The following is a 144,179-nucleotide window of genomic DNA, read 5'->3' as shown; positions in this document are numbered from 1 at the left end:
ACAAGCATTTTACCAGATGCCCCAAACAATCTGAAAGGGGAATCATCAGAAAAAAATGACTTTGCCCCAGTCCACAGCAGTCCAATCCCTGTACCTTTTGCAGAATATCAGTCTGTCCCTGAAGTTATTCCAGGAGAGAAGTGGCTTCTTTGCTGTCCTTCTTGACACCAAGCCATCCAACAAAAGTCTGCAACTCACTGTGCATGCAGATGCGCTCACACCTGCCTGCTGCCATTCCTGAGCAAGCTCTGCACTGGTGGTACCCAGATCCCACAGCTGAATCAACTTTAGGAGACAGTCCTGGCGCATGCTGGATGTTCTTGGGCGCCCTGAAGCCTTCTTCACAACTATTGAACCTCTCTCCTTGAAGTTCTTGATGATCCGATAAATGCTTGATTCAGTTGCAATCGTACTAGCGGCAGTATCCTTGCCTGTAAAGCCATTTTTTGTGCAAAGCAATGATGACTCCACATGTTTCCTTGCAGCAAACCATGTTTTAACAGAGGAAGAACAATGATTTCAAGCACCACCCACCTTTTAAAGCTTCCAGTCTGTTATTCTAACTCAATCAGCATGACAGAGTGATCTCCAGCCTTGTCATCGTCAACACTCTCACCTGTGTTAACGAGAGAATCACTGACCTGATGTCAAGTGGTCCTTTTGTGGCAGGGCTGAAATGCAGTGGAAATGTTGTTTTGGAGATAAAGTTCATTGTCATGGCAAAGAGGGACTTTGAAATGAATTGCAATTCATCTGATCACTCTTCATGACATTCTGGAGTAAATGCAAATTGTCATCATAAAAACTGAGGCAGCAGACTTTGTGAAAAATAATATTTGTGTCATTCTCAAAATTTTTGGCTATGACTGTAAACTGGTCTTGGTCCTATTTAGAAATGATTATCGCTAACAAACCCTAAACTTGTTCAAAGAGGCTGCCTGTTACAATAGAATTGAAAAACTATTTTTGAAATCCACATGTTGTGGAAAATTTTAAGGTCAAATAAAGACTGGAGAAAGGTTATACATGCCCCAAAATATTTTATAAATTATCAAGACTAGGACAGAAAAACATTATAATCTCACCCAGCACTGGATATCTGTGTCCCACAAACCTCACATATGGGGCGCATGGGTGGAGAACTACAATAGGTGTTATACAAGTTGGTGAAAGTATACCATGAACACCATTTTTGATATTCATTGTTTATTTGAAATAAACTGATAAAAGGATTTTGTCAAGTTACTGAAGCAATTCTGTTTCAGCATATGAGAGTATCATTGATGACTTATAGGCATGGTGGGAACCAAATGTTGCTCGTGGTATCTTTTTTGACTTGCTGTACATCAGTAGCTATGCCCTGTGTATGTGTAAAAATCTCCAGAGTGCTTTTGTTAATTCCATTTCACTGAGGGATTCGATCAGAGACTGCAAATATTTTTGCGCAGCTACACTTCTCTGGTCACCCAAATTTAATAATCCCTGCTATTTTAATTAGACATATGCCAACATATTTTTTTTTTATTTTAGTAATTTAAAATATAAGAAGCTGGGTTGGTTATTGCTTACTGCACCTTATTATAAATGAAAGATTCTAAAGTGTGGAACGTACATGTATTGCTCATAAACTCCCATTGACTAGTGCTGGCTAATTCCTGTAGCTTCGATTACTGGGGAACTACAAAACGTGACAGCACAGCCTGGCAGTTGTAGTTCCACAACAAAGTCACAAGTTGCCCAAACCAGACAGACTAAGTTCCCTATCGTTCTCCAACCAGGTGATCCAAATTTAACATTTTAATATCTGACCTGTGATTTCGTTTCTTGATGCGACTGCTTATAAACAGCAAAGGCTGACACACGTGGGGCAGCCATGACCAGGTTACACGGGAATCGGCGGTAGTAAGGGCAAAGTCACGCACTTAGCGGCTTCAGTTGCCAGAAGCACGTCCATGACGTCACCAAGCGTCTTAAAGAATACGCGCAGGATACTTTAAAAGGACTATGGACTGCCCCACCTAGGCTTCGATATGTATCATCGCAGTCTTGAGTCCCCACAAACCTGCCAAATGTTTATTTATACTTTCTAGGCGTCATACAGTGTCTCGTTGGGCTCTAGATAGACGAGGCTAAAGGCTAAAGTTCTTATTCGGCCAGCTTCTTATTCAGAAAAGGCTATTTTTCAAGGATTAAATCAAGTTGGATCACTGATTTCACATCACATTAACACTATAGGGTGTCCCTTAAACACACTGTAATAGTATTTAGCCTGACCCAACAAGGTTTTGGGCATGAGATAAAGGGGTCAAAGTCACAATATTTTGTCATTTTGAATAAGTAGCTGTAGTTTTAAAAAAAAGGTTAAATGCCGTTGGGTTGGGCCACCAATTTGATAGTGGGAATCAACATAGTGGTCAATTAAATGCAAGCCACTTGTCTTTTGCCTAGCCCAACACTATTTTGGGCATGAAATCAGGGGGCAAAGTGGACAAAATCACTATATTTTATCATTTTGACTAAGTAACTAGTTTTACAAAGGTTAAATGCCATTGGGCCACACATTTGATAGTGGGAATCAACAGATTATGGTCAGTTATATGCAAATTTTGAAACAGGTTTTAAACCAGATTTGGATCTATTATCAAAATTTGAGATAATGGCCTGATCTTTTTTAGCAAAATGTCTTTTAAGAGTTAATTTTCTCGTAAACTTATGAATGTCAATATATAGTTGAAATTTATTGGGTTTCTGTGTTGGAGCAAACGAGAGGCCTTTGCCAAGAATGGATATTTCTGCTTGTGAAAGAGTGTGGTCAGAGAGGTTGAAAATCCCTCTTTCTTTAATGTCCTTATTGTTTAATGTACGTATCTTCTTTTTTTGATATGATGTTCCCCCCTCGTTTTCCTTGTCTTCTGTGTACCTTCGTTTTAAGGGAGATGCTCGTCTTATATTTTCCCTTAAAGGGTGTTTTCTGTTTAACAATCTTTCTTTTGGTGTCGGGGCTGGGGATAAAAAAATCAGTGTCGGTACATTCATCATTATCTAATGCCGTGAATCTATATTTAGTTTGTATTTCGAAATGTCTGGGGGGTTTTGGACTATTTCTATACTGGAATGTATTGTTTCTCCAGGGTTGTGAAGGTGTAGCTTTAACAAATGGATGTGGGTGCATATATCTTTTTGTATTAGCTTTCTTCCAATTCCTAATATTGTCCTGTGCATAATCCTTTTTATCCCTAAAGAATTTCCTTTCTTTTGTTTTAATGACTTCAGATTCGATTTTATCAAGTTTCTTATTGAGTACAATCTCATTAGCCTTAAAGTCTTCTTTATCTTTATAGGGTTCTAGGAGAATTTCCTTATTTTTTATCTCGTTCTCTACTTCGTGAAACAAACGTCTTTTTTCATGTATAATGAGTTTGATTAGACTTTTTGAGCATTCATGTAGTGTATTGTCCCATTCTTTCATAAAGTTGGGGTTTTCTTGACCAAAAGTGGGTAGTTTATATAACCTTAGACCTCTTGGGATACGGTCAACTTTCTGATAGTTTTCTAAACTTTTTAAGTCCCACCATATTTTGGTTTCCTTAGTAAGTAATTTCTCAATATCCCAGAAGGGTCATCTAATGCGTTATTCTGCTCTGGAATATCAGTATTCTCATTAAATATCTTTTGGCAATTCTCAGACCTCTGAGCTATTCTATTGCCTGATTTCCACATTGTTCTTATATGTATATCAGACAACAATTCCACAAATAAACCAACACAGGTAAGCTGCCGATATCAAGGGGCAACCAAGTAGGTAGAAGTAATGGAATAGAACACAATATCAGATTGGCGCTTTACCCAATGTATGGATAATAAATACAATGAATCAAAAAGTGATATATTTGCATCTTGTCTCTGCGAGCAAAGGAAATCACCACCTGGGATGACTGAGGAGCCTATATACAGATAAGCTGTTATTTTACTTATTTCTGGTACGCACACTACTATACTATTAATCTGCACAGTGTCTCATCTGATTTGCTGATATATGCTGCTATATGCTGATATCCACCTGCATTACTACTTTTCTCAGGACTTTATGTTCTCTGGTCTCTCTGAGTTTACTGACTATATATACACAATTATCTGTCTTTACACCTGAAGGCGCCGTCCTTCCATAACTTATCATTTTGATACCTTTTTCGGTCTAACCATCCGATATGGCGGCAGCACAGTGGCCTAGTGGTTAGCACTTCTGCCTCACAGCACTGGGGTCATGAGTTCGATTCCCGATCATGGCCTTATCTGTGTGGAGTTTGCATGTTCTCCCTGTGTTTGCGTGGGTTTCCTCCGGGTGCTCCGGTTTCCTCCAACACACCAAAAACATACTAGTATGTTAATTGGTTGCTATCTAAATTGACCCTAGTCTCTGTCTGTCTGTGTGTGAGTGTGTGTGTGTCTATATTAGGGAATTTAGACTGTAAGCCCCAATGGGGCAGGGACTGATGTGAATGAGTTCTCTGTACAGCGCTGCGGAATTAGTGGCGCTATATAAATAAATGATGATGATGATGATATTGGAGACTTGGCTGCCACACATATTGTGGAGGTGTTTTGTTTATGTTTTATGTTTATTTATATCTCTGTTTAGTATCACTTTTTGATTATCATTGTATTTATTATCCATACATTGGGTAAATCGCCAATCTGATATTGTGTTCTATTCTATATATATATATATATATATATATATATATATATATATATATATATGTATATGTAAATGCACATATACATCACTGTATAAAAGTACACATACATATCTCCTAACTCTACAGGGATAAACCCAGAGTTGTACTCCCCAACACAATTTTGTGTTAACATGCATAACAGAATAATCCTCACAATAAAAAGGATCTCAACAGTAAGACTATCTATGTGGAGGAATTAGTAAAAGTATGTAAATATTCTACAGATATCTATTTGTACAGATATGTGTAAGACAAAAGTGATGTAAGGTCTCATCCCTCCAGAACCAGGTCTAGGGCAGAGGTTTTTGTTTTGTTTTTTGTTTTAAAGCAGTTGTCTGTGTAAAACTTCTCAGGAGGTTCTTTAACTGTCTCCAACTGTCACTTCTCCTGGACTGGCTCCAATGAAACAGCAATTTGTGAAGGGGGAATAGTCCTATATGAAAGTGACATGCTCCTCCTCAGTTTTTAACCACTATTTACGTGTAATAGTTCTTGTATCTGTCAAGTAAAAATTATGTGTTATTATTTAAAAGGAAAACAGACAGGCCATAAACAAGCACACCAGAGAGATAATAGATAGTATAATCACTTTTGTTTTGACCCTGGCTAATGTCTCAAAACAGTATGGAAATTAATCTCTGGATAATAAAATTAATGTCTCAGAAAAATTTAACTGAACACTCATGTAAAATACTGTCTCCATTGACTTTAGAGCATTCTATAATAAAACTCTAAACTGTAGTTAGATATATATATATATGTAGACCATACTTGCCAACTCTCCCGGAAAGTCCGGGAGACTCCCGAAATTCGGGTCAATCTCCCGGGCGAGCTGGCATTTCTCCCAGATCCCGGATATCACTGAGAATCGCATCAAACGCGATTCTCGGTGAATCACGCCATTTTGGAGGGTGGGAGGGGGCGTCATTTTGGCCCCGCCCCCCCGCGATGCAAATGACGGTTTCGCGGGGGGCGGGCCAAAATGACGCGATTGACCTCACCCCGCCCCCTCCCGCCCTCCAGTCACGCCCCCCCCGGGAGTTGGCATGTATGATGTAGACAGTTTTCTCTCTATTACAACAAGGAGGACTTAGCTGCTGAGGACCCAAGGCCTGTATGAAGATGAAGAGGAAAAGAGCCAGCCGTTGTAATTTAATAGCTGATGTCCCTGTCTTCTGTGAGGTGAGCAGTAAACTGTGCTTCTGTCATTTAGGCGCCACAAATTCCCGCTCCGGGGAATACCAAGTTGTGGGGGGAGCCTTTCTGCTCTCACTCCCTGCACTGGTTGCTCTCTCACTTTTCTGGCCGGCAAGATCCAAGTTCCCGCCTCAGCAGGGTACTTGGTATCTCCCTGTAACGGCGGCTCACCAATCAGGGCACAATGCTCCATGCCTGAGGCAGCGCAGACCTGTCAGGAGAAATCAGCCTTGTCAATGCGCGGCTGTCACTGCCTCTAACTGAATTTTTTTTCCAGCGTAACTGAAATGAATGGAGTGGTGCTCCATTTAGTCCTATGGGTGTAAGTGCTACTTACAGCACTTAATCCGTCCTAAGTAAAAATAAACAATAATAAGAATAAATAAATTAAAATCTAATTTAACTAATAGCAAGTACTGCAGAGCAGTACGGAAAACAGTCCAACTCCTTGGGCACTTAAATAACACTGGAAGGCTGCATGGATTGCAGATGGGAGGAGCTTCTGTCAATAAGTACATTAACAATTTAATTAAATAAGTGCCAACTCCATGTCCCCTTATACAACCCCATGGTAGCAGTATCCCCCAGATTGGATTAAAGAGAAACATGGTTTTGTTTCAATCTAATCCTCAGCCAAGACCTGGGTCTGGGATGTCTGCTCAGCTACAGAATGAGAAACCGAAGCCTAAGACAAGGTCAAAGATGGGTTTGGCCCAGCCTTTTACTAGTAGAGGAGGGGAGGATGGGAGAGAAGGTGGTAGCTGGAAGGTGGTAAAAAAGCGGAAATGGGGTAGGGCAGGTACGAGTTCTCCTGAACCAGTTGTTCTGGCCAACAGGTTTCTTTCACTGTCAAGTGATGAAGAGGATGAGGAAATTGTGTGTACTCCTAGTGCAGAGATGGTTCTGAGGCCCAAAGTTCAGAGGACTAGGGCAAAGGTAAGGGTAGGCAGGCTGATCCCTTTGTTCAAAAGGTGGTAAATGCTGAGGTCAGAGCAGGTGGTGTAGCCAGGGGGAGGGGAGTTGCGGGGGGATCAACATTGTGGATGTAAAATTTCCACGCAAGTCTGCAATTCAAGTAGGCTAGGAGCCCACTAAGGTTTCTGAGGATACTGAAACTATTACTGAGGTAGTTCATGGTTCAGTTGGAGGAAATCGGGGGGATAGGGAGGAGGATAGGAGGGAGGTGGGTGGGATAGAACCAGGGAGGGAGGAGGAGGGAATATATCCAGAAGGGCAGGACCCGGGGGGGACAATTCCTGGGATTGATAGCGCGGTTCGGTGAGCGAACTTTCTGACCGTAAGTGATGGTGTACAGGACACGGAGTTAGGGTATACGGTCTTATAGGGGTTAGGTAATATAAGCTCAGAGGAAATTAAGTGAATGCCCATGCCTATAATCCTTAATGATGGCTCCACAACCCATACAGTTTGCCACCATTAATGTAGCATCTGTGCATTCCGATCAAGCTCGTTATTTGGCCCTTGATTTTTTCAACACACCTGAGGTTGATTTTTTTATTTTGCAAGAGACTAGGGTTGGGCGCCTTGCGGCTGAGCCGTACGGTGGATGGCAGTCCTTTTTACTGATATGGTAACCATTCAGCGGATTATACAAATAAGAATGGGCAGATTTATGGTTATGGATGTTTCCCTAAGGGAACAGGTCCTGAGGCTGATAACTATTTATGGTCCACAGACACAACGGGGCAGGAAATGCCTTTTTGTGGAAACTAACTTACCTTTTTATGGGCTGGCAGATTGTCTTCAGGGATGATTTTAACATCATTATTGGGCCAGAGGATAGGGAAGGCTTGTGGACATCGCTGGGCTATGATGCATATTTTTAAGTTAGTATGGTAAGTCAGGCTGGGCTGGTTTATGTGCATATTTGTCACTCTCCAGACCTCACGGGATTCACCTTTTTTAGGGGTGGAAGTAGGATAAGAATAGATAGGTTTTTTTGTTAAACGGAACTCTGTCACATCAACTACAAAGTTAGTGGCGGTAGAGTTCTTTGATCACGTTTGTCACGTCTTTGAAAACTTCATACACCCCTCAGAAAGGCAGGGACCTGTGGCATCTGAACTCCGGCCTTTTGGAGGATGAGGAGGTTAGACAATCATTTAGGGATTTCCTTGAAAATCAAGAAACACTTTTGGACACAGGTTGGGGTAGTCCAGAGTGGTGGGAGGAATTCAAAGGAAGATGTTTTTTAAGGAACTGATAGTTCAGAGAAATTGGATTAAAAAGAACGTCTGCCATACCTTGAGACGGAAACTAGATCTCTGTGGGTGGAGATAGTGGGGAAATCTCCTGGGTAAAATCCCAAATAAAAGAATGCCAGTATGACCAATATGCCTCCTCGGTTTTGGAAAGGGACTACGGTAAGTACCGCTCTCCGGTTACCTACCTTAACTGTAAAAGGTCAGTAAATACGAAGGAGGTGAGGGAACTGTGCAATGACAGCGGAGTCCTCCAGAAAGACCAAGGAGATATCTTGTCAGTCGTTGCCTCCTTCTACTCCGGCCATTTGTCTGAGAAGGTACTTATCAGAGAAAGCATGGAGCGGTTTCTGAGGGGGGGTGTCTTGGCTTGGTGGCCATCGGGCTTCTCTTGATCCATTGGATTCTGAGATAACAGAGGATGAGGTCAAGAGGGCGATTGATAGTTTATCAAATAAGAAATCTCCAGGCCCAGATGATTTAACCTCCGAGTTTTATAAAGTCTTTGTGGACCTCCTGGCTCCGCCCCTGGTAGAAGTGTTTAACGAGAGCTTGGGTAGAGGGTTACTTTCTCCCTCTATGAGGCAGTCTGCCCTTATTTTGTTATCCAATGGGAGATTTGGCACCCCTTCACTCTTCTCAATTCAGATAGGAAGATTCTGGCAAAGGTAATTTTTAACAGCTTTATGGAAGTTTCAGGCCTGTTGCTTTCTCCTTCTCAGCACTGTACAGTGAAGGGTTGAAGCATCTTTGATGCTGTCCTTGGCGTCCGGGAGGCCATTGAATGGTGCAGGGCTGAGAAGTGGGGTAAGTACCTTTCGGCACTGGATCAATCTGAGGTATTTGATCGTGTCAATCATGAATACCTGTGAGCACTTCTTGAGAGGTATGGTTTTCCACTGAGGGTGGTTGATTGACTACAAACCTTTTATAGGCAGGCCGAGAGCTTCCCTCTTGTGAATGGTTGGGTGGGCCCTACTTTTGGGGTGTCATCTGGAGTCAGACAAGATTGTCCCTTGAGCCCCCTCCTCTATGGATTTGCGATTGACCCTTTTATCAGGAGGAATGAAAACAATACAGTGAGGGGTGTGCAGCTGGCTGTGGATCTTCCTTTAAAGGTAGCGGCCTACGCTGATAATGTCACGATCATCTTGTCAGACATGGCTGAGGCGCGTGGCATTGAAAACCTGATCTGCCAATATTCTGAGTCTTCAGGCTCAGAGATAAACCAGGAAAAGAGGAAGTTCTCTGGGGAGTAAGGACGGCAGTTTGTTCTTCCAGATGTGCTCCCTCAGGGCAGTAAAGAGGTTAAAATCTTAGGGATTCGATTTGGTTCGGGTGATTATGCTCAGCAAAATTGGGAATTGAAACTGACAGACGCTGCCTCTAAAGTGGAGAACTGAAAGAAGTGGAAGATGCGCTACAGAAAATGGATTTATTTAATCAAGACTTACTTGATCCCAGTTTTATTGTACGTCAATTACATATGTCTGTTGCCAGAATCATTAAGGGTTCTTTCAGTTGTATGGGGGAACAAGCTGAACTTCATCAAGAGAATTGTGACATACAAACCGAAGGATGAAGATGGCCTGGGAATGGTATTCCAAGTGCTGTTCTTTATTACAGCCTTCTTGAAGCTTCATCTTGGAAGTCTCTTTTTGGAGTCTCCCCATCGGTGGGTAGCTGTCTTTCGGGTTCGGGTGCACCCCTTTCTCAATGCATGGTTGGATAGGGGCCCCGTGAAAAATCTTTGAGTTAAGCATGAATACCTCCTGGCCTTTGTGGTTTAGGGTTTGAAGGCGACAAGGAAATGGCAGACCGGGGTGGGTGAGGCAAAAAACTCCTCTAGGATGGTGTTGGAGAGGATGATTTTGCATACTCACTTTGATATGCCCCTGTTACTAAAGGATTGCCCAGGTGAGATGTGCTCGAAGGGTCTGTCTTTGGGGAATTCCAAGCGGATTCCTCTAAAGTTTAGAGATCTCACTTGGCTTGTGTTTTATGGGAGGCTCTTCGTTAAGGGGAACCTGAAGCATAGGGATGTCATTGATCGTGGTTGTCCATGGGAGGAATGTTATGGGAAGGTGGAGACAATGGACCACTGGACCACTTTTTGCTTCAGTGTGTTACGACTCTGCCTATTCTTTGTATCTAGCAGCAGAGGTGCTGCTGTTCTGTTCCTGAACTCTTCAACATGCCTGAAGGAGTAAATCTCCTTGCCTGATGCCTAATTAGAACTGCACCTGTCGCACTGCTTCAAATACCTGCCTCAAGCTGTGCTCTGTGCAGTTCATCTGTTTATTCCTGGCTGCTGCTTGTTTCCCCCGTTCCTGTGTTTGCTACATTGCTGTTTGATCTTCTGTTGTGACACTCGGCTTGATTCTTGGACCCTGCTCGTTTGCCTGTTGCCTCGACCTTTGACTTGACTTCTGGACTTTGCTTATTTGCTTGTGACCCTGATCTCTGCCTGGCTATATGGATTCTGTTAACCTGATCTTTGCTTTATCCCTGGACTCTGTCTGCTTCCATGGACAGCCTCGTGCCTCCTGGACTGGAGTAACTTATATTACCGGTTCCTGCCATTTAACTCTACAGTCACTATTTGGAACCTGTTCTTATCCGTAGATTTGAGTTATCCTTGTTTATGTATTTGCCTAAATAAAGACATTTTGCTTTATACTTCTGTTTCTGCTTCATGTATGCACTAGGAATCATAACACAGTGTCCTTTTATTATAGAGGTTTATAAAGGAGTGTCCCATGCCTTAGGCCTTCTATGTCTTTCGGTGCTTAAGTGGGTGTATGGTGTCAAAGATATTTTATGTTGGATGAAGACAATTTATTAATATGCAAATATTTATATTGTTCTGTCTTATTTTGGTATTCATCATTCATTCTACTCATAACTAATAACACATACAATAATGACACATATAAGATAGAATTAAAAGATAAGTAATTGGAGATAAACCTGAAGATTGTAATGAGAGACTATCAACTGAAATATGTATATGTCAATATTGTAATAACCTCCTAAAAATGTGTACAATGGTATAATAGGACGAGCAATTAAACTAACCTTTGGATATGTACACATACACTACATGAACACCAATATGTTGAATTGTTGCCAATACCTTTAAATTTTACAGAGTTTCTTAATTTGCCAGAGGAAAAACCAGTTGTTGGGAAATATAATGAAACACGACCTCTTTATTTAAAATTGTTGCCAAATGTATTGACTGAAAGTGTTATGTATAAATTTTACTAATAGACGGATAGATGAGAAAAATGAACATCTAGGTAAAAAAAAAAATGGGAAAAGTCCTGCATTTTAAAAAAAATAAATCTAAAATTTAGATATGTTGGATCAAAGAGATATTTGGGAACAGTAGCATGGAAATAAAGTATTGTAATATAACTTTACAAGATGGTGATTGTAAAGAGCAATTAGAAAATAATAAGTATGGAAAATTTATAGACATTCTTTGCACAGATATATTACATGTAGCATTACCATATATTCTACCAGATAATATATATTACATATATGGAAGTAAGGCATATAAGTGGTTACCACTGAATACAGGAGAATATGTTATTTGGGTAAAGTAATTCCAGCTGTTAATGTATTCACGCATAATGTTTTAAAGGAAATTGTACAACAAAAATATTTAAAAGATAATTCAGTAATAAGAAAGGAAATAAGTGATGAAAAGAGTGAATCAACTGGTGTACAAGTAAGGATTATATTAAAAGTTATAGGCACTGCACATAGAAATATGAATTTGGTTTTGTATCCAAGGTTTAGCTAGATTGATTGATAAAATATCAAATGTGTATGATGAAACCTTTTGTTATGTTGCAAAAGAACTTCAAGTTTTTAAAAATATAGTTAATAGAACATAGATTGATCTTGAATTATTTTAATGCACAAACAAGAAGTTATTGTGTAACATTACAGATGAAGTAATAAAAGTAAAGATATTTTGCAAAGATATATATAACATGACATTATCTGCAGTGGATACAAGGTTTTCATTGTTAGATTAAAAAAACAATATATAATAATAATTTCTCATGTTTTTGTACATGGTTTCAATCGTTGATGCATTCATTAGGAAGATTTTTTTTTATATTAGGAATATTGTTAGTTATCTGTTTTGTATTAAAATGTATTCTACTGTTGAAATTTTGTAAGAAAACATTGAGTAGAGAAATTAAGAGAGTGAATAATATAGGGGAAGAAATTATAGAACTGTATGAACAAATTAAACCTTGTAATCATAATATTGTGTGATAGTTTAGAGAACTATCAAATGTGGGACTGTCAAAGATATTTTATGTTGGATGAAGACAATTTATTAATATGCAAATATTTATATTGTTCTGTCTTATTTTGGTATATCATTGATAATTGATGTGGTGTTGTTGTGTCGGTTGGAGCCTTTCGTGTGAGCTGATGAAAAAGGATATGAACAGGAATGAAGGAGTTATTCAAAGAACATATGTGTCCAATCAAGAGATTTTTGAACAAAGACTTAAACAGAATTTCTTCAGAGTCTCCATTGCATCCTGTAGAGCCTGGATCAGAATATGCCTATATACCTTCTCAGCCAATTGTAATATGATATTTGTAAATTATAGTACAGCCTACTTTGAAACAAAAACTACATGTCTGGTCTGTTGGGGACCAGTTTTCAGTTTGAAAATGAGCTGATAATGTTATCACAGCGCTGGCTTATTCTTTTGTAAATAAACAATGATATAATTTTATTCTTAAAGTTTCTTTTGCTGAATGAATTATTTTATTACTTTATTAATGGGATGCTTAAAAGCTGTGGGGATTTTGATTTAAGCACTCGTTTTTTAGTTAGCGCATTTGTTAGATTGTACACATGGAGTGCACGGTGTTTAGTGTCCATTAAGGGCAAAATCCTTCCTTGTAGTGAGGTGGTGGATAGTATTCTGCACGAAGTTTGGAAAAGAAGGGAAATGGAGAGGGGCCGGTTTAATGCTGCGAGCGGGGGTTGAGACCTCACTAGGTGGTAGCTAACATCTGGCAGTCTCTTGATTCTTGGCTATCTATCCTGTTCTCTCACTATTAGATTTTATGGAAATCCCTTTTTTTATAGTAAGGTTTACATACATTTAAAGTTTGCTTTAATTTCCTGACAGTAAAGGGTGTGTGGATGGTGATGTCATGTTTCTTTAGTGTATATAGTTATTTTATTTTTGAAGTGGTGTATTTGTTTTTTTTTGTGGTGGGATTGTAGTAGAATTGGGTGTGTGAAGTTTTACCCTTTGACAGTGTATATAGTCTATATTATTTTGGACAAAGTGCTATTGGATTTATTTTGTTGTATTTATGTAACTTTCCACCCTGTGTTGATTCCCACTATTAAAATTGGTGCCCCAACAGCATTGAGGCGTGCTTGTGAGCTCCTGACTTCTATACCATTGTTTGCTGTCTACCCAGATTTGATGGAGCCTCCTGGGGATCCTCCCTGGGAGAGTCCCCTGGCTGTTGGGCCTAGTCTAGGCCTACTCACAGAAACACCAGTAAGTACCAGCAGCCAGGGAGTAAGGCCTGGTGATGAACCTGATCGTGGTTACCCCACCCGGGGTAGGAAAAAGGGAGCTGAAAGTGTTTCAGGGATTTCCAAGAAGCCCCCCAAATCTAGGGAAGGAAAAACCTGGAGGAAGAACTTAGCCTGTGCAAGCAAAGAAAAAGGGGTTAAGGCCCCAGAAGGCTAAAGATACTGGTGTAATACTGGGGGAGACGGTGCAGTGTAAAGAGAAAGATAACATCCCAACAGAGTCCACAATTTCAGCAGAGGGTGCCTCTGTAATGGACACTGACTGTGAAAATAATAAGGAGGAGAATGGTGCTTCTGGTGACTGGGTTGATACCATGGAATTGGAAGAAGTAAAAGGTAAATTAGAAGTAGCCAAAAGTGAGGTGGAGAAGTTAAAGGAGCAGATATTGTTGCTTAAAAAGAAAAGAAACAAAGCATTTAGCTCAAATAGAGCAGTTTTTTCTCAAGAAATAAAAGAACTGGAGAGTGTGCAAAAAGATTAAGAAGCAGGAGTGCGTTTACTAAGTGCCTGGATAAATGCGGAGGAAGCTGAATCTACAAGTGCAGAGGAAGAATCAGTGACAAGCATGCAAAGCTCTCAGAGTACACAGAAATCACAAATTCCACCTAATTTGCCTGTTTATTCAGACTATGTACAAAATACAGACAATGTGACTTTAGAACAAATTAAATTACTGGAAAACAGTATACAAACGGTTGTGCAGTCAGGGGTAGCTGTGGAAGATTCTGGCAGCATGGAAACTGGATCTGGCAACATGGATGCAGCAGGGAGAGCACTTCCAGGTTGTGACCTCATCCTGTCTGGAATGTCAGCATGTGATTCACAGAACATCCAGCAGAGGGAGAGAGAGAAAATCCCTGCAGTAATTTCATCCCAAGAAGTTTCAGAGACCAGAGTCCAGCTGCCATTGAATAAAGGGATTCCCAGGCTGATAACATCCACAGAGAAATCTGCAAGTGGTGATCTACCGCCGCAGTACAGAAAGATTCAGGGGTGTCTGCAGAAATGTCGCTGGCTGTGGTAGACTTTCCTGCAGCTGTTGCAAATATCTGTGAGAAGGCTGGCATCCCCCTTCCTGGACATGACAGACATGAGGCAGATGCACTAGGCATAGGTGTGCAAGCAGCAGGGGCCTCAGGCAGTCTTGTGCAAATAAAGACTGCTTCGGGTGAGAATGTTGCAAAAAGTAATATCGTGCCTGGTGCAAGTGATGCTAATTTGTCCAAGTTCAGCATAAGAAGTAATTTAATTCTTATGGTGACCAAGGACTGCCTAGCAGCCAGAGACAAGTTAAAAGCAGACTGGGATGTGCCAACAAGAGTAAAAAAAGTGACTGATAGCCTGTTGGAAATGGGTGTTTCTGTTAAGGAACCTGAAATTACTTATTGGCTTTTTTCTTTAGAAAATGAGCAGGAAAGAAAGGCTAGGGAAGGGAATAAGAGTATGAGTGGAGAAGTAAGGAGTGAAGGGGTTAATGATGGGGGTGGGGGAGGTCAGGAAAAGCAGCCATACATTTCAAATGCCATAATTCTGGTTGGGGGCAAAAATCAGTCCCAGCACAGCCAAATTTGGGAAGATCACCAAATAGAAGGGATGTAGTCCAACTGAAATGGAAAGGGGAGGGTTCCCCACGAGATAGGGGTACTTTTCTGGACCTGATATTTGGATTGGGATTTGTGGCCACGGATCTCTTTGCCTGTATTCACCCAGTGGGGACAGCTGAGTATGATCTAAGTTTTGAGACCTCCTATGTCCTCCAGAATTTCTGGGCACGGTGTCAATAATGTGTCCCCCTGGGTGGATTATGAGGCTTCAGCCATCACCAAGCAGAATAACATCAGAATGACTATATTAGTACGCAATGAATCCTTATTAGTGTACCTTTCCTATTGGGTAAAACGGTGTGAAGTAATGGAATCCCCTCTAGTTAAGGTTCCAGATTCGGAGAGACACGTCTAGGGTGGGGCCTGGATGGCTGTTATTAGCCTGAGGCAACTGGATTCTGGACCAGTCCACCTTCCATCTGCAGCCTATTTAGGCAGGGACAGAATACAGTGCTTCTATCCAGGCCAGCCCTGGATATGTGTTCGCTGCGGTTCTTTACGCCATTTCAGCAGGGATTGTGATTTTGTTAGCTGTGCGCATTGCCAAGAGCTTGGACATACGACAAAAGGTTGTAAAGTAATCAGATGTAACCTGTGTGAAGTGGGACATTCTTTCACCAACTGTCGCCGCGCACACCACAATAGGGAATCCGATGCTGAGATGGCGGAAAAGGCTGAGGAGGTGGAGAGAGAAGAGAGGAGGCCTCCTAACGCAAAACATAGGAAACAGGATTTATTTCAATCTAAGCCTTAGCCAAGACCTAGGTATGGGATGTCTGTTCAGCTACAGAATGAGAAACCGCAGCCTAAGCCAAGGTCAAAGGTGGGCTGAGCCCAGCCAAGTACTAGTAAGGAAGGTGGGGAGGAGGATATGGAAAAAGGTGGAAGCTGGAAGGTGGTAAGAAAGCGGAAAGGGGGTAGGGCGAGTCCAAGTTCTCCTGAACCAGTTGTTTTGGCCAATAGATTTTTTTCCCTGTCAAGTGATGAAGAGGATGGGGAAATTGTGTGTACTGCTGGTGCAGTGATGGTCCTGAGGCCCAGAGTGCAGAGAACTAGGGCAAAGGTTAGGGTTAGGCAGGCTGATCCCTTTGTTCAAAAGGTGGTGGGTGCTGAGGTTGGAACAGGTGGTGTAGCAGCAGGTGAGAATTGTGGGGAGATCAATATTGTGGGTGTAAAATTTCCTCGCATGTCTGTAATTCAAGTAGGTTGGGGAGCCTACTAAGGTTTCTGAGGATACTGACACCATCTTTGAGGTAGTTCATAGTTCAGATGGAGGGAATGGGAGGGATAGGGAGGAGAATAGGAGGGAGGTGGGTGGGATGGAACCAGGGGGGGAGGGGGAGGAAATATATCCAGAAGGGGAGGACCCGGGGGAGACAATTCCTGGGATTGACGGTGTGGTTCAGTCAGAAGATTCTCTGGCCAGATATGATGGTGTACAAGATCCAGGATAGGGTTAAAGATCTTATAGGTGTTAGGTAATATAATGCTGAGAGGCAATGAAGGCAATGGTAATGATGGCTCCCCAACCCATACAGTTTGCCACCATTAATGTGGCATCTGTGCGTTCCGATCAAGCTCGTTATTTGGCCTTTGATTTTTTCAACACGCCTGAGGTTGATTTTTTTCTTTTTGCAAGAGACTAGGGTTGGGCGCCTCGTGGACCTCCACAAATGCAAACGGGAGTGGAGGCGAGGTCCCTCCTATTCGTCTCTTGCAGCCGAGACGTACGGTGGAGTGGCAGTCCTTTTTACTGGCATGGTAACCATTCAGTGGATTATAGAAATAATCATGGACAGATGTATGGTTATGGATGTTTCCCTAAGGGGGCAGGTCCTGAGGTTGATAAATATTTATCATCCACAGACCCAATGGGGCAGGAAATGCCTTTTCAGGGAAATTAAACCTTACCTTTTTACAGGCTGGAAAATTGTCTTCGGGGATGATTTTAACACCATTGTTATGCCAGAGGATAGGGAAGGCTCGTGGACATCGCTGGGCTATGATGCAAGTTTTTTAGTTAATATGGTAAGTCAGGCTGGGCTGGTAGATGTGCATATTCCTCACTTTCCAGACCTCACGGTGTTCACCTTTTTTAGAGGTAGAAGTAGGTCAAGAGTAGATTGTTTTTTTGTTAAAGGGAGCTCTGTCACATCAACTCCAAAGTTGATGGCGGTAGAGTTCTCGGATCACGTTTGTCTTTGCGTGTCTTTGAACACTTCAGACACTCCTCAGAAAGGCAGAGGCCTGTGGCGTCTGAACTCTGGCCTTCTCCATGATGAGGAGGTTAAACAATCCTTTAGGGACTTCCTTGAAACTCAAGAAATACTTTTTGACACAGGTTGGGCTAGGCCACAGTGGTGGGAGGAATTCAAAGGAAGAACTCGGAGATTCTTTAGGGAAATGGTAGTTCAGAGGAATTGGATCATAAAGAACGTCTGCCATGCCTTGAGACGGAAACTCGATTTCCTGATTCCTGAGGGTGGAGATAGTGGGGAAATCTGCCGGGCAAAATCCCAGATAAAAGAGTGCCAGTATGACAGTTATGCCTCTTTGGTTTTGGAAAGGGACTACGGTAAGTACCACTCTCCGGATCCCTACATTAACTGTAAGAGTTCGGTTGATGCGAAGGAGGTGAGGGAACTGTGCGATGACCGAGGGATCCTCTGGAAAGACCAAGGAGGTATCTTGTCAGTCGTGCACTCCTTCTACTCTGGCCTTTTGTCTGGGAAGGTACTTATCAGAGGGAAGATTGAACGGTTTCTGAGAGGGGTGTCTGGGCTTGGTGGCCATCAGGCTTCTCTTGATCCCTTGGATTCTGAGATAACGATGGATGAGGTCAGGAGGGCAATTGATAGTTTATCATATAAGAAATCCCCAGGCCCGGATGGTTTAACCCTGAGTTTATAAAGCCTTTGTGGACCTCCTGGCCTCTACAGCTTCCCAACTATTCTGGTCCTCTTCCTTTTCTTCGGTAGTGGGCAATCGAGATAAGGCATCTGCATCGCCATTGGATTTTCCACTCTGGTATCTAATGGTGTACTGGAAGTTGGCCAGTCCAGAGGCCCACCTTTGTTCAAGAGCGCCCAATCTGGCTGTTTGCAGATGTGCCAGTGGATTGTTTTCGGTGAAAACAATGAACGGAGTGACTGCCAATTAGTCTTTGAACTTTTCTGTCATTGCCCGTACCAGGGCCAGGAATTCCAATTTAAAAAGCACTGTAGTTATCATCATTCGTTTCAGTCTTTCGCAGACCCCGGCTGGCGTAGGAAATTACCTTTTCTCTCCCATCCTGAACTTGCACTAAGACTGCGCCCAACCCTCTGGTACTGGAATTAGTATATACATAAAACAATTTTTTGTAGTCAGGATAGGCCAACAAGGAGGCATCAATTAATAGAGCTTTTAGCTGGTCGAATGCCTCTTGCTGATATTCAGTCCATTCAACAGGAATATTCCTCTGTTGCCCTTTTTAATTCTCCACACAATAATTCATGAAAAGGAGCTGATACTTTGGCAAAATTTCCCAGAAATCTCCTATAGTATCCTATAAATTCAAGGAACCTTCAGACAGCTTTCATGGTTCTGGGCACAGGCCAATCTCTCAATGCGCTTATCTTCTCTGCATCTGGCATCACTCCTTCTGAGCTGACAATGTGTCCCAGGTATTATACTTTCGACTTCAAGAGGTGGCACTTGGACGGTTTCACATTCAGGCCGTACCTGGCAAGCAGTTTGAACACTCTGCCCAGATGCTTCAGGTGTTCCTTATATGTTCTAGAGAAGATGATGATATCATTCAGATACAACAGCACCATTTCAAAATGTGACCCAGGCAGGATTCCATGACTCGTTGGAATGTAGCGGGTGCGTTGCATAGTCCGAACGGTATTCATTCAAATTCGAAGAGACCCATAGGAGTTATAAATTGCATTTTCTCTTGATCTTCAGGGGCCTTAGCAATCAGCCAGTATCCACTGGTCAGATCCAGCGTGGTGAAGCATGCTTCGGACTTCAATGCAGTCAATGATTCTTATATCCTTGGCAGAGGGTAGGTGTCTTTATGAGACATCTGATTCAACTTCCGGTAAACTGCACAGAAACGTATTCTACCATTCTTCTTTTTCACCAGCACCAGCAGTGTAGCCCAGGGGCTGTGACTGTCCCTGATTACTCCAATGGACTTCATTTCATTGATCATTTGCTTGAACGGTTCGTACATAGCTGGAGCCAAAGGCCATTGCCTCTCTCTGATGGGAGCATGTGATCCCGTAGGTATGCAGTGTTGTACACCTTCCACTTTCCCAAAGTCTGTGGGGTGTTTGCTAAAGGTCGCTTCATGCTACTTGAGCTCTTGCAAGACTCCTGATTTCTCTCTTCCTGGGGTGTTATTATCCCCTATTTGAATTCCTTCCAACCGTGAGGGACAGGTTCTACATCAGGATGGGTGTCGTCTGACTCTGTTCCGTCACTGTAAACTTAACGTCCACCACTTCCTGGAATGTCACTTTGATAAACCATGCCACAGGATGGTTTCGGTACAAACGCACAGGTGATCATGTTGGTTCAAAATCCTTACAGGCAATCTGCCTCTATCAATGTTCACCAGGGTACAGGCTATAGCAAAGTCACTTCGCCCCTCTGCTTTGTAGGGTTCAACAATTGCCTGGTAGTTCCGAACACCAGGCCCAATCCTGGCCTTGAACCAGATCATAGTTTCTGAATTTGGCTTCAGTACCACTGGCCTTTGGTCAGCAATTCTAGCCTTTCCCACTTCTCCATCTGCATTTACAAACTTCTGATGCACTTGTAGGAATCAAATTGCTTGTTGGAGGACACTCCGGTCTGGCGGTTCAATGGTCTGTAATTCTGCCTTCAAAGCCGTAACCAATTTATCAGGACATCTCTGCAGGACGTTCATTCCAATTATCATTGAAGATATCCTGTCATCCCGGACTTCTGTAACAATACACCCTTGTTTTTGCAAAACAGTCTATCCTATCTTCAGATCAGCTTCCCAATAACCCTGGCAGGCAATGCTAAGACCGTTGCCAGCTAGCAAGTTCAGCCAGGCAGGAGGTGGCACAGTCAGTTCTTCCTCCCTCCAATGTTGCTTGAATTTCACCAACTGGATTGTTGTGACTTGAGAGCCTGTATCCAAGAGAGCAGGAATGTTGATCTCATTAATTTAAATGGTGATAGTGGAGCAGTGGCCAACGTATCAGTGCCACCTATCCCCTTGAGGTGGACCTACTGGTGATGTTCTTCCCGAGGGTCTGTCCTCTTCCTTAGGGCTTTGCAGTTTTAAAAGCTCGTTTGATAGGCAGTTTCGTTCTCCGTGCCCACTCCTATTGCAGTGCTGGCAAATGGGTCTTCTTGTCCATCAAACTGGTCAGGGGACAGTCTTGCAGTATACCTGGGGCGATCCTGCCGATTTTCGTAGAGTTGGCGTTTCTCCGCGTGCCACTCACTCTTTTCTTTGTGTTGTGTCTGTTGACACTTAACATGTTGCAACTCCCTGCCTATTTTGCCGACTTCACAAAGAAGGTCAGCCATTTGTCCAGTTAGGGTGCAGACTGGATCTGGCATAACAGTTTGGGTCCTTTGGCTGGTAGCTTCTTCTATTAAGTCAAGGTTTTCCTCCCTCATTTGACTGGGTTCAGCCAGGTTGCTTTTTTCTTTATATCTGGGTTTTCCTACCAGAATACCTTCTTTACATGGATCAGAGCCCAAGGTTTGGATGGCGTTTTTCTTAAATTCTGAGAAAGTGTTAGCTGGACCTTGCCGCCTGAGTATAGCCAGTTGAACCTTCAGGGTTTCTCCACACGCACCTTCAATGAATTGGTTTGTTAAAGTCTCGTCCACCTGTCTAACTTCAGTGGGATTATAACTCTGAATGTCCCTCAGGATCTCTTGCAGACTGAGTGAAAACTCCTGCAGGGTTTCGCCTGGCTGTTGCCTTCTGGCATAACAATGCATCTTAAGTTAAGATACATTTCATGTATTAAAGATGGTGGCTAACTTTTTCAAAATTTGATCTACATTTTCTTTATTCTTGAGGGGCCACGTCTCAATTTCCCTCAAGGCAGATCCCTTCAATTGACCAACTAGGATCTCAATCTTCTGTTGTTTCAGTAGTGGATATAGACTGAACATCGAATACATTTTGCTCCGGAACTGGCCGAGTGAACTGGTACCAACTTGATGTGAGTCATCGGAAAAGCTGGGGAGCCATGGGGCCCCAAAGTAATATGGCATGATTATAGATTATAGATTATAGATTACATATTACAGTCATGGTTGGACTCTCTCTCACTCCCTGTGAGGGATCATCTATGGATGGTACAATTCTTTGTTCCTGTGGCACTACATGTTTAGCAACCATTTTAGGCAGTTTCACAAAAGATTTAAACTTCTGATGCAATATAGACAAACTCTTGCAGTAAATGATTGCTCTCTATGTACCAGTCAGTTTGCAGATAACTTTAAATACAACAGATTTAGCTGGAACAAACTCTTCCTTTAGATAGTGCTATAACACCGCTCAATAGCAATATTACAGTCCCGGTCAGAGGTTTTCATAACACAGTTTGATTTTTCACTTAAATAACTTGAACATAGCAAAGCAAAATACACTTATCTGTCTTCATATGAGTTCTGCTAACATCTCATGGGCAGTGGCAAGCTAGGTCTTTTCCTGTATTGCAAACAGCACTCAGGACATCAATTCAGCCATAGCAATCAATGGCTCTTTGTGTGAAGATCCTTTATTAGCTCAGCCAGCAGTCACATACAACACTTCTCACACTAGCCAGTCCATTTTTGGCTCCTCCCCTTTCCCCAAGAATCTTCTGAAACCTTCTAGTTCATTCACTGCAGTTTGCCCATCCCAAAAATTTACTTCCCAGAGGCACTGTGGGAAACTTTAGTTTTCTGAATGAGTGCATACAGTACTTTGATTTGCAGGGTATTACACTTGTAAACAATAACAACAACTGAACACATGATTTTCATTTCCAAATAGATAAAAAAATACTACCTTGAATGCACTATGAAAAAATGAATTGGAACTTAGACAATGCAGTCAATTTACTGCTTTGCATAGAAATTTGTCCTGTACTAGACATCAATATATTATAAATTGAGGATCTTAGTGACAATGCAATGCAATATACCAAATCAACTCCTACCTCCTTCAAAATCATCCTTCATAATCTTTGTTATTCTTCCTGTACCCATCAACTCATTCCCAAATCATTGTGCTGCTGGGGTAGGACATGTTTCTGTATGGACAGATGGTATTCATCGAAACCCCTGCACAGACAGGAGTTGGCTGACAGGATCTCAGCATCGACAGGAGGAGCTGAATGGGCCCTAAGCAAAGACAGTATGTGGCGTACAGAATCTCTGCATTAATGGAAGTTACAACCCAGAATCTCAATAAAAGTAGAAGGCAGCTACCAGAACCTCTGCACAGACAAGAGGTGGTACACGGAACCTCAGCATGAGAAGGGCAGTGCAAGGAACCTCTGCATGGACAGAAGTAGGCAAACAGAACCTCATTACCGACAGGAGGTGGCGCCCGCAACTGCAGCAAATGGAATCTGAGAATTCCTTGTTGCTGCATACAGCCTGATCAGAGTAAGATTGATTAATCTTTCTGGGGTTGATCTACTGAACAATTTCCCACGGGTTTATCTTCTAAGTAGCAATATAAAAAAAATAAAAATAAAGTACATTGCCTATATTTCTCATTTTCTAAAATTATATGATATCCCAGCCCAGTAGTTAGCACATTCTTGACCCCAAGAAGAGATTCCTCCCTCCTAATGCCCTCTGTACCTCTTCTTGAGGACAGGAGTGGCTGAAGCTGAGAAAACAAACAAACACATTGAAAAATAACTGTACTTGTAAACAATAACAACAATTCAGCACATGATTTTCGTTTCGAAATAAATAAAAATACTCCCTTGAATGCACTATGTAATATGTATTGTAAGACAATGCAGACATTTTACTGCTTTGCATACAAATCTGCCCTGTACTAGACATAGATATATAATAAAGTGAGGATCTTAGTAATATTACAATGCATTATCTCAAATAAACTCCTACATCCTCCATCATTATCCTTCAAAATCTTGATTCTTGTTCCAGCACCCATCAACTTGTTCCAAATTACTGTGCAGCTGGGGTGGGACAAGTTTCCGTATGTACAGGAGGTGGCAGAAAAAAACCCAGCATGGACACATGGTATTGATCTAAACTCCTTGTTATGGCCTGATGCTTTTCTGCACTAAGTCCCTACAGGTGCAGTTCTGAGTGTTACCCACTAGTGGCCGCTATGTGGATTCTGTGTCCTCACTCAGCTGTTAAATGTTATGCTGATCATCAGACCATAAAGACTAACCCGTGGCAATCATTCCCTGCTGGTTCATTGTTTGTGTTGCAGCTCTGGATATCTGTTTGTGTTGCAGCTCTTGACCATTGTGCTCTGGATTTGCTATTTATAATTACCTGGACTTTGGACTCTGATTTCACTCTGCTTCTCTGGACCCTGGCAAGTTTAAAAGACTTTGTTTTCAATATTATTTCTGGACATTTTGTTTCTTGCCTTGCCTGGCCCTTCAGCCACTGAGATCCACCCCTGCCTGTATTTACAATAAATATTTAAGTTTACCAGCATCATTGTTTCTGTACATTAATATTGTGGAATATACCTGAGAGCCATGACAGAATGAACCAGCCAAACTTCATGGATCTCGCTGGGGCCACACCTGTGTCAGCTTTTGCAGACTCATCTATGCTACAGGCATTACAAATGGACATAATCCTGCTACGCTCCCAGCTGGCTAAGTTTTCTACCTTGCTTATGGACCCACTCAGAAGGCTGTCAGACTCTGTCTCTTCTAATGCAGAAGCAAGTGTTTTGTCTCCACCAACCATCTCTGCTGTGGAATCTGCGCAAGCAGCACCTTGTAATTGTGCTCCTACAAATTTGCAGTTTACTAAGAACTATGCTTTAACTAATTCCCGGTTCACAGGTGGTCCACTCCCCCATCTCTCCGAAGAGGAGCGGCGGCGCAGAATAACAAACAAATTGTGTCTGTACTGTGCCAGCAAAGAGCACTTCTTACAAGACTGTCCTATCCGTAGACCACGTCAGCCTACTGATCCATCCCCTGTTGTTTCCTCTCTACATTCCAAATTTGTTTATGTTTCACCATTTATTCCTGCCTCCAGTGCCAAGCTTCCAGCTCTTGCATCCAGTGCTAAGCTTCCAGCTCTTGCCTCCAGTGCCAAGCTTCCAGCTCTTGCCTCCAGTGCCAAGCTTCCAGCTCTTGCCTCCAGTGCCAAGCTTCCAGCTCTTGCCTCCAGTGCAAAGCTTCCAGCTCCTGCCTCCAGTGCAAAGCTTCCAGCTCCTGCCTCCAGTGCAAAGCTTCCAGCTCCTGCCTCCAGTGCAAAGCTTCCAGCTCCTGCCTCCAGTGCAAAGCTTCCAGCTCCCGCCTCCTGTCCTGAGGTGCCAGCTCCCGCCTCCTGTCCTGAGGTGCCAGCTCCCGCCTCCTGTCCTGAGGTGCCAGCTCCCGCCTCCTGTCCTGAGGTACCAGACTCCGCCTCCTATCCTGAGGTGCCAGCCCCTGTTTCCAGTGCCAACCTTCCAGCTCCTGTGCCAAGCTTCCAGCCTCTGTTTCCAGTCCTGAGATACTATCTGCTTCAGAGAAGGCGCTACCCTTTCAGTCCGCTCAAGAGACATTATTGAAGGTCCAGCCCGAGTTGGTCAATACAGTCCAGCCCGAGTTGCCAGTCTATGCGGTCCAGCCCGAGTTGCCAGTCTATGCGGTCCAGCCAGAGTTGCCGGTCTATGCGGTCCAGCCCGAGTTGCCGGTCTATGCGGTCCAGCCCGAGTTGCCGGTCTATGCGGTCCAGCCCGAGTTGCCGGTCTATGCGGTCCAGCCCGAGTTGCCGGTCTATGCGGTCCAGCCCGAGTTGCCGGTCTATGCGGTCCAGCCCGAGTTGCCGGTCAGTGCGGTCCAGCCTGAGTTTTTACTCAGTGCTGCCGCGTCCGAGGCTTCTCACAGTGCTGCCGCGTCCGAGGCTCCTCACAGTGCTGCCGCGTCCGAGGCTCCTCACAGTGCTGCCGCGTCCGAGGCTCCTCACAGTGCTGCCGCGTCCGAGGCTCCTCACAGTGCTGCCGCGTCCGAGGCTCCTCCTACCGCTGTCCAGTTCAAGCTGTGTGCCCAGTCCGGGCCTTCGGATGTATGTACTCAATCTGAGCTTCCTGAGTTGTGTGCCCAGTCCGGGCCTTCAGATATATGTGCTCAATCCGAGTTCTCCAAGCTGTGTGCCAAGTCCGGGCCTTCTGATGTATGTGCTCAATCTGAGCTTCCTGAGTTGTGTGCCCAGTCCAGGCCTTCGGATGTATGTACTCAATCTGAGTTATCCAAGCTCTGTGCCCAGTCCGGGCCTTCTGAGTTGGGTGCCCAGTCCGAGGAAACAGCTGCTAACCCACATCCAAAGTTTTCAGAGTGCCCAGTCATAGATTCCTGTGCTATAATTGCCAACGCTACCGCCTGTAACCTTCCCATGTTTCAGCCTCTGCCTTTTGATGGGGACCTGGATCAATTTTGTGCTCTTACACGACAGTGTTTCAATAATTTCCGTTTCAATCCCACTTATTATGCTAATAGCTTTAATCAAGTAGCTACCATACTAATGGGTTTTAAAGGAAAGGCTCTGGAGTGGGCGCTGTCCTTGATAGAATCTGATCACCCCATTCTCTATCATACCAGTATCTTCATCGGTGCAGTGGCAAAGAAATTTGGACCACCCTCTCTTTTTGACACAGCCTCTGATATCATAGAAACTTCTATATCTTCACCGGAACCAACATTATCTCTAATGCAAGCTCCAGCATCTGCCGATATTCCAGCTCCTGAAGCAGCTATATGCTCCGCTCCGGTCAGGAGATCTGCATCTGAAAAGAAAAGTCATCGTTCCAAAGCCCGTAAGAAGAAAAAATCTGCTGTCTAGATTTTGGAGAGGAAAAGAAAAAAAAAAAGCGTCTGGAATCCGCTTTGTTTAGGGGGGCGTACTGTTATGGCCTGATGCTTTTCTGCACTAAGTCCCTACAAGTGCAGTTCTGAGTGTTACTCACTAGTGGCCGCTATGTGGATTCTGTGTCCTCACTCAGCTGTTAAATGTTATGCTGATCATCAGACCATAAAGACTGACCCGTGGCAATCATTCCCTGCTGTTTCATTGTTTGTGTTACAGCTCTGGATATCTGTTTGTGTTGCAGCTCTTGACCATTGTGCTCTGGATTTGCTATTTATAATTACCTGGACTTTGGACTCTGATTTCACTCTGCTTCTCTGGACCCTGGCAAGTTTAAAAGACTTTGTTTTCAATATTATTTCTGGACATTTTGTTTCTTGCCTTGCCTGGCCCTTCAGCCACCGAGATCCACCCCTGCCTGTATTCACAATAAATATTTAAGTTTACCAGCATCATTTTTTCTGTACATTAATATTGTGGAATATACCTGAGAGCCGTGACACTCCTGCACAGACAGGACTTGGCTGACGTGACATCAGCATGGACAGAAGAAGGCGACTTGGCCCTAAGCAAGGACAGTATGTGGCGCACAGAATCTTTGCATTAAGGAAAGTTGCAATCCAGAATCTCAATAAAACTAGAAGGTAGCTATCAGAACGTCTGCACGGACAAGAGATGGCACACGGAACCTCAGCATGAAAAGAGCAGTGCAAGGAACCTCAGCACGGACAGGAGTCGGCGAATGGAACCTCATTACCGACAGAAGGTGGCTCCCGCAACTGCTGAAAATGAATCTGAGATTTCCTTGTTGCTGCATAAAGCCTACGCAGAGTAAGATTGATTAATCCTTCTGGGGTTGCATTTATTTTCAATTTCCCACGGGTTTGTCTTCTACGTAGCAGTATAAAAGAAAAAAAAAGCACAATGCCTCTATCTTTCCCTAAAACTATATGACGTCCCAGCCCAGTAGTTAGCACACTCTTGACTCCAAGAAGTGGTTCCTCCCTCCCAATGCCCTCTGTACCTCTTCTTGGTGACAGGAGTGGTTGAAACTGAGAAAACATATAAATACATTGAAAAATATCTGTACTTTTAAACAATAACAACAACAACAATTCAACACATGATTTTCGGTTTGAATTAAATATAAATACTACCTTGAATGCGCTATGTAAAATGAATTGTTAGGAAGACAATGCAGACATTTTACTGCTTTGCATAAATTTATTCCCTGTTCTAGACATAGATATATAATAAATTGAGGCGCTTAGTGACATTACAATGCTATATTTTAAATATAGCCCTACCACCTCTGTCATCATCCCTCATCATCCTTGTTCTTCCTCCTGTATCCATTAACTTCTTCCAGAATCAATGTGCAGTTCTAATGCAATGATGCAAATATGCAATGTATGTTACCAAATTATTTCACATAAATGAAAAGCTCTTGATTGTATTTAGCAAGTACAAACACTTTTTTAATTAAATAAATAAAGTCCATGTTATCAGAATGCATACTCTAACACATCAGATCATTTCATATGTAACAAGAGTTGATGGATTAAACATACAAAAAATTAAAATGCACATTAGGAAGCTCTCATTTCGTTGACAGACGCTGTGCTACTTTTATTCAGGACCCTGTCTGGACAAGTATTGACCAGATGGAGAAAGTTCTGGTGTGGACTAATAAAAAACACATAAAAACATTAAAACATAAAAAACACATTGTAGGGTTGGTACACACCTACGAGTTTTGTAATTTCTGACTATGTAAATTTCTTTTAATTTATCCTATCGGAGCCGCAGTCCAGGCTTAATAATTTTAATAAGATTCATTGAGATAAGAAATTGTAATTAACATGAGCAATATGTGAAATATACCCCTTTGCCTTTTAAGTAAATGTAAAGGAGATTGAATGAGTGAGATAATAAATATATACTGGTACCATGACATTTCCCAGCAATGACAGTTACCTTTATTGTAAAAAAATTACCTCACTTCTTCTCTCTGTGATGTGTCTGCTCTATTAGCAACATTGACACAGTTCCATTTTTACTGGCTAGTTGGCAATCAAACACATTCAAAGATCTTCTGGTGTAGATTAATGGAAACACATTGTAGGGTCGGTACACTCCTATGAGTTTTGCACTTTTTGACTAAATGTATCTAAAACACCCTAATTGGATGGCAAAATTGCAGTATGTTTGGCCACCTGAACAAAGATGAGTACAGGATCTCCTGAGTAAAATAATTCTAATAATAAAATTATAAAAATAAAGTATGCCAACATTTTAACTGCAATGTAAAAATCTTAATTGCAGCCTTTAGATCTAACTGACATTAGTCTGCACCTAAAGCTTTAGCAATAAACTTTTTTTACAGTTAATAATGTAATATAATCTTACCTTAGACAGTGCAATGTAAAATCTAGTAGAGGCACCAACTGAAATACACAGTAAATAACAGTGCACACTTGTTCACAGGCAGCTTATAACTGACTATTCTGTGCCTTTCGCTAACTTTTATACCCAGGCTGAGTGACATCATAATAGCAGTTTATTATGTAGACCAGTCACATGATCAGCCTAGTCAATGATGTTCAATCTCAACCTGCCTGTATCTTGTAACTGGATGATGGGAAGTATTATTTTTGATTAGTTGATAATCACAATTTATGTTCCTAGCAAAAATTGCTGTGTAATCTAATATTTCAAAGGATTTTGTATACATGTATGTTTTTCAAAGAGAAAAGAACAATCGGTTAAACTTGTTCACACATTACATATTTAGCCTTTGCATTATATGTGAAGGACATTGAATGAGTGAGATAATAATATATACTGGTACCATAACATTTATCAGCAATGACACTTATACTCACTGGATCCATCAACAAGGCCATCAACAAAATAGCACCGACATACATTTCCTCACTTGTCTCGAAATATCTCCCTACTCGACACCTCCGTTCTGCACAAGATCTATGTCTCTCCTCCACTCTCATCACATCCTCCCATTCTCGGTTACAGGATTTTTTCCGGGCTGCACCTACTTTGTGGAATTCCCTCCCACGCACAGTAAGACTTTCCTCTAGTCTTCACACCTTCAAGCGTTCACTGAAAACCCACCTCTTCAGACAAGGTTATGATATTCCTCAACCATCATCTTAATTTCCCTAGATCACCCTATTACCATCCTCTACACTGCTAACGCAAGACAACAACCTTCTGACCAACATTGCAACACACATAGCCCACTCAGTACTTTTACCTTTGCAGTCTGGCTGGTTCATTGTGCAATATGATGTAGCACATGCCCTTGTGTTTCTAACTCCCATTGTCCTATAGATTGTAAGCTTTCAAGCAGGGTTCTCTTACCTCTCTGTCTGTATGTATTACCCAGTATTGTCTTATTAATGTTTGTTCCCAATTGTAAAGCACTACGGAATTTGCTGGCGCTATATAAATAAATGTTGATGATGATCCAGCAGCTGAATGGAGATGGTATGGCCTTGTCCTTGGAGTGATGATGACACTCCTTTGTACCCCCACAATAATTTCCCACTGTCTTCACAAGTTTTTAGATGTTTTATATTTGTGGGCAGATGATTGTGTGGGAGGAAGGACACAGAGCTGATATAACGTGCAGCCATCTCCAACTGCCGCCCGCATGCCACTAATAGCAATACAACAGGCCTGGCCAATCACTGGCTCTCCAAGTGTTGTGAAACTACAAGTTCCATCATGCCCTACCAACTATCCTATGGCTATCTACTGCCAAAGCATGCTGGGGCTTGTAGTTTCACCACACCTGGAGAACCACAGGTTGGCCAGGCCTGCAATAGAATAATAATATAGTGAGTAGGTATGGCTTATAAATAGATGTGTTGAGATAGAGAAGTATGTCCTGCTCCTGTAATGTATCAAAGTTGGGTGGTATATGCATGGTCATTTTGGTTGAGGTCACGCCTCTGTTGGTGCTGAAAGCCTGGAACTGACCTGGGATAATCAGGACTGGGTGCAGGTAATATAATTTAATGCTGATATCTCATTTTATCTTAGCAGAGCAAGCAGCACGGCCACTGCCACATGTGCTACAAATGTGCAGAATAAGTGTATAGCTTCCAATATTCCTGATTTTGACTATGGCTTTGTGGGAATCTGGGTGTACTTGGGTGGATCTGGTTGGGATTTGGGAAAATCATGGGCAGAGCTTATTTTGCTCTAACTTCGCTTATTAAAAAATTGTGAGGTATAAAATTGGCCTCTATACAGAAAATTGCATCCACAAATGTTTTAATGAACATATATAGAAGAATAAAATGCATGTATTCTTATGAATACAAAATAATTTCTTTTGAAGTGAATACACAAATAGAATTTCCTAATCACATCTGACTGTTAAGTTCCTCTATACTTCCCAAAACGAGTTGTTAATGTGAAAATATAATTCTGCATTTTTTCAGCATGTATAAAGGATAGACTTTTATCCTTTATACATGCTGAAAAATTTCAGAATTATATTTTCACATTAACAACTCGTTTTAGGAAGTATAAAGTAACTTAACAGTCAGATGTGATAAAATTGCAGAATAATTTGGCTAGATGGGCCAATCCAGTCGTCCGCATGCCCGAGCACCAGCACCTCCCTGCGCACTGCTCAGCGGACGGAGATTCAGTGACGTGCAGCCAATGCAGGTAATAACATGGGATGCGCACCACGTGACAGGTGCTGTCCCATGTGTGAAGTGAAGCAGACTGCTCGTGGATGTAACAAGGTATGTGTGTGTGTGTGTGTGTGTGTGTGTGTGTGTGTGTGTGTGTTATGTTAATATAGTGTGTGTGTGTGTGCAGTATGTTAATATAGTGTGTGTGTGTGTGTGTGTGTGTATGGGCACAGTATGTTAATATAGTGTGTGTGTGGGCGCAGCATTTTAATTAGAGATGCTCACTGACCCCCCTGAAGTGGTTTTGGTTTTGGATCTGGATTAGTTTCGTGTTTTCGTTTTGGCAAAACCGCCCTTGTGTGTTTTGGATTTGGTTTTGGATCTGTAATTTTTGGAAAAATTGCTAAAATATGCTAAAATCACATAATTTTGCTCTTTTTTTGTTCCTACATTATTATTAACCTCAATAACACTAATTTCAAGTCATTTGCAGTAAATTTTGACCACCTCACAGGTCACAATATTATTTTCATACACTTTAAAACAAAGACTGCAGCAGTTCTTGCCAGTGATAAGAAGAAGGCCATTGTCATGCCTGGGCATAAGACCAAAAATCCACCTCTTATGTGTGGAATAATTTTTACCCAAATCCTGACAACAGTTGTCTAGTCATTTGTAGCGTTTGTAAAGCCATAGTTAGCCATGTTACGCCATTTGAAGCAAGCTCATGGAAAGCTCTTGGGAAAATGCGAAAAAAATAACAACAAGCAGTCCAGCATCAGCTACCTCCCTTCTCTCATCTAGATCCCAGCACCTGCAATGTACACCCCCAACACCTTCAGCATCAATATCCTCACAAGTGCGATAACTCCGATGAGTTAGTCCTGCATCCAAGTTGCTAATGGGAGATGACTCCTCCCCAATCCAGTACTCCTCAGAAGAATCCTTGTGCGTTAGGCCCACTGCTGTTGCCCCTGCTGTTGGGGGTGGATCTTCAACCCAGAAGCAGACCAAGAAGAAGACTACTAGTAGTTTAAAACAATTGACTGGCGACTATGCTAGTATTAGATCTGCGTCCAATATCCACTATTAATGCAGCTGCTGTTAGACAATTACTTGAGGTCTTGTGTCCCCGTTACCAAATTCCATCATGACACAATTTTACTTGACAAGCTAGTCCTCACCTCTACCAGAAAGTTTGTACAAATTTAATTATTCGGCTACAAAATGCCATTCTACCCACTGTACACTTAACCACAGATATGTGGACAAGAGGAACTGGGCAAACTAAGGATTATATGACTGTGACAGCCAACTGGGTTGGTGATTCGCCTTCACCAGCAGGAACAGCAGCAGCATGTACCAAAGTATGTCACATTTGACAGAGGCAGGCTACTCTGTGTATCACCGGCTTTACTAAGAGGCATACAGCTGACAATCTGTTACAAAAACTAAGGGATGTCATTGCAACATGGCTTATCCCACTTGGAATCTCCTTAGGATATGTCATTTCTGATAACGCCACCAATATTGTGAGAGCAATACAGCTGGGTAAATTCCATCACATTCCGTTTTGCTCACACAATAAACTTGGTGGTGCAGAGCTTTTTAAAAAATGACAATGACATGCAGGAGATGCTGTCTGTGTCGGGAAATATTTAGGGTCATTTTCTGGATTGTGCAACAGCATGTAGGAGAATGCAACAGCTGCAAGAAGAATGAATTTGAGGGGGAAAGTACTTTAGTCCAGCGAAGTAGTCACCTGTTCACCTGTGAAAAGAGTGCAGACACAGTTAGCTTGAGTCAAGTGATTCCTGTTACTAGACTTTTGAGAAACAGCTACAAAAATTGAAGGAGGAAATAAAACAAAGCAAATCTGTTAACTATATTGTCATTGTAGATTAAGTACTTAATTTGCTTCACCAGGATCCAAGAGTTATCAACATCTTGAAATCGGATCACTACATTTTGCCAACTGTGTTTGACCCTAGGTTTAAGAGCTATGTCTTTATTTCCCATTGTCCCAGATCACAAGAGATGCAATGAGCTCCTCTCCTGGTCAGCAGGCTGACAGCTCAAGTGGTACATGACACAACAACGTCTCCTAATTCAGTTTCTCTGCCAACTGCTTCTATGAAAAAACTAAGCTTTCCCAAGACACCCAGTGGTGATGCAGGTGAGTCAGCACAACATTTTGACATTTGGGCTGGTGTAAAAGATTTGCCCAAAATTCGTGAAAGCTCTGCCATAAAATGAACTACAAATTCCATGTGAAAGGCCATTATCGGCAATTACATCAAAGTACACAGACTTCTGTGATGGTGGATTCCAGTGGGGATGAATTAGTATTGTTTGAGTAAGATGTACACAATGATGATTGTGAATATGATGACAGTGTAGATTGCAGGTGCTGAAATCTAGCTAAGAGAAGGAGCTACCTGATGCTGGTATGCTTGGTAATATTTTGGGTAGAATGGCATCTTGGCAATTTTATGTTTTTTCTACACTATACTTTCAACTTTATTAGAGAGGTTTTTTTCTTTAAAAAGGTACAAGCTTTTTATTTAAATTTTAGTTTCACTGACTTAAAACCACTATGCACTTGAACATAGGCTTTAGCACATGAGATAGAGAGATTAGTATCATCATGACTGAGACTGGAGAGTGACAACAACAATGTCACCCCTCCTGTTTCTGTATGAGCTATGGCACAGTAAAATGTAACTGCAGATTTAGACCAAGCCAGCCAGCCCTATAATTTTTATTTTAGCAATGACAATTAGCAATTTTGCAATGGAGCTCTCCTTTATGTGTGTAACCTATATAACACCGTACAATTTGACTGCAAATTTAGAAGACAAGCCTGTTAGCCCTAGTATTTGTATTTCAGCAATGAGAATTAGCAATGGAGCTCTCTTCTTTGTGTGTTACCTCTATAACACAGTAGAATGTGACTGCAGAATTACACCAAGCCTGCCAGCACTAGTTTTTGCATTTTTCATCAATGAGAATTAGCAATGGAGCTCTCCTGAATGTCACTGTAGACTTTGTTGAACACTGGTACTCCCTCCTCTTTCAATTCTATCTATGTTGCTGCCCAACTGCTCTACAGACTGTGCAACCCCTTCTGTGTCCCTCTTTCAAATGGTGCCAGAGAGCCTTGGAGGGCAGTATCTATAGATTTCAAAACTCGCGAGATCCGACAAAGTAACGATGACGTTTTGCCTCTTTTTCGATTCAGAAAAAACGAGAAAGTACTGAGCCGACTCGGCGCAGTATGTTAATATAATGTGTGTGTGGGTGCAGTATTTTAATATAATGTGTGTGGGCGCAGTATTTTAATATAGTGTGTGCGCAGGCGCAGTATTTTAATATAGTGTGTGTGGGTGCAGCATTTTAATATAGTGTGTGTGTGTGCGTGCAGTATGATAATATAGTGTGTGTGCGGGCGCAGTATGATAATATAGTGTGTGTGCGGGCGCAGTATGATAATATAGTGTGTGTGTGTGGGGGTGCAGTATGATAATATAGAGTGCGTGTGTGTGTATGGACACAGTATGTTAATATAGTGTGTGTGGGGGAGGCGCAGTAAGTTAATATAGTGTGTGTGGGGGGGGCGCAGTATGTTAATATAATATGTGAGGGAAGGGAAGATCTTAATATAGTGTGGGAGGTAGGCAGGGCCGGTGCTAGGGTCCACGGCGCCCTAGGCATTTTTAAAAAAGCGGTGCCCCCCCCCCCCGCAAAGATCGCCGCCCTCCGCTCTCCTCCCTCCTCCCCTTACCTTGTCTCACCACCGCCGCCTCTCTGCTCCGTCTCCTCCCCTCCACTCACTGACACTAGTAAGTGGAGGGGAGGAGACGGAGCAGAGAGGCGGCGGTGGTGACAAAATAGCCTCTTCCCCCCCTCCCCGTCCATCTGAATGCTGTGTGGCGGCCGTGACAGGAATGGTCAGCGGTCGCCGCACAGTTTTAAAGTATTTTAGAATTCTGTGGCGCCCTCCAGAGCCCGGTGCCCTAGGCAAGTGCCTAACCTTGCCTAATAGGAGCGCCGGGCCTGGAGGTAGGCTATTTAATTGTGGAGTGTAGATGGGGCTAATTATTTAAGGTGAGGTGACAGAACTTTTAATTTAATGCTGGGGTGGTTTAGGGCTATTAATTGAATATGGATCTGATTTTTGGGAGGAGGACTATATATTAAATGTGAATATGAATTATTTAATGGTTGTGGAAAATAGTAATATTTATTAAACATAAGTGCTATTTAATTTATTGCTGGGACAGTTCACTGTACCCCCACCCCAAATTTCTCTTGCCAGTCCTGTACATACCATTATCTGATACTGGTACGCCCTATGCTGCAAATAGAGAGTCAAGCTGCGTGTAATACATTTGTATATCACACGACACCGTATAACAATGACCTTTGCCTGTGTGCTTTAAATGCCAGGGCTGATCCAGCCCTGTGTAGATTAATGAAAACACACTAGGATTTGTACACTCCTATGAGTTTTGCACTTTTTGGCTAATTGTATCTAAAATATCCTAAATAGATTGCAAAATTGCAGTATGTATGGCCACCTGAACAAAGATGAGTACAGGATCTCCTGAGTAAAATAATTCTTATAATAAAATGATAAAAAGAAAGTATACCAGCATTTTAACTGCAATGTAAAAATCTTAATTGCAGCCTTTAGATCTAACTGACATTAGTCCGCACCTAAAGCTTTAGCAATAAACGTAACAATTTTTTACAGTTAATAATGTAATATAATCTTACCTTAGACAGTGCAATGTAAAATCTAGTAGAGGCACCAACTGAAATACACAGTAAATAACAGTGCACACTTGTTCACAGGCAGCTTATAACTGACTATTCTGTGCCTTTCGCTAACTTTTATACCCAGGCTAAGTGACATCATAATAGCAGTTTATTATGTAAACCAGTCACATGATCAGCCTAGTCAATGATGTTCAATCTCAACCTGCCTGTATCTTGTAACTGGATGATGTGAAGTTTTATTTCTTAGTGGATTAGTGATTAGTGGATAATCACAATTTATGTTCCTAGCAAAAACTGCTGTGCAGTATAATGTATTTTTCAAGGATTTTGTACACATGTATATTCTTCAAAGAGAAAGAAATATAAGTTACACTTGTTCACACATTACATATTTAGCCTTTGCATTATATTTAAAGAACATTGAATGAGTGAGATAAATAAAATATACTGGTACCATGACATTTGTCAGCAATGACAGTTAAACTCAGGCCCGTATCATGCTCACAGACACCATTTGAGGAGTCCACTAGAGCCCATACCTATTATAGAAGTCCTGTTTGACAGAATAGCCATGGTCCTTGTTGGAACCTTGTTAAAGTCTTCTTGGGGGTATCAATATATCCTAGTAGTAATGGATTATGCTACCCGCTATCCAGAAGCCCTTGCACAATATTTCAACCAAGACGATAGCCAGAGAATTTCAGCTGGTTAGGAATACCTAAAGAAATTCTGACTGACCAAGGCATCCCCTTCATATCTAGAATCTTGGAAGAAATGTATAAATTGGTTAAAGTCACTCAACTCAGGACCTCAGTTTATCATCCCCAGACTGATGATTTGGTGGAAAGATTTAACAAAACCTTAAAAATCATGCACAAAAAAGTTGTAGACAGAGATTCGAAAAACGGGAACTATTTGTTGCCATATTTGTTACTGAGCATTAGAGAAGTTCCTCAGTCCTCTACAGAGTTTTCTCAGTTTGATCTATTACATGGGAGGCACACTAGAGGATTGCTGGATGTGGCAAAATAAACATGGGGAGGGCAAGCCACTTGGTATAAAAGTGTCACGGAACATGTGTCTCAGATGCAGGACCGGATTGCTGAAGTAAAACCCATTGTCAGGGAGCACATGGAATAGGCCCAACATGCTCAACATGGGGTGTATAATAGGAATGCCCGTGTACAGACCATTATCCTGGGGGGCAGAGTTCTGAATCTGGTGCCCACACTTTTGGCGATATGGCAGGGCCGTTTGTGATCAGGGAAAAAGTAAAGGAGGAGTAAATGTTAACTATAAAGTGTATCAGCCAGGGAAAAGAAAACCTGAGCAAATCTACTATGTGAACTTAATAAAACCCTGGTAGGATAGGTGATACCTGGCAGCTGAACTGGGCCCACCAATGACTCAACGTCTTTTAATTCCTGAAGTAATGGTATCTGAGACACTATCAGCGGCCCAAAAGAGCAAGGCTAAGAAGTGCATCATAAAAAATAGGGATGTATTTTCTGAGCTACCGAGCCGAACTGCCATAGTAAAACATGACATAGTTACAGAACCAGGGGTCAAGATCAACTTACCATATAGGAAACCCGAAGCCCAGCGAGAGGCTATTTCCAAGATGGTAAAAAAAATGTTAGAAGTCGTTGTTATAGAAGAGTCTAAGAGTGGTCCAGCCGCATAGTACTAATCCTGAAATCAGATGGCAGCCTACACTTTTCTAACGACTTTCGTAGACGAAACGCAGTGTCCATGTTTGATGCCTACCCCATGCACCCGTGTGGATGAACAGATACAAAGGCTAGGAACACTATATTTGACAAAAGGCTATTGGCAGGTAACATTGACCAACAGGGCAAAGGAAAAAACAGCCTTCTCTGCTCCAGAAGGGCTCTTTCAATATAAAGCCTTGCCATTTGGAATACATGGGGAACCTTCCAGCTTGCAATGGATAAGTTGTAGAAGCCCCACAGACAGTAGGCAGTAGCCTATGTAAATGATGTTGTAATTCAGTCCTGATTGGAACCTTCATTTAGACAGAGCACAAGCAGTGTTGGACTCATTTAGAAGGGCAGGGTTTACTGCCAACCTGAAAAATGTTGCCTAGTGATGGAAGTGGTTAGGTACCTGGGATTTACCATAGGAAAAGGTTTGGTTAAGTCCAAGTTGAATAAAATTGAGGCTATCCAAAGCTGGCCCCATCCTCTGATAAAAAAACAAGTGAGAGCCTTTTGGAGATCACAGGCTGCTAGACCCTCTGCATCCAACTATCATCATTCTCCTGGACCTTGTCGTGTCAGAGCAGCAGAAACTGCCTACTCCATTATCCCCAGCCAGGGGGCAGTAAAGTATCTGTCAGGATTCACTAGGATGAGTGGGATCCTTTCTCTGCCTGGGATTGGTGGTACTACACCCATAGGCGCGGAATCTAACAAAGTGGAATGTTTTCACCAGAGGTTCCCACAAGGGAATTTGGGCTTGGCAGCTTCCACTCTGCAGGTTGTGGCCCTCAAGGGAAGTTCCCAGTGAGTGGTGATAGAGAACCTACTACAGAGAAAAATGTAGGCACTAGATAGCCACAAATGAGTAGGAGTACTGAGTGATGCTCAGTGATAGTCCACTCAGAGATAGTAGGTGATTTGCAGCAGTACACTTGGAGATATGGTAGCGATGATCTGCAGGAGTTATCACGAACGAGTGGAGCAGGTAATAGTTGATTTGCAGCAGCATATTTGGAAAGATGGTAGCGATGATCTGCAATAGTTACCACTAACGAGTGGAGCAGTTAATAGGTGAGTTGCAGCAATACACTTGAAGAGATGGTAGCGATGATCTGCAGTAGTTATCACTAACGAGTGGAGCAGGTAATAGGTGAGTTGCAGCAATACACTTGGAGAGATGGTAGCGATGATCTGCAGTAGTTACTACTAACGAGTGGAGCAGGTAGTAGGTGAGTTGCAGCAATACACTTGGAGAGATGGTAGCGATGATCTGCAGTAGTTACCACTAACGAGTGGAGCAGGTAGTAGGTGAGTTGCAGCAATACACTTGGAGAGATGGTAGCGATGATCTGCAGTAGTTATCACTAACGAGTGGAGCAGGTAATAGGTGAGTGCAGCAATACACTTGGAGAGATGGTAGCGATGATCTGCAGTAGTTATCTCTAACGAGTGGAGCAGGTAATAGGTGAGTGCAGCAATACACTTGGAGAGATGGTAGCGATGATCTGCAGTAGTTACCACTAACGAGTGGAGCAGGTAATAGGTGGGTGCAGCAATACACTTGGAGAGCCGGTAGCGATGATCTGCAGTAGTTATCACTAATGAGTGAAGCAGGTAATAGGTGAGTTGCAGCAATACACTTGGAGAGATGATCTGCAGTAGTTACTACTAACGAGTGGAGCAGGTAATAGGTGAGATGCAGCAATACACTTTGGAGAGACAGTAGCGATGATCTGCAGTAGTTACCACTAACGAGTGGAGCAAGTAATAGGTGAGTTGCAGCAGCACGCTTGGTGAGATGACAGTGATGAATTGCAGGAGTTGCCACTAATGAGTGGAGCAGGTAATAGGTGATTGCAGCAGCACACTTGGAGAGAGGACAGTGATGAATTGCAGGAGTTGCCACTAATGAGTGGAGCAGGTAATAGGTGATTGCAGCAGAGTACATGAGCTGCTTCCAGGCTAGAAGTCTGATGAGAAGAACCAGCACTGAGAGGTGCTGGGAGGAGCCTTATAAATGAGAGGTAACCAATGGATGAGCGGGACAGGCGAACACAGGTGAGATGATTACCTGTGCATGTGCAGAGCTGATTTGCTGACCTGACAGCCAGGGAAGAAGCAGGGAATGTGGAATGAGGACTTCTGCGCTCACCCACGAGAAGACACATCCATAAGCGGAGGAACTCGAGCCCGCCTAGAGGTTGGTCAGACACGCTTGTACAGGCTCATTGAGTTACTTATGCTGCTCTCATACGGAACTCCCAGGAGAGTGATTATATGTTTCTAAGCACGGGAAACATCTTATAAGCCCGCTAGAGGCTATCAGCATTGTGCAATTACCGCACATGGTTTCATGGAACCCAGATGGACTATACATTATAATGCGTCTAGACTGAAAGACTTCAAGTCCACCTATAAGTTGGCTCCATACGCTCAATTCATTGGAATATAACATCTGATGCTGGCTCAGACTTTCTGATTTTTATATCAATCTGTATTGAGTGATCACATTCATCTAGCGATGTGAAGTATCTTACTAGCTAGTCTGCTGCTATTGTTACCCATTTACCTCATGTGGTTTTTCTAAAACGTGGAGGGATTTGATATTGTGGCAATATATTTCTTCACACTCAATAATGCTGTTGGTATTACTGTGTTATTTGATTTGATCTGCTATGCAGTCTCCATTTATTACTATACATCAGTGTACACTGAAGTATGTATAATTTTTATATTGAATCTTTATGAGAGATCATTAAAAATATTGTGCCGATCTTAGTTTTGCGCTACCAGTACATTTTTTCTAGTTCTATCTATATTAGCAGGTCCAGATCCTGCTAGGTCAGCAGCATCTTGGTCGGACACTTATAGGTTAATTAGCGCCCCTTACATGTGTGTTTGTTGTATTGATATACAGTAGAAGAATTCAATGAAGCGAGAAACAAGATGATGGAAATTAAGAGAGACGAGATTTAATTAGAAATAAGAAAGATATTAGTAAAAAGAAATCCCATTATTGTGACAAAATGGAGCTAGCAATCACTACACAATATGGACAACAATATAAAGTCTTTGAAAAAAGTGTATATACACACTGGAATCTTTTACATAAAGATCCGGATTTACATGAGATACTCCCTGAAAAACCATCTTTTAGGTATAAAAGAGCACCGACCTTAAAAGATAAATTGATAAGAGAACCGTTAAAAGAAAATCCCCCCAAATACCCTATTAAAACTAAAAGGTTCTATAGATGTGGGGAATGTATGGGATGTAAAAGAATGAAGATGAAAGTGGGGGGGCGGGCTGCTATGCTCTGTGTGTGATTGATTAAAAGGGGGGGCTGCTATGCTCTGTGTGTGTGATTGATTAAAAGTGGGGGGGGGCTGCTATGCTCCGTGTGTGTGATTGATTGAAAGTGGGGGGCTGCTATGCTCTGTGTGTGTGATTGGTTGAAAGTGGGGGGGCTGCTATGCTCTGTGTGTGATTGATTGAAAGTGGGGGGCTGCTATGCTCTGTGTGTGTGATTGATTGAAAGTGGGGGGGGACTGCTATGCTCTGTGTGTGTGATTGATTGAAAGTGGGGTGGGGCTGCTATGCTCCGTGTGTGTGTGTGATTGATTGAAAGTGGGGGGCTGCTATGCTCTGTGTGTGTGATTGATTGAAAGTGGGGGGCTGCTATGCTTTGTGTGTGTGATTGATTGAAAGTGGTGGGGGGGCTATGCTTTGTGTGTGTGATTGATTGAAAGTGGGGGGCTGCTATGCTTTGTGTGTGTGATTGATTGTAAATGGGGGGGGCTGCTATGCTCCATGTGTGTGATTGATTGAAAGTGGGGGGGGCTGCTATGCTCTGTGTGTGATTGATTGAAAGTGGGGGGGCTGCTATGCTCTGTGTGATTGATTGAAAGTGGGGGGGGGGCTGCTATGCTCTGAGTGTGTGATTGATTGAAAGTGGGGGGGGGGCTGCTATGCTCTGTGTGTGATTGATTGAAAGTGGGGGGGCTTCTATGCTTTGTGCGTGTGATTGATTGAAAGTGGGGTGACTGCTATGCTCTGTGTGTGATTGATTGGAAGTGGGGGGCTGCTATGCTCTGTGTGTGTGATTGATTGAAAGTGGGGGGCTGTTATGTTCTGTGTGATTGATTGAAAGTGAGGGGCTGCTATGCTCTGTGTGTATGTGATTGATTGGAAGTGGGGGGACTGCTATGCTCTGTGTGTGATTGATTTAAAGTGGGGGGGCTGTTATGCTCTGTGTGTGATTGATTGAAAGTGGGGGGCTGCTATGCTTTGTGTGTGTGATTGATTGAAAGTGGGGTGACTGCTATGCTCTGTGTGTGATTGATTGAAAGTGGTGGGCTGCTATGCTCTGTGTGTGTGATTGATTGAAAGTGGGGGGGGGCTGCTATGCTCCGTGTGTGTGATTGATTGAAAGTGGGGGGCTGCTATGCTCTGTGTGTGTGATTGATTGAAAGTGGGGGGTGCTGCTATGCTCTGAGTGTGATTGATTGAAAGTGGGGGGCTGATATGCTTTGTGTGTGTGATTGATTGAAAGTGGGGGGGGCTGCTATGCTCCATGTGTGTGATTGATTGAAAGTGGGGGGGGCTGCTATGCTCTGTGTGTGATTGATTGAAAGTGGGGGGGGCTGCTATGCTCCATGTGTGTGATTGATTGAAAGTGGGGGGGGGCTGCTATGCTCTGTGTGTGATTGATTGAAAGTGGGGGGGGCTGCTATGCTCTGTGTGTGATTGATTGAAAGTGGGGGGGGGCTGCTATGCTCTGTGTGATTGATTGAAAGTGGGAGGGGGCTGCTATGCTCTGAGTGAGTGATTGATTGAAAGTGGGGGGGGCTGCTATGCTCTGTGTGTGATTGATTGAAAGTGGGGGGGGGCTGCTATGCTTTGTGTGTGTGATTGATTGAAAGTGGGGGGCTGCTATGCTCTGTGTGTGATTGATTGAAAGTGGGGGGGGCTGCTATGCTTTGTGTGTGTGATTGATTGAAAGTGGGGTGACTGCTATGCTCTGTGTGTGATTGATTGGAAGTGGGGGGCTGCTATGCTCTGTGTGTGTGATTGATTGAAAGTGGGGGGCTGCTATGATTTGTGTGTGATTGATTGAAAGTGGGGGGCTGCTATGCTCTGTGTGTATGTGATTGATTGGAAGTGGGGGGACTGCTATGCTCTGTGTGTGATTGATTTAAAGTGGGGGGCTGCTATACAGTGTGTGTGATTGATTGAAAGTGGGGGGGCTGCTATACAGTGTGTGTGATTGATTGAAAGTAGGGGGGGCTACTATGCTCTGTGTGTGTGATTGATTGAAAGTGGGGGGCATGCTATGCTCTGTGTTTGTGACTGAAAGTGGGGGGCCTGCTTTACTGTGTGTGTGTGTGATTGACAGTGGGGAGCCTGCTATACTGTGTGTGTGAGAGAAGGGGGCTGCTATACTGTGTGTGTGTGTGAGAGAGAAGGGGGGAAGCTTTACTGTGTGTGTGTGTGTGTGTGAGAGAGAGAGAAGGGGGGGGTCTATTATACTGAGTGTTTGATTGAAAGTGGGAGGCCTGCTATGCTGTGTGAGGGAATGGGGGGTTCTTAATATAATGTGTGATATAAGGGAAGGGAGGAGTACTGTCTTCAGGGGCAAACAGGTTTCCCCCCCCCCCAAAAAAAAAAATAAAGAGAGAGAGAGCTGCAGCAGCTCCATTTTTTAGCGATGCTGTACTGTACAGCAGCCGCGGCGCTGTCAAAGAAGTGTCCGCGGCAGTGCTGTATTGTAGTACAATACAGCACCGCCGCGGACGCTTCTGTGACAGCCACGTGTCTAATTATACGACTTCGACAGTTCCACCCTTTGATAGTATAATAAACTATCACCTTAAAGATTTTATATGCAGGATCTCAGTACCATGTTTCATTGCTATGTAATGCAAGTCCCCCTTGGTGTATGACCATGCTGTCTGTAGATCTAAACAAGTTATCATAAGAGAGAGTCTTAATCCTCAAAACGATTTCTTCTTTTACTATAGACCGTATACCTCTGGAGCTTGGAGATAACCTTTTGTATGCCCTTCAAGGGTGCAATAAAACATGTAATACATTATTTGGAAGGGTACAAAGTACAATAGAACATGTATCAGTTATACAGAATACTCTACTACAGTTCTTCAAGTTTAACAAGTTCATCCGTCCAACGCATGTCTTTAAGCTCAGAATACATTTAAACACTTCATGTTCATCAATAACATCATCCTATGTCTATCAATAATGTCATATACAATCTCCTTCAGCTTGAGTTAATATGCACACTTCTAATAATGTCATCAGTTCTTTTCATCAACACTTGTGGGTGGGCTGTTGTCTGTTCGTTCTTCCCAGTCTCCCAATACTCAGGTTTCTTTGTACGTGAAATAGCGGATGGCTTGCCAAACATTGGGAGACTCCAGATTAAGGAACCTAGGTGTCGTACTTTTCCCCTAGCGACCTCCCACCCATAATTCGAGTACCTCAGGAATATTTAGTGGAAAGAGAACTAGTCCTACTTGTTATAATCACTGAGGCACATGAGAGCACCCCCAGCACTTTTTGGTCTACAACCTTACCCACCCAAGAATGATAATCATTCTCAAGGATGCCTGCTTAAGTCCGAATATTACTGGACTTTCATCTCTGGGTGTACCTCTCTTCAACTATGGGGTCAACGTACTTACGGACGTAATGCTACTCAGACAATAGCCCCTCACACTTTCTCCAAGCTCCAGGGTTTCCAAATTTTCCTTTACCCTTGAATTGAATAGAATAATTGGCTGGACCGATTGTGCTACTAACTTCTCCTTCACCCCCAATATCATTACCCAAACTAGCCTCTGTCACCTGTCAATAATCAAAAGAATTAAACGTCCTGAAAAGAGAATGTGATGAGAGAAACACAGAACAGGAGAACTACAAATTCATGCTGGACAACTGTCTTAGCCTTTGGCTCAGGTGCTACTAACTGCATTCGAGGCCTCCCAGAACAGATTCATGAGTGCACTTGGACCCTTCTCTGAGTGTTGGCCCCTAAGCAGTGGGTGAAATGGGCACCAGTGTGTCTCTGCTACCCTTGAAGTCGTGATGCTGGTATCCTACACCTGGTACCTGTCTGTCAAATAACCTGAGCCTAGGAAATTACTGTTCCACAACTTATTCTCCTGGTCCAACATCCTGACAGTTAGTGTAACTTTTCAGGAAACAGTGTTTTGAACGTTCTGGGTTGCTGTCTCACTGTTTACCTTCCCTCTCAAGGTCTAAACTAGTCTCTCAGTTACAAACTCATCCCAAGAGGGGTGAAGAACATTTCAAAAGTCAACAGGTTAAGAGGCAGCCCAGGAGTGATCTTGATAGTGGGGAGGACTAGTGGCCAAAGCTATCAGCCCCTTCAATCAAGTTTCAACCTTTTTATTCAATTCGTTCTAACTAGTACCGTTACTTTATGTTCACACTGGTTTGTGGCTAATCAAAAGGTATGTAATTTGTTACCACTACTCATACATTATACATTTATTATCAATAACATGAATACCCCTATCACCTATTATAACTCTAGGGCTATCACATTGAATAACAAAAGCTTTGAGTATGACATAGTAATACTTTAGACACATTTCAATACACCTTTACCCAGACATATTTTATTGGTACATCAGTGTATAATTGAGGATCCTGCATGGTGGTAATTGGATGACGTGGATTTGTTTTACCTGGAAAAAAAACCATCTGCAGGAGGGATATGGGATGGCTCTATTGGTATCATCTTCCTGACATTCTCTCAATCAGACAGGACGTTGCCGTCCTACTAGCTTGAGAAGAAACTTCTGGTGCACCCCAATATGCTCTTACCAGCTTGTGCATACCTTCTGTACCCATCTGAGCCAGACCATGTGCTGCCTCCTCTAGGTCTGGAAGAAACACTCTGGGAGCTACTGGTCTACCTTGTCCATCTCTCCAGGGTCCGCCAAACTCCTAGCCACATCTCTTCACCTTCCAGACAATTTATTCTTCAGGTAACACAAATGTTCATATATTAAACAATATGTGTATGTGTGCATGTTTGTGTGTGTGTTCACATTTTAAAACAATACAATGAAAAACAAAACAAACATAGATTTGTCAGCTGTCACATACAACCCTGCTGTCTATTTGTATTTCCACACAAAAAACAACAACTTTCTGCTTAACATTAGCAGCTTTTATACACATAACACTAAGCCCCTAACTGTTTCTGTAACTCATGTCAATCTAGTGTGTATATCCCTGAGCTCGTCTTATGTAAAAAAAAGTCTTAGTCCCATTAATGAGACTGTGTCTGTGTCTTTTTTGTATCTCTATACAAGAGAAGAGAGAGAGAGAGAGAGAGAGAGAGAAAGATGGAGAGATACTAGCATAGATGTAAAGAATGAGAAATAAGAAAGCAATGAGTAATAAGAATACAAAGATTTGAATACAAGGGTTTCAAAACAAATAGACATGCATAAAAAAGAGATTTTTACAGTAAACATGACAGCTGGATTGGACACTATGGGACAATGGCTGTATTTATTTCACTAATCCCCTTTGCTATTCACCAAACTATGACCCCTCCCCATACTTGACTAGGGGGTCTTACATCAACCAAGCAATTCAGTGTCGGCCGTCATTTTTTCATTAAGAACTCGGTATCACATAACTATATACATTTGCAACGGACTTCCTGACTTATAACAGAGAAATGGAAAAAAAATGAACTCTTGGTGACTCATCTGAGATACATAAAACGATATTTTGGAGCAAAGTATGTACATACTTCATTTTTGGATAATGATTCTCAGCCAAACAAATTATCATGAGTCACTGCAGCCTAAAACAAAGAGTGTTCCAATGATCCATTGTTAATTTGTCTTCCAAGAGTAATTTTTCTATTTCTCTATTCCACCCCCTTAAGCACTAAGGGCCTGAGTCATTAAGGAGAACAAAGCAAGAATAAGGAGTAAGTTTTCTCATGGACAAACCATGTTACAATGTAAGGGGTGCAAATTAGTTTAATATTTTGCACATAAGTTAAATACTGGCTGTTTTTTTAATGTAGCACACACATACTTGATAACTGTATTTTTACACTGAAATGAAAAGTTGAAATAGATGATGATGATGATCTAGGACATGCCCTTCCCCAACTATAAATCTGTCACCACATTTTAAATGTACCTTCCCCTCCAATGTAACATGGTTTTGCCCAGGAACAAAGTTACTCCTTTTTTATGCTTTGCTCTCCTTAATGACTCAGACCCTAAGTCTATATTTCTTTTGTCTACCCTTATATGTGAGAAGAAAAGACAAGATAGTTATCTTTAAACAGCAAATGAAACAAACATTTTCAATCTTTACCATTGGCCAGCGATCAGGAAAGCAAACATGTGACAACATAAACAAACAAGCAAGATCAACTTTTTAAATCAGTTTCTTTCTAAACCTGCACACTGATACTTACCATTGATTATTATTTGCCTTGCCTGATCCTAATTTCCTAGCTTTCGCTCTCAGATCTTGTTTGCAATCTTTCCTCAAATGTCCCTTCTCAAAGCAGTTAAAACACTTCAAAGATTTCTGTTTCTTTCGTCCCTTTTAGTGGTTTTTATAATTCTGAGGTTGTGAATGTAATTTTCCTAAAGCCTGGATACCCACCATCATTAGCCTATCACTCTGCGCTTTTTCCTTCTTACATATATTTTTATCATGTTCTACAGCATGCTCTCTGATTTCATTTACCGTGAGACCTCTCCATTTAGGAAAAGAGGTTTGTATCCAGGTCCTTAGATCCTCCCGGAGACCGTCCATTAGTACTGCAACAGCTACCTCCCTATGATGTGGTATCCCTGTGTACTTAATCATGGCCGCTAGAGCAATGGCGAAATAGTCAGTTGTAATTTCACTACCTTTTTGTTTGATAGTGAAATTTTTTTCCCATTCCACTGTCACTGGAAAAATATATGGCCAACTGTGTGATTATACGTCTAATATTGTCCTGATTATCATCCTCGGTTAAGGATTTATCCTCCTCCAGCATACAATCCTTAATGAACTTTTGTATGTCAGTATTGAGAGAAAGACAGGCTCTCAACACCACTCACCAATCTTTATTAGTAGGTTCATGTGCATTACCTAAATGTCTAATAAATTTCTGACACTTGGCCAAATCTTTTCTAGGATCAGGGAAATCAGACATAATTGTAAACAGTTCAGACCTAGTCCATGGAAAATGCGTTACTACATGTTTCATGGGAACTACACCATCTCTGTCCGCTTTCCCATTGGGAACTGCTGTTGTGCGGACAGGATGTAAGCCTACCAAATCACTATGTTCTGAACTAGTTGCTGGAATTGCTGTTGCAGTACAATGAATGTCTCCGCCTTTTGTTAATCTTTACATTATTCTCACCAATTTCAGCCGCTGCCCCTGCTGGTGGGATCGTTCCTTCTCTTTGTCCTGAAACATTACTTTTAACATTACTTAAAACAACATACAAGTTACTAGTTACAGTTTTTACATTTTTGGTATTGGCTGTACTTACCGCCCCGACCACATTTGTCAGGGGGCGCGCTAACGCTCAGTTCTCCACGCTTTTCAACGGCTCTTTCCGCTATGCGCGCGCTTTTCGCCACACTTACTTCCGCTGTGCATTCGCTGCTCTGCCACGTGTTGCCTTCCATTTGCCACAACTTTAAACAATCATCATGTCTAGTTCTCACTTCTGTTGATCTAATCAACCACACCTTTTCTTTAACATTATCCAGTACCTCTGAATTAAAACTCCCTATTGTTGGGAAAGTCCTAACACAATCTTTGGTCATCTTGACCCACGTGTCGCAATACGACGTTGCGTATGCACCATATTTCTTACACATGAGAAATCTTGCTGAATCAATAAGGCCTTCCTTAGGCAGTACATTGGCCATCTCTAGCGTCTGCTTAGCACCCCTGTTGAACAATAGGGTTCCAGAAATATCACAATATCCTGCCTAAAAATAGGGTTCCAGAAATATCACAATATCCTGCCACTACTTTCAACACTCTGCCATCCGCGATCTACCGCTAGAGATATTTTACCGGCCCGTGGACGTATTTGCTACAAGCCGCGTCCACTCGCTTCCTCCCGTCTTAGACAAGGACCCCTAATACAGAAATATCAATGCGGACTAAAGGGTTATCAGCTCCTCGATTAACCCTGACTCTCCAACAAATCTGCTAAGTTTATTACAATTGGCAGCATCCGGTAAAGTCAATTACCGGCCTTGCCAACAGAATTCCTCCCCGTGCTCCCAAGTCGCAATCACGGCTTTCCTTGCCGCGCGGTCCGATCGCTTAAAGATACTAGTTATCAGTAAACGATGCGATTACTCTTGGGTGCTCGTCGCGAAAACTTGCTTTGTTTCCACCACCGGTATACCTGCTTTGTATACCGTACACCAGTTGGGCACCTGCCTTGTCAGACAGCAACTGACACTCTATTCCACACCCTCCAGTCCTTTGGCCTCTCCGGCTCAGTCTTGTCCTGGTTCACCTCTTACCTTGCTGACCGTTCCTTCTCCGTCACCACCTCTGGGTCTCTCTCCCCCCCATCCACCCTTCCAGTCGGGGTCCCTCAGGGCTCTGTTCTGGGACCCTTGCTCTTCTCTTTATACACCTCTTCCCTGGGTGAACTCATCAGCTCCTACGGCCTTAACTACCACCTCTACGCCGACGACACTCAACTTTACCTCTCCTCTCCTGATCTCTCTCCCTCCCTCCTCTCTAGGGTGTCCGCCTGCCTCTCTGCCATCTCCTCCTGGATGTCCTCTCGATTCCTCAAACTTAACCTCGCCAAAACTGAACTCATAGTGTTTCCTCCGTCTCACACCCCGCCCCCTTCTGATCTCTCTATCACTGTCGACAACACCTCTATCTCCCCTGTCCCCCAACTTCGCTGCCTTGGTGTCACCCTCGACTCCTCTCTCTCCTTTGGACCCCACATTCTCTCTCTTGCTAAATCCTGCCGCTTCCAGCTGCGTAACATCGCTCGCATCCGGCCCTTTCTCTCCCAAGATGCCACCAAATGTCTTATTCACTCTCTGATCATTTCCCGCTTGGACTACTGTAACCTCCTCCTCACTGGCCTCCCCCAATCTCATCTTGCTCCCCTTCGATCTGCTCTTAACGCAGCCGCTAGGCTCATCTTCCTTTCTCGCCGCTCCTCGTCGGTCTCCCCCCTCTACCAATCCCTTCACTGGCTCCCCTTCCCCTTCAGAATCCTCTTCAAGCTCCTCACTCTTACATACAAGGCCCTCGCCAACTCCACTGCACCCTACATCTCCTCCCTCCTCTCTATTCATGCTCCTTCCCGCCCTCTCCGATCTGCCAATGACCGTCGCCTCTCTTCTCCCCTGATCACCTCCTCCCATGCTCGTATCCAAGACTTCGCCCGCGCTGCCCCCCTCCACTGGAACAAGCTCCCTCCCTCCATCAGAACTTCCCCTAATCTGTCCAGTTTCAAACGGGCTTTAAAAACCCACCTTTTTCGTAAAGCCTTCCAGTCTCCCGCCTAATTACCTTCCTTTTCTTCTGCCTCTTCCCCTTCTTTCCCCTTCCCCTATCCTCCATTCCTCCCTCTCTCCCCCGTGTCTTTCTGTCTGTCTACCTTACCCCTTAGATTGTACGCTCCTTTGAGCAGGGTCACCCCTCCTCCTGTCTCACCACTGTTAACTCTGCTCTCCAGCAACCTGGTCGTCCTCCTCGAGGACCCTCTTCCCCCTGTCCCCTCCCTCCTCTCCCCCCCCGGGGGTCTCCCTATTATCCGTGCCCTCACTCTTGGGCTCCGTCGTACGAAGACCTTCCCCTCTCCCCTCCCCCGCCCTTGCTGTGCTTTGAGCTCACTGAGTTACTGTGCTTATTGTTTACTGTACTGTGCTGTCTCTCCTTGTATTGTAATTTCGTTTGTCGCTGTACGGCACTACGGACACCTAGTGGCGCCTTATAAATAAAAATTAATAATAATAATAATAATAATAATAATAATAATAATATTCAACAATAGATCAGACCTCAGTGTATTTAAAGTCACCAAATCACACGACATACACCTTTTCTGCGCAGAAAATCAAAGTTCCCAACAATAGTAATAACGTTTCAGAGGCCTTAACATGTGATCATACTATGCATGTATAACAACTATCAAAATGATTGTTTAACCTCGTGGAAATATTACAGGAAGTACACATATGCAAGGCAGGAAGTACACATACCCTATGCAATACAATACCCTTTAAAACGCAAAACGACAATAAAAAGAAACATTTTTCTTTCTTGTCCCTAGATTCAAGTTAGCGTTCCTTCAGATTATGCAACAACGGACATTCGGTTTCGCAACACAGATGAACAACAGGTTTTGAACACATTGCGTTCTTTCCCGTATTTGATGCGTCAATCCACCCTTTGTTGAGGAACCAAAAACCGTAAGCGTTGCATACCTGCCGATAACGTAACCTCCAACTCAGAGCCCCCAAATTATTAAAGCAATTCTATCGTTTTCAAATAAGCATTGCATAGGCGATTGTATTGTGTTTCCAAGGCACAAAGTAATTTATTTTAGCAGATGTAAAAAGTTAACAGTTCATTACATGATTATAATATAATATAGTACAGTACAGCACAGCCAATACCAAAAGATACATACATACCGCTGTATTCGCATGCGCTCGCTGAGCTCCCATGGGTACCAGTGAACAGTAGTTCACTCTAGAATACTGTGGTCAGAGAATGACTGAAGCTAGTGGGAGCAAAGCTATGATTATATACATTCAGTGTTACAGAGAGAACAATGCAGATGACGTGGCTTGCTTCTATAGGTCCAGACTTGAGGTGGGTCCAGTGTAAACAGGTCATAGGCTAGTTCAAACAACCCCCTCAAAGGCTGAGGGTCAACATTCCAGATGATTCTCCCACCCAGAAACCAGTTACAACTAGTCTATTAGCATTTTACAGTTTGGTATCACTCTGACTATTTATTCCCTAACATCAATAACTAGAGTATGCAATATGCGATTTCTTCGGCGAATGAACCGGACAGCTGCTGATGAATAGGGGATTGAAATAATATCAGACATGACACATTTCCTATAACCTGAACCTTAAATAACACTGAAGTGTACATATAATCATAATATATAAACTAATAATAAACTAAATACTATCTGCTCATAAATCACTGTATAACGGAACCAATATGAATATGAATTATATAAATAACTAAATGTTGTAATGCGAGTGTGTGTGTGCATATTTTACCCTGCGATCGCAGTATGCCAAGTGTAGCGTGGCATACTGAGTGCAATCGCACAATAAAACAATATTAACCAATATACTTTCGTTCATCCAATTATACGACTTCGACAGTTTTGATATTCCTTGACTAAAATATCATAAGCAGCATTACAGTTCTGTCCAGAGCTTGACCCATGTGTGTACTGTCCTCACGTTTCTCATAGAGAGCAAATTTACGTAGGATTACACCTGGTCACGTTGTATTCACCATTCTGTGAGCGCAGCCAAACACATCCACATAGCATCCATGCAGAGTTGCATTTCAAATTTGTTGTGTGTACACTTATACTACCCTGAAGCCTTCATTCTGTTCCCTCCCACATTACACTGGCACTCACACTATGTTCCCTACCACACTTACACCCAACCTGTCACAACAAACCTGGGATCTGGACCCCTGGGTCTGTCTAGTACTCAGCCCAAAGGTGCAGAGTCTAACGAGGCAGGGACCACTACAAGGAGGTATGAACTTTGTGGCCTCTGCCCCGCAGGTCGTGGCCTTCTGGGAGAGTGCTAGTTGAAGCTCATTTAGGAGAATGAGAGGATAACGATACTACTGGAATGGTGGAGAAGAGCACTGAGTAATGGGAACTAGTGGCCGGAGGAAGTCACAGGAGTAGCGAGCCGAGCACGAGAGGTGATAGTCTACAGAGAGGTACCACTGGACAGCAAGCTGTACACTAGGAGGTGATAGGTGGAGGTGATAGTCGGCAGACTGGAGATATCACTGGAGCAGCAAACTGAGCACAGGAGGTGCTCAGTCTGTGGACTGAACGAGCAAAAGGTAGTGCAGCAAGAGCCACGTCTGTGTAGGAGCCAGAAAACTGACACAAAGAACAGGCACCTGGCTGCAGGGATAGTTGCCTTAAATATCCTGTAGGGGGAGACAGAGCCAATGACAGGGAGAAAGGGATTATAAAAGAAATTAGGTCCACGCATCCAAGATGGCGGCCTCTGGTCCAAAGTGTGTCATTGTCATTCCAATTCATCCCAAACGTGTTCGATTAAGTTCAGGTCAGGACTCTGTGTAGGCTAGTCAAACCCTTCCGCATCAAACTTGGGAAACCATTTTCTGATGGACCTGGCTTTGTGCACAGTGGCATTGTCATGCTGAAACTAGAAAGAACTTTCTCTAAACGGTTGCCACAAAGTCGGACACATACAATTTACTAGAATGTCATTGTACCAAACTATGAGAAATAGCCCCAGAAAATTCTTCCTCCTCCACCAAACTTTACAGTTGACAGTATGCATTCACATAGGAAATGTTCTCCTGGCATCTTCCAAACCCCGATTCGTCTGTCAGGCTGCCAGATGGTGAGACGTGATTCATCCCTCCAGAAAACATGTTTCCATAGCTCCAGAGTCCAATGGCATTGTGCTTTACACCACCCAAGCCAATGTTTGGCATTGAGCATGGTGATCTGAGACTTGTGTGCATACTACTTCACAGCAAAGCTGTTGTTGCTCCTAGACATTTCCACTTTATAATAACAGTTCACTATTGAAGCTCTAGCAGGGCAGAAATTTTACTGACCTATGACAGTGCCACATTGAAAGTCACAGAGCTATTCAGTACTACCCATTCTACTGCTAATGTTTGACTATGGATGTTGCATGTCTGTGTGCCCTGCACACCGGACCCAGATGATTAAACTGGAGAGTCCAGTACGTGACAGCACCGCGATTCAGCCACCTCTGGATCACAAAGAGTATCCTGAAGCATCACATTGCCCTGGAGACACATAGCATATCTTAAGAGACACATTATACACACAGTATGCCATTCAGACTAACACCCAGGGAGAGATACCATTCATTCAAACATTGACAGTCCCATTAAAGCACATGATGACAGCAAGAGAATGAGGAACTCAACAGTGACAAAGCCTTTCGCTGTAGCATTAGGCTACTGGCGAAAGAGATAACAGCGGAGAACTGTCATGGAATGGATTTGTCATAGGAGCTGTCCTCATGGTACTTGTTTCAGAAATGGCTGCAAAACTAGATTCTTTATAGCTGCGACAGTCAAATACAATTTTGGGCTGGACTTTATAAATAGACCCCCTGCTCCTAAAATGGTAGTAGTTTGTTTACTGTTTCTATCATGTCAATTTTTAGGTGCATCAACAAATCCACAAAAGTAGACGCATCCCTCATTTTACAGTTGAAGTGGGCTAGAACCTTAGAATGTGTTTGGAGGAAGAATGGGCATACTTGCGCAAATAAAAAAGTTCTGTATTTTTAGCAGTTAACAAAATGTTACTTATTGAGTATTTCGTTTTTCTCCATACCATGTGTTATGCTAAGTACAGCATGTTAATCCTCTTTCATTTTGCCGGTATCCGCACCTTAAAAAGGAGAAAAAGAATCACAGGTGTTTGGGAGAATCAGACATGCAAAGAGTTAAAAAAAATTCTTCCAAATGTAGCAAATAATATAGACACTGATCACTGTGGACAATTGCCTGAGGCTCCTATTCTCACTCAGGGATCTGCTTCAGTCATACAATAAAGGTATGTGGTTGAATAGGCCTCTTTATGAATAGAGTGGGGAGGTGGTGAAGGGGGAGAGAGGTGTTACAGTCAAGTAATCAACATATCCAGTAGGTGGTGTAAATATGCTTCTAAAAAGACATTTGAAAACGTCACTTTTCCATACAAAAAAAGAGAGAGAGAAAGATGCTTATTGTACAACCAGGAAGTGAGGCATTCAGATCAGTTTGGAATATAACCCTGGCTGTTGTTAGAGACATTAAGGAATCCTGGGACAATACAAGCACATGGCTTCTGAGGAGCCTCACTCTGACAGTAAGGCTTATTCAATTCTTCTCTTCTTAAGTACAAGGTTATTAAAATGCATGCCTCGTTTGTATTTTTTATTATTTTATCACCAAAAAAATAGTGCTACCTCTTTCAACGCTTCTTTTAATAGCATGTTAAGGCAGAATCCTTCATGAAAGGTTTGCTGTTTATTTTGTGTGTTTTGAACTCACACAATCTGTCAGAACTTCTGAGGTCGTGGCTGTATTGTTAAGACGTAACCTTTGTTGTCAGCTTCCCCTTGAGTGAGAATAGCCTAGGATAGTGCAAGTGTCAGGATAAACACGGTGTTTGGAAAAATATATTTCTGCATTACTCCCCCTTTTAAATATACTCTTCAATCAATGAGATTATTGCAGTTGTAATGTCAGGTGCTTGAAACAAAACTACTAGTATGAAGGATGCCATTGTCTTACGTTGAAGATGAAGAAAATACTTTACTTGTATTGGTTCTGCTCTGCTCCAAGCAGCTTAATGGTATAATAATAAAATAACTGTATGTTTATACTTTTAAGTTTTTAGAAGCTTATAGGTTGGCTTGTGTTTGAATTCATTTTATTTGTTATAGTTTCTGTATATTCTTTTCTACCACCATAATCATTATTTAACTGGCATGTCCAAATGATTAAAAATTATTTTCTTTTGAGAACATACTTGCACTTAGTACATGAGAAGGAACTGAGTGCTCTACTGCTGCATTTTTGTGGCAAAACGTATATAGCGTTATATGTTTCACTATGATTGAAATCTGAAAAGGAGCAGTTCTGCATCATAAAGTTGATAAAATAAATTGTATCAAGCCCGGCCTGTTTGGACTATACATCAGATTAACAATTTTTGGTATACTATAGTGCTCTGCATTTTTAGTTGTGTCCTGTCAAAGATTAGAAATCTATTGCACTTGCATGTTACGCCTGTCTGTCTGTAAATACTTCATTTGTCAACATTTTAGTAGCACTGGCATATACATGTTGCTTAGTTATTTCTTGTATTTAAGACAAGCATTGTGTTTTTACTTGACTAATATTTTTGCAGTAATGCTTGTACACACTGGACACAATCTTATCCCAGTCAACGAACAACAAAATTATAAAAAGTTAAAAGTTATTTATTAGATGACACACGCGGGTGGCTAAACTGGACAGATTCAGCCAATCAGCACTTGTGCTAAGCAGCTAAAACACACAGGGCCTGTTAGCTTTGTGTTCTGATGACTGACCAACAGTGGTAAACTTTTGTAGCATTTTTCATAGGATAATTATCAAGCATGCCAGTTGATTAAGGACCACATACACACCTGTACCAAGGTCAATATCTGTTCCTGTGGCCACTTTTAGAGTTGTCACCTTTTGCATAGATTTAACAGACAAGGGACATCAAATATGTGTTGTATTACAAAGGAGATTATAGCTATCAATTTGTAGAATGTACTAAATAAATGATAGCTAGAATCTGATTGGTTTTTCAAACCCACCGGAAAACTCTCAGCTTGATACGTTTACCCCCAGAGCTTTCTCTCTAAAGATATGGTATATATTCTGATATATTTACAAATTACATGGGCTCTTTGATGCTGATAATTACATTCTGCAATTAGAAAAATTACGTACTAATGGGGGATTAAATAAAATTATTGAAGGTTAGCAATTGTTTATTGTTGTGTTCAGTGTAGTTAATGATTTCACTTCAGTTTTATCTTAAGGTGTCCGCTATTGAAAACTATGAACACGAACAGTGATCTGAAAATGGACAAAACATCCCGACACCTGATTGTGCAGATGAAAAGCTTGTTTGCATCCACACTAGCAACTTGCTGTTTATCTCATTGCTTAAACTGACAATAAAATGTATCTTTTTTTTTTTTGCACCCTTGGTACATTCAGTATGACCTGCTTTCACCACTTGATGACCAGCACTGTAGATAGAGGACATTGAAAGTGTCAACAGTACACATGAGCATCATAGTGAACAATGGATGGATCATGGATGGAGGCTTTTATCCTACCATGGCCACAGGGGAAGCACCCATGTGTAAGAATTGAAGGTGGTGTTGCTTGGCACCACGTGTGCATAATAGCTGAATTACTGTTGTGTTGATTTATGGAAAGTATTAAATGGAAGGAAGCAGTAAGTGAGGGCAAATTGTTTTAGATTAGGGTAAATTAACTCCAGATTGAAAAAAACAACCAAAACACATTTCTCCATTTACCAATATATATATATAAATAATATATATACCAATATATATTGCTGGTCAGCTCACTCAGTGGCTTAGTGGTTAGCACTCCAAAAACATACTAGTAGGTTAATTGGCTGCTATCGAATCGACCCTAATCTCTGTGTGTGTATGTTAGGGAATTTAGACTGTGAGCTCCAATGGGGCAGGGACTGATGTGAGAGAGTTCTCTGTACAGCACTGCAGAATTAATTAATGATGGTGATTGTCATAGGGTTAGCGGAACATGTGCCGTCTCCTGGAGTAGATGGTAGTGCAGAGCCGTAACGTAGAATTCTGGCGCCTGGGGCGAGAAAGGCAAATGCCGCCCCCCTAGCCCTCAATTTTAACCAAATGTACCTAAAATATTCCTAAATTGCGCCCCCCTTCAGCGTTGCGCCCTGGGCGGTCGCCCCTGTCGCACAGCCCTAGTTACGGCCCTGTGGTAGTGTACCGCAGCAGGGAAGTCACACAAATCTAAGGTTTTGGAGCAACTGGCCTAAGGTGAAAATGAAGAAAACTTAAAAATAAACATTTTGACTGTCCAGCACTAACTAAACACATCGGAACACCCTCTTTCCTGTGAAGGACCTTGTGTCCCACACACATATAAAATATACAACTTAAGGTCACCATTTGCAATGTCTCTCAGGAGCCATGCAACTGTTATGACTCGCAGGGCTCTCTGTCAGAGTTAGCTAGATAGATAGATAGGTAGATAGATAGTTAGTTAGGGATAGGTAGGTAGTTAGGTAGGTAGTTAGAAAGCTACCTTGGGTATTTAGATAGGTAGTTAGTTTAGTTCGTAAATAGATTAGATAGATAGTTTAGGTAGATCAGATAGGCAGATAGATTAGCTAGATAGATTAGATAGGTGTTAGATAGGGTCAGTTAGGTCTGTTCTCTGTCAGAATCTGCCCTCAATCATGCTGTCATTTCCTATGTAGTGCCTCACCTGGCCAGCCTGTCTCTCTTAGTCCACTCAGCTGGCTTCTTCATTATCACTTGCAGCCTATTGGTTCTGCTCTCCTTAAATAGCCGGCCAATCCTCTGCAGAATTGCCGGTAATACGTTTACCATAGTGTTCTGCTTCTTTGTGGTTTCCCTGTTACCTGTTCCTGTTGTTTCCTGCCGACTTGTTGTATCCCTGTGTACCAGACTGGTTCCGTTCCTGTCTACTCTTCATTGGATTTCCCTGTGTACCGACTCGGCTCTGCTTAGACTCTTCTCATGTGTCGATATCCCGTGTGCCAGACCTGATTTGGTTACTGACTGTCTCCGGACTATCACCGGTACTGTGGGTTGTAGTTACCCCTGGCAACCGCCTAGGAATTGTTTCCCTCCAATCTCCGGACTCCCACCGGTACTGTGGGTTGTAGTTACCCCTGGCAACTGCTTACGTTCGGATCCATCATCTTTGCCTATCACTGCAAGTTCTGTTCCTTTCCGGACTAGCACTGGTAAAGAAGCTGCTGTGTATCAGGAGACCTCTCCATCAACTGTTCCTTTATTTATTCCAGTGGCCACGAGTGATATATCAGTCTTGACACCATCTACTCGGTGTCTCTCCTAACTCCCGCCTGCACTTCCTACTCTATGTCCTCAGTAACTCTATTCCTGGGTTCTCCCCAGCCAGTGCACATCTCACGACCCTCTGTTTGTCTGCATCCAAGCCTGTCCCCACCACTAGGGACAACAGTGAACACCAGGCGTTCGGAACAGACTCCGGGTTTTGCTGAAAGACAGAGGAAATTGCCTAGCACTGTTTCTCAGTACCTTGCAGGTGCAACTCCTGATTACCAGCACTTGCTAGCTGGTTGTAAAATCCAAAATGGGTCTTATAAAAGTAGCCCACCCTTCTCTCTCCATTTATTTCACAGAGACCCTTATATCGGGCCTTCCTATAGCCGAACGTACACTTGGGGAGATTTTTTCCCACACACAGACAATGTCACTGGGGCTTAAAAGCATATAAGACCGAGAGCTTGGACATACTGTATATCTCTGTCATTCACCACTTGCCCAGTGCTTCTGTCACAATATATATATATATATATATATATATATATATATATATATATATATATATAAATCAGATACAACATTTAAATCACCTGCCTAATATTGTGTAGGTCCTCCTCATGCCACCAAAAGAGCTCTGACCTGTTGAGACATTGACTCCAGAAGCCCTCTGAAGGTTTCCTGTGATATCTGGCTCTAACACGTTAGCAGCAGATCCTTTAAGTCCTGTAAGTTGCAAGGTGGGGCTTCCATGGCATGGACTTGTTTTTCCAGCACATTCCACAGATGGTCGATTGGATTGAGATCTGGGAATATGGAGGCCTTAAACTCTTTGTCATGTTTCTCAAACCATTCCTGAACAATTTTTGCAGTGTGGCAGGGTGCATTATCCTGCTGAAAGAGGCCACGTCCATCAGGGAACACCGTTGATATGAAGGGGTGTACTTGGTGTGCAACAATGTTTAGGTGGGTGGTACATGTGAAAGTAACATCCACATAAATGCAGAAGATTATCACACTGCCTCCACCGGCTTGCCTTCGTCCCCTTGTGCATCCTGGTGCCATCTCTTCCCCAGGTAAACAATGCACACACACACTCGGACATCCAGATGATGTAATAAAACGTGATTCATCAGACCAGGCCACCTTTTTTCTTCATGGTGCAGTTCTGCCACTCACATGCCCATTTTAGGTGCTTTCTGTGGTGGATAGGGGTCAACACGGGCACTCTCACTGGTCTGCGGTTATGCAGACCCATATACAGCTAGCCGCGATGCACTGTGTGTTCTGACACCTTTCTATCATAGCTAACATTCACTTTTTCAGCAATTTGTGCTACAGTAGCTCTTCTGTGGTGTGAACCAGACGGGCTAGCCTTCACTACCCAAGCGTATCAATGACTCTGTCAGTGGTTCACCAGTTGTCCTTCCTTGGATCACTTTTGGTAGGTACCAGCAACTGCTTACTGGGAAACAGCCACAAGACCTGCCGTTTTGGAAATGCTCTGGCCCAGTCACCTAGCAGTCAAAATTTGGCCCAAAGTTGCTCAGATCCTTACACTTGCCCATTTTTATGCTTCCAATACATCAATTCTTAGAACTGACTGTTCACTTGCTGCCTAACATATCCCACCCCTTAACAGGTGCAATTGTAATGAGATAATCAATGTTATTCACTTCACTTGTCAGTAGTTTTAACGTTGTGGCAGATCAGTGTATATCTGAGGTTAAAATGGTGGCATTGTTATAGAATTGTTCGGCGCTGCGGAAACCTTGTGGTACCATATAAATAAATAATAATAATATAGAGGTTATTTATCATATTGCGAAGTTAATTTATCTCCTCTTTCTGCCTCCTCCGTTTTAATAGAATTCCACTGATTGAAGTGAATTGGAAACTCTCCTATGTCACCTGACATCACTCCTGTGTGACTAGAGGCGCATTTCTCCTTTCAGTTGCCATAGAGATTGATACCTATGGGTAAATGTATGAAGCTGAGAGTTTTCAGATTCTAGCATTTATTTAGGGCATTCTACAAAATTAAAGCTAGAATCTGATTGGTTGCTATAGGCAACATCTCCATTTTTCAAACCCGCAGGAAAACTTTCAGCTTGATACGTTTACCCCCTGGTCTCAGAAATGTAGTTATATAAATGTACTATTATATTACAGTGCATACATTTTATCAAATGAAATTAAATGAAGAGAAGAATGCCAAGGACAGTGTGGGGAGGATAGTGGGATTTTAAAAGCTTTTAAGCATAGTGGAAAAGTGTTGCATTGTGGCTGATTATGTGGTGATGCGGTGTATTTGGTTTTGAGTGAGAGAATACTATGTTATCTAAAACCTCACTGGCAAGCTGTTCACAAAGAAGATTTACCTTTCAAGCTTTATCAGCGCAATGTAAAAGTACAAGTTTAGGTTTATATCTCCTACTAAATCTACTGGTGTTGGCCATCCCTTTAGTAGTTAGTATAACCTTATGATAAAAACAGTCCCATCTCTCAGAAGCGACAGTAGGCAGTGTGTGGAGTGAGTAACAGCCACTGCCAATTTCCATCTATAGTAAGCATACACCAATGTGGAAGAACACTGCTGTGGAATGTTGGAAGCTGCGACCCACATTGTCTTTGGTTTGCTGTTGTTTATTATGGAAATGATGAGCGTATTGGGACTTGGGCAGAAATGTGTGGAACAGGAATGCAGTTGTTTTCCTTGATCATTTGTTCTACTTTGCATTCACAAGTCTTCTTTGTTTGGATTCAGTCAGGAGCTGTATTTGTTTCAGGTAAAGAACACTTGAGAACAACACACACTTTTCATCCGTGCTTCTGTTCATTATTGTATTAAAGTAGCAGGTTGTCATTCTGAGGCTTTTATTGCCATTTTAGAGGATTTTTGTACATATTTTATTTGGTACTTTTGTTTAGTAGGAGCTCTAGGGAGCTATTTTTATAATCAATGAGCCTAGTGGTGTAGCAATAGGGATAGCAGCCCAGGGTATCTGAGGCAACGTCGTGGCAGTTCTTAAGTGCTACACAGAACTAAAGTCACTTGATTCTTTCCCTCTTTTTGCCACCATGGAAGCTTGGGCAGTTTAACAGTTATAGGAGGCTCTCTAAGTCAGGAGCACTGTGTGATGACAACACTGTACAGCAATCCTGCGAGAATTCAGATTATGTAGGGCAGCATGGTGGCTCAGTGGTTAGCACTTCTGCCTCACAGCACTAGGTCATGAGTTCAATTTCCAACCATGGCCTTATATGTGTGGAGTTTGGATGTTCTCCCAGTGTTTGCGTGGGTTTCCTCCGGGTGCTCCGGTTTCCTCCCACACTCCAAAAACATACTGGTAGGTTAATTGGCTGCTATTAAATTGCCCTTAGTCTCTGTCTGTCTGTGTGTGTGTATGTTAGGGGATTTAGACTGTAAGCTCCAATGTGGCAGGAACTGATGTGAGTGAGTTCTCTGTACAGCACTGCGGAATTAGTGGCGCTATATAAATAAATGATGATGATGATGTATCCAAAAGCTACTAAACAGACTGGGCTGGTGATTCTATGTGTCTGAGGAGCCCTGGCGCAGATTTTGATCTGGGGCTCTGTGGCCTTTAGTTCTGCCACTGGATGAGGATCATGGCAGTAAGACAAACAATTTAATTAGAATAATGTTAAGGCAAAAATTATCTATGTAGTGCACTTGACATGCAAAGAATCCTTTACTAAAGCAGTATGATGCTTGTTATTTTACATCAGCGTGCTAGTAGAGCACATAGGACTCCATCAACAAGGTCATTTTAAAGACGGCATTCATTTTTTTCCCCGTTTATTAAGGCTGGCAGTGAAAAGCAAACTTTGGGTCACATCACAGTCCCTATAGAAGTCTATGGAGACTGCAGTTATCAGCGTTAGGAATCTCAGATTTCTCCTGCTGTAACCCCTTGGTAAGTTAAAAGAACAGCTGCAATGACCATTCTCTAGAGAAAACAGCTTTTTGTCTTATCGGAGCTTAGTAAATAGACCCCCAAATTCAAAAATAATACAGGCGCAGGGAGGGCTCTTTGATTTGATGCCAATGCTACATGAAAGTGATTGCTGTCTCCAGATACAAAACAAGAAGGAGGTTTAATTAACATAAATGGTGTTGGACCGTTTGGTTGCCAGACGATTGTTATTGTTAAGATGAATGACTAGATCCTATTGTCTCCACCTTCCACTGTGTCTTGTCAATACCAACCATACCACAACACAGAAATACCAGTCCCCGGTAGCTGATAATGCATCTGCCTAACACACACTTTCCCCACCAACAACTGCAATTGTTATTCTGCTACCTTATGTATCAGGTGTTCCCCAGACCTCTTAGAATGTCAGCTTATTTGGGCAGGGCCATGTTTACCTTCTGTTAGTGTATGTAGTGTATTGTATCATGATCCCCTCATTGTACAGCACTGTGTAATATCTTTTAAGTAAATAATAATCATTTACTGGAGTAAGACACAGTCAATATTAAAAAATTGTGGTTTCACATGCATATTATTATTTTAATTATCCTATATTTATATAGTGCGGAAGATCTGATATTATATTCTTTATATGCTATATTATTTACTGGTATTTTGATGTATGCTTCACAAACTCCTCTGTACTAACTGTAATCTTGTTCCAAATAAAGTAAATAAAGATTTATTAACCAGGCTGTCTGTGCCTCAAAGTCACAAGAATGTGGACATTTATTCTTATGATGGAGTCACATATACAGACACAATCAAGAACTCAGCAACATTGTAAAACAATCACTCATAGGGCCTGAATTATTAAGGAATGAAATTGCCGATATGTGCCGTATTTTCGTTAGATTGCTCTGCGAATGCCCAGAAACTAACTATACGCCAGAGAACACAAGTGTGTGCAATTCATAATCGAGCCCAAAGGACACTTACAACAGGCTACGATTTCATGGTTGGAACGGGGAGGGGAATTGGCGTATGTACGTAATCAGTGTACAGTAAGGATGTGCCGAACTCAAGCACACGCATCAGCGTCCGATTCAAACTTTGTGCGTCTCTAAGGTATGTGTTTCTCTCTCGTATCACTTGCACCAGCTACAGGGCAGACGTAAGTGCCGAGTGATAGTGGTGATTGTTGTGTATACATGCTAGAACATGTGCTTGCAATCAAGAACATCTGTAAAATGTTTTTTCAGTAATGACTTAATTATCAACAGGTGACGATAATTTAATACTTTTTTTTTTTTTCCTGTGCATTCTGCTGGGATTTTATATTCCACACGTGTAATGGACGCATCCTGCAGTGTATTGTGTCTGTTAGAGCAGAGCGTACCTAGACCCATAATCAACAAGAGATGTATCTTCAGATCCGCTTCTAGTTGAATACGGCCGTACGTATGCCCGAATTACGTGTGTTTGTAAAACAACGCACAATACGTTGGTTTTGCGTGCCTTAATTAATCAGACCCCCATAATGTTTTGAAAGACGACTTTCATCAAAAAGAAATATGTCAGTTTTTCTATCTCTTTAGAAAAGATTAACACATGAAAGTTCATTTACGAAAATACGAACATACAGAAGCACAGATTCTATTGGCGTACATGTGTCTAATTGCCCACAGGCACACATTCTGCTTTAAAGAACTGACCACAGAATATAAGTCTGCTCCAACTTTGGAAAAAAATAGAAACATTTTTAAACAATGTAAAAAATGGATGCATTTGCTAATAATAGGAACATGACGTCACAAAACGCTATTTACAATTTCGTAAATTATCATTACGAAGTCCAAAACTGTGTCCGTCAAGAGACAAAGATCATAGGATAGATTTACTAAAACTTTGAAAAAGAGAAAAGCATAGTTGTTGTCAATAGCAACTAAACAGATTTTAGAGGGCAGCACAGTGGCCTAGTGGTTAGCACTTGTGCGTCACAGCACTGGGGTCATGAGTTCAATTCCCGACCATGGCCTTATCTGTGAGGAGTTTGTATGTTCTCCCCATGTTTGCATGGGTTTCCTCTGGGTGCTCCGGTTTTCTCCCACACTCCAAAAACATACTGGTAGGTTAATTGGCTGCTATCAAAAAATGACCCCAGTCTCTACCTCTCTGTCTGTATGTATATGTCTGTGTGTGTGTGTCTATATTAGGGAATTTAGACTGTAAGCTCCAATGGGGCAGGAACTGATGTGAGTGAGTTCTCTGTACAGCGCTGCGGAATTAGTGGCGCTATATAAATAAATGATGATGATGATAGAATGTAACTCATAAATGATTGCCAGAGTCTGATTGGTTGTTTAGGCATCATCTCCACAATTCCTTTTTAGACATTTTAGTGACTGTACCCCCCATGTCTGTGAACACACTACATAAGAGGACCAATAAGATAAACAAGTGATTCAGACTGTTAAGAATGTGTTAAACGCACCGCTGTTTAGAGCGCGCACTTGTTTCCTTGCCTTGCAGCATTTCATACATTCGCTGTCTGATGGAAAAGGGGCATTTTTGAATGCTAAAATGAGTATTTATTGTATAAATTGTCCTCACTTGGTAGAATAGTATATTACAAGTTATAACACCCCTGAAGCTGCATAGTTTACCTATACATAAAATATGGGGTTTTCAAACTTGTCAGCAATGATTTTATCATTTATCTCTTTTTGACACCTGGAATTACATTGTAATTCTATACATCTCATTTATTGTAATTATAGACTGAGGGATACATGTTTGAATTTAAACACGGCCTCCGGTATTACATAAATAAATATATATATATGGCGGTATGGAAAATGTGAAAATATGTGACTGGAACTTGATAATTTTACAATTGTGGCATTCGGAGAAGTGGCGTTATGGCATATCACCGTATACCAGTCTGTTTCAGTCACTGTATGTATATCATACTTACCTACTTTCTTCAGCTCCCTTCCGGGAGCCAGCCAGTGGAGGGGGGCGTGAGGGGGCGGGGCCACGCAAATCGCCTCATTTCGGCCCCGCCCCCTGTGACGTCATGACGTAAATTGCGTCATTTGACAGCGGGGGGCTAAACGCCGCGATTCATCGGGAATCGCGGCGTTTGGGATCTAATTCTGCCCACTTCACTAGGAAGTGGGGCACTTCCTAGTGAAGTGGGCAGAATTCGGAGGATTGCCACAATCGCCCGGGAGTTCAGGAGACTCTCGCAAAATGCTGGAGTTTCCCGGACATTCCGGGAGAGTTGGCAAGTCTGATGTATATGTGTATATATAATATGTCATGCTGAGTGGAAATTCAGTTGTTGGTGTGCCACCTTGTTTGACATTAACTGGAACATACTCTATACAACCTGAAGTTCGCTAATCCAGCAACACTTTGATTTTGTTTGTCCTGGATAAGGAAGTTTTTCAGATTACAGTTTACAAATCAAAAGAAAAGCAAGAAAATCAGTGTCTAGCTTGGGCCATATAAGATTCAGCTACCCTCAGGCCCAGTGGTTTGTTCTTGTGTCACTAAAGCTGTTAGAAAAGTTGGAAGATGACACACAAGACAATAGCGGTCATTTGCAGTCATCGTCCAATCACATTTACTAATATTTCTGATAATGATTTTATATCCATGGGGTTGTTACAAGCCTTAGTGGTGATTTTCGGACCACACCTGCTGCAGTATCAAACTAATTAACCAAGATCAACTGTGAGATCACAGCATGTGATGTAGCCAGCATTAGACTCATTTCATGCTGTTTGTAATGCTGAATGAATTATTTCCTAGCTTAGCCCGTTCTAGCAAGCGCTTTGTCACAGCACAAGTGTTTCATTAGTATAATATTATACTACAATCATGGCAGATTAGACATTTTCTCCAAATACAGTTCCTGGGTTATAGTTATTTTTGTCTTAGTTTTTTCTAGAAATGTTAAGCAATTCCTATTGCTACAATGTATTATGTACAGGGAACCTCCTGATTTATTTAAAAAAAGGAATGAATCTATACTATACATTGTTTTTTAAATGTGATTTTTTTTTATTCTATTTAATGGCATTAACAAACAAATGTATACACAGCTGTTACATTACCTATAAACAGGGTTTAATGTATACACAGGATATTATAATTAACCAATATCCATATAGCAACAACATATTATGCCTTGCTGAACAGTGAATATCTAACCATTCACGTTAGACCCTGCCACATTAGTAGGACACACAGGCTATATTCTGTACCACACTAACACACACATTAGTACTAATCTATAAGTACGTTTTTGGACTGTGGGAAATATCTGATTAACTGTAGGAAAGGATAGTCAAACGTCATGCAGATAGTTCCCTGCTTGGAAAGTAAAGCCATAGTGCTATGAGGCAGCAATGCTAACCAGTGTGTCACAAATACTGTATTCTTTCTACTTGTTGAGTTGTTCGCTTCCATGATCTCTGATTCAGATAGGAATTATCACATACATTGCATGTTGAGGTTCCCCAGTGACATAGTGGCCTATGTATGATAGGAATAAAAGCCCTTTCTCAGGTGTAAATTGTTGTTGGAGGGAAAAATGTCCTATAGATGAAACCTGTTTTATCCCTTTCTGTTTTAGATTATACTATTTCATCCCCCACAGAAGTCACGTTATACCCCAAACATGTGCTAAGAAATATTGTAAATACAGGTCTGTGCATAAAAGTATATACGAGATTGAGGAGGTTTTCCAAAAATAAACAGTTGTAAAAAAGATAAGGAGGGCTGGTTATGTAAGTAAGTAATGGTTATCAGCAGTTTGTTCTTCAACATGTACACATGTCAGTCTAGATAAAAGGCTATTAGTTGCCTGTGTTCTACATGTGTGATTTAGTCATAAACAAGAACAGTAATTGATAACTTGTATATGTTGACAGGCTTTATGGACTGTTAGGTTTATTTATCAGAGTAGCAACTATGTTCTAAATATATAATATCTGTATCTCTGTTAAGTTGGTTAAGCTTCCTCACTACAGTAATACTAAATCAAGAGATTGTTTTATGTTGTTTCAGGTTTTTTTTTTTTACATGATCTCACACTTTTTATTTTTATTATTTGTTAATTTGCACTTTGCTATTGCTTCTGCATTTTGTCACATACATTCTAATTCTAGCAGTTTCATATAAATGTATGTTTTAGGCATAGTGTACTGGGGTGTGAGCACCCATTGTATTCACTTTTCTCCAAGCAACATCCGTATGTAAGAGACTTTGAACGGTCAGTTCTAGAACCAACCTGTTCACTGGTACATTCATAGGTCTAGACTGATCTAGATCCTAGTTAGTCAGAGTATTAAAACATTAGCAGGATTACATCAACCTATAGCTGTTTAGAGCATGAAATATTTACAGGGCTGGCAGCGGCGCACGGAGGATTGTCGGGGGGGGGGTTTCCCCCCCGCCGACCCAAAAAAAAACAAAACGCAGCAGCTCCGTTTCGCCAGCTCTGTCCTATACAGCAGCCGCGGCGCTGTCTAAGAAGCGTCTGCGGCGGTGCTGTATACAATACTGTATACAGTACAGTACCGCCGCGGACGCTTCTTTGACAGCACCGCGGCTGCTGTATAGGACAGTGGCCACTTAGTTAGCGCAGGGGGGGGGTTTCTAGAGACTCAGAAACCCCCCCTGCGTGCGCCACTGGCTGGACTGATCTGTTAGAGCACATTCACAACGTTGACCAACCTATTGTGGACTATAACGTTCACTAGAATGTTCAGTAAATTTTGCACCATATATTTGTTTCACAATAATGTGAGCTCCCTTTTCTTAAGAGACACTTCTCATATGCATGCAGTATATATGAAAAATAAGTCATAGGGGCAGATTCAATTCGGAGCGAGGTGATGCGATGGATTTCTGGAACATTCTGCAGAGATACATATTATTATTATTATTATTATTATTATCTTGGACTTATAAGGCGCCACAAAGGGTCCGCAGCGCAGTATATTACATATACAGAAAACAGAACCAAGACACAACATGATACAAAAATGTATACAAACACAGGTGACAGGGTAAAGCAAATCAGATTATATCTGGGACAGATAGTGAAAGGGATGGTAGAAATCAGCGAGAAGAAGGCCAAAGCTTAAGAAGACAGGGAAAACAGGGCTAGGGAAGCAGGCCAAGAGGTACAGAGGGTGAAGGAACAATAGAAGGAGCACACAAGGAAAGAGGGCTCTGCTCATGAGAGCTAACATTCTAAAGGCAAGGGGGGACACAAATAGGGTCTGAGTTTTTACTAAAATATAGGCTCCTCTTCCCTCACGTTCCATAGTCAGGCGATGGAAATTGAGCAGAGATTTCTGTACCGTTATTAGCCGGCAAAGTGCGCAGCCAGACATTGAGGTGATATCTGGCAGCACCTCGCTGCTACCTGAATGTGCCCATAATGTGGCAGTGACCCTGGAAATTGTAGACAGCTAACAACTATACCAAAGGCTGGTTTGCTGAATGTTAATGATGCTTTTACCGACACACCAGTGCTAAAGTGGTTTCTACCAGCGTTATATGCAGGTCTGTTTGCAGCATCCAGTCCCATTGCACGCTGTGTATCTTGCCAAATGTTAAGAGCAAGTACAACCATAACTCAATTCATGTTTCAACAAATACAGGATTAACATGCGTGTCTGCCATGCACCTCAAGTCTGTGCATGTAATATTTATTTGATGTGGAAGTCTCATGTCAGCAGACACTTCCAGGTTTCTTTTTTTTGTTTTCCTTGGTATATAGTGTTTGTAAGGCTGAATATAACAAGCATTAGATTTATGAGCTGGGTTAACCCTGTCACTTCTGGTGGCCAACACAGAGTAGTAGTGTCACAACATACTACATAGTATATTGCAATTGAAGAGTGGGGTCAGGTTAAGTGTTGTATCTGTAAATGGACTAAAGGTATGAGATCAATGATCAGGTATTATGCCCTTGCTGGGGAAAGTTGTTAGCAAGTTTATAATAGTCCGAGGATGATTTATTTTCACGCTGAGCAAATAACCAGAGAAAAATAAATAAACAGACAAAAATAATGTTTGCTTTTGTTCTGAAACAATTGTAAATAATGGAAGTTTGCAGATTATTTTGTTAGATAATGATTTAAAAATGATGACAAACTCTATAATGGTCTCTGAATTGTCCTGATGCTACTATTTGTACTAGAACATGTGAAATGCCTGATTACATAGAGAGTGTAGAGAAATGGAAGCACTTCTGCCAGTCCCTCACTGACTCCAGTATGTTTATATGTAGCATGTATGTAGCCGTGACTATACAGCCTGTGTGCTGTTCACAAATAGTTAATTTTCCCAAAAGGAAGATCAGCCACTCAGGCAACGTGAAAATAATCTATTACAATCTACACAGTCATTGTTTTCTCTCTCCAATGACTTTAGAACTCACTATTTAAGGAGGGATTAAAATGCCATAACAGAAATATGCTTCTGTCTCCCTCAGGGGCTTTTAAATTATACCACTTAATAACTCCATGGCATGGTTGAATATAAATCAGTTACAATTAAAATGTGGTTATGAGTATTGTATAATTAGCATGTCCTTAATGGATAATTGTATAGTTACTTGCTGGGAGATGTAGTGTTTTCAGTATGTTGTACATAATGGGCCTGATTCATTAAGGAAAGTAAAGCAAAAAAAAGGAGTAACTTAGCATCTTGGCAAAACCATGTTGCATTGGAGGGGGAGGTAAATTTGAAATGTGGGGACAGATTTATAGTTGGGCTAGAGCAGGGGTGGGCAAACCTGTCCTCAAGGGCATATCCAGTTCATGTTTTTAGGATTTCTGTCTGTAGAAACAGGTGGGATAATTACTGACCCAGCCAAATAGATTAACTCAGCTGTACATGATTAAAGAAATCCTAAAAACATGAACTGGATATGGCCCTTGAGGACAGGTTTGCCCACCCCTGGGCTAGAGCATGTCCTAGATCAACTTTAAATTTCAATGTAAACATAACGCTATCAAGTATTTGTGTGCTACATGAAAAAACAGCGAATTTTTAACTTATGTGCAAAATAGTAAATTCATTTGCACCCCTTGCATTGCAACATGGTTTGTCCAGGAGAAAACTTACTCCTTTTTTGCTTTACTTTCCTTAATAAATCATGGCCAATATGTATGATGTATTGAATTACTTGCTCAATGGAATCTATGGTTAAAGAGGCTTCTGTGCTATATTTTTGTGTGCATTTCTAAATATTTACACATTTTTGCTTAGGAGCATCAGGGAAAGCAAACAGGAGAATTGGATGCTTTAAACAGGGGATAACACATCATTTTAACTTCTGTCTACAAGTCCTGAGTCACAGAATAATTGTAGTATGACTGGACAAGACTAAATTATCAGGGAAACCTCAAAAACACAGGAAACTGGAGGGGAAGGAGACAGCTGTTTATTATAATGTTAGAAACATCAGCACTTTAGTAAGCAGGTCTACCAATTAATATGTTGTGTCTTAGTTTGTCTTCAAAACAGCCTGAACTAATCAGGGAATGGACATAATGAGGTGTTGAACATGTGACCCACAACTCTAATGTGTTCAATAGTTGATGCAAATTAACTTATAGTGAATATCTACTCATATAATTGCAGATAATTGGTTTAATAGGGAGACCACTGCATTAAGCTGAATTCACTGTCATGTTCCTAGAACTATTTCAACAACTTCCTAATTTTGTGATGGGTACACTGCTGCCATGAAGGAATTCACTATGTTCAAGTATCCTGTGGCATCCAAGTACCTCAAATAAAAAAATAATTTAGAAAGATCATTCACATGTCAGAAGATATGAGCGATACTACTCTGATCTACAGAATATCTAGAGACTTAAAAACTTTATTTTAAAACAATAGTAACTGTGCTTCGCTCTAATATAACACTTGGAGGAGCATCGTGGCCCGGATGTGAACGACAAACACGATTGGCAACTAGGCGGAAGGGGGGGGGCATGGCCCAGTGTGGTTAAACCCTTTGAGAAAGTCGTGAATAACGAAGCGCATCAGTGATTGGCGGACTATAGCCTCCACTTGTAAACAGTGCTGGGACGTGTCTCTTCACCTGGCCAGGACGTACATATCTTAAGAGGAATGTTCCTATTGGTGGACTAGAGATAAGCCTTCTTATATGATTCTAATGTATGGGAATTTAATTGCCTTTTATGCTTAATACATTTTTGGATGATTAATTACTTATTTTGATCATACTGTGACATCTGTTTTGGAACATATTACACTATCTGCTCCTTTTTGTTTGAGCCATAGCTTCGTGTGTACTTTTATCCCTGGAAGTTTGAGGATCTAATACCATCATATACATCAGATAAGCATACTATCTGTATCGTTTTGGTACGAGTCACATTGGCACTTTTTGCACTTATTTATTGGTTTTTAAAGTTTTACACTATGTGTTGGCGCTATCTCTTTATCTTCTGATATATATATATATATATATATATATATATTTATATATAATACTGTGTCACACGATCAGTTTGTAATGTTTGAATTCCCATGGTATTCCCTTTCCTGCCTCTTTTGCTCCTCCTTATTACCAATCAAAATACTTCGAAAACTATCCCCCCTCACCCACCCCACCAAAAAACGCCTTTTTCAAAAATGTTTACTGTAGGATGAAAATGAGCAGAGATGTTCAAACTCAGTCCTCAAGCGCTACCAAAAGTTCATGTTTTCAGGATTTGTTCAACATGCACAGGTGACTTAATGTATTTTTCAGGGTCTGTAATTATCCCACCTGTTTCTACAGACATAAATCCTGAAAACATGACCTGTAGGTAGGTATTGAGGACTGGATATGAGCACCTCTGAAATAGGGTACATTGATGCAGTGGCTCATGTCTGGAGTTCCAGATTTTGAACAGGTAGTAAAAAACAATGTTTTACTGTGTGTTTGAATATTTGTTTCTAGTTATAAGTGCACTTTAACCACAGTTTTTATTGTAAACGTCATTAAAGTATAAGCTGCACCTGGAAGTTGTTTGAGAAGGATGTCTATGCCTGTACATGTGCTAACCATGGCAGCTTCCAGATGGACACAGAAGGGAGCATTGCTAGCTAAATATGCATTTTAAGTATATTTGTTGTGTCACAATGTACATTTTCATGACGCAGTCATTTGTATGAAATGTTGATTTTTACTTAATTGTGCGGTGTAAGATTGCAGTGTGCTGTGTCAAAACCAAACAGAGCCTTTCTTTGTCCTCAGCAATGAAAAGATTCTCATTAGTTGGTTCTCTTCCAAGAGAATGTTAAAGTTACACTGCTTTTTTTTGTGACCATCACAATCTAGCAAAGGCCAGTGCAAAAATATCCATTACTGTCATTATAAGGGGCAGTATCAGTGACATGGTTTTAATTTAATCATGATTAATCAGAGTATTTGGTGCCCAAAGTTGTTTTATACCCTGTGCACCCCCAATTAAAACAGACATAACTGGAGTTACTTAGAAAAGAATCATATCCCCTTCCATCTTCCAGAACATATGAAAATATTTCTCCAACTTAACTTCTCTGGAAAACGTATTAAATAAAATACCTCGGTGACAACATCACTAAATCCTATGATCAATTATATAAAGATAATTATCCACCCTTACTCAATAAGATTAATCAGGATAACATATCATGGATGGGTAGAATCAATGCACTAAAAATGGATGTCCTCCCGAAAAGCTAACACCTGTTTATCTGAAACCATAAAAACCAAACATGTGTGAGAAGAACAATACTGACCAGGGCATCTGTCGCAGGGGGTTTTGTGTTACCTCTTTTTTGCATATATTATGATGCACTTGTTTGAGCCAACTGCTAGCTTGGCAACTAAAACACAGATCAAATGCTGGGTAGACATCAGGGGCAAGCTGGGCTAGGGGGCATCTGCCCCCCCCCCCCCGGGCCTGTCCCATAGTGGGCTACCTGGTCACTGGGCCAGCTGCATTTTTTCCCCCTTTAAAATGTTTCTAATAGGCTGCTGAGTTGAGTCTTGCCCCCAGGCTAACATTTGCCAGCCCTCCCCATGTAAACACTAAGAACGATCTGCTAGAAGAGAACTGCATCATATTTATCCCTTGGCTTAAAAAACAAAATAGACTCTTACAACTTGTTTTCTTGGGACAATGTCAATAAAAGTCTCCTCCTGTCAGCCCACCCCTCACCACCCATCACCATTGTTGTCTTTTTGCGACCAACCCCTCTTCCCACCTGCACAGTGTGGTGAGATGGCCTCCACATACAAAGCACTAGATATCACATGATTTCATCGTGCAATATGAAAAAAAAAATTGGAATAATAAACTCTACTAACATCTTCAATGACATCACTTTCTCCATACCAACCTTAGTTTAGTTTAGTATAACTTTAAAACTTGCAATCACCTCACCCCTCCCCTGTTATTTTTTCTCCCTACCCAATAACCCTTCCTCTTTTTACCTCACCTTATAATTAGCTCATTTCAACTCCTAATAACTTATCATGTCATCTGCATATCCTAAGACAAGCCTTTCCTCCATACTGGACAAATTTGCAGAACACAGGATTCCACTCAAAGAACAATTTTGTATGTTTAATTTACTGTTTATTAATAAAGTGCTTACATGGATACAGGGAGCATCATACCTTTAGGGGCGTATTCAATTGTCGGCGGAAACGCCGAAAATCCTGCGGTCCGCGCACTATTACCATTATTACGGTAATAGTGATTACCGTTATTACGGTAATAGTGCGCGGAAAAAACGTTATTACGGTAATTTTCTAGCTGGATTTCAGCTCGCAGCTCCCTGTAAAAACACGGTAGTAGTTTTTACGTGGCGGGATTTCCGGACAATTGAATACGCCCCTTAATGTCTTAACTGACAAATATATACAACCCTGGTTTTCTTTTATGTAATTGTTCTACATCCAGATTTGTATCACTCCAACCTCAAGAAAAGAGATTAAGAAAAAATCTTGTTATATTGTTAAATTTTGAAACCAGAAAATCAGGACACACCAGTGAATAGTTAGTTAAGTCTATAAAAGCCACCCTTACCTTAAATTTGGATTCTAAGTGAAGTAAAACATATACAGCAATATTGTCTCACTAATCCTGTTCATTTCAATGCATCAGCGTTCCAGACAATAAGCACTACTACCAGGGACACTTTATAACACAACTGGATACTGGATATAACACAACAAAAGTGCATTACTTTATTTTAAGATAGCAGTACAAGACAGCGCACATTCTTCTTTTTCCACTGGCACAAATAGGGTTTCATGTATATATTTAGCAGGCAATATAAGATCTCTGTTAGGACCTAGGTGATTTTTAGTGTGTGAGTTAATGTAGTAATAACTTGGGTTAGTGCTCGGGATTATTTTAGATGTAGGATTAAAGATTGATATAGGATCAGATTTAGAATTTGGGCTAATGTTAGGGGTATGTAAGGATTAAGGATATTGGGCTAAAGGATAATTACATTTTCAGAGTTCAGTAGAGTTTGAAGCAATATAATAAAAACGTTTAACTCACAGTCCGTTCGTCAGATCCACTGGTGTCCCCGACAGGTCAAACAGTCCCGCGCCAGACTCCACTCTCCTCTTTCCACTTGGTCTGTTTTAAATAAGCGGAGACAAGTCTTGGCGATGCTCCTCCTTTGTGAACTTACCATTCATGTGAACTAGAAGTTCAAGTGGAGGTGGAATCAACACCCGCTCTGCATGTTTCAAATAGGCCGAGCAGGAAGAGGAGAGTGAAGCGCGGTGGGAAAAGATCCAGTGAACAGAGCATGGTAGGTAAGTACAAATTTCATTTGGTACTTTTCTATTTATTATACTTTTCTATTTTTTTCAGCTTCAGTTTTTGGTAGAGTATAGGTACTTTTTAATTTTGAATCTGCTTAAAGAGATCACCGTGGACAAGCACTTATAACAAGATACAGTCCTTCATCTGATCCTCTAGTCTTCAGAGAATGACAGCACAATATTTATTCATTCAGTATTGTCACATTGTCACACTCATTAAAACCTCCTTGTTAACGCTATCCAAATGTTCTAGCGAATTTCGTTAGCGTCTGTGACTCTGAAATGAAACATTTTGTCTCAGAACGAACAAATGAATTATTCCTTCTATAGCACCCTCTACATTTATTCACCAGGACATTCATCACTAGTATAGGCTAAAAAGAACACAACTCTGTGAACTCTATGGAGATACACACTACATGATTGGTCGGTGATTGGTCAGAAATATTACACAGTACGACCAACCAAATGAATTGATGATCGGTACTTTGGGACGACTTTAAATCATCGTGTCACTATATACACTCACACGATATCTGACCAAACGGTCGGATATGGGCTGATCAGAGAATTTCCGTGCAATCATCGGGCCAGTGTGTACCTAGCCTAAAAAGCTGGCTACATAGTGGTTGATTCTTCACTCATTCGAACTCTAGAGCAACATGGTCTGTTTTGCAGTTTGGGCACCCATGTGGGTATCTAACATTGGATATATCTGGCTGTTCTGTGTGTACAGCCTAAGCAGTTCACAAGAGGTAGTGTTAATGCAAATAGAAGGTGACTGTACACATAGGCCAAAACCGATACAATTGATTTCTACTGGCATGCTGATTATTTTGAGGTGAAACACATTATGATATGTGGCCAATTTGATCACAATGGCTCAGATATGTATATGACCAGCACACCCCTTTTAGATTACTGATTACTGACTACTGACAATTTATTTTTCACACTTTACACCAACCATTAAAGAAAACTGTTTCCTTTCTATATTTTATTTTTTAACCTGACTATTTTCTCAGCAGATCATGAGGCCAAAGAACCAGTTGAGGATACTGAGCCCAGCACACTCCTGTTTGAAACAGTAAGTAGAACAAGAATGGATATCTTTCCACTTACGAGCTGCAGACCTGTTAGACACCATTTTCCTTCATATCCCTCTGTGCACATAGCCTTAAAGTGGAGTGGTTGGCTGCACTCAGTGTAGCAGCCATTTTGTAAGCTGGCAATGCAGCCTATCCATTCAGTAGTAACCAGTGACATCAATAGCTTCAATTTCAGAGAAAACTTTCTATTGAAACAATTAGACTGAATCTGTCTTTTCTATCTTATTTCCACATAATCATTATGAATATATGGCTAGCATTGCATGTTGGTTGTACATGTTGGGTTCTGGTCCAGTTTAAAGTACAAAACACCACCTTCATAATACATGACCCAAATCTAAACATGCAGTCAGTTTACTTCAGTATATTAAATAAGCCCAATTCCTAATAATTACACAGTTCTGTCTCCAGTATTTTATCCATCCTAGTGTTTTATGTAATGGTGTCATAATAAACATGTGTCATCTTTACTTAACAGACAGAGAAGTATCCTGTGCAAGATACAGCACTTCCTAAAGGTAAGGAACTGGCCCACCTCTACTTATCATTTTTGTTATAATAATATTGTTTTAAAGTATATTTTTATGATGTATACATGTAAGCTGCTGTGCAATTTCTTACCTCCCTAAATTTAATTGGCCAATGTGGGACACTAAAGACTTTGGCTATAATATATGTGCAATTTCCCCATTTTTGTGCGATAACTAAAATGTCAAATGCTGTAATAATGTCAGTAAGTTGAAACATTGCTACTCATTATCTTTCTGAGTGACTTTCCACAAATTAATTTGCACCGAACTGACCAAAATCCACTCTTTTGTGGCCTCTAATTCTCCTCAGAAAGTTCTATAGACTCTCGTGGATAAGACATAATTTTTGGTATAATATTCAGCACATAATCAAGTGATCATAATTCACTTAAACTAAAAATACACATGCTATATATAATGACATTGAATGGATCATTTGGAATTGTGTGGAAACCAGTGGCTCTATAATTATAATTATGAAAAGCCTAATAAGGAATGCAAAACACACATTAGGATTTTCACTCTCACAAAAAGACAGGTGGGATGGATACACCTCACAACACGTATGAAGCTTACGTCATTCTTAGTCCATGAATCCGACATCTGTGTTAGAGAAAATACAGGCCAGGAGATCATTAGAAAGGTCACATTCCTTCATAACATTATAATTATGCATTCTGGAAACAGATGGATTTTCCCTGAAATATTATATATTGCCAAAGGTGGACTTATCCGGCTAATGTGCTTCAACTCTTGACACCATGTTAGTGCCATTGGGCCTGATTCATTAAGAAAACTTAAGCAAGAAGTTGAGTAAGTTTTCTTACTCAAGTTTTATGGACAAAACCATGTTGCAATGCAAGGAGTGCAAATTAGTTTATTATTTTGCATGTAAGGAAAACACTGTCTGTTTTTATCATGTAGCACACAAATACTTGATAGCTTTTTTGTATATTGAAATTTCAAGTTAATCTAGGACATTCCCTACCCCAAATATAAATCTGCCATCACATTTTAAATTTACCTCCCCCTCCAATGCAACATGGTTTTGCCTTACTTACTTTTGCTTAAATTTCCTTAATTAATCAGGCCCATTATCTGTCTCCAAACTCTTCCATGGATGGAAAATTACATACAATTAGCCTTAAAATTATTACATACTTGATGACATTGCAAAAATATTTTATTGAAAACTATATATTTTAAAATAAGAAACAAATCTGTTACAAGTGTAAATTAACTTTAAATTAAATGACATTAAAAAAACTAATTTTAAAATGTGTTTTTATAATATCTAAAAATGTTTTCCCATAGAAATATATACAGTATATTGAAAAATAAACATCTTTCTCCTTCTTGTGACATTTTATTCTCCCAAAAAACCTGAAAACCCATATTTTAACCACACTGTACACATAAATGTGTATTTTCACGTTTCAGTGTTTTTGTTGTTGTTGTTGTTTTGTTTTAATTTAAACTTTGCTCATCACTACTTTTATGTCAAATTTCCTGATTGCTAATGCCATTGCTTGGTATGGCTGTATATCAGGGCTGATGTCACTGTCCTGCTGATAGCCCAGGGGCACAGGGAAAGTCCCACTCCCTGTCAGACATGTCAGTTTATCTCTGCAGAACAAAACACTGCAATGTCATAACTGTGAGTCTGTGGCAAAGGTTGGGTTTTTTTTTTTGTAAAATAGGCTGGACACATTTAACTCTTTCAATACCTCAGATGAAGAAAAATAATCTCAGATATGTGCGTACATATAGTGGTTTTATTTTTAAAATCGTGGTTTATTTATTTATTTATTAAAACCCAGAACAACCAATGAGATTGTAGCTGTCATGTTTCTAGTACTATTAGAATATGAAAGGAGTCTTATATTGTAATAGCGTCTAAGGAACGGGCGTCTAAGGAAGAGGTGGTTGAAACAAAGCGTTTCTCAGTGAAAACAGTGCCCACAGGTGCTCCGATACCCTTCCACTTGCAAAGGGACTTTTACACATCCTTGGAGGTGGCAAACTTTGGGATTTGATATATGGTTTCAATAGGAAGCCATTTGCACATCCCAGATGCACTTTATACGGTAAAGCACTTTTATAGGCACAATTCTACCGATGTAGTAAAAACATTCAAATGATGGTACCACGTAATAAAAATGGACCTGCTGTCCCCTCACTCTCATGATTTAAGACATGAACGAGGCTCGATCAAGCAGTATTTTTCAATAATATAGGAAAAGATGTACTGAAGGGAGTGTTCCTAAACTGATAGTAGTAAGGTTCGTCATTGGTACGGCCTCATCTAGAATACTGTGTTTAGTCCTGGAGGCCATATCTCCAAATGGCTATAAATACATTAGAGACTGTACAAAGAAGGGAAACTAAATGGTGCTTGTTCTACAGCACAGAACTTTTCTGGAAAGACTAAAAGATCTTAATATGTATAGTTTTGAGCATTGAAGGGAAAGGGGGGCATGAAGGAAACGTTCAAATATATCAAGGGTTTTAACAAGGTACATGAGGGAAATATTCAAAGGAAGAGAAATATTAGAACACGAGGACATGCACTGAAACTGGAGGAAAGTAGGTTCAGAGGAAATTTGAGGAAAAACTACTTCAAAGAAGGGTGGATAAGTGGAATAGCCTCCCAACAGAGGTGGTAGAGGCTAATACAGAAGAGCAATTTAAACATGCTTGGAATAGGTATAAGGATATCCTTACAAAGAATAAAGGATCAAATAGGGTTTGAGGTTACCATAGGTTAATAAAAAAATGGGCAGACTAGATGGACCAAGTGGTTCTTATATGCCATCAAATGTTTCTATTGTCCACATTTGCCTGTGGCCCTGCAATCGGGCAATGTGTCCTGCAGAGCAATGTGATCAGGCACCTATCTATGTGATAAGTAGGCTTCAGGGTGGGGTGTACTTTTACGCGGGCCACTGCCTTTGGTTGCCAGATGGGCCCTAAATGTGCTATTGGCCATTTATAAACACATTTGGCATCAAAAACAAACAATAGGATCATAGAGCAGTTTGGACTATAGCAGAAGAGACAGAGTACAATGGATCCCAAGACAATTCTGTTCCAAGAGGAAACCCAAAAGATGGAGACACAGTGCAAATGCCTCTCTCCGTCCTGTCCTATATCTGGTTATGCTCAAACCTCTCATCGGGAGAAGCACTTATTGCATCCAGCTGGAATAAGGCACTAATTGACATGTATATATAGGTCTTAAGTTGGCCTGCTCTAGTGATTTTTCGATATGTGCTCCAGTGAGGACATCTGCTAACTAAGTGCTGTTGGGCGTCCTAAGAAACACAAGCATATGTGCAATAATGCTATGTCTGAGTCAAATTAGAAGTCTTTGCCATGAAAAATTTCTGTGTCATTTGGAAAATTAATAAATTAGTTATAAATTATCATTGCTGGCAGGAAATTATGTTATATTAGTTGGCCTAATTTGAAATGTTAAACCTTATTTAAACTTATACCGTTGACTTCAAAAGCTTTATATAAATAGTTTTAAATCACAAGAGATTAAAGGATTTCTACCTCCACATATATTATTGTGAGGTATTTTTTGAGTTTGAATAAAATAATTTAAAAAGTAGAAGTGCTTGATAATCACTAATAATCAGTTCTCCGGCTTGGAATTCAGCCATGTTTTTTTGTGCTCTGCACCTAGGGGGATGTAGGGGAGGGGTTGCTAGAGACATGTATTGACACATCCAGGCTTTCTCATCTGTTATTTAGACTTATTTGAACTCTAATAAATAGCAGAACATATTTACATAAAAAGTAGTTACATGAGTCTGTAAATCTAATATATATGCACTTAATAGAGTTTCATTTTTGTTTATCAAAGTGCGCAAAATAAGACTAGTATACTGCCACCTATAGATTATTATTATATAATAATTCAGAGGTCCTGGCGTGGACTCTCATGGTATCCTCTACGGTGTAAGGCTAGTGACTCTCGGATGTTTTAACACACCATGGGGTATATTTACTAAACTGCTGGTTTGAAAAAGTGGAGATGTTGCCATAGCAACCAATCAGAGTCTAGTTATCATTTATTTAGTGCATTCTACAAAATGACAACTAGAATCTGATTGGTTGCTTTAGGCAACATATCCACTTTTTCAAACCCGCAGTTTAGGAAATATACCCCCTTGTTTCTAGAGTCAGAAAAGTGTAGTGTTCCTAAGCTCATGAAATAGCGTTTTGACAATGGAGTGTTCTGTTACCTAATGCATAATTGCCACCATTTGAAAATAGTTTCATTGCTGCTGGGCAGGTAACTCTAAGAACATGACATACTATACTGCTAGGTATAATGATAATCCTAATTACTGAACTTGGTAATAATATATATTTTTTTGAATTTTAAATACACCTCTTCAATAAATAACAAGTTCTAAAACTGAGTAAGAATAGATAGTAAGAACTGGATTTAGAACAAGAGGAATTGATCTGTGTATTTGTTCAATACTGAAAAATATTATTATTGTCAATTGGTAAGGCACCATAGTGTTATGCAGAGCCCAACAGAGGGCTAATACTCTAGTGGGAAAAGTGCATAATTGAGATGAGAGGAGTGGGTGTGATTCAGATTGAGGGGGGGCATTGAGGATAAGTGAATTGGATTCTGGGGAATATGGAGAAACAGTGTAAGGATTTGGTGTGGCAGATGTAGAATGGCGAGCATGGACATTTAGGACAAGTTGTAGCAGGGACAAATGGGTGAATGCAATACCAGATAGGGCTGAAAAGTGACACAGAGTCAGCTAGTTTGGGAGATTGAAGGAATTGTGGTGTTGTGGGAAGGAAATTTGAGTGTAGGTGGGAAAATAATAAGCTCTGAACTGGTGGGGTGGAAAATAAATATGTATATTTTTAGAGCCCATTTAAGTATTTCCTCTTCAAGTAACCTGAGTCCTTAGTAACCATAATAGTCTCCTTCCAGTCTTGTAAGTGACCCGATTTGTGAAACTCTTCTGCTAGTATGCTAGTAAGCAATTCCACAGGATCCTTTGTGTTACTTTTTCCATATAGTCTTTTTTTCATTTAACTGTGCCCTTCTATCATAGTTTAATGTGTTTTTATTCAATTCAATTGTGTGATCACTTCTCTTGCAGTCGCAGAAAACTACACACACTTATCATCCTAGAACAATGGCATATTGACACTTGGGATCCCAGCTTAAAAAAAGTTTTAGCTTCACCTGGGTAGACCAATGCAAGTGTTACTTTTACATCAATTCCAACTATAAAGGTCATTTACTAACCACAAAATATGCAGAAATGTGTCTAGTTGTCCATCTCACACATGACAGAGAGCTTGCCCAGAGCATGCCTTCATTCCCATAAAAACACTGTCCCTCTTTTAACAATGCCATACCCACAGATGTGGAAGTCCTGCCCATCCAGCTCCTCCCATCAGAAGACCCTCAATCTTACCACCACCTTGTCCCACACATCCATCTGCTTTGTCATAAAAAGAGCTGCATGTGCACAAAAACTCGGTACATTATATCACAGAATGGCATTTACGCTGGGAGTCTGCAGTTTTGAGCCTTTATAAATGACACTTATTGACCTTTGAATGTAATTCTTGGAAATCTCTACAACCTCACAGTTTGTCATTAGTCTGAAATGTGCAGAATACGTTGCCCTATAAGCACAATAATCATTTTGATACTTTTGGAGGTATATTAAAGTGATGGTTTTTTCCTATAGAGGACAGCTGCTTGACAGATCATATCCCAGGGGAAAGTCCAGCTGATCCCGTGGGAGTCCCCATACCGGACTCTGGCAGAATAAAGCAGGTAAGAGACCTATCACTTTTTTCTCATTATATGTATATATAGGGCTCCCAGTAATGCCAAACATTGATTCTTAGGATGAGCCCCTATAGCCAAGCTCGTTGTGGTCACCTTTCCATTAGAGCTGAAAGTTCTCACAGTTTTCTGTAGTAGTAGGGGCTTTTTTTGTTGGAGGTGCTGTCACATGATAATGGGAGACAATAGACAATAAAAGACAATAACGAAAATGGCAGCTGGCCAAAGACAGCAGATAAAAGATAATCCCAAGGCTCTACAAAGATAGGAAATTGCCTGGAAGAGGACAGGGCAGGTGGTAATCCAAGAATGGCTATGGCCAGGCAATTGGTCAGATCTGGAATACAAGAAACTAAAGCACTCCAGAACACTGCACCTATCACGGGTAGTGAGAAGTATAGTTGTCTGCACTGTAAGGGTTCCGTAAGCCAATCAGAATGCTTCCTAGGAGCCTGGCCCCTGTAATGACTCAGCTGTAGTATGGTCATGTGACTGCATTTTACCCACTTGGCTGCTCAAAAGCATCCATAGTAAGTGAGCAGCTGATGGGATGGAGCTACACATTGAGGGGGAGTGCTCAAGCATCTTTCATTACTGACACTCCCATCTAGGTCTGTCCCTAGCCAGTATGGTGCACAGTCCAGCATAAAGTTGCTGCAAACAAGTTATTTTCCAAGACAAATTTTGAACTGAATAAAAAGTAAAACCAAAATCAATCCCACACAATTAATTATGTTTTCTGTTACTTGTTTATTATCCAGCCAGAAGAAAATGACTGTCCTGTAACTACTATAAATGCTCTATCAGGTAAGTGAAGTTTTCTTGCAAACATAGACAGTGAAAGCAAAGGAAACAGTGGATATGTATGTTCTCTTTATGATTCTCTCATTCTCTTCTCCACCATTTAAAGACTGTAGAATATTTTTAGATGGAACTTTGAATTCAGTGATGTTAATAGAAAGATGTAGTAATAGATAGATGAGGTTGTGTTTCTTCATAGCCAGGAGAAACCCTATAGTATTTGAGGGTGATAGCGGTACTTCTCAGTACAGTGGCAGAACTGGGGGGGGGGGGGGTGGAGGTGGCAATAGGGGCAATCAACCCCTTAGCAGCACAAGCATACCTTTAAATTGCGGCCAAGATGCCAATCAAAATGAAGAGGGGGTGCGGGCAACGGGGGTCAGGGCCAGCCAGGGCTAGTCATTCAGAATGAATGAGGGGCATGGCTGTGCTAAATCGCCCCACCCTAAAAATAAAGTCTAGGTCCGCATCTGTCTCAGTACCTGTAACATCAAAGCTAAATGAGGCATGTGGGGGTTCTATTATGGGGGAAAAGTTATTTAAACAATATAAAAATATTTAATAAAGGTGGAGCAAGCCTTTAAAAATATCTACAGGTAAATGAGACATGCTGGTACCATTTAAGTACAAAACCAAAATCTGTGCAAGCCAGGAACATTTATTGGAAATTTAAACATGTCTAAATCAGTCTGCTTATCTCTTTACATAAGGATGTTTAATTTTCTTTGAAAGGATATTAAAAAAAATGTATAAAGATTTGGGGAAAAAATATTAAGAATTAAATGCTCAATCAGTCAATTTAGCATTAGAGATCTGTAATCTAATATACTTAAATTGTCATCATTTTGGTGACTAATTGTAAACATTGACTTAAAAACATATTAGTATGAAAAATTCTGCACAAAAAAAATGACGTACTCGCCCCAGATCGAAGTCCTCAATTACCTGCCGAATAGAAGCATTAGCCACCATTATATGAACCTTGCAAGGGGTGTGGAGGTGGCGCCACCTGGTGAATTTGAAAAGTCAACAGAGAGCCAATCGGGTGCTGCTTTCAGTACACACCACCTGCTCAGTTTCTGGTCCACAGAAGGTTGTGCTTTTAACTCTTCCCAAGCAGTAAGGGAAGGGATCCCAGGGAAGACACCCTTCCCTGTGTAGGGTCATTCTTATGGGAAATACTTTTTGAGTAGAATTATTTTTTTAAATTGACATCCTAATGTTAAAATGTTGTCTGTCTGCATCAAATCAGTTATTGTTGTGTGCATTGTCCAGATACAGCCAGTTCTCAAATTCTATTGTTCACAGATTTAACTAATTCTTATAAAGAAAGCAGTGAGACGGTCAACTCTCCCCCAACAATCAGTGACTTGCTGGATGATGAAGATCTGCTGTATACCCTAAAGATAAAATTAGATCCCTGCCACCCTACTGTGAAAAACTGGAGAAACTTTGCCAGCAAGTGGGGGATGAGTTACGATGAATTATGTTTCCTGGAGCAGAAGCAGCAAAGTCCCACCATTGGATTCTTGCTACGGAACAGTGAGAGGACTGTGGAGCAGCTGATTGACCTGTGCAAACTCTATAAACGGGTCGATGTTCAGAAAGTTTTGTTGAAATGGGTCAATGTGGATTGGCCGATGAGAGTACATAAAACCTACAGAAGCAACGTGTGACTTGGAATTTATGTGGACTGATGATTCTTTTATAAATAATGATATAATTAATTTTCTTAAGGATTGTGGCATATGGCATAATTTTACTTTCCCATTGACCGTGAAGAATATGCCTCACATTTCGCAGCAGGATTTATAAATAGGCATCTGCCTAGGGGCATCTGATCAGGTCTGCCCTTCCAATTTAACAGCACACTCTGCCCTATGTCAAGAACAAACAGACAATATTTAAGAACACTTACATCTGATTATATTAGGTTACAGTGTTGTAGAAGAATAACAAACAGAAATAAACCAATTAGTCCATCTGTTCTGCACATCATGATTCTTTCTATTTTATAGGTTAGTGTAGTGTAAGTTTTTCATTATAAGTCCTCAAAATAGTCTTTTAAGCCTCTATACTTAATATAAGTAATAACATACAATCATATAAATAATTGCTATGTTTAAATTGCAAATAAATCTCAGAAAAAGGTTTTTTGTGATTCGCAATGCAATATAAAATGAATTCCTGCTACAAAATTCTCCATGGCTTACAGAAACTTCAACAGAAAAGGATAGTTCATATATACGTCTGATAGGTCTTGATCTGTGCAAGTGCATTTTGACTTTGTAAAGGGCTGGAAGCGTTGTCAATAAAGTAAAGGATTACCTGAACAGAATCATACTAACTAGTAGAAAGTAGATAGACATTTTTTTTTATTACAGTAAAGGTGATAGAGCAATGGAATAGTCAGTAGTAGTGGTGGGGTCTCATACAGTAATAGTAATGGATGAACAGACATTGCGAACAGGAATGAATAATTCCACAACCAGCCACTGAGTGTCAGTGTTTCAGCAGTGCTCACACTGTTAGATACTACAGGTAAAGTGCGTACAGTGGTTAAGTAGGTTTGCTCAAGATACATATAATAAGAATTAAATATTGATGGTCCAAATGAATCGATAGCATCTTAGGCCCACATTCTATACAATGGAGAAATACATTATGTAAAAACATAATTCACTTTTAAAACAATAACTAGATCGCACAAGTATTTTTTTCAAAATAAAGGCACACAACTGAAAGTCGTATGTAATCAATACAATTTTGTGCCAAAATTGTAAGGAATAAAAAAAATAAACTACCACATGATAAAAATAAGTATTTTTCTCAGTTCAACTGTAATGTATGTTAGAATTTTACTTTAAAGAGCAACATTTTTTTTAATAAAATCTTTCTATACTCATTATTTGATAACAAGTCTTTTATAATAAACTATAAAATTATCGTCTTAATTAAATGTAAAGTTTTAGGAAGACCTTCTTTCTGGCGCTATTTCAGGTGTCAGCTGGCGGCTTCCTCATGGAGTTGGTGAGGATGAAAGTGACACAAATATTCTGGAGGGGGGAGGTGTTGTGGGCCCTTTAAACCTGGGGTTTAAACCCAATTGGAATAACAAGATCCCAGAGTGTGACAAGATGTCGCAGTGTTACATAATTGAATGCCAGCTATTTTACGGCTTATTCATAAATTTCATCAAGTGTAGAGTATGAATCTTGTATGTTCAGGTTGCTGCTACCTGTAGGTTTTCTCGTATTTGGACCCAGTATAACCTTATAACCTAGGAACTGGCAGCATCTCAGACACAAGAGCATGTGACCAGGCTCCTACCAAAGACACTAAGGGGTAAATATATCAAGCTCAGGCGCGGGCTGGCGAATTTAAGCACACGACCGCATCACGTAACACGCGATGCGGCCGCGTCATTGATGACGCGGCCGTATCGAGTATCGGGCGGCCCTAACAGCGGTTGGACTGAGCGGCCCCCTTGCCCCCGGCCCAGCCCGCTCCTGATCAAGCTGCAGGTTTGAAAAAGGTGGAGATGTTGCCTATAGCGACCAATCAGATTCTAGCTGCTATTTTGTAGAATGTACTAAATAAATGATAACTAAAATCTCCACTTTTTCAAGACAACAGCTTGATAATTTTACCCCTAAGTTTGTCCTTTGAGAAGCTTTTGTACTCATTAAGGACCAACTGTTCACCTAATATTTGCAGCGAGGATAAACCAAAAATGAAGACCTCCTGACTGACTACCTTATCTCTTACTCACCTATGAGATACATATAAAATTCTTGTACTAGTGTGTTGTCTGCATATATATAGTTTAGGTCTCAATGGGCATAACTGCCACTGAAGAAGGTACAAAGGACATTCAGGCACCAGGTGTACTCAATTTGTTTTACTGTAAATGCATTAATTCACATTTATAGTATCTGGTCCTGCCTGACACATTTTACATAATATGATATATGTTTAAGAAATGCAAAGCAGTATTCATTGTACTGTACTAGTTGATTATTAACAGAGAATGCTAAGGGGCAAATTAACATTTATTGGATTAAATTATATAATCTGACACAAAGTCACCAGATAAACTGTCTACCACAGTTTATTGAAAAAGGTAAGTTCTCCGAGATGGTTACATGACCTGAGAGCGGGACATGCTGGGAAAACATTTCTTTTTACCAGTCTGTTAATAATTACTACAATCAGATATGAAATAAAAAATGTCAGAGATCCGTTTCACTTTCAGGCGTTCACTGGCTTAATCCGCCCTCCCATGCCCACTTTCCAGTGAAGCTCAAGCTGCTTGTTAGAAAGTTCCGCACCATTCTGGGTGCACAAATCGGTACAGTTGGGAGACATTGGCCAGCGTAATCTTAGAGAAACCATCTCTGCGTCACCGGTGCAGTCCTACTGATAACAGGACAGAAGCTTGTACTGAATTATGTAATTCTCCTACAATATGGGAATTTTCAAATATTCAAGATGCCTTTTACTTATAGATAAACATCTATTTTTGGTGGAGTAACAGTTCAATGTTTATTTTGGTAAAAGGAACTTGGGATGTGTAATAATGTAGGATGGAGGTGGGGTGATTACATTTTTAATTTGTATAGGACCTTAAAAAGTGTTATACATTGCTTATGGAGCTAAGGAAATCAAGAGAATAGCACTATAATTGTCTCTTTCTGCAGGAAAGAACAGAATAAAACCCATTATGAAGAAATATTTTGTACGTGCTGATCTTTTACTATCACTGACAGTTATATATCATAAACCGGGACAAGCACAAAAGTGCTTGACAATACACAACTAAAGTGAGGTACAAGAGTAAGTGGCTAAACTGGAAAATATCCAGTGATATTTAATGCATGGGCCTGTCAGTGTGGTCAGAAAATGAGTGTACACACAGGACAACAGTGGTAATCTGCTGACCTCATTTTATGGTATGCTTGTTTAATAAATCAAATTTACAAAAGTGCAAAGCATGCCTATATTTGCACATATGCACCAATTTTATGGGGATGCCAATGAACTTAGGGCACCATTAGTGAGCAAAATTTTATATCATCTGATAGGAGGAGCTTCTTCTCTGCTGAGTGCAGCCTAGTTATGTACCCACATGCATAAGCAAGATTTTATTTTTCTGGACAGAATTATTTAAATGACATCTAAAGAGTAAAGAAGGTATATTTAGGGGATGTTCCCTGTTTAGACATAGGGTAGCATACTTTTCCCCCACAAAATGATTAAAAGATTATGGGCACTCAGGAAGTAGCTGTAATTTGGAGTTATCCTATACCAGTGATGGCTAACCTGTGGCACTCCAGGTGTTGTGAAACTACAAGCCCCAGCATACTTTGCCAGTAGATAACTAACTGATAGCTGACAGAGCATGCTGGGACATGTAGTTTCACAACACCTGGAGTGCCAGAGGTTAGCCATCACTGTCCTATACTTTCACATTACAAGCACAATTTATAGGGTAAAACACATTCTTAATCACATTTCCACCAATGTATTAAAAAAAATCAAAAAAAATCAAATATACAAAAGTGACATGTAAAAAAAGGCAATTGCGATGTCTTCTCATCTTTATAATAATTTGAGGCATAAAAGATGCTACATTGAGCAGTATTTTAGGAAATGACAGAAAGGTTAAAATTAATGTATAAGTGGTCCTAAAATGTTAGTACGCTGGAGTGACATTTCTACTCAATCATGCCCATTTTTAGCCAGACCCACAAACCCACAAATATAGGTACAGGTTGAGTTCCTGGCGGCAATTACCAAATCCAGGGTGTAGGCATGCAGCTATTACTGTGCTGGGGGAACAAATTGGCAAATTAATTTACAGGGCAAAACAATTGTTTAATGCCACACACAATGTGATATTGGGCAAATTGTATGGCAACATTAGAAATGACTCTTATACTGCTGGACTCTTGGGAAAAATCTAGCAACAATAAAATACTTACTGAGTACATTAATCTGTAGCGGTATTTCTTCTTTATCTCTACATGTTTTTATGTATTATATGTCTCTTGTCTCTGTTATATCATATTGATCCTCCTTGTATATGGACTGTTCTTTTATTAAAATGTTTTAAAAATGTTTTATTTAAAATGTGCATGCTGACAAAAAATAATAAGTCTCTTTGTATCACAGATTGTTTGGGCTTTTTATTATAATTATCCCTTTTACATTTCAAAGCACAGTTGTGATGCACAGAGTAAAGAATCTATTTATTGAACATACCTTTTTAATATGCTTAAACATAAATGTTGATGACACGTATAAATCTAATATATATTAAGACACACAGCATAGTAGAAAAGTATGAAATATAGTACACATAAGGTTTTACATTCAGGTTTGATCATCACTAGGACACGTTGTACAACAGTCATGTATCCGCAATTATGAGAAATTAAGTAGCAGATATGATAATAATTGTTGTCATCTCCTAATTAACTTTATTATAGAGTAACATTTCTGTGTCACTTGTGTCTGCCATTATGGGATATATGGAGACAGCTACTTGACAGCAAGTACTATAAAATACTAAATGCTGCACAAATCTATTTTCAAGTTTTGATCCATAGTTTTAATCTTGGTAATCCCCTAAATCTGACGATTTTGATCGCTACAATCGGCATGTTATGGTTTGGACAAATGCACTCACTGAACCTCACACAGCTACTGGTCATTTATATATTTTGCTACTTATAACAGACCAGAGACATAGACAGAGTACTGATAAACTCTGGGAGTACAGCCATTATCTTGGTGCTCCCATTTTAATTTGCAACATGCATGTGAAATTTCTAAATACTATTGGCTAAAAATACTATTGGCTAAGAATTGAAAAAAAACCCACAAGGAATAATCAGTAATGAGCTCCATAAAAAAACTGATCTTTACCTTGAATCCTCATGCACAGAGCATTGAGATGTGAGCCTAGAGGATCATGGGAGCTGAGGTACCAGAGGGGGTGAGTACAAGACCTGAAATGGGCTCTATATAAAAAATTTTGGGCGTTTTCCTTTCAAATCTATTAATAAGTTAAATTCATATAAAGCACCCAAAACATATCAGAAAAAAAGTTCTCTAGGTTAAATACATTTATTTTCCTACCAGCCACAAAATGTTGTGTTGCTATTTTGTATCCCCTATTTTCTAAAAATAGCAGTAATGGACAGAAATACATTTGTAACAGCAGTACTTTACTTTATACTATGACTGGTCATTTTCTTTTAAAATAATATGTGAAAGTCTGCCCTTTCTTTACTATGTTTAGTCCCTAACATAATGATATTTTTGTCTCCTTACTAAGATGGCAGCCATATTTTTGACTTTCCTTCATTTGAGTTCTGCAGAAAGGTAATAATAATACAATATAGAAACATGGTAGTGGTTGATATACTAGAGAAGGTCCTTGAGAAATATGAAAATAAATGGTGTTATAACACCTTCAAATTTTGTATAATACATTTTCAGATTTACAATTAAATCAACATGGTAAAGAAAATGGCTATACAACTAAATCTACAAAAATGAAGACTACAAATCGAAAAGATAAAATAAGCAAGTGTAGAAATTTAGACATTTAGTCATACGTTAAATACAATTTCCATATGTCCCAGTATATAATTTTATAATTGTAGGAAATCATAACATTTCAAAGCATTTCTGTAAAGAAACATTATATTTATAGCATACTTTAATATTATGGGCCCTATTTTTTGTGAAAATTTTATGATGTACTTAAACGTGGGGGTGATAAGTCAAAGCCAATATCAGGTAAGGTGAAGTTGGTGTCAGAAAAAAGAGAGGAGAACTTTGATTGAGAATTGTCCTTTTTCTTTGGTGTATTAAGATCTACTGCAATGTTAGCAGGAGACTCTTTAACATTTATGTCATCTCCTGGTTTTTCTGTTTGACCAGGAAAAGGCTTTTTCCACTTTGGAGCATTCATTTGCACAGAAGGCAAATTTACATCAAAAGAACGGTCATCATTGTGATATCTTTGCGGCTTTGGTGGTGATAAATTAATGTCACCTTTCACTTGTGGAATGTCAATATCAAGACCTGGCAACTCGATTTGACCTGGGAAAGGCTCCTTCCACTTTGGGTCATTCACACGTGTAGATGGGATATCAGTATCTATATCCAGATCATCCAGTCCATCATTCTCCAGGTTTGGAGCAGCAATATTCAAATCTGATGCCATTGGGGCTTTTAGTTTCGGTGTTTTTAGGTTGGCAGATGGCAAATCAATGTTAAACGTAGGTGCTCTCATTTGCAATGGGGATATCTCAACACCTGGCACTTTGACTTGAGTATCAGGTATGTACGTTTCAGGACCTGATATTTTAGCAGAAGGTAAAGGAACATTTCCTTCTGAGCTTTCAAAAGTTATTTTTGGTGCTTTTGCTTGAACACTTGGTGCCTTAATTTTACTTTCCAGTTCTGGAACTCTTACTTCCAAATTTGCATCAGGTGCTTTAAATTTTGGAGATTTTATACCAGTGCTTGGTAAATTTGCATTCAACTGTGGACTTTTTAGTTCAATGCCAGCCCCTGGCAATGAGGCATCAGGTATTGTACCTTTAAAATCATACTCTTCTGATCTAGATTTTCCAAAGGTTGGCATCTTAAACTTTGGCACGGTCAACTTCTTATCAGATCCCTTAAGGCTGACATTTGGAGCATTAATATTCATATTAGGCAATGTGGTACTTCCTTGTAAATTTAGAGGGGGAGAAGCATTCAGTCCAGTAGACTCTACGCCTAAGTCAACATCTGGCAAACTAGCTTTAGGGTGAAATATACGTAAAGTTGGAAATTTAAATTTTGATTCTTTTTCAACACGTGGTATCTCTGCCTTTTGATTAGGACTACTGAAAGATCCTTGTGCCAATGTCATGTTTGCATTAGGGTTTTTTACATTACCACCCAGATTGACCTCAGGTGCACCAACATTGGCACCTGACAGGCTAAATGAAGGAAGTTTAAATTTTGATGAATTTATTTTTTGCTCTTTTCCTTTCAAATTTATTTGAGGAGCATTTATATCCACTTGTGGAGCCTGCAAAGACCCTTCTCCTGATAAATCAGGGGTTTGGATATTTGGACCAGTCATTTGGAAAGAAGGCATTTTAAATTTGGGGCCTTTAACCTGTGTGTCTGGTCCTTTTACATTAATTTGGGGAGCATTTATATCAATTCCGGGTGCATTTAAAGACCCATCTATGTCTAAATCAGGTGTTTTCACTTTTGGGCTTGCCAATTTTAACGAGGGCATTTTAAATTTTGGTGCTTTTAATTGTATATCTGAACCTTTAGCATCAATATTGGGTGCTTTTATATCTACTTGTGGAGATTTTAGAGACCCATCAACGTCTAAATCCGGGGCATCAACCTTAGGACCTGACATTTGGAATGAAGGCATTTGAAATGAGGGTATGTTAAATTTGGGGGCCTTTATATTTGTGTCTGGGCCTTTAACATCAATTTGAGGTGCATTAATGTCTATTTGAGGACCCTTTACAGATCCATCTATGTCTAAATCAGGTGTTTTAATGTTTGGGTTCTTCATTTGAAATGAAGGCATAGTAACTGAGGGTATTTTAAACTTTGGAGCACTTACGTCTGTTTCAGGACCTTTTATGTTCATTTGAGGTGCATGTAAGTCGACATTTGGAGTAGATAGAGATGCATCAAAATCTACATCAGGAGCTTGAATATTTGGTCCTGACATTTGGTAAGAAGGAATTTTAACTTTTGGTGCATTCATTTTTTGTTCAGATCCCTTAATGTTGAAAGAAGGCATATTAAATTTGGGACCCTTCATATCTGCTTCTGGAAGGTCAATGTTAACACCTGGACCTGTTACATCTCCTTTTATTTTTGGAACGGACACATTCAAATTAGGGGCATTAACATCCATATTGGGCCCCTTTAGATCTGCATTTATAGATCCAGTCTTCAGATGTGGAGCTTTCAAACTTAACTCAGCATCAGGTAATCCCTTTTTGCTACCAAACAAGCTAAATGAAGGCATTTTAAATTTTGATTTTGTTTCTAGTTTTGGAACATCAAGGTTCACATCTGGACTTTTTAATCCTGGCATTTTTATTGCACCTTTGGGTAGATCAACATTGACTTCTGAGCCTTTCAGTTTTGGAATATTTAAATCTGCCTTTGGAAGATCAACATTTATTTCTGGCCCCTTGAGTTTGGGAACCTTTACATCTAATTCAGGAAGATCAAGATTAACATCTGGAGTCTTCAGTTTTGGTGCTTTTAAATCTGCTTTGGGAAGGTCTAAATTGACATCTGGCCCTTTAAGTTTGGGAATGTTTAAATCTGCTTTTGGAAGATCAACATTTACTCCTGGAGACTTAAGTTTAGGACCTTTTAAATCTAATTTGGGAAAACCAAGATTTACGTCTGGAATTTTCATTTTGGGAGGTTTTATATTAGCAGTAGGTAGGTCAACATTCACATCTGGGCTCTGAAGCTTTGGAAAGTTTAAATCTGTTTTGGGAAGGTCTATATCTAATCCTGGACTTTTTAATTTTGGAACTTTCATATCAGCCTTGGGTAGATTAATATTGAAGTCTGGACCCTTGAATTTTGGCATATGAAAACCAGCCTTAGGAAGATCAACATTCACATCTGGCCCTTTAAGTTCTGGAATGTTGAGGTTAGCCTTAGGAAGGTCAACATTCACATCAGGACCCTTGAGTTTTGGCATTTGGAGATCAGCCTTGGGAAGATCAATATTGAAGTCTGGACCCTTGAATTTTGGCATATGAAAACCAGCCTTAGGAAGATCAACATTCACATCTGGCCCTTTAAGTTCTGGAATGTTGAGGTTAGCCTTAGGAAGGTCAACATTCACATCAGGACCCTTGAGTTTTGGCATTTGGAGATCAGTCTTGGGAAGATTAATATTGAAGTCTGGACCCTTGAATTTTGGCATATGAAAACCAGCCTTAGGAAGATCAACATTCACATCTGGCCCTTTAAGTTCTGGAATGTTGAGGTTAGCCTTAGGAAGGTCAACATTCACATCAGGACCCTTGAGTTTTGGCATTTGGAGATCAGCCTTGGGAAGATCAATATTGACATCTGGCCCTTTAAGATTTGGAACATTTATATCAGATTTAGGAAGGTTAATATTGAAATCTGGGCCTTTCAGTTTCGGCATTTGGAAATCGGCCTTAGGAAGGTTAATATTCATATCTGGACCTTTAAGTTTTGGAACTTTGATGTCAGCTTTAGGAAGGTTAACATTCAAATCTGGGCCCTTCAGTTTTGGCATTTGGAGATCAGCACTTGGAAGATCAATATTGAAATCTGGGCCTTTAAGTTTTGGAACTTTGATGTCAGCTTTAGGAAGTTCAACATGCACATCTGGACTCCTCAGTTTTGGCATTTTGAGATCAGCTGTTGGAAGATCAATATTGACATCTGGTCCTTTAAATTTTGGAGCTTTGATGTCAGCCTTAGGAAGGTCAACATTAAAATCGGGACCTTTCATTTTCGACATTTGGAAATCGGCCTTAGGAAGGTTAATATTCATATCTGAACTTTTAAGTTTTGGAACTTTGATGTCAGCTGTAGGAAGGTCGATATTGACATCTTTACCTCTCAGTTTTGGAATTTGAAAATCAGGCTTAGGAATATCAATATCCACATCCGGACCTTTAAGTTTTGGAACTTTAATGTCAGCTTTTGGAAAGCCAATATTCACATCTTGGCCCTTCAGATTTGGCATTTGCAAATCAGCTTTGGGAAGATCAACATTTACTTCTGGACCTTTCAGTTTTGGTATGTTTATATCTGCTTTAGGGACATCAACACCAAAATCAGGAAATTTTCCACCTTTCACACCTATTTTAGGAAGATCCATATTAAGTTCTGGTCCCCTGATTTTAGGATTATCTAGGTCAAATTTGGGAAGGTCTACATTCAGTTCAGGAGTTTTGATTTTTGGAATCTTTATGTCTCCTTTTGGAATGTTAACATTTACCTGTGGGTCTTTGAACTTTGGGGCTTGTACTTCTGCTTTTGGAAGACTTACATTCAAGTCAGGACCTTGGATATCACTCTCTCGACCTGACTTTTTAGAATGGAAAAGGTTTATTGAGGGCACTTTAAACTTTGTCCCTTTTACATTTGGTGCAGCTATATTTACCTCGGGGCTTTTAATTTTGCCTGATACATTTGGTGTTGTGAGTTCCACACCTGGAACCTTCATTTTACCGTCTACCCCAATATTAGGAAAAGCCACATTTGGAGTATTCATATCTATGTCAACATCTGGAGCACCATTCTCTTTATCAGAAAACTGGACTGAGGGGCCATATGCACCAATTTTGGGGACTGGTATTGTTGAACTAAACTGTCCTCCATTTGTGTCTGGCTTGGATACATCTTGCAAAGAGACCGAACCTTTAAGGTATCGTCGAATTTTGCTGTTGAAAATGTCATCATATGCTGAAGTTTTCACACCCTGGAAAACATAAAATATTTGTTTAATTCACTTGGGCATAATATGTTCAGGGCAGTTTATCAAGGAAAACAAACTTACCAGATTATCTGCTCTCAGTGTGTAAGGACTGACTTGAGGCAGAGTTGGTTCATTTTTAGTATGTAGCTGTAGACCAGCTTTGTAGGGCTCTGCAGCTTTCAAAATATTAAGCACCTCTGCTTTGTGTAGATTATCAAAAAAGATGGTGGCCCCGAGAAGTTCATCTCCTGGGAAAAAAAGTTACAAATCTTGATTGCTAAAAACATAAAGTGAGTTATTTTATTCTGTATATCTGCCACTGTAGGGCTAAAAAGGTGAAAGATCTATTCCTCAAGGCACTCTCTGCTTTTCATGTAATGAGTCTATGTTAATTAGAATACACCTCCATTTCCACCCAGCCGCTGTCTTGCTATGGGACTATTCTTTTTTGTCATCTACAGTAGCTGTCTTTTATCACACAGCTCTAACTGTTGGCGTTTTGCTAAAATTTTCCATAGAGCAATTACTAATATTTTATTGTTTCCTAGAACTACCTGCTCGTCGATTCTTTCCTGCAGTAACCCAAATGGAAATGTCAATTAAAGTAGTGCAACTAGACAGCCTACACTTTATATAATATATAAATGGTTTTTGGTGCTAATTATTTAATCATGATCAGCTGGAGGGGAAAATACGCAATCAACAAAACAGAAGCGGCCAGCTAGTGCTGCTAACAGTCATCATCATCATAGCTTACTGTTGCACAAGCCCTCCAGCACCTGCAAAAGATATGCCTCCTAAAAGACGTGTCTGTAGATGCGTCCATGTTCAATTGTATACTTTGCTTACACTTACAAAACCCTGCTTGCCCCCATTCTGCCTTACCAGATGTAAAGGGACACAGTCAACAATATGCAAAAATCTAGATACGGATGTATGAATACTCGCTTTTTGGTGCGCAATCGCAGTATGGAAAAATTGGCGTATGTTTAACTCTAAAAGAGCTCTTATGTAGTAATCAAAAAATGGGTTTTATTCAGTGCACCACTTTATCTACTAGGCTTAAGAAGAATCAGGAGGAATGCATTGTTATGTCATGATGGCAATTTACTGTTGCGCAGGGTAGGGGAAATATGCTCAATAAAACTCTCTCTTGGAGGCACAAGGGTAGAGGAAATATGCTCAATAAAATGCTCTCATGGTTGCACAAGGTACTTAGTAGCTGTAGGCTTTTACTCCTAATGATGGTCGCAGGGTGGGTTTTTGCTGGTAATTGGAGGCGCGGGTGTAGAAGTGAATACTTTTTACTTCAGTAACAGTAGGACTAAAATACTAAGATTGCTTGACATAAAGGGGCTTGCTAAATATTTTAATGCACTTTCTGTGTATATTAAGGCACTTGGGGGCTTACTATGTGTTGTAATGAAAATGTAAACCGAAATATGGCTTCCGAGGGGACATTATCAAAGCTATTTCATGGGTGATCAAAAAAAATTGTGTGGGGATCCATTGTTTGAACCCCACTCAGGACCAATGGTAGTTTTAATCCTCCACTGATAGACTAAATCAGTGTGTGAAATAGGTGTAGTCAATTATCATCTTCAGTAGCCTCATCATACCTTTTTTCAGTCCAAGACCGCTGGCAACAGGGTCACCCTGCTTAATCCCAGCAACAACAACACTCCCATTGTCATCATCCAATGTTAGCAAATCACAAATGCTTCCAGGTCGGCCAGAGAGGACCACCTTATTGTTGTTTTCCAACAAGTAACTCTAAAGTAAAAGAAAGAGGGACACTCATTATTTTTAATATCTAGCTCTGTACAGAAGACATTTAGTTACCATTAAGCAAAAGCAGAATAATTGTGAATTACGATAACTACAATAACTTAAACAACAATTACAGATTCTAAAAATGAATTACCCATCCATTACCCATCCTCCTTTGGATCCTCCCTTACTCTGCACCAGAAGAACCCCTGATTATTTGGACCTCCACCATGAATGACTGAGCGTTCTGCAGTGGAGTGTCCTGTCATGCATACCCCCAACTGAGTCATCTATTACTTCACTCTGCCTACATATTAACATATGAAAGTCTCAGTGCATAAATTATTGATGCTGTGGTATTTAAATGATAGTGTGTCAGAGGACTGAAGTAGAAGTATTATGTGGTGGCAGTGGGTGCACTGTGGAAAATTAAGAAATATGCAGTATGAAATTCATCAGGGATCACCTGAGCCCCTTGGCTCAATTTCTATGCCTCCCTAATCCTGACGGCTAGTTTCCACCAAATACATGCTCGTCTTTGGTTTCCAGGGTTGAAAGAAATGGCAACAGGGCCACTGGGGCTTAGGAGGTAATAGAAATCCATAAAGTAAAAATAATGCCATGTTCAAACATCAAGTCACTATAATATTTGGAAATAGTACATCACGTAGTCAAACCTATCAATCTGTGTTCAACATTAAACATGTATGAGTCATTTGCGTATGTAAGCATTTTTATTAAGCTATATCAACCGCACAAGTTATAAAAGGTAATAAAGTTTACCCACAACCGCCAGGACTAAACAGAAACCCTGTGTGCATGTGATCTGTAACTAACTTAAAAAAAACAAAAAACATGCTGGATCCTCTGATGTTCTTACATTGTACTTTTTTTTTTCCATTTAAGTTCTTATTTCATGTTAACTAAACCCTACTGTGCAAAAAACTTTAAACATATTTATTCTGTAATATCATATAAATCTACATGGATTAATACATTTATTAAAGTAGAAGTATTTAGAGGCTGTGGTAGAAATGTCTCCACTAATTATGTTATTAATCATAATCAGGGGCAGGCTGGGCTGGGGGGCACGGGGGCATCTGCTCCCCGGGCTGGTCCCATATGGAGCTATCTTGGGCAGGGTCACTGGGCCACCTGCAGTTTTTCCCATCAAAATGTTCCTAATTGGCTGATGGGTCAAGTCTTGCCCCCTCCCTGGTCTTTTGGAGCCCTGGGATTTGCCAGCTCTCCCCTAATAATTTAGTGAAATCCCAGAATTTATAAAATATAGTTATCCCCCGTCATATCCACCAGATAAATCTATTGGTGGGTTTCTTCTTGTTCTGAATTAAAGATAAATAATATGAAGGGAGGAGAATGGAACATGGGATGCTGATTAAACCATACTAACCACCACAATACCATAGATAAGAATGAATGTGGACTTGAGCCGGCTTTCCAAGGAAAAAGAGAACTATTAGTCCACATGAATTACCTATTGTTACCTTAGTATCTATCATGTAATGTAAACTTTAGGGGGCAAAATAGTACTAAAATCAAAAATAATCTACACAATATGTGCTCTAAGATATGCAAAATGCCAAAACAGACCATATAACAGTGTATAGAATACTTTTATCTCACCTGTGACCTGTTTTTTAGATTTGATCATCAAGACATATATGTGAAAAATGTGTCAATAATATTTGTAGCACCACAAAACATCACATAATAACACCTTATCTGCAGACAATGTTTATTTACTCACCATTTTGTATACAAAGTCACAATTTCATGTTACGCTGAATTTTTCTCACATATCTGTCAAAACAAATAAGAATACTTTAGACAACACATCTAACAGCATGATAGAGCAATCTATAAATAGGCCTAATTTGACAAGCATGCTGTAACATTAAGAAATATAGGTTTAAATGTCTATATTTCATGACAAAACACAATGAAAAAAATGTGTATTGTATCTCCAATATATTCAGTCGTTCTTGAACATTTATCTGTAAAAGTTTCAAATAAATACAGATATATTTTAGGTTTCATTTTCAGTTCATTTCTGTCTTCTCCTGGTAATTTATACAAATAAAACAGTGCTGTAAAGCAATGTGCCGCAAAAAAGAGATGTCACTGTTTCCTGTGCTTATTGTTCATAGAATAAACAGTAAAGTTCAATCTCTATTGGTGATCACTTGAAAGCAGCAATCTCAGGTGAACACTGGGATTAGTTGACTTTGAAACACCGAGAGCCTTCAGAATGGCATCATATAATTGCCTCATAACAAAGTTAATAGATGTTGTTCGGACAAGAGGCTTCTTTTAATCTCCATATAAGTGGGTGTTATGAATCACTGTAAATTACCCTTGAAAGATGAAATATCACCTACTTAACAATAACATGATTTAGAGTAATTTAACAAAGAAAGGGTGTCTAAAGCAAGGTTTGCAGATAAATATTGCCCATTGTTTATCAAATCTATTTTTAGAACACACAGCCCAATATTCTACTTCCCCCAATACATACAGCCTAGCCCTTAATGCCAGAATCATACAACACAGCTCCTACATCATAATACCCAACTCCTATGTCATACAGTATAACTGAAATCCGTAGTCATATTGCCCAACTTCTATATCATACTGCATGCCTGCTATGTCATGCAAAACAAATCCAGTCACACTGCCCATCACCTAAGTCATACCCGCCATCTTCTTTGTTATATCACCTATGTCCTATGCCCTATTGCCCAGCCCTTAAATCATACCATACAACTCCTATGTCACACCACTCATTCTATGTGACAACTGTCAGCTTCTATGTCACACCCCCAGCGCTACAACATACTGCCCAAAATCATATCATATTACTCAATATTTCATATCACCAAATATCTGAACTCAACATAAATGTAAAGAAATACATTTTTCTCCTGAATCCTGAAAAGCAGGCTTATTAAGATGAGAGGCATTTTATGCAGTTGATAATAAAACATTCTATAAGTTCTTGGCAGAATTCCAACTGACATGCAATAACTCATTTTGTCTATAAATATGTCATACATTAGGTGGATCTTTGAAGCTGTCACATTAATTACTATGAATAAGGGTGTGTGGAATAATAAATCAATTACTTTATCACTTGTTCATCTACATAAACATCAGACAAATTTCTCATCAAGAATGTAACTATACACTGAACTGTGAAAGTGACCAGAAGTCCAACATTATGTAAGCACAAACATTTAATAAAACTCTGATAAAGGGCTGAGCAGTGACGGAACTACCATTGGTGCAGCAGGTGTGGTGCATCGGGGCCAATGGAGATAATGAGGCCCACTGCATGGGTAACTAGTGAGCTGTGGGCCCTGGTTCTCTCCTCCCTGCATCGGGGCCCACGGCTCACTAATTTCACCTCTAGTGCTGAGTATTATGTCGCTGCCATATAAATGCAATTTAATAATAATCTTGCGCTCCAATGTGTCTAAGTCACAAAGCTTTCCTTGACTCGATGATGCTGTAAATTAATCAACCCTGGTTCAACAAGTCATAATCCTGTCGTCCCCTTTAAAAGAAAACAAAACTCTGCAGCCATTGATGGGAGGGTAATTCCATGGGGATACATTTATTTTTAAACTCCTCTAAAAGTTATTGTCTGACTAAGGAATTAATTTCCTTATATTTTAATTCCAATGGGTATATTTACTAAACTGCGGGTTTGAAAAAGTGGAGATCTGTCATTTTGTAGAATGTACTAAATTACAACATCTCCAATTTTTCAAATCCACAGATTAGTAAATATACCCTAAGTCTTTAATTTCTCAAAAGTTATAGTCGCTCCACAAAAAATGTAATTTGCAGACATTTTCTGTAAACACAGAACCGAAACCTTGCCCTGACATCAAACTTTGGTTTTGCCATCAATTTGATCCCTGGTACTACCCCTTGTAGAGGTCATGTTTATCCTCCTGCTAATATATAGGAGATTTATCTAAAAACTAACTTCTCCCACTGCAGCTGGGTTCTTCTATGTCAAGAAAAATACAGTTTCTTAGACCTTCGATTACAGAGGCTTAAACAAATTAAGATAAAAAAATAGATCCCTTCTAACTGTGATCACATTCCTGGCGCCACAATATTTTCTAAATCCGATCTATGTGATGCATAAAATCTCATCAATATTAAAGAAGGAGATGAATGAAATACCACTTTCAACACATATTATGGGCACTATGGATGCCATGACTTTGAGGCAGTGCAGTGCCTCAGCATTTTTTTAATGACATTGCAAGCAGGGCAACTAGCTGATTGGAAGCAAAAAGCAGGAGATCGTGGCAGGGGTGAGCACTAATGGCCATAATACTGTTTAATTACTACTGGACACCTCTGACATTCTATTCAGCATCACTATTTCTAGTAAAATATTAATAGCCATCACTGGCATAATATTGGGCTCTTCAACTACTGCCATTTGTTTGGTTATTACTATCACTAGTGGCGTGATAATAATTTTTCACTTGGCTTATTAATGGCCACTATTTCAACAGCTGTCCTTTTATTAGGCATTACTACTACTGGCTGCTTTTCAATAGTTAATACATTTTCTACTTCCATATTATTGGGCATTACTACAACTGATGATTTATTAATGGGCATGACTTCTAATGGCTGCCTCTTATTAGGCATTCCTTTGATACATTTATCACAGTTGTTAATTTTGTTTGTTATCCTAAATATGTATAAAACTCCCTGACTCATTAAATAAGCATTTGATATATCTAAATACCAGCATGATGAACTAATGCCAGCGATTGCTACATTTTCTGCACTTACATGAAGAGAGCTGCATATATGGTCATAGATTTAATGTTGAACAGCCCTGCTCTAAATCATTTTGGTGCTTAGTACACTATAAATTTTATGTATATTTCAGATTGCCCAGAATAATGCAAACAAAAGTGTTTGTCTTCTAGATTTGTCTTCTAGATTATCTTCCAAGGGGTATATTTACTAAACTGCGGGTTTAAAAAAGTGGGGATGTTGCCTATAGCAACCAATCAGATTCTAGTTATCATTTATTTAGTACATTCTACAAAATGACAGCTAGAATCTGATTGGTTACTATAGGCAACATCTCCACTTTTTCAAACACGCAGTTTAGGAAATATACCCCTAAATCTTTCTTTCTAGCTATTTGTCACTATATCACATTTATATTTTTATATTTTTACAGCTTAATTATACTTATTGGTCCTGTAACATGATGTTTCTGTAGAGAAGCAAGATCACCCCATCTGTGGCCAGCATTATTGAAATGTATTGCCGATATGCCTACATTAAGAAAATTAGGAAACAGGACTGTTTCTTGGGGGAACAGGACAAGGCTAAACTTGGATGCCAAGTGAAGGCAGCCAGGGGGCTCCTTCAGATCCAAATCTCTGTCCCATCCATGTGTTTCTTGCTGTGGCAGGGGCACTTCTTATATTGAGCATTCAATTATATTTGGCATTAGCTCTTTGATGGCTCTATGAGGCTATTTGGTGGCATCATCTGACTCTATGGTGGTAGTATAGATAGCTGTTGAAAAATATATAAGCCAGGACTATAAAATGCAACACTTTATACAATGCATGGTAAGAATTCTCATTAATGACTTAAAAAATACATTATTTTTTACCATAACATTCATTAAAAAACATTATAGTCTATGTGAACTTTGCCCAATGTAAAAATATAGCTTCAGCGCACAAAAGTGCAATATATAATATGGACAGATGTGATGTCCCCTCATATCCCCATGATTAATTAGACTTAAATGAGGCTAAACTGAGCAGTATTTTAGGGGAAAAATGGAAAAGTTGACTTCAATGAAAAGATGGCTCATTCTAAATTGCTAGCAGGTGGAACTTTGATGTGACTGTAACATTTGTACACAGCGCACCTATTTAGATTTTCAGATTTTATGTAGTTTTCAGATGGTCTCCCAAGAGCAGAGGGCAGGCAGCACCTTGAAGTGTACTGAGCAGACCATCTCAGCACAGTGGTACCAAACCAGTGATTTGCGGTGCACGTCCACTCTGCTCCACACATGAGGTCCACTAGCTGGAGTGAGGAAGGACTGTGAGAATACCAAGGTGGGTAGAGTTCTTCTTTAAGCTTGATACAACAGAAAGCTAGTCTAGGTAGAAGCATGGTGTGTAGAGGTTTTGCGCACGAGTACAGTAAATAGAGATAAATGTTTTGACTGAGCTTCAACAATCACTTTAAGCATCAACTAATGCTTTAAGGTGTTGAGGATTTTTGGGATTGGGACTGGAAAGTTTGGCAGTTTTATATTGTCGATGTTTTATGACTTGGAAAATGGACAGTGGTGAGAGAACAAAGGGGACAGGTGTGAAGAGGGATCATTAAGCCCTCTCTCCTTTAACTAAACTTTGGTTATATATCTTATATATATATATCTTATATATTTATTTGTTTTTTAAAAAAGATGTTGTACAGGACTGTATAATTTAGAGTGTGTGGCAAATTCCTAACATTTAAAGCAAAACAAGAATAGATATAATGTGGTTAAGCCATTTTTAACTGTGTAGCCTGGTTGTGACAAAGGTCAATCTTCAGTATTTACAGTTTGAAATTATTTATGAGATACACCTCAGCTTCAGGACATATCCCCCCTCTGCTTATACACAATGCAAACACAGCCCTGATCTATGCATCGTCAAAAATGTAATCCTACCACATTCCGGCAGATTCAAAGTGGCTCCCTATGATTACAAACAAATGAACACACCTCACTGTAGCAAATACAACTGTCCTGATATTTTTCTTATTTATTTTGATATCCTGGGTAAATGTAGCTATAACCGAGGCAAATATTTTCTCTAAATTCCTCGTTTCACTCACTGATGCATTTTTTAAAATAACCATTTTGGTTCTGTCACACGACAGCAGGAGAGCCAGGAAATAGCCTTATCCATACACCATACATATGTCCTATACATCTTCCCTTCTATTTTGTGTTGTCTTCCATGTTTTTAAAAATATGTAAACATTTTACTAACCAGTTATTTCTGCATTCAGTTATACATTTTATAGTTTTCTGGTAGTTTTTCTAATCTTACTATATTTAGTGTAGGTCATTTTAGGCACAGATATGGCTAGCTTTCCTTATAGACAGATAATTAAGGAATTTCACTGACAACTCAAGGAAGTGATAAGGAAATGGGGAAGGATTATGGAAATATCATAAGATTTAAAGCAATATTCCTTTACTAATTGCATATGTTGCTACTTAGGCTGGGTACACTACAGGTTTTTCACCCAATTATCTGGCCAATCACACGATAAACGACTGTGCGGTCCGATATCACATTAGTGTGTACACTCCAATGATGAACGATTATTGTTCCAAAGCACATCATATCGTTTGATTTGATTTTATAAATGGACTAAAAAAATTTCAATGATGGAACGATGTTGATCCAATTCTGCAGTGTGTACGTTCCCACGACCAGCAGTGTAGGAGGATCTCCATAGAGTTTATAAAGTCATGATCTTTTCAGCAGATGGTTATGACAGATGAAGAGCACAGATCTGAAGGTAAATCTTGTAAAACGGGTACAGTGTGTACACATGAGTCGGCATATTGGTCGGGACTTTCAGTCGTTGGTAAAATCATTAACAATATCACATCAGTAGTGTGTAACCAGCCTTAGATTTACTTCCAGATATTTCAGCTTAGATTGCACCTTTTTTTAATTACATTTCAAGTAATTATGGGTAACAAAGCCAAACAAGTTCAAGGTTATCAAAGGGTTTTCTCATCTATCAGAATCTTATGCGGGGGTTGGCGATCTTATCAAAACTGGGGCATCCGACTTTCCCATCACGTGACCTCCTGTGAGCAGTGCAGGAAGGTCACACAGCATAACTGGAAGAGGAGTGCACCGTGCTTTCCTTTTTCTGTGCAACCTCTTTCAAGGCTGAGGGCTGCTCATGCTGTCCTCCATCTCTTTCGCGTTGCCTACTACTGCTTTAGGGTTTGTGTGTATGAACATCGAGAAGGAACAGAGGAAGCTGTCATGGAGGACTTCTGAACAAGCTGTTTGTTTTGACAGAATGTGTACCAAGTACAAGAAACCCCAGAATGGACAGTTGTGTTTGGGTTCTCAAGTAATAGTGCCAAAACCTTATTGCATTTATCAAAACAACCTCTATTAATATATGTGACGAATGAGCAAAATTGATTAGGTTGAGCTTCAGAAGCAATTCCTTTCTTTGTGTAATAAGTTGGGTTTCAGGAATGGCTTCCCTCTTTAGATCGTAAAGCAAGCCCAGAAGTTGAATAGACAGGTATAGAGTTATGAGATGAGCAAAAGTGTGTATACAAAATCTACCACATGTTAACGGAATTAGACCCATCTAACTGACAGATACAACTGAAATCAATTATTTATTTGTTTATTACTTCCCTCTACTACCCACTATGAGTAATTTGAAATGATATTTTTGAAATTGAATCTGTCAGGATAAAATGTATTATGCTTAGTTGCACTGACCAGCAGATTCTCTTTTATCAGGCAATTTAACAAAAAATGACACCTGGACTCTGGTTCCCAATCGGAAAACACCGGTGATACTTGTAACAACACTGTCCTTTGCAAATAGGCTTCCCTATGCTTCAGCCAACAATTGTCTTCATCAGCCAGGGGCTTTGGTAAATAGGGAGTAGTCCAAAAACCTGAGAAAATTCCCTTTGTTAAATAGAACCACTATATTTTTTAATTTTCAGATCACTCAACTTACAGGTAATATGTACTACTGTGTATGGTGTATTATAGTGCATATTATGTGATGTGCTAGATATGTTAACATGATTAAGCTGGAATGTATCTGTGGCACAATAACTTTAATTGTATTGTTTGTTGTCATCATGGATATCGATTCTAGTTCAACTATGTGTGAATCTCAGCCAAGTGTTTTAATCATTAACTATGATGCTATCACTGTACACATTACTTTAGTAAATCTCTGGCATTTGCACTTATAAGATCTCTCCTTGGCAGAGGTTGCAATCTCTGTGCCAAAACAAAGTGACAAATATATACAGGGAAAAAAATTCTGTGTTTGTCGCACTAAATTGCAGAAACTGTGAATGAGTTCTCAACATGATAAAGTACATAATAAAGAAAATGAGGGACAATCTCTTTCAACAATTGTCAACAACTGTCTCGTCCTGGCAGATAAAGAGTTGCTCCAGTAACCACTGTGTTTGAGTCATAGCCTTGCAACCAAGTGGTAGGCCCGATCTTGACCATTCATTCTTGACCACTGACATCTGGGAACACGGTTACATCCTAACTGTAACCTGAATGGGGATGAATGCATTTAAATGCTGGGCTTACAGTCTCCATCACGGCACTTACATTGAAGGATTAAGCTTCTATCAGGATATTGAAGTAGCCAATAGGATACCACAGGGTGGGGTTAGGAAGCCTTCATAAGCAAGAGGGACAGGAAATTGTCTCTCTTTCTTCAGGATTTCCCTCCTGTCCTCCCCTTTTTTGATGCATTTGTTTATTCACTTGAATTTTTGTATTGTTGTTAACCTTGTTTTTCTCTCCTAATTCAGCTAAGGCACATTCGGCTAGAAAGCAGTGCAGCCAGCAGTTTAATACATTGATGCAAGTGTTGTGTTGGGCGGCAGTGTTCTTCCCCCTTCGCTCTTGTCTCTGCAGGGTCACTTGTGTAGGTCCCCAGGGTATCGTTTGTGGAAGCTGCCTTTTGAGGCCAGAAGGGGCAAAGTCTTTCTGATGCCAGTAATGTAGCGCCAGGTTCTTGGGCTGGCTGGCCACCTCAAGTTTCATTTGGTATTGACTAGTAGCTGTTAGTGCATCTGTTTTCGTTGCCAACATTTTGCATAGCAATGAAAACTGTGACCTTAATGCGCCAAGATGTAAACATGTGTCTGTGTCATTATTTTAGGTCATAATTTAAGCTTAGATAGCTTGAAGGTAAAGGGTAAAGGGGTACAGTGGTGATGGTGTCAGCCTTAGGGCTTTTGCTGCTCCTTGGGGTAAACACTACATAGCGGATATACATAGTCACTGGAAGCATGCACATATTGGGGCATCCACAACCTCCTTCCCGCAGAGATCCTCACATTTAGCATCTCACAGGCTAGGCCCTGATAATTTGGGGAAGACCTCCTCCCAAAATTAGCCAGCATCTAACAAGGAAGTACAGCACCTCAACAAATGGATAGCAAAAACAACCATATAAATACTTGAGCTTCATGAGTAAAAGACAAATAAAAGAAAAGAGGCAGTATATGACAAAATTCTTAAAAACATTGATCTCTGGGCATATGAGCATCGGTAATCCACAGAACTCTCCAACACACTCAGATTCGGCAGAGATGTTTATGCAGTCAGAAGAGTTGGACCACTGCTTGACCTCAAGTGCTAGTAAAGAGATCAAGGAGATCCTTTTGCACAACAAGACACTGTCTACAAAGGTGACTTCAGGAGACTATGAGAAATTAAGTCGCCACCATCCAGGCTGACAATTCTCATTTGGCAACACGACTTTGATTACCTCCACAAGATGTGAAGAGAGGATATTTCAAAACAAATTGCTGAGATTTCACTCTTAGAGTGCATGCAGACTGCAAAGTTGGAACAACATTGTTCCATCGCTGAACAAGATTTTTAGTTCAGTTCAAAAATCAAATGATACCATGTGCTTTGAAACGATAATCGTTCATCTTTGGAGCATACATACTGATGTGATATCAGGCCGGACAGTCAATTATTGTGTGATAGGCCCGATAATCGGTTGAAAAACCTGTAATGTGTACCCAGCCTTATCTCTGGGGTCAGACTATTTGGAAACTTAATGGATAATGCTATTCAAAATGTAAAACTTTTTTGAGTGGTGTTAAACAAGTTGTGGTAAAATACATAGTTCTAATTACCTACAGCGTTCCCTATGAACCAGAGGGACCCCGAAGGGTCAAAAGGTCAAACAATGCTCTCATCTCTGCTACTAATTTGAGCTTATTTAGAAAACAAAGTTTTAAGGAATAAATGCGATCATACTTGCCTTTTTGTACCTCCACTTCCAGGACAAAAGGACAAGTGTGGGGGCGTGATGCAGCAAATTGCGTCATCATGGCCCCGTGGCACCACTAGTGATTCACATCATCGTGCAGCGGTGATAGGGCCATGATGACACCTCTCACATCAAATCGCTTCATCAAGGCCCCACCAATCAGGAAGATGGGCGGCTCTCGTGGGAGTCAGGGAGAGCTCCACAAACTTTGGGAATCTCTCAGACATTCCAGGAGAGCAGACCCTGACTAACCATGTAAAGACAGATTGTTGTTTTTGTATCCTGTGACAATACTCTACTAAATGTCAGGGATGTGATATGTGCCAAAGTCTGTGAGAAAATATTTGCAAATTTACATTTTTTAAAATCACAATGTGCAGTCCTGCAAACAAACTAGTTTCTAGTAAAATGTCAGCTTGCTTCATTCTTTTTAATATTGAGTCACGCAAAAAAATGGCTGCCACCACTGTGAGTGCCCAACAAGTGTAATCTAACTAAATTGAAATGCTGCTCAGTTTCGCTTGTGGTACATTATTACATCAGCTCAGCATTAATGTGAATTGCAATCATTTAATTTGTACATACAGTATATGTTTGCATGAATATGTTGCTTTTGACTCACCTGACAACATTCCCGTCTTCTTCATTCCTAACCCTTAACTCATTTCACTTGTCAATCTCTGAAATCACTTCCCAGTGACACACGTACATTCTCATTTTCACTCCCCTTATCTTTGCATTTATCACATACTTTACGTCTACATGGCACCACTTACTCTACATACCCAAATTCAGACACATATTTCACATAAGATACTGTCATCTTGGAAATGGCAGACATAATTACACCTGATACACCCAACATGGCCTACTATGCATTGTTACATTATAGAATCCATTTTGCAATTACTCTTATTTCAAACTGAACTGTGGACATGGTTCATTTTGATAATTTAACAATAATAAATGATCACTTGCAGACTTACTAATAATAATAATGTTATCTCCCAACAGTGTATCCTACATTTTTATAGACAATAGCCAGCTATTGAGCCTGCATAATCATTGGACTATTTTTGTGTACTCAAATGAAGACCAAATGAATCCCATTAATAACTTAATTTTGATGTAATCTTTTTGGTGGTCCATCTAAAGTTAAGAAGTGGCACTGCCTGCTTTTTTAAAAAAAAAAAATAATAAAAAAAAATGTTTGAACAGATTCTCAGCTTGATTTATAATCATCGTCATCAGTTATTTATATAGCACCACTAATTCCACAGCACTGTACAGAGAACTCATTTACATCAGTCCCTGCCCCATTGGAGCTTACAGTATAAATTCCCTAACATACACAAGCACACAGACTAGGGTCAATTTGATAGCAGCCAATTAACCTACCAGTATGTTTTTGGAGTGTGGGAGAAAACTGGAGCACCCAGAGGAAACCCATGCAAACACAGGGAGAACATAAAAACTCCACACAGATAAGGCCATGGTCGGGAATCGAACTCATGACCCCAGTGCTGTGAGGCAGAAGTGCTAACCAACTAATAACTAATTTGATGTTACAAATACACTGTATATGAAATGCAGTAAAGTATGTCTTTAGTCTAAAACACATTTTTTTATACTTTCTCCTTGAAATAAGAAGCACGACCATGGTTAACGCATATGGTACAATTAAATCCTCAATACATTAAAGTGCCAAACAAAAATATGTTCAACACATATGCCCCGTACAGCTGAACCCCTGATCACCACTGCATGATTGTGCACACAGTTTTAATAGACTCTGCTCGAGAGTTTGTTCAAGAAAACACTATCACTCTCTTGCACTTCTAAAAGTTCCCATGAGTGCCGACTAGCCGTATTTGTGATTATATACACACTGGTGTCAAACACAGCTTTCTTCTGTCATGCACAGAATAACAATGCGTTTAAATGAGTACACACATATTCACTCCTATTTCCTAGAAATGTGTAATATGTCCACTCCAAAAGAACTCAGTCTCCTGAATGTATTGTTGAAGGAATGTTGTACATAAAATCTAATAACGACATTTAGAGGTATATTTACTAAACTGCGGATTTGAAAAAGTGGAGATGTTGTCTAAAGCGACCAATCAGATTCTAGCTGTCATTTTCTAGAAAGTACTTAATAAATGATAGCTAGAATCTGATTGGTTGCCATAGGCAATATCTTCACTTTTTCAAACCTGCAGTTTAGTAAATATACCTCCTAGAGTGGTTATGTAGAACATGCATGTGAATTTTCTACAGGGAAATCAGTGTTGTCACTTAGTGTAACTAAATGCTTAATTTATACAAAATATTGACAAATTTAATATAGCATAATTAAAAATATAACTGCTAGATTAATATTTGTATTGCTTGAGCGTCAATGAATAACATTACACACACACAACACAAAAGCATATATGTATAAGTATGTTGTTTTACCTTTGGAAGATGCCCAAGATGAAGTCTCCGAGTATTGTCACTCCAGGGAAGTGAACACTTGTCACCTGTTACAATTGGTACTATCCTTTGTAGAAGTCAAACAGGTATTGCAAGCTCAAATATGCTGGGCGGTAACACGTTTATGACAAAAAGGGATAGGTCAGAATGTATGAAGTAGGTCTGCATTAAATTACATCACTAGCACATGCAAACACAGATGTACACAGTGAAACTACAAAAAGTACAGAGGAGTCACCAAGGAGATGTACCTCTCCCTCATTCACAAAAATGAGCATACTGAACAGCCTCTGAAATTTGATTGTTAAGGTTTGGTCTATGAATATAGGGATGGTCTTGTCAATGTGATTTTGCAACCTGCTAGAGGATTAGAGTGACACCTTGAGCTGTAATTTAATAAGGTTTTAATATTGCTGGAAATGAAAGATGAATAAAGTTTTGTAAGTAGTCATGTGCCTTGGTTACCCAGAATACTTCTCTATATTCGCAGTTGTGACCAAATTTGCATTTTTTGCAATAATTTAGAGATCCAGGCAAATGGCACAAATTTAGAGGATGCGCTCTAGCTCCCCCAAGTCTACAACATTTCAATGCTCTTTCAGGTCACTATTCCAAAAATCAAATATGAAAGGACATAGTGTAAATTCCAAAGCTATTATATGGAAGTTTACATAACCATGCCAATACAATGTAAGGTATTTGAAACCAAGTACTATTAGTAGCTATAGGAAAGCAATTTTCTTCTATACTCTTCCGTGAGCGGCTTTCAATGGACCTGATAGGCTTCATACATTACAAAATTACTTAAGCATGAAGTTTGACGAGCATTGAAAGCAATGCTTTATGTAAACTAGGGTGGAGTGGCTTGACTACCAGAAAGCAAACTAGAAATTAGTGGAAACAAGGTGCACTTCTTTAAATTAATGAAATGTGTACAAGTGAATAAAATGAACTGTGTGTCGAGCACAGGAGAACTAGACATGGTTTTATGTTAGTTCTCTCTGCAGACCACGAGGCTGTATCTTTCACCACTTTACCTGCTTTCTGTCATAATTTCAGTCATATAAAAGGATTATTTTATATATTCATCTCTTATTGTCTACACCAAGCAACAAATAAAAATAAAATGATAAGGTTACCCTTAAATAAGATTTTTCAAAAAGCATATGCCTGACCAACCAGGACAGAGTTCAGAGAACGCATTCAAAGAGACTGTAATGGACACCACTTAAAATAGAATTCAAGTGCCTTGTTTGATACGTCCGTAAATATCTCATGCAATAAAAGAATTTTCCAATGCGAATGCGGTGGTTCCAGAGCACAAGAGTTTTATTCTCAATTTAGTAGGCAAAGTATCGCATGCATACGCTTCTATAAGAACGCTCTGGATTCCAATGCCAAAGGTGAACAATTTATACAGTTTACAGTAATAAAGATAGTGACATCACACTGATAAACAGATACAATATTAAGGTCCACATCTATAGGTCGATAGGTCATAACCTCTCAAGAACTCGACGCTCCATTGGCTGATCCCTCTGCCTATTGTCCGTTGAGGTGAGGGTCATCTTTGCACGTGTGGCCATGTGTTGATCCTCAGGCTCCTGCCCATAAACCTGTTTAAACTGGTTTCTTTAACTCATACATGGAATTACAGTTTGCTGTATAAAATTTAATATTGGTTGGAAATGTTGGAAATATAAAATACTTTGTTTACCGCTTTGTATTTTTATAAACTAAGAGAAAATGATTAATCTATTATTTTTTGCTTTTGTTTGTAATAATAATTGTGTGATTGTGTATTAATTGCATCGCAAATGATATTAATGTACAGAAATTGTCAATAACTACCTTCATCCAATTATGAAACTTCAACAAGTTGGAAGAAGACAAGCAATATTTCCCTCGATAGTTGGAAATCCCTTAAATAAGGACAGAGAAAACGGACTGAAACTCATATGAAATTGTATGGGGAATCACCTGCACATTTTATGATGCCCAGGCCCCCACTTGATGAGTCAGTAGTGGTTCAACTGTTAGGGGCATATTCAATTGTTGGCGTTACTGGCCAAAGTAACGCGGTGCACGCACTATTACGGTCATTACGGTAATAGTGCACGTAAATACCGTTACTACGGTACCTTTCGCGCTGAATTTCATCTCGCAGCTCCCTGATCCGGCTTAGTATTACCATAATAACGGTAATACTTTTAATGCTGCGGGCAATTCAAACAATTGAATATGCCCCAAAAAGTATGCACAGCTCATATATGGTAGTTTATGGTAGTTTGCATAATGGATGACCAGACCACCATCCCAGTTGCCATCTGAGGCAATAGAGTGTCACAACTGTGGTTACTGAATCTGCTGAATGATTTGCTTCCTATTACAGAACATATTCACTGTAGCTGTTGCCTCTTTACCCCACTACCACTAATGTGGTAGCACACCTAGGCAATAATCTTAAAACAGAAACAAGGTTTTTTATTAAAAAAATAACTCACAAAAGTGTCTGTAACGCTGTTATGAATATTTTATACTGTACTGCACAGGCTTACACACAGACAGTGGAATACATATAATAATGTCTGATCCTCCACCACCCTGATGCTTCAATAGTCCATTCTGTGGGTCCATAAGTTAATGGACTGGTAGAGGGATCCCCTGACTCATTGGCCTGTGCGCACTGCAGAGTCAGGTTAAAATGTCGTCCCACATTTGGTGATCAAAAATAGGATCAAGGCCAAGTTTAGTAATACTGGACAAGCAATCGTCTAGTGTAATCACTTCTTGCAGACAGTCCATAATCCTCCTTGTTTCTGGATTTTAAGCTCGTACTTGTTCCCACAATGTTGATTCCTGGGCGAGCCATCCTTCTGACCAGTTGGATTGGTGTTTTTTTATCTATCAGGGGTGTTTCTATAGCTTGGTTTCTGCCCCTGACCTGCTTACTCCACCTGCTAGGGATGGCTCCCTTAGGTCTGGAGAAAAGGGACAATGAGCACGCTTGTTCCTCAAAGGTGCCTGATAAAGGTGAATAGTGGCTCCGTTCCTGAATTAACCTGTTCAGTGCTTCTTGGGATTATGAGACCTCTGGACTGACTGGTATTCTGAAAGGCATGGAGGTGAGCAAGCCTGTAGGAGTCACAGTTATGGTTATGGTGGTTATGGCTCTTTTAGGAAAATTGTATGGGAGAAAAATAGGAATGTGTCATATGTCCCAGACAATGTTGGTAGACCAGCATCCTGCTTCAAATGGGCAAACATCCTCAAGCAAATGCTCTCTTTCAGCAAGGTGTGATAAACAGGTATCCAATGGCAAATAGCAGAACAATCGCTAGCAGAAAATCTCAGACAAAGATAAGAAACATAGCTAATCACTTAGTCAGTTTAGTGCAAACCAATGACTTCCTGCGTTGGATGGGTCCAGTCTCAAATCGTTGATCCCAAGATACACTAGATGGGGCCCACCCTTGTCTGTATCCCAGGTGCACTTCAGATACTAAAGATACCTCTGATTTCTTTCTCTCTCTCTCTCTCTCTCTTTCTGAGACTGATCTTCCAGGTGATGACTGACTTTCCCTATGCAGCAGCACGGCTCTTCCATGTCTCCAGAAGTCCACCAGGCCCATGTCCAGCCCAGTAGCCTAGTGAATGCAGATTTGACAGGTTTAAGAGCTGCATCCTGTTTCCTCCATCTGTCTGACGCTCTACCGAACATATTACTGAAATCACCATGGTATATTACTGATCCTTCAAGTGAGGGGGTCATAATGGAATTGCATAGATTTCTATTATCATAAAAGCATTGGATTTAGCTTTTGCATATATAAAAACAATATGCCATCCAATAGGTCTGAACCTATTCCATCTAAAAATTATGCTTCTTGCAAGTTACATTTGATATACCTCTAGAATAAGTAAAATGTGTAGCATAGTAAGCAGACCAAAACCATGGTATCTTCAGATCCAGTAGTGTCTCCACCAGACATATAACATCAGGTGCATACTTCTTAAGTTGTCTAAATGCCAATGCTCTTTTAACTGTTATTGAGACCTATATCATTCCATGTAAGGATTTCTAGTTATTTTACTTTAATTGCTGACCCAGCCACCTACTTTTAGTTGCAAAGTGTCTGGTAAAGAAAGTACATGTAAGGATCTGTGTGGGTTATTTTTCATTTTCAGAAATGACATCTCAGTGGGTTTTGTGTGTTAAAAAATGATATAATGATAACATTATTCCCTTCCAAACAGCCCATCCTCAACTATATAATACTATATAGGGAATAATGTCTCCAACTACTGTACTGGTCACAGAATATGAAGTTTACTTCACCTTACTCATTTACTTGTAGTCTACACTATCTGTTATGTTGTATCTTATAATACATATGGAACATCAATTAAGTAATAGAATAGCGATTTCACTTTTTAATAACTTATTCATTCTATAGATGTAAGCTTTCAGGATACACAGGCCTGTCTGTGGAAAAAAAGTAATCATTTAAAGGTCGAATTATATATTCAGAGTCATTGGTTCTACTACTAAATTGATCCTATGACCATCTACTGGATAACACAACCACACTGTCGAACTGCTTGTCAATGTGTTTCTAGCACTGAAACTATGATGTCATTAATCAACATTTCAAATATTACTATTGAAGAATGAACAGTTAACAATACTCTTATATTACAAGGACTGTGTACATTACAATAATATCATTTGCAGTAGACACCAGGGGCGGATCTAGAAATCTACAGTACCCGGGGCGATTTAGGGAGGGGGGCGATTTAGGCCCGCCCCTTTCTAACATCTTAGGCTGCCGACGGCTGCACAGTATGTGCAGGTCCGTCCAGCCGTGACAGGCAGGGACAGTGTGCTGCCCGGCTGCTCTGATTGTCAGAGCAGCCGGGCAGCACACTGTCCCTGCCTGTCACGGCTGGACGGACCTGCACATACTGTGCAGCCATCGGCAGCAAGTGTCTGCTAGGGGGGGCGATCGAGTGGGGTAGACACTGAGCATATGGTGATCATTTGTGTATTAGAGCTGGATAAAAACATTATCATTTCCTAATCACATTGTGAGACCTACAGACATCACCCAGAAAGAAGCAATTCTACTGACCATGTGATATTTTTGCAAATATTATAGGATTTGGCATTATTGCATCATGAGTGTGCATAAACTTAAAATGTATTATTTTCACTTACCTATTACAATTACCTACGTTGTCCATATATAAAAGTGTGCGTACTGACATACAGACATTGGTTTAATTTTTAGTTTAATTTTGGAATGAGATTTAGAAGGCAGCTGGAACAATGACCTCATAACATGAATTGGGTGGAGGAGAATATGATTGTAAATATACCACAGCTATGAAGAAAACAAGTGTATATTTGGTCTCATTACAGTGCTACAGGTATGCACACCTAATGCATTTTAGATGGGTGTAATATGACTGCTGGTATTAATAGATTCAGCATTGTTAAAAGAGCAGTTGAACTTGACTCATGATATATTTATGAAGCCAATAATTGGCCTTCCTGAACACATGAACATATTGTAACTTGGTGAATATGAGAACTTAGATGTTCTGTTTCCACATACGGGCCCTGATTCAATGCGTAACACAAATTGGAAGTAATTGACACCCGTATTCAAATCAAAACATTTCTTAAAATATGTTATGATTTGGATAGGGGTGGAATTACACTCTGTTTGTATAGACAAGTATAAAGGCGGAAGTATTTTTAGGCGCATTTGCACTATGTTTATTACAAGCATATTTGTGGATTCACATCAGAACACACATAACTTTTATATGATCTTAAAATGATATATCCATATATTTTAGTTTTTTTATTTTTATCTATTATTTTAAAATAACTGATTATTTAAATCATCAAATAAATCTTCAATACCTACAGTGTATCTCTGCCAGCTACTGAAATGTGTCACTGATCACTATTATCCGACATTTACACCTACCTCGTAACAGGTACTTACGCTAAACACAGAATTTAAGTTAGTTGCATCTGTGTGAACACACCCTTACTATACATGGACTCTGTTAGGGCAGCACGGTGGCGAAGTTGTTAGCACATCTGCCTCACAGCTCTGGGGTCATGAGTTCATCATGAGTTCAATTCCCGACCATGGCCTTATCTGTGTGGAGTTTGTATGTTCTCCCTGTGTTTGCGTGGGTTTACTCTGGGTGCTCTGGTTTCCTCCCACACTCCAAAAACATACTGGTAGGTTAATTGGCTAGTCTCTCTCTCTATGTCTGTCTGTGTGTGTGTTAGGGAATTTAGACTGTAAGCTCCAACAGGGCAGGGATTGATGTGAATGAGTTCTCTGTACAGCGCTGCGGAATCAGTGGCACTATATGTCACGGGCACTAGGAGTCTTTACCCAGGGATCACCAGGTGATAGGCTTACCAGAGCAGTATAGGTGGTAATATGGTACTCTGGTAGCAGGGTGATCACGGAACAGGAAATAGCAGATGATGAGATGCTCAGGAAAGTCTATGACTAGCAGCACTGGCAATATGGAAGTAGTAATACACGAGGAACTGTATGGACAAAGGACACGTGAAGGTAGTCAGTGGTCTGCGGTAGCAAGTTGTACCACTGCTATAGTGAGGAGGAATGTCCAACAGAAACGAGGAGGTGATGAGAGTCAGCGGTCTGCGGATAGCAAGTTGTACCGCTGTCTGAGTGAAGGAATGGAATCCAAGTGGAGGTATCCGAGGAGTCAGTGGTCTGCGTTAGCAAGTTGTACCACTGCTATGTGAGAGGATACTGGAACGGGTGAAACTGTAAACAGGAGTCAGTGGTCTGCCACTAGCAAGTTGTACCACTGAATATATATGTGAGGAGGTGCACGGGGAGAGACTGCAACACAATATATACACGGTCACCTTGACTTTGATCCACAGTAATATGCACAATATAAATGTATAAATGACTGAACAACACTGCCAATATAGAAAGTCTTTTGAAGTAATCCAGCATGAGATAACACAGTCAATGATGGCAATAGAGTCAGCAGATAGTACACTCCAGAGGAGAACCAACACAGTCCAGCAAGGTATGCAATACACAGCACAGTCAATGGGAAGTATGCATACCGTGGTTCAGGAGAAGCAGTCAGACAGGAGTGCAGAGATACCTGAAGGGCAGGAGGCCGGCAGGATCCAAAGTCCCTGGATGGGTGAAGCGGTGGTCTAGCAGGTGCGGAGCACAGGTAGGTAGACCAGCAGGGAACACAGGAAGGCGTGGAGAGCGGATCAGCAGTAGATGGATGAGTAGCGCTGAGATGTAACAGCAGCGGATCTCTGCGGGAACACGGAGGTAGCCAATAGCAACCAGCAGGTGCAGTAACGATGGGACACCGGAGCAGAGTTGAACTGGAACAGTTGGTCACGGAGAGTAGCGGGTAGCAATAGTGGCAGCAGACTCAAGGAAACACGGGAGAGTTGACAAGGGCTGAAGACTGAAGCGCACAGGGGCAGCGGATAGGAATCAGCCAAACAGTCACGATGAAACACAAACGGGTTGCAGGTTGAAGACTGTAGTGCACGGAGGCAGCGGATAGGAATCAGCTAGCAGTCACGATGATGAAACACAGACGAGTTGCAGGTTGAAGACTGTAGTGCACGGAGGCAGCGGATAGGAATCAGCCAAACAGTCACGATGATGAAACACAGACGAGTTGCAGGTTGAAGCCTGTAGTGCACGGAGGCAGCGGATAGGAATCAGCTGGCAGTCACAATCATGAACAGGTGAGTGGATGTGAATGAAAGACTGTAGTGCACGGAGGCAGCGGATAGGCATCAGCTAACAGTCCCAATGATGCATGGTAGAGTTGAAGTGATTAGAAGACTGTAGTGCACGGAGGCAGCGGATAGGAATCAGCTCACAGTCACGATGAAACAGTAGATGGTAGAAGTGGTATGGGAACCACAGTAGTAGAAGTGGTTTGGAAACCACAGAGGTAGAAGTGGTTTGGAAACCACAGGAATCAGCTGGGCTGAATAACCGAGGAAACACAGGAACACCTTCAGAGACTCATGGGGAATGAGACTCCAAGATCAGGCAACGTGGTGTTGACCACAGGTGCTTAATATAGGGAGGTTGCCTGATCTGCCAATTTAGTTAAAGGAACATACACTGGAGGTATGGAAAGGGCTGCGCATGCGCAGTCCCTCAGGATGGAGGACGGCCACGGTTCCTAAATGTCCGGGAAGAAGCACTCACAGTCCGGTGAGTGACAGTACCCCCCCTTTTAAAGGTGGGCACAGAACGCCTGGAACCGGGCTTGTCCGGATTTTTGGCATAAAACTTCTTCAGAAGGGCAGGAGCATTAAGATCTTCAGCTTTGATCCATGAACGCTCTTCAGGACCAAAGCCCTTCCAATGAACGAGGAAACGGAGGACTCCTCGCGAAATTTTTGCATCCAATACCTCAGTAATCTCGAAATCCTCCTCCTGATGAACTTGAACTGGCTGCGGTGCTGAGGGAGGAGTCGAGAAACGGTTGATGATGAGAGGTTTGAGCAAGGACACATGGAAGGCATTGGAGATCCGAAGATTCTTAGGAAGAAGAAGTTTAACACATACTGGATTGATAACTTGAATGATCCTATATGGACCAATAAAACGAGGGGCGAATTTCATAGATGGAACCTTCAAACGAATATTTTTGGTAGATAACCAGACACGATCTCCAATTTTTAGTGGTGGAATAGCCCGCCTCTTCTTATCTGCGAAAGACTTATATTTGTTAGATGTCTTCTTTAAACAGGTTTTGACCTGAGACCAGATATTTTTGAAGGTCTGACAAGCAGTCTCCACAGCAGGAACTTGGGTGGGCGGGAGGGCAGGAAATTCCGGAAAAGACGGATGGTGACCGTAGACCACAAAGAATGGAGTTTTGGATGATGACTCATGGTACATGTTGTTATGGGCGAATTCAGCCCAAGGGAGCAATTCTACCCAGTTGTCTTGGTTGGCTGAAGAGAACATCCTAATAAAGGTCTCAAGATCTTGATTGACTCGTTCCGTTTGTCCGTTAGATTGCGGATGGTAAGAAGATGAGAGTGCTAATCGTATGCCCAAGGTTTTACAAAGGGCCCGCCAGAATCTGGAAACGAATTGTACTCCTCTATCCGACACAATCTCAGACGGACATCCATGGATGCGGAAGATTTCTTTAATGAAATGTTCAGCCAGAGTAGACGAGGAAGGTAAACCGGACAGAGGGACGAAATGGGCCATCTTCGAAAATCTGTCTACCACTACCCAAATAGTATTGTGATTCTTACTTGGTGGCAAATCAGTAACGAAATCCATACTAATATGGGTCCAAGGCTTGGACGGAATGGGTAGTGGTCGCAGAAACCCTGCTGGAGTTCTGCGGGAGGATTTGAACTGAGAACATAAATCACAGGAAGCAACAAACTCTTTGACGTCTCTCCTCATTGAAGGCCACCAGTAACTACGAGAGAGAATCTCAAAGGTCTTGTGTTCACCGGCGTGTCCAGAAAAACGAGAGGCATGGAACCACGAAAGGATTTTCCTCCTCAGAGTAGGAGGCACAAGGGTCTTCCCAAATGGTAGCATTTTGGTGGATGAAGCAGCCAGAGAAATACATTTGGGGTCTAGAATAGCATGGTTGGGAACCTCTTCTACATCAGAGGACGTCACAAAAGCTCGAGATAGAGCGTCAGCTTTCTTGTTCTTAGCGGCTGGTTTGAAGGTTATAATTAATTCAAAACGGGAAAAGAAAAGAGACCATCTTGCTTGACGAGGGTTCAAGCATTGAGCAGATTGCAAATATGACAAGTTCTTATGATCCGTGAAGATCGTCACCGGATGGCGAGCTCCTTCCAACAAGTATCTCCATTCCTCTAATGCAGCTTTGATGGGCAGCAACTCCTTGTCCCCGATAGTATAATTTTTCTCTGCGGGCAGAAGACCTCGAGAGTAGAAGGCACAAGGATGTAATTTTTGTTGCTCCGAGCGTTGGGAGAGAATAGCTCCTAAGCCCACATTAGAGGCATCTACTTCTAGGAAGAAGGGGAGTGTCACATCAGGCTGTCGCAGAATGGGAGCAGACGAGAAGGACTCTTTGAGGATTTGAAAGGCTTGGAGAGCCTCAGATGACCATTGCTTAGTATTAGCCCCTTTCCGAGTTAGGGCCACAATGGGAGATGCAATGGATGAAAAGTCTTGAATGAAGCGTCTATAGTAATTGGCAAAACCTAAAAAACGCTGGATGGCACGAAGAGTAGTTGGCTGAGGCCAATGTAGTACAGCATTTACTTTGTCTGGATCCATCTTCAGGCCAACTCCGGAAACTATATACCCCAAGAATGGAATCTGGGGTAACTCGAATGAACATTTCTCCAATTTACAGAACAACGAGTTTTTCCGTAGTCTGGAGAGGACCTCTGCCACATGTTGGTGATGAGAAGGCAGGTCCTGTGAGAAGATCAATATGTCGTCCAAGTAGACAACGACACATACATATAATAAGTCCCGAAAGATCTCATTGATGAAACCCTGGAAAACCGCGGGGGCATTACACAGCCCGAAGGGCATTACTAAATATTCGTAATGCCCATCTCTGGTGTTAAACGCGGTCTTCCATTCGTCACCGGAACGGATTCTAATTAAATTGTAGGCACCACGAAGATCCAACTTAGTAAATATCCGAGCTCCCTTGATGCGATCAAATAGCTCAGTGATCAGCGGAATGGGATACCGATTCTTGATAGTAATGGCATTGAGTCCACGAAAATCTATACAAGGGCGTAATGATCCATCCTTTTTTTTGACGAAGAAGAACCCAGCTCCAGCGGGAGAGGTGGAAGGTCGAATGAACCCACGCTGGAGATTCTCCTGTATGTACTCAGATGTGGCTTGAGTTTCAGGTAACGAGAGAGGATAGACCCGACCCCTGGGAGGAGTCTTGCCAGGTAGAAGGTCGATCGGACAATCCCAAGAACGATGAGGAGGGAGACGTTCAGACTGAGCTTTATCAAACACATCGGCATATGAAGCATACTGAGGAGGGAGTCCCGGGGAGGAAGATGAGATGGAAGATTGCTGTACTTTAAGAGGAATAACTTGAGAGAGGCAACGATGGTGACATTCAGACCCCCAAGACGTAACTTGAGGGGTGCGCCAGTCAATCTGGGGAGAGTGACACTGAAGCCATGGAAGGCCTAAGACAATCGGACTTGTCGTAACTGGAAGAATTAAAAACGAAATTTCTTCATGGTGTAGTACACCAATCTGAAGGGTTACTGGAGACGTACTCTGGGTGATGAGACCATTGATGAGGCGTGATCCATCTATAGCCGTCACAGTAATGGGTGTTTTTAAAGTGATCACTGGTAGGGACCATTGATTCACTAGTGATTTAGAAATGAAATTTCCTGCTGCTCCGGAATCAATCAATGCCTGTGACTCAAAGGATTTGGTAGCAAAGGAAATCGTAACATCGAAAGCGCAGACTTTAGATTTCATAGACAATGGAGAGGACTCCAGGGACCCTAACTTCACCTCTCCAGAACTAGTTAGGGCCTGGCATTTCCCGATCTCTTAGGGCAAGAGCTGAGCATATGCGTGGAATCAGCACAATAGATACAGAGTCTATTCTTTACTCTTCGTTTCCTCTCCTCTGAAGATAATTTGGAACGTCCTATCTCCATGGGAATCGCAGAGGATGGAGCTGGACGAAATTGAGGGTTAGAACGAAGAGGTGCTTTGACAGCCGTTGTTTTCTCAGACTCTCTTTCACGAAATCTCATATCTACACGATGGCAAAGAGAGATCAAATCTTCTAGTGACGAAGGAAGTTCTTGGGTAGTCAGTACATCCTTAATTTTATCGGAAAGCCCCTGCCAGAAGGCGGCAACTAATGCTTCAGAGTTCCACTGAAGTTCAGAGGCTAAGATCCTAAATTGAATGACATACTGTCCTACTGTATGGGAGCCTTGTCGCAAACGAAGAATGCTGGAAGCAGCGGAGGTCACACGACCTGGTTCATCGAACACACTTCGGAACGTGGAAATGAATTTGGCACTATCTTGTAGAATTGGATCGTTTCTCTCCCACAGAGGGGAGGCCCAAGCCAGGGCTTGTCCAGAAAACAATGAGATAAGATAGGCCACTCTGGAACGATGGGTAGAAAAATTTTGAGGTTGAAGTTCAAAATGGACTGAACATTGGTTAAGGAAACCTCTACAAGTTTTGGGGTCCCCGTCATATTTTGACGGAGTAGGCAGGTGTAGCGTAGGAACTGTAGACACCTGGGATGGCACTGGGGAAACGGAGGAAAGCACAGGAGCTTCAACATTAGCTGTAACAGTCTGTCCAGATGTTCCTTGGGAGGTTAAAGATTGGTAACATTGAAGTAACAGCTGTTGGCGAGCATCCTGTTGCTCCACACGGTTGACCAGATGCTGCAGCATCTCCTTGGCTGTAGGTTCCGTATCTGGGTCTGTCATGGCCTGATCTTACTGTCACGGGCACTAGGAGTCTTTACCCAGGGATCACCAGGTGATAGGCTTACCAGAGCAGTATAGGTGGTAATATGGTACTCTGGTAGCAGGGTGATCACGGAACAGGAAATAGCAGATGATGAGATGCTCAGGAAAGTCTATGACTAGCAGCACTGGCAATATGGAAGTAGTAATACACGAGGAACTGTATGGACAAAGGACACGTGAAGGTAGTCAGTGGTCTGCGGTAGCAAGTTGTACCACTGCTATAGTGAGGAGGAATGTCCAACAGAAACGAGGAGGTGATGAGAGTCAGCGGTCTGCGGATAGCAAGTTGTACCGCTGTCTGAGTGAAGGAATGGAATCCAAGTGGAGGTATCCGAGGAGTCAGTGGTCTGCGTTAGCAAGTTGTACCACTGCTATGTGAGAGGATACTGGAACGGGTGAAACTGTAAACAGGAGTCAGTGGTCTGCCACTAGCAAGTTGTACCACTGAATATATATGTGAGGAGGTGCACGGGGAGAGACTGCAACACAATATATACACGGGCACCTTGACTTTGATCCACAGTAATATGCACAATATAAATGTATAAATGACTGAACAACACTGCCAATATAGAAAGTCTTTTGAAGTAATCCAGCATGAGATAACACAGTCAATGATGGCAATAGAGTCAGCAGATAGTACACTCCAGAGGAGAACCAACACAGTCCAGCAAGGTATGCAATACACAGCACAGTCAATGGGAAGTATGCATACCGTGGTTCAGGAGAAGCAGTCAGACAGGAGTGCAGAGATACCTGAAGGGCAGGAGGCCGGCAGGATCCAAAGTCCCTGGATGGGTGAAGCGGTGGTCTAGCAGGTGCGGAGCACAGGTAGGTAGACCAGCAGGGAACACAGGAAGGCGTGGAGAGCGGATCAGCAGTAGATGGATGAGTAGCGCTGAGATGTAACAGCAGCGGATCTCTGCGGGAACACGGAGGTAGCCAATAGCAACCAGCAGGTGCAGTAACGATGGGACACCGGAGCAGAGTTGAACTGGAACAGTTGGTCACGGAGAGTAGCGGGTAGCAATAGTGGCAGCAGACTCAAGGAAACACGGGAGAGTTGACAAGGGCTGAAGACTGAAGCGCACAGGGGCAGCGGATAGGAATCAGCCAAACAGTCACGATGAAACACAAACGGGTTGCAGGTTGAAGACTGTAGTGCACGGAGGCAGCGGATAGGAATCAGCTAGCAGTCACGATGATGAAACACAGACGAGTTGCAGGTTGAAGACTGTAGTGCACGGAGGCAGCGGATAGGAATCAGCCAAACAGTCACGATGATGAAACACAGACGAGTTGCAGGTTGAAGCCTGTAGTGCACGGAGGCAGCGGATAGGAATCAGCTGGCAGTCACAATCATGAACAGGTGAGTGGATGTGAATGAAAGACTGTAGTGCACGGAGGCAGCGGATAGGCATCAGCTAACAGTCCCAATGATGCATGGTAGAGTTGAAGTGATTAGAAGACTGTAGTGCACGGAGGCAGCGGATAGGAATCAGCTCACAGTCACGATGAAACAGTAGATGGTAGAAGTGGTATGGGAACCACAGTAGTAGAAGTGGTTTGGAAACCACAGAGGTAGAAGTGGTTTGGAAACCACAGGAATCAGCTGGGCTGAATAACCGAGGAAACACAGGAACACCTTCAGAGACTCATGGGGAATGAGACTCCAAGATCAGGCAACGTGGTGTTGACCACAGGTGCTTAATATAGGGAGGTTGCCTGATCTGCCAATTTAGTTAAAGGAACATACACTGGAGGTATGGAAAGGGCTGCGCATGCGCAGTCCCTCAGGATGGAGGACGGCCACGGTTCCTAAATGTCCGGGAAGAAGCACTCACAGTCCGGTGAGTGACACTATATAAATAAATGATGATGATGATAATGATGATGATGTTAGTCCACCCTTTCCTCTCAGTGTCTGATGCATGTGGAAATAAAATGGAAAGGAAACTTCCAGTCAGTGGAAATTTGGAAGTGGCAGTAGGAAAGGTTTGTAAGTTTACCTGTAAATTTCCCCAACTTCTACTCAGTGGTCCCTAGGTTATTCAATAAAAAATACAAATATCTCTAAGTCAAATAGGTGCTCATAAACCAAGCTGCTAGTAGCTACCCCACAGACCCCACACCTAAATGCTCCAAGGGAAGTAAATAAAACAGAACAAGGAACTGACAAGTGCTCTTAGTTCCACTAAAGGGACAAATATGATATAAAAAAAACTATTTTTATTGACGTGAATACTCTTCCAGTCCTGGCCTCATGCGATTTCACTTACTAGAGAGTAAACAGTTGATCGCCAGAATACAATCTCCCCCGCAGAAATACCATCAGCTCATGAGCGTCCACCTTCCTCCTCACTGTAGGTTCTTATGTACAAAACCCTTTCACCGCTATTTCCGTGTTGAAAACTTAATTCTCAGCTGTTTCCTCCGTGGAGATCACTATCACCGCTGACTTGGAGTGCGATGAGTCTCCTCCCTCTTCGCTGTCTTTTCAAGTTGTTCCTGCGGTCCTCAGGCTCTGCTGGTTTCAGACATCTCTGTAAGACAGTATCTTCTACATAAGAACCTACAGTGAGGAGGAAGGTGGACGCTCATGATCCGGTGGTGTTTCTGGGGAGAAATTTATATTCTGGCGATCAACTGTTTACTCTCTAGTAAGTGAAATCACTTGAGACCAGGACTGGAAGAGTTTTCACGCCAATAAGAATTATTTTTTATATCATATTAGTCCCTTTAGTGGAACTAAGAGCACTTGTCAGTTCCTCGTTCTGTTTTCTGTTTTTTTGTTTTATTTACATCCCTAGGTTCTTGCCTGGAAATCAAACACAAAATTTAGATATGAAATGTTTTATATGGGTTAAAAAGAATCCATATGAGTGCACTTAAATATTTAGATACAAATATAAAGCTGTTAAAAATTAAAAACTAAATTATATAAAAACCATATAAAATGAGTCCAATGGATGCTGTTGCTCCTTTCCAAGATCCTCAGAATCAGCCTATACGCAGTTTCGGACTGGGGCATGGTAGGCCCACCTGGAGAAAGAAATGGTTGGGGCCATGAAATAGTGTTGTTGAAGGGACATGGCCAACCACCAGAGTGCTGTGGCCAACTACCAGAGAGGCTTGGCCAATTACTAGAGGGGGCGGAAGGGGAAAAAAACGTTACCACAATCTCCTCACCTAAGTGATTTTTCTTTTCTTCTGGTACAGTATCAGCAGGAAAGAAGAATCACTCAGGTGATCGGGACAGTGACTCTTCTTTCCCTCTGATTGGGCCTCACCAGTCGGACCTGTCTAGACCCCACATTGTTCGACCCCTTGAAATTACTGCTACCAGCCTAAGCTATGAGCATTAGTACACACAATTTTAAAAAATATATATTTATTTTTTTAACACTAGCAAGTCTGTGCTGATGATGATCATTATCACGTATCTTACACAATGAATCGAGCACCCACAACAGATACTACTCTAGAATGAGTTGCAATTACATGAACTCACACTATATATGCCTATCAGTGGAATTTAATTTTAAAACACAGAATTTAATATGGAAATAGAATTGAAATGTTCCCCATAAAATACATTCAGTTATATATTGATCTACATAAGCATGCAATAAAGTTTCTTGTGATTCTCTGAGGTGATCCATGTGGTGTATGTAGCTCTTATTTCACTATGTGGATCTAACAGGGGGTACACTGGATCTCTTTTTGTATTCTTTATCTTGGTGTATGAATCTATCACACTGTGTAGTGTGATATGTGGAGAGTAACAGTAAAGAAGCATGTCATTATTTATACTGAGTTTATTCAATTAAAAGTCATAGACTTAAGAATGCAGTCTGTAATACACAATAACATTATACCAGATTCTATACTTTACTGAGTCTTGCTCACCATGGATTACAAAGAAACCTAATAAATTTTGTTACACGCACTGAATGAACATAAATGATGGATTGCTCACCAAGTAATAAAATGTATTTTCGGAAGCATTAAGTAACTCTGAGGTGTACATTTGAGTAAAGGATAGATATTATAATACTGCCTAATAAATTCCCTGCAAATAGCAAATGGTCTCCAGCAAAAATAAACCATAATTATATAAATACATAAGGTCTGATTCATTAAGGAAAGTAAGGCAAAAAAGAAGTAAGTTTTCTCCTGGACAAAACCAAACCAGGCTATAATGGAAGGGGTGCAAATTAGTTTATTATTTTGGACATAAGTGAAAAACTGTCTGTTTTTTCATGTAGCACACAAATAGTTGATAGCTTTATTCGTACATTGAAATTTAAAATTGATCTAGGACATGCTCTACCCCAACTGTAAATCTGTCCCCACATTTTAAATTTACCTCCCCCTCCAATGCAAAATGGTTTTGTCAAGGTGCAAAGTTACTCCTTTGTTTGCTTTACTTTCCTTAATGAATCAGGCCCATAGTGGCTAAAAAATTTACTGCTTGTAAACAATTTGTTTTCAGGACATATGTTCAAAAGTAAAGCAAGGATACAAAATGGAGTGGGTAATAAATGTAGCCATTGTTACAGATGTTAGCCTTATGTCTGGCCCCACCTAGTAGTGCAATGTTATTGGTTAATATTGCCTTTACCTTTGACCTGGTTGTGTTTTGTGTTTGGTTCCTATTTTAACATGGCTACAGGTATCTTAGCAGTTTTGCGTGTGTCTTTATTGGATGTATCAGAAACATGGTATCAGAAGTTATCCAGTGCACAACTGATCCTGCTCTCTGGAAATGAAACACTCAGAATTCCAGTAAGCCTTGCAACTGCTACGTGTTCCATCCCCCAGTGGGGATGCAGATGAGTGGCAAATTGCGTAGCAACTTCAGAGCTGAATTTGAAGACTTAGCCTTTTCTTTAGCCACAGGCCTAAATGACAAGCCAGAAGAGGTGCTGGCAGCCACACTGAGGAGAATGATGGGGAGTAAATGTTGTCATGCAATCTGGGCCTTACAGAGGTACAGCAAAAGGATCTTAAAGCAATATTAAATTCATTAAAAATACTTTAAGCCTGCAAAATATGATCTATGAAAGGTACACTGGTAATGGGCCTAACTAAGTATTGAGAGCACACACTGCCACCTCTTAAGCGAACAAGGGCTAGATTTACTAAACGGCGGGTTTGAAAAAGTGGAGATGTTGCTTATAGCAACCAATCAGATACTAGATTTAATTTTGTAGAATGCACTAAATAAATGAAAGCTAGAATCTGGTTGGTTGCTATTGGCAACAACTCCACTTTTTGAAACCCGCAGTATAGTAAATATACCCCTTAGACTTGCCAACAGCTATTGCGATGTGTCGCACAGCAGAGCTCACTGGCCAGAGAATTAGAGCAATGGACGGTCGGTGGATTACCAATGGCAATTCGTCAGAAAAGCAACAGGGCAGCAAAGGTGATTTTGTTAACAGAAAGAAAGTGGGGGACTTCCGGTTGGCGGTACACCTAGAAGGCTGCATTTTAACAAGACTCCTCGTGGAATCTGCCGCCATCGATTACTTTAATACAAGAAGCAGAGTAAATGCCTCCCAAGACTTAGAGACACAGTGGGGGGCTGTGTTGGATCGAATTGGAGGACATCTGTAACCCAAGGAGGGTCCCTTTCTTGCTCCGGAGTCCGACCACACACGTAGGCTTATGGTACACAATAACTCAATATCAACAACATTCTATTCTACTGCGACCTTCTAATTTCTACCTGTCATACTGAGACTCTGTAGACCTCTCATAGCCGGCGAGAAGTTGTGTGGATCACTTACCCTTGGTTGCTGTTCTGGTGGGGATCAGGGTCAGTCGGCTTCCTCTCCTGCGACCCGTTGAAGATCAGGGAATACAGTGGAGATACGACTAGACCACATAGCTGGGCTGAAAAACTCACTGCCACTAATACATCTGCGAGAACCATCTTCCCTCCGAAGCCGACCCGGTGGAGGGTATACATAGTCAGCGAGAATCCAATGAGTATAATACTCATTGGATTGTAATGCAGTTGTGAAATATGTAGATGTGCTTCCTATTGCATGTGCTGTTTTATATTGTGTTTTCTGCCTCAATAAATAAATATATTAACAGAAAGAAAGCGTACCAGCAGCCAAACATACTGCATGCAAAGACTGCGGATAAAGCACAGACGAGGGAAAGAACAGTGCCCAGCGTTTGGGAAAACATGTAGATTTTGCATCATTAGAAATCACTTTACTAAAGTGTGTTTGTCAGACAAGAGATAAAATTCAGCAGGAAAACTGCACACTTTAGAAGAAACAAATCCAGCTGAATCAGACCTCCATAGTGCTGAGGTGATGTACTGAACAGAATGCATTAGAACTGTAGGACTAGCAGGTCAAATGTGGTTTGCACATCTCACCTGCCCGTTATACTCAGGTGTTACATATGAGGAGTCCAAGAGACAAGATGAGTCTAGCGCCTAGAACCCCGCTACAACCAAGTAATACCAAACTACAGCTGATGAAATCATTAAGATGATTCCAAACAGAATGTGCTGTTCGTAGACATGCGCACATGGTTACCTTTGAGATTGTGAAAGCACAACAAAATCCTTTACTGTCTGGTTCTACATGAGAGCAACTTGGAGTTATGTAATTCACTATTCCAGCTGTGCTTCACAAGATGGAACACAATCTTTCCATACCACTGACAAAACAGCAGCTAATAAATGCCTAAAATGATGTACCACCATTTCAGTGTGACAGACACAATCTCCCCATAGCCATAAAGCCAGGAGTGAAGGCTATCCCTGCCTCAAATACCTACAGCCACCAATCAAATGTTAAGGGGATCAGCCCAATCTAAGCCACAGGAGGCAGACCTTATTATGGGGATTAATGCGCATGCACCCAGCTGTCAGATTTCCAGGTCATGGAGGTGCAGTACAGAACATCCCAGCTGTCACCAGCCCGGAGTGATGTCATGCCTGGTTCTGCTTCCGAGTGAGAGAAGATGATATTTTTGTGGTTGGCTGTGGAGAGACAAAGATGCAAATGCTGACCATGACCGTAAGTAGCTAGCACTAATGGAACGTTGCAGAGGAGTAAAACAAAGATTTAGTGGTGCAAAGAAACTGCAGTTTAAGCTTAAAGTCCATTTCCATGGTCATATCCTGTCCTTTGAAGGTTTGAAAGTCGACTCAGAGAAAATTCGAGCAGTCTTGGAGATACTAAAGCCCTCTGAAGTGAAGTCGGTGCAGCGTTTGTGACATATCTCGGCAAATTTATGCCTCCACATTCTGAGGTGTGTGAGCCCCTGCGCAGACTGCTGGAGAACGAGGAAATCTGCCACTGGCTTCCAAAACATGATGGAGTGGTGCAAGAAATTAAACATTTGGTCACAGTAACACCTGTGTTGAAGTATTATGATGTTACCAAGTCAGTCACTATACAGAGTTCTTCAAGCAAAACTGGACTGGGAGGTCATCCGAAGCCATTTGCTTCCAGGGAATTGACCACATCTGAGCAGAAATATGCACAGATTGTAAAGGAGTGCCTGAGCATAGTGTTTGATTGTCACCACATTCATCATTATCTGTTTGGCTAGGAAATAATCACAACTGAGACAGATTACAAGCCGTTAATTGCCATCTTTAAGAAGTCTCTCCTATGTGAGACAAAACAGCTTCAGACCATAATGCTCACATTGCAACATTACAACCTCAATGTAATCTACAAGCTGGGCCCTGTACATCAGTGACACTCTCCGCAGAGCAACAGTGGCAAATGAGAAATCAGGAGCCCACCAGTGTCAACATGCAGTTTGCACCGTGCACCTGACATTGCGCAGTTTGACCAAGCAAAGTATCTAAACGTCACAGATCAGCGGTCATTAAGATATGAAATCAGTGTACAGAATGGTATTCTGTATAAGGGAACAAGGGTCATTATCCCTAAATCTTAAAGGCCATGGCTGCTAGCAAGCAAAAATTCAAGCCACATTGGGGGCAATGCATGTTACAGACAAAGGAAAGATGCATTGTACCGGCCCAACATGCAAAGTTAGATGAAAGACTTTGTCAGCAACTGTTCAGCATGTAATGAATATGTACATGTACAACAGGAACAAACAATGATATTACATGAGATACCAATACGTCCATGGCAGGTTGTCAGCATGGATTTAGTTACATATGCTGGCTTTTGATAGTTGAGCACTACTCTGATTTTTGGGAAGTTGAGCTACTCCCAGACCAATCTTCAGAGAGGACAATCAGTCGCTGCGCTGCAAGGCACAATTTGCCTGTTATGGCCAGCCTGATCGATTGATTTCAGACAATGTGCCACAATTTGCATGTGTGCAGATTATGCTGTTTGCCACTGAATGGACATTTGTACATGTCACATCATCTCTGGTGCCATCCAAAAGCAAGTGGTAAGGCTGAATCGGCTGTCAAGATAGTAAAGAGACTTTGCAAAAAAAGCTGACAGTGACAATACAGACATATAGAAGGCCATATTACATTGGAGGAACACACCAACTGAGGGTATGGGGAGTAATCCAGCGCAGCATCAGACATCTTTGCCAGTTGCCAATACATTACTTCAGCCGAGTGTAATACAAGGCGTACCAGAGAAACTACGGCAGAGAAAGCAGATTTCAAAATTGGAATACAATTCAACAGCCAAGAAATTGCTTGAACTTAACATCGGCAAACCAGTCCAGATGCAGTCCCTTCCTCAAGATCGCACAGGCCGCTGGAGACTAGGTTCCTGTGTGGAGAAGATTGCACCATGGTCCTATATTGTGGATGTAGATGTACGGGTGGACCTATATTTTTGTTTGAGGGGAAAGGGGATTTAGTGCCCCTCCCCCTTATTCTCTGTGCAGCAGCACAATGCATAGATGTCCCTGTTGGCAGAGCATGCTGTCACAATCAGAGAGGCCAGTCAGGATCTCTGTCTGCCTCTCAGTTCACAGGGACAAGAATTCAGTATGCGGCTGCGGGCAGCCCATACCTGCAAGTGGGACGCGACTGCTCTGATTGCCCGCCCCAACCTGGATCTGCCACTGTGTGCCTTTTACAGGTGCAAATGTGTGGACCTAGGAGTAGCAGAACGGTCAGCGATGCCAGACTATAGCGGATGTTCTGCCCCTAGCCTAGCAGTGGAACCATGCAGTCCTATGGCACCACTGTCAGATCAGGAAGGTTAAAGATCACATGTTGTCATATCAGAGAGAGAATTTAGCCCCGCCAAAATGACTTCCCGCAGTTGCTTTTTGCCCCTGATGCTCGACCGAAGCCCTCACAGGTCTGGACAAGAGCTGTCACTGAATGCTGGTCAGTTCAGAAGACAGTGATGTCACCCATGTAGAGCGAGCACTTGACCCCTCCTCTGTCTGGAACCGGTGCGATGATGCCTCTCATCTCTTATTCTGTGTGATGCACATTAAGGAGAGCTCTGTACAACAAACAAAAAGGAAAGTTGAAAGAGGACAGCCTTGCCTGACCCCAGACATGGCAGAAAAGGAGTCAGTCTTCCAGCCAGTCACCAACACCAAGCTGTACATCAGGTTAACATATGAACAAAAAATTCTCCAAAACCAAAACTGTACAAAGCCCCATGCAAAAAATCATGAGCAACACGATCAAAGGCCTTCTCCTGATTAATTTGGAGAATACAAATGGGTGCTGAATTTGTTATGGTATTCCTCTTCTGATCAAGACTGACCCTGGCCACGTGCATGGTGATCTTTCATGTAATGGACCGTGTCCCTCAGAAGTGTAAGACTATCTGCAATCCTGCGACCAGGAATGCTACAAGACTGATCAGGATGAACAATCTGCCCAATGACAACCTTTAGCCCAGTGGCTAGTACCTTGGCGACGATCTTGCAGTCCATATTCAGGAGAGAGATGAGACAAATTTTTACGGTCCCATCTCTCCTCTTTGTGCTTATTTAGAGTCATGATCAGTCCCTCCCTTAGAGTAGGAGGCATTCTGCCCTCCACCACTATCTCCTCATATAGCTCTAGCAGGTCCGGGCCAATGATATCCCACAGTGCTTCATAGAGCTCCGCTGTGAGGCCATCACCACCCAGGGTCCTACCGAGCCTAAAAGATTTAGTGGCAGAGAGCAGCTCTCCCAATGGCAGCGGAGCATCCAAGGCCTCTTTACCTGCAGGATCAATAGTGTTAGTGATATCTGACAGGAATGAATCAGCCTCTTCGGTATGGATAGTCTTTGAGGAGTAGAGGTTGTTGTAGTAGTCTGTGACAACTCCCATGATGCTCTATATCCCATTACTGGGAATGCCAGTCTTATCTCGCAGATCAGGGGCGTTCTTCCATGTGATGTAGGCATACCTCAGCTCCTCCAACACATCCTCCCTTTCCAGCAGAGCACAATTCAATTTTCAGGAGCCTGGGCCAGGAGGAAAACCTTGACCCAGAACCTCCATGAAGAGAATGGCCCTGTGGTCTGAGAAGAATCAGGGAACCATGATATGCCTATTCTGCTTACCGCTCTAGGGGTAAACACAAAGTCAATCCAGGAATGCACTAAGCCATCAGGACGGCTCCAAGTTTAATTAACAGGTAATTAACAGAACCAATCTCCATGGAACCCACAAGGATGCTTCAGGTACCATCTCTTGCAATAACCTAGAAGTAACATCTAGCTTAGCAGTGCTGCTAGTACTATGTCCCCGTTCCTTCATAGGACAGTTAAAATCCCAAGCTATCACTACCACCCTGGTGGTTGCGAGCTGGGCCCGCAGTGCCTGGAAAAGCTCCAAACACCCATTCATACCAGGGGATGCATACACACAGATTAGTCTGCTAGACTCACCCATCTACAATAAGCAATCTGCTGCAGACAAACTCCTGAACGGAATCTACTGCGAAGAGGCTTCCCCTGATAAGCATGGTGACCCCTGCAGACTTACACTCACCCCCACCCAGACCAATAGAAGGGCCCATGAGACCACTGCCTACAGAGATGTCTATAAGAACTAGAGAAAGGCAAAGAACATTCCTGCAACATGTAAAAATTACATTTCTGACTGTCAAGGAAAGTAAACACAGACTGACGTCTAATCTTATCCTTAGAAACAGACCTCTCTTCTAGCTGGTCGAAAAGGCAGATGTCCCTGGCTGTTCTTCCCTTGGGGGTGGGGGGAGGTGGAGGCAGACTTTACAGCCTCAGGGACAGGCTTTGGAGCAGGAGGCTTCTCTCCCTTCTTCCTAGGGACAGGAGCAGGAGTGGAGGCAGGAGCTGCAGCCATCTTCCTGGCTCTTCTTCCTGAAGCAGAAGGGCTGGAAAAGGTGGGCTGGAAGAAGATATTCAAGGGGGCGGAGCTATGCAGATGTATTCCTGCTGGGCAGAGAAGAGCAGGATCTTCTACAGTAAAGAGGGGTTCTTCCGCTGGGATTGATCCCGAAGTCCCTCTTCTCCCGCTGGTCAGGTCTAGAAGAGCTTTCTTTCACCGAAGTCAATCTTCCTCTGCGGTTTCTTTCTTTCTCGGCCAGACGTTTATAGCAATATTGTTAAGCCCTAAGAGGGGCATGGGAAGCAAGATGCAGCACAGTCTTAAACAGTTTGACACCTCACCAGTATTAGATCAGCCGCAATCAGCATTAGGACCACCAGGTGTTGGGCAATTTGTAAGGCAATTTGGTAAAAAACAGCTATAATTTTAGGAAGTAATTTGGTATATACCGTATATACTCGAGCATAAGCCGACCCAACTATAAGCCGAGGACCGCAGAAAACTGGGAAAACTCATTGACTCGAGTATAAACCGAGGGAGGCTTTTTCAGCATAGAAAATGTGCAGAAAATATCGGCTTATACACGAGTATATACAGTAAATAATTTAGGCATGTTGCTCCAAATTACATAAAAATCCCTTATATGTAAAACCAAGTGTTCTGCATAATATATCCCTTACCTTTAATAGCCTAATTAGTGTCTAGAATAGTATACAGTAGCTCCATAGTAGACATAGTTCCCATGTATCTAATTTTTCTTTGTACAGTCCAGGTTTACCACCGAAAATGTTTAATTGAATGTAAAGTATTTCCCCAAACATAGATATGTCTCATTTAACAGAATTATTGTGACTAAGTAAGGTATTGATAATTGTAATCTAAAAGACATCTTGGGTCATTGGTATATTTTACTTTCCGTTTCAAAATTATTGTAACCCTAATAAAGGTTTGCTGTAATGTGAAGAGGGTAAAAGCCAGAAACATATTAAATGCATTGAAAAAGCTGGAAACATATTAAATGCATTTCCGGGAAACATATTAAATGCATTGGAAAAGCCACAAACTGTGTACGGTGTATTGAAAATGCCGGAAACCATATTATATGTATTGAAATAGTCTGAGACTATAGAAAATGCATTGAAAAATCCACATAAAAGTCAAATATACATACACACATACACACCTTGCCAATACACACTGCATTCACACAAAAACACCAAGATTTACACTAGATTCGCACAAAAAGCTGGAAACCATAGTAAATGCAAGGAACTGAAATTAGACCATGATACCTACATACTAACACAAGTATATGCAAGTATTTTTTTTTACTTATTTTAGTGCCATAATGAACATTTTATTTAGTACATAAACTACTAGACTTTCAAGAGGAACATTATCCATCTCTCAACATAATGCACAGAATTGAGCATATAAAATAATCAGCCAATAATAATAGCAAGTCAAAGCATAAATGCATGCAGACATGGTGAAGAGGTTCAAAATGTGACTAAGTGACTTTGACCATGAAATAATTTTCTGTGCAAGTCAGGATGCTTTGACGATCTCAGAAAGTGCTGATCTCCTGGGATTTTCATGCATAATAATCTCACACAATGGCCTGCAAAACATAAAAAATCCAGTAAGCAGTAGTGTGGGTGAATACATCTTGGTTATGAGCAAAGTCTGAGTAGAACGATCAAACTGCTTGAAGCTGACATTAAATGAAATAACCATATGTTACAATAATAATATCCAGAGGAGTATCTCTGAATACACAATACGTCAAACCTTGAAGTGAATGAGCTACATCAGTTGAATACTAGGTTCTCCTTGTATCAGTAAAAAACATCAGTAAAGAATATGGGCACAAGCATTCCAAAACTGGACAGTTGAAGATTGGCAATATGTTACCTGGTATGAATAATCATAATTTTGGCGGTAACACACAGATAGTCAGGCACACATTCAAGATGGCGGTAGCCTTTGCGATAACATTGAACACCGACTAGGGCGCACGGACCAGGTAAGTTGGCTTTTTAGTCCGGTGTGTGTTATATTGATCCATTTTACCTTGTGTGGTGGTGATGTAGCAAATGGATTCTTGCCAAACATTAAGCTGATTAACACCAATTGAGAATTTTTTAAATGTTATACCCTACACAACTATTGTGCTGACCATGTAAATGCATTTTTGGGCTTAATCTCCCCATCATCGAATGGCTATTTCTAGTAGGAAAATGGACCTTGGGGTCAATTTAAAATGATTCGTGGCAATGTGGCAGTTCCAGTAGCACAACCAAGAGACATAGAACAAATTAGGAATAAAATGAGAAAAGGAAGAAAAGAATAAATCACAACGATTTATACAGTGTGTATGAACTCACTGATGTCTTGGAAGGGTTTATACAGTTTATATGTCTCTTTCATGATTTTTTGGCTGTTCTGGGTTCCAAAGAAATATTGAAAGAACTATTATACAGATAGAAAAAGATTTGCCTGTCCTGTTGTCTTACAATACAACATTAAATTTAGGTGATTTTAATGTTACCACACTTGTATTTTGTCATTTACTGTTTGATGAATCACCATGGATACCAGCAGCTTCTTTCTTTTACATGAAACACGGTAGGAGAAAAATCACAGACTTTCCCTTGAATGTCTACTTGAACACTGTCCACAACAGTGTGTGTCTGGTTTTTGTGTGGATTTCTCAAAGCATTTACTATGATTTCCATTTTTTTCAATGCGTTTAATATGGTTTGTGGCTTTTTCTATACACTTACTACATGATTGTCGCTTTTACAATACATTTCATGATTTCCGGCTTACCTGCACTTGTTATAATGTTCAGCTGAAGGCTTGTGAGGACCTTAATTCAACAGCTGCTGCTGTAGCAAAGAAAAACAGAAATGAAGGACACAACATTGCCACATATGACAGGCGAGTTGTGTATGGAAAATCTTCACATGTGCATTATTGACATTGTTGCTGGGTAACAGACAACTGAGATGCTATGATTAAACATATAAACCTGCAAAACAAGAAAACAATGCTGAAATCCAGTGGTTGGATTTAGTTTACTAAATGTCAAATAGCAGAGAAATGCCTTAATCTTTTCAATACTGCAACACTTACAGGAACATACACACTAAATGGTAGATGCATAAACAGAATAGAAGTCATGTAAGCATGGAGACAAAAAATGACCTGCCATTTAAAAATCAAAGCATGGCAGGAGTCCCTCTCCCTCACAAAGAGACCCCTCCAGCTGCAAAAGCTTCACCTCTTCACACATTTCAGATGAGGTGTATCCTACATGAACGCCCCCTACCCTCTTATATTATTCACAGTAAGGCCAGGGAATGAGTAAGGTGAGGAGATGGAGAGAGGACTCAGACAGCACATGCAGCAGTCTCACTGTACCTTATTTGCAGACTGAAAGCACAAAGGAACTAACACAGGGAACTTAGTTTTGTTAGCATTCAAGTTAAATTTAACATTTTATTCATGTACCATGGAGTTTTAAGTAAATATTCTGACCAGGAAATCTGGAATTTAAAAATGGAAACACTGCTAGCCAATGTGTTGAATGGACCTGGCCACTTTCCGATCAAGCTTTACAATTTTCATAATGGCCTCTTCGCAACCTTGGCACCCCAACGTCAAGACCCCAACTCTTGTTGTACCAACTTCAGTCTTATCCGGCAGAGGGGGCAGCAGGAATGCGTCTTCTGCTTGGAGTGGTTACTGTCGGGCCCTTTCCCACTGTTTAGTAGATGAGGCCGTTTAATAGGAGAATGAGAATATGTCTCACAGGATCTTTTTGATGGTGTGGTTAGGGAGACATGAGGTCAGGTCTGCCAATATCTGTTGTCTGGGACTACAGCTCTGCGGGCGTTGGCAAGTGCTTGTGCTGGGGGCGGAGTCATCCTCTGACTGTTTCTTCTGGAAACTGCAAAACATTTTGCGCAGAGATTCATTGGTTTTCTGGACCCCCATAATCCACAGGGGCAACATGGGCAAAGGCTGGGTGGCTTGCGGGGCTCATTGTCGTCTCCCATTTCTAAGGCTAGGTCCACGGGGAGGCTGGAGGATATCAGTAAAGTCCTCCGTTTCATTGCATGTCTACATTTAATTTATGTCACTGTCATAGTATTCAGGGTTTGTTTGTTTTGTCTGTAAACTCAGTGTCAGTGTAATTGTCGTTGGAATAACGTACCCCACCCAATGATTGCTGTAATGTGGGGGTATTGATGTAGTGTGTGTGTGTGTGTGTAGGGGGGGGGGTTATTTATTGCTGTAATTTGTGTACTAATAATGTATTATCATGGTATTGATGTTATGGGGGCGTTAACAATTTAATGTTGGGGGTTATTAGGTTAAATAGGCCTATTTGTTAAATGTGAATGTTATTGATTTAATGTTGGAGCTGGTTGGAAGGCCTAGAGGGTTTGTTAGCTGTGCAGCTTTCCAGAAGGTGAACAGTATCTATCCCTTTTCCAAACACTACTTCCAAGATTTGGTCAAGCAGTAACTGAAGGAAGTGGGGAAGGGGCGGGGTCTTAATATAATGTGGGAGGTAGGCTAATAATTTAATGGTGGCATGTATGTGGGGGCTAATTCTTTAATGGTGAGTGCTATTAATTTATTTGTAGGGTGATGGGCTATTTAATTAATAGTGGTGCCTATTAATTTAAGGTGATCTAATGGGACCTTTAATTTAATTTAATGCTGGTGGGGTTTGAGGCTATTAATTGAATATGGGGCTGAGTTTGTGGAGGATGGCTATTTATTAAATGTGAATATGAATTATTTAGTGGTTGTGGGAAATGGTTATATTAAACGAAATTGCTATTGCATTTATTGCTGGGCCTGTTTGGAGGGAGGGAAATTGGTTTATTTATTAAATGGGAGTATATTAATTTAATGTTGGGACTGGTTGGAGGGAAATAGATCTATTTATCAAATGTTAAAAATATTATTTTAATGTTGGGTCTGGAGGGAGGCCTATTTATAAAACATGGGTGCTATTGATTTAATGCAGGAGCTGGTTGGAGTTTTCTAAATTTCACGTACCAATTTTTTTTCCCCAAATAGGGAACCCAACAATCCAGGATCCAGACAAGCAGCAAATAAAGACACCAGCAGCCACAGGTAGTGAAAGTGACAAGAACAGGTAGGAGAGAGCAGGATAGTCTGCCAACTGTCCTGAATCTTGTGGGGCAGTCCCAAATTTGGGTGACTGTCTCACTTAGTCATGATTTGGGGGTATGTCCCACTTCACACTGTACTGCTTGTGAAGGCAGAGACACGCAGAATATAAAAATATAAGTTTTGATAAGGTCAGAATGCATGGCACCAAAATTAGCCGATCACAGGACCTGCACAGTAACCGATAATCATAAGATACATTTATAACGTGTCTCGTTGTAAAGCCCTAATTATCGGTCTACCTATGATTAGAACATTACGTCTAGAAATACAGGACAAACCATTGTAAGAATCTGTGAGATTATAAGAATCTGTGAGATATAATGCATGTAACTTTAATGAAACAATGATAGTATTGTCAATCAGTGAAATATCACATGAATTTTAATCATATTCATTTATTTTCCTTCACTTTCTAATACTATCCATTAAAATAATTCGCTCCTTAGGTGTTTTTAAAAAGAATAATAAAGATATTATTTTAAGCTCAAAGTGCATCCATATGGGAGAGTCTTTTCTTTTATTGCAATGGGCAATGATACATAAGCTTGTGCCGATGCTTCATGTTGCACTGCACCAGCAATGCCACATCAACGTGCAACACTGTCATACTTAGAGCCCACGGCAGGTGGGCCTGTGTGCTTTACATGCCAGGGCTGAATTTTAGTCCCAGTCTGGCCCTGATTTGAGACATAACCCATCTGTAAAGAGGTGATTTTCCACCAGCCCTGTTAGAAGCCTTGAGTCCATTCCGCAACACTTCAAAAGCACATCTGGGAAAAGGTCCTATATACATATGTATCTTAACCTGTTTAGGCTGTAATCCTCTAAAAGATGACTCATTCCCCAGGCCATTGGGATAAGTGGCTCTCTAAATTCATTTTTGGGAACCAAATTGCTGGGGATGACACTCACTTATTTTTAGCTCCAACTGAAATTTAAATACCAAATACCAGTATTTCCATTTATTGAGCTACTCCAAGTAACACTGTTCTCAGTAAAACCCCAAAGTTGCCGTAGATATTTCTCTTTTACAGTTAACCAGAAGTGGAGCTTTGCATTTTAACACCGATTAATCTGAAACACTCTGAATCTTATGGAGTAACATTGTCTGAATCTCCAGCTCACCCTGCTCAAAAGTATTCAATTAAACATCACATATCCTATTGGATCCTAACCTATACTTAAGTGGGTGTAAACACCTTTCAATGTACTTAACCTTTTGCTGCCTAACTGTTCCCGGGATTCATCTTAGGCCTTTCTATGTCAATTTTACAGGAAGCATTTGAAGCTGACCAAACCTAGAGCCATCCCTGGGCAGCCTTCCCAAGCGTTATCCTCCACATTAATTTCTACATAATTATGCAGGCCACAAACTCCACTCTGTCACTTATATAATGAGCCAGAAAAAAAAAACCCTGAAAAGCTACTGAATCCATGTGAAGGCATGGGAATAGCTATGGATGGTGCTTCCCGTTCAAACCTCAGGTTTACATTGAGTAGAGACCACTTTTTGTCAAAAATCATAAAGAAAGTGCAATCATGATGGAGAAATTGGGCCCGAGCTGTATTCCCTCCTCATCTCAATTCTCTCCGCTCTCTACAGAGAAAGTCCCCCTTACACCAAGTGGGAAATGGCCTAAGAAAATCCTGAACCATAGTACTTGTGCATGTTTTCCTTTGTGTTTTACAGGTCCTGGCTTCCAGAGAACTTTTACTGAGGCTTCAAACACAACTAGGGGACTTTGAGCTCTAGCCGCTTGTTAAATGTTTGGATTTCTGTGTTAGTACCATTACATATATGTGGCCCCTTAATTCTGTTGGCTCACAGGTCCTGTGGCTTCCTGACTGAAGGATCCACCGGCTCTCTCGCCTAAATTGTAACACCATTATTTTTTGACTAAGCGGGTCATTTATTTTGTAACAATCCAACTGGATCTTTCTAATTCAATTACAAGCCCTGCAGTAATTAGCTTTTCTGGATGGCAGCCCTTTCAGAGCTTGAATTCTCCACCACTTCTTACATCCTGGAAATTGGATCTCATCCTTAAACTTAAATAGAGATACGCTTAACACCTTCCGCCAATACAGGAAAGTACATATCCAGGTGCAAGTCAGTCAATATAAGGAAAGAGAGCGTTTTGTTGTCACCTCACTTTCATGGTTCATTTAACAATGTGAAGCAGAGCACTATTTTAGGAGAAAAACAAAAAGGTTTAAAGTAGTTAAAGGATTAGTCCTATAATGGTAGTAGTTTGGACTTTGAATTGATGTCTTTTCTAGTTTCCACAATGTGCACTTCTGGAAAATCTGCCAACTTGCAAAACTTGGTGAAGACCGATTTTACGGATTTGTTCCCAATTATCAATGAGTAGACGCACTTAAGGGTGCAAAATGGGCAAACCATGGATATTTTGGACAAACCACGCTGAAATACAGGGGATGCAAATGCAAATTATTTTGCATGCAGGCAAAATACTGGATTCATTTATTACACAAATACTCTGCAGATTTATCCTTACACTGAGACTTAGAATTGAGCTATGACCTGTCCCCCTCCAAACTCTAAATCTGTCCTCACATTTCAAAATGACCTCTCCCCTCCCCTGCATGGTTTTGCCAAGGTGTAAAATTTGCTCCTTTTGGCTGGATTTTCTCTTAATTCTAATTCTAAAAGTGGGATATTCTGACACTATGGACAACGCATTTACAAATACCTGTGCACAACGTCTTGCGTCTGAGTGACAAAGGGAGTTGAAATGTTCTCTATAAAGATATTTATAAACAAGTCTAACCAGATTACGGGTGTTACTACATACTTTCTAGTTTCATAGAAACTATTATGTCAAAATTACATGTATCTGAATATACAAAAACATAAATAAATCCTTATGCAAATGCTTACATTACATAACAAGTATAAATACGAATATATCTGCGTATATTAAAAAGCGAATACAGCTTATCCTGCTTCATAAGAAGGATAGTGGCACTAAGACACCAAGTAATACAATGACAACTTATTTGTTATAAGTGTTAAATATTATGAGGCCCTGCTTGGAAACTGTATAGTTATTCTATTTTTATGTTTGCTGTACACTTTATTTATATTGAGACATACAAGCAAAATGCTTTATACAATATGTAATTCTATTTGTTTATTTCATTGCATCAAATGCAATAATCTATAAATTATACGTATTAGGAAAGGAAGAATGACATTATCTACAGTACTATACAACATAAACCCTCTGTAAACCTTTATAAACTAATAGAATAACACCATTGTTGAAGGGATAAGGGCTAATGTAACTAGTGTACATTATTTTAATAAGTATTAATAGGCACAATCACACAGATTCTAACCTGTTCATACAATTTGAAATACTAATGCAAAGATTATAAAATTGCAGTATTGAAACTGATATTAAAAAGGTATCACTTAAACAACAACTCCTGAATAGATGTGACTGCTCCACCCGATTCCATCCATTACTGACATTAATTAATGAAAATCCATTGTGTGCGATGAATTTCTAATTACTGTACCTGCCACAGGTAATTATGCAAAGCTTATCAGACTCTACAAGAGAATGATTATGCACCAAAGTGAAGCTTAGTGA

The 144,179-nt window shown here is 40.8% G+C and overlaps 3 protein-coding genes and 1 pseudogene across 4 annotated transcripts in view; 1 reads left to right on the top strand and 3 right to left on the bottom strand.

Moving 5' to 3' along the window:
* RIOX1 (ribosomal oxygenase 1) overlaps nucleotides 1-1,915 on the bottom strand; it is a 26,504-nt gene extending 24,589 nt beyond the window's left edge. Inside the window, exon 1 of the mRNA XM_075203713.1 lies at nucleotides 1,810-1,915. Within this exon, the coding sequence (XP_075059814.1) occupies nucleotides 1,810-1,875 (66 nt within the window). The 5' untranslated portion in view covers nucleotides 1,876-1,915. The remainder of the gene's footprint in view (nucleotides 1-1,809) is intronic.
* A 52,718-nt stretch (nucleotides 1,916-54,633) lies between these two features.
* Nucleotides 54,634-87,126, top strand: EDARADD (EDAR associated via death domain). Of its 2 annotated transcripts, none has more exons than XM_075203712.1 (6): nucleotides 54,634-54,762; nucleotides 76,360-76,418; nucleotides 76,919-76,958; nucleotides 82,715-82,803; nucleotides 83,577-83,622; nucleotides 84,925-87,126. In XM_075203712.1, the coding sequence occupies exons 1-6, from the start codon at nucleotides 54,735-54,737 to the stop codon at nucleotides 85,290-85,292; spliced, it is 630 nt and encodes a 209-aa protein (XP_075059813.1). In that variant the 5' UTR covers nucleotides 54,634-54,734; the 3' UTR covers nucleotides 85,293-87,126. The 2 variants fall into 2 exon arrangements, with proteins under 2 accessions (XP_075059813.1, XP_075059812.1); XM_075203711.1 differs by having other exon boundaries at nucleotides 76,357-76,418.
* A 2,652-nt stretch (nucleotides 87,127-89,778) lies between these two features.
* LOC142144620 (uncharacterized) lies at nucleotides 89,779-111,589 on the bottom strand. The gene is made up of 5 exons (XM_075203710.1): nucleotides 111,500-111,589; nucleotides 99,684-99,736; nucleotides 97,765-97,918; nucleotides 96,227-96,393; nucleotides 89,779-96,148 (listed from the first exon to the last, which is right to left on the bottom strand). Exons 2-5 carry the CDS (start codon nucleotides 99,684-99,686, stop codon nucleotides 91,379-91,381), a joined length of 5,094 nt encoding a protein of 1,697 aa, XP_075059811.1. The 5' UTR covers nucleotides 99,687-99,736; nucleotides 111,500-111,589; the 3' UTR covers nucleotides 89,779-91,378.
* A 27,329-nt stretch (nucleotides 111,590-138,918) lies between these two features.
* On the bottom strand, nucleotides 138,919-139,406 carry LOC142142971 (AN1-type zinc finger protein 3 homolog; annotated as a pseudogene).
* Between the last annotated feature and the right edge of the window lie 4,773 nt (nucleotides 139,407-144,179).

Source organism: Mixophyes fleayi, chromosome 3 (assembly GCF_038048845.1).
Source record: "Mixophyes fleayi isolate aMixFle1 chromosome 3, aMixFle1.hap1, whole genome shotgun sequence".
Taxonomy (NCBI): Eukaryota; Metazoa; Chordata; class Amphibia; order Anura; family Limnodynastidae; genus Mixophyes; species Mixophyes fleayi.
Note: the sequence above shows the minus strand (reverse complement) of the source record. Positions and strands in the feature narration are given on the sequence as shown.

What these genes read in the sequence shown, in the direction of transcription:
- EDARADD (XM_075203711.1), top strand. Translation starts at nt 54,735, where the DNA reads ATGGCTTCTGAGGAGCCTCACTCTGACA. An exon ending in TGAGGAGCCTCACTCTGACA is followed by an intron (nt 54,763 to 76,356) that starts GTAAGGCTTATT and finishes CTATTTTCTCAG; the next exon opens with CAGATCATGAGGCCAAAGAA. An exon ending in AGATACAGCACTTCCTAAAG is followed by an intron (nt 76,959 to 82,714) that starts GTAAGGAACTGG and finishes TTTTTCCTATAG; the next exon opens with AGGACAGCTGCTTGACAGAT.
- LOC142144620 (XM_075203710.1), bottom strand. An exon ending in CGGTCTTGGACTGAAAAAAG is followed by an intron (nt 96,394 to 97,764) that starts GTATGATGAGGC and finishes TTTTTTTCCCAG; the next exon opens with GAGATGAACTTCTCGGGGCC. An exon ending in CACTGAGAGCAGATAATCTG is followed by an intron (nt 96,149 to 96,226) that starts GTAAGTTTGTTT and finishes TATGTTTTCCAG; the next exon opens with GGTGTGAAAACTTCAGCATA.